At 48.5% G+C, this 121,896-nt stretch overlaps 3 protein-coding genes across 17 annotated transcripts; 1 reads left to right on the forward strand and 2 right to left on the reverse strand.

Annotated features, from left to right (window-relative positions):
- The first annotated feature begins 49,052 nt into the window (after positions 1–49,052).
- On the forward strand, positions 49,053–83,036 carry NUB1 (negative regulator of ubiquitin like proteins 1). Of its 6 annotated transcripts, none has more exons than XM_028846487.2 (16): positions 49,053–49,312; positions 49,959–50,010; positions 52,276–52,394; positions 56,018–56,185; positions 58,505–58,563; positions 59,898–59,968; positions 63,815–63,997; positions 64,173–64,267; positions 64,855–64,961; positions 71,580–71,766; positions 72,872–72,979; positions 73,748–73,900; positions 78,741–78,887; positions 80,462–80,557; positions 81,230–81,407; positions 81,650–83,036. In XM_028846487.2, exons 3-16 carry the CDS (start codon positions 52,278–52,280, stop codon positions 81,826–81,828), a joined length of 1,848 nt encoding a protein of 615 aa, XP_028702320.1. In that variant the 5' UTR covers positions 49,053–49,312; positions 49,959–50,010; positions 52,276–52,277; the 3' UTR covers positions 81,829–83,036. The 6 variants fall into 6 exon arrangements, with proteins under 6 accessions (XP_028702320.1, XP_077853856.1, XP_014990794.1 ...); XM_077997730.1 differs by having other exon boundaries at positions 64,176–64,267; XM_015135308.3 differs by having other exon boundaries at positions 49,053–49,087.
- On the reverse strand, positions 79,256–85,347 carry LOC144340023 (uncharacterized). 3 transcript variants are annotated; one of them, XM_077997750.1, is made up of 5 exons: positions 84,914–85,347; positions 84,006–84,688; positions 82,929–83,001; positions 80,962–81,750; positions 79,256–79,392 (listed from the first exon to the last, which is right to left on the reverse strand). In XM_077997750.1, the coding sequence occupies exons 1-2, from the start codon at positions 85,345–85,347 to the stop codon at positions 84,301–84,303; spliced, it is 822 nt and encodes a 273-aa protein (XP_077853876.1). In that variant the 3' UTR covers positions 79,256–79,392; positions 80,962–81,750; positions 82,929–83,001; positions 84,006–84,300. The 3 variants fall into 3 exon arrangements, with proteins under 3 accessions (XP_077853876.1, XP_077853874.1, XP_077853875.1); XM_077997748.1 differs by having other exon boundaries at positions 79,256–81,750; positions 84,183–84,688; XM_077997749.1 differs by having other exon boundaries at positions 79,256–81,750.
- Positions 85,348–85,443: 96 nt separating this feature from the next.
- Positions 85,444–117,216, reverse strand: WDR86 (WD repeat domain 86). Of its 8 annotated transcripts, none has more exons than XM_077997732.1 (7): positions 113,587–117,216; positions 105,094–105,235; positions 100,332–100,752; positions 89,758–89,893; positions 86,469–86,572; positions 86,210–86,338; positions 85,444–85,662 (listed from the first exon to the last, which is right to left on the reverse strand). In XM_077997732.1, the coding sequence occupies exons 1-7, from the start codon at positions 114,143–114,145 to the stop codon at positions 85,591–85,593; spliced, it is 1,563 nt and encodes a 520-aa protein (XP_077853858.1). In that variant the 5' UTR covers positions 114,146–117,216; the 3' UTR covers positions 85,444–85,590. The 8 variants fall into 8 exon arrangements, 7 of the variants coding, with proteins under 7 accessions (XP_077853858.1, XP_077853857.1, XP_077853859.1 ...); XM_077997731.1 differs by having other exon boundaries at positions 85,487–85,655; XR_013415716.1 differs by lacking the exon at positions 85,444–85,662 and adding an exon at positions 89,484–89,541 and having other exon boundaries at positions 85,724–86,338.
- Positions 117,217–121,896: the final 4,680 nt, after the last annotated feature.

Genomic DNA, 121,896 nt, shown 5'->3' on the forward strand with positions numbered 1-121,896 from the left:
TATGTTATCTGTATTTTACTACAATAAAAATATTGAATAAAAGGACCCAGCTCACACCCATTATGTTGGCTAAAATCAAGAAAACTGACCAACCCAAGCACTGGCAGGAATGCAGAGTGAATACTGAAAAAGGCTTGGCAGCTTCTTGACATATGTCTCCCATATGACCCAGCCATTCTACTCCTAAACGATTGTTTCCTGCCTTCTCCACTCTCTTCAAATCTCCGACATCTCTCTCAGAGCAAATAAATTGAGTCTCCAGGAATACTCTATCAAAGAACAGGAACCTGTGTATTCTGACTATAGGGGAAACAGCACTATATATTGGCCATTGGCTTAAAGTATCTACCACATCCTCTAGGGGAGCACCCCAGCCTCACGGAGTTCTGTCCTCCACTCAGTGCCATAACTGAGCTTTCAGTGGGCCATTTCCCAGATCCACCCACACAGTTGCAACTGAGCGATAGGCACAGCGTAAGACCAGTGGATTCTCTGGACATAAACTCAGTGCCACAGGCCTTTTGTTATTATGAGTTCCTTGGTTGGAGATGGTGTTGTGGGGGTTACCATGACAATAAATAGGGCATTCTGGAAATCTTCAAACAGTGGGACTGGCAGAAGTAGTGAAAGTAGGGAAAACAAGTCTGTATCTGGAATAGGACTCAACTCTTTGTGCTTGTTCTTTTGTTGTTGTTGTTGTTTGTTTGTTTGTTTTAATAATACAATCCTGTTAGTTACTCCAAAAGATTCCTTTCTTAAGAGGACAAATTGATAGCCTCCTCATGAAGGAGTGATACAAAGTTAGCATCAACCTATTTCCAGGGGGCTTGCTGGTTCCTGTGGATGCTGCAATGTCAGGAATTCAATGTTGGTTATTGCTGGTATTTAGCAGTTTGGGAACCAATGGTAATGGCATCCATATAAGCCCTAGTGGTGGGTACCTACTGAGGAAGGATTGGGTGGGGGGAAAACAAGCTGGCTGATATTCACAGGAGGAATTTATTATTTCATCAGCCAGATCATTGAAAGCCTCCTCTGCAGTGGGTGACTCTAATGGGAATGTGCATGATACATGAGTATCTCCACGTGGCACCCATTCTGGGACTTCTGTCCACATTACCTCTTTCCCAGACTTCCTGGTCACCAGTCTTCTGGCTTTGACCAAAGTTCCTGACCAACCACACAATCTATTACCCATTACCCATTAGTCCTTGTAGAGCCATACCCTAAGTCATCTTGCCTCCAATGCAAAGCAGACAACTAGATTGGCTAAAATTTGTCTACTGGGAGGTTTTCCCTTCACTACTGTCTTCTGGGTCCATTTCTGGGTTGAACTTAGTGCAGTGGTCATACCTTTCCATCTGATGACTCTTCTGTAAACGATAGATTGATTTTTCTTCATCGTCTATTAAGTAAGCAGAGGGAGCTCACTATGAAGCCATAGTTGTGAGTTGAGGGAGAGGTAGCAAAAAAGTAGGAGTGGATACCATTGGAGTTTGAGCCGCTGACCCAGGCAATTTTTTGTACCTTCTGGACCTGAGCGAGTTTATTCTTATAGCTGTTATGCAATGCAAGCTGCACGTATTCAGCTTTATGATTTGGTGGATTAGATAAACTCAGCCCATGATGAACAGCTCATGCCCCACTGTTACTTGGTACTCCAAGGACAGGCATTTAGTCCTTACAGGATCTAGATTTAGATTTTTCCACCTATTTATCCTTTCCTGGGATCATTATTCTTTGTTGCATTACTGTGCTTCCATCTGGTATCATTTTCCTTCTTCCCAAATAAATTGCTTTATTATTTGCTCTAGTGCAGGTCTGCTGGTAAAAATTCTGTTGGCATGCTTATTAAAAAAAAAGACAAACACTATTTTGCCTTTAGTTTTGAAGGTAATATATCTTTTTCCGTTGGCTGTTTTTTAAGATTTGCTCTTTGACTGGCTTTTTGCAGTTTTACTACAGTGGAACCAAGCATGGTTTTCTTTGTATTTATCCTGCTTACAGGTCATATGGGACTTCTTAAATCTGCGGCTGAAGTCTTTCATCATTTTTTGAACATTCTTGACCACTATCCCTTCATATGTTACTCCTGCTTCATTGTCTCTGCTGTCTTTCTGGGACACCAGAATCATGTATATTAGGCTGTTTCACTGGGTCTCATATGTCTGTTATACTGTTTTCCGTATCTTACTTTTTTCTCCCTTGTCTATGTCCTTCAATATGAATATTTTCTACTGAGCTAACTTTTAGTTAACAAAGCCTCTTATCTGCAGTTCTCGTCTGCTGTTGAATTCATCTACTAGAGTCTTGAATTTAGCTATTTTGTTTTTCAGTGTATGGTTTTTTAAATTCTTTTTTAGATTTGAGGTTTCTAATAATACTCCCCACCTTTTCCTTCCCATTTTCTTGAAAATGTTATTTTAAAATATTCTTCAATAATTATTTGTCTTCTTGAACGTATGTATTAGTTCATTCTCACATTGCTATAAAGAAATACTTGGCCGGGCATGGTGGCTCACGCCTGTAATCCCAGCACTTTGGGGAGGCTGAGGCAGGTGGATCACCTGAGGTCAGGAGTTTGAGACCAGCTGAGGCAGGTGGATCACCTGAGGTCAGGAGTTTGAGACCAGCCTGGCCAACATGGTGAAACCTCGTTTCTACTAAAAATACAAAAATTAGCCAGGTGTGGTGGCACACGCCTGTAATCCCGGCTACTCAGGAGGCTGAGGTGAGAGAATCACTTGAACCTGGGAGACAGAGGTTGCAGTGAGCCGAGATTGTGCCACTGGACTCCAGGCTGGGTGACAGAGTGAGACTCTATCTCAAAAAACAAAACAAAACAAAAACCCTGAGACTGGGTAACTTATAAAGAAAAGAGGTTTAATTGGCTCATGGTTCTGTAGGCTGTACAGGAAGCATGGCTGGAGAGGCCTCAGGAAACACAATCATGGTGGAAAGTGAAGGGGAAGCTGGCATGCCTTCATAAGGCCAGGGAGGGAGCGGGAAGGTGCTACACACTTTTAGACAACCAGATCTCATGATAACTCACTCTCACCGTGACAACACCAAGGGGGATGGTGTTAAACCACGAGAAACCATCCCCATGATCCAATCACCTCCTACCAGGTCCCATCTCCAACCTTGCGGATTACAATTTGACATAAGATTTGGGTGGGGACACAGATCCAAACCATGTCAACGTATTTATTTTAAAAATCTACTTCTAGTAACTCCAATATCTAGACCACCTGTGAACCTGTTTCTATTTCTATCCTCCCCTTGGTTCTCTCTCATTTGGTCTTGATTTTTGGTATGCCTAGTAATTTTTTTACAGCTTTACTGAGGTATGATTGATATGTAATAAACTGCACACGTATAAAATATACAATTTGATAAATTTTGGCATATGTATTTATTGTGAAACCATCACCACAATCAAGATAATGAATGTATCCATTACCCACAGAAGTTTCCCTGTGTCCCTTGGTAATCCATTGCTTTCTATGTCCTCCCCCACCATCCCCAAGCAACCACTGAACTATCACTATAGATTCATTTGCATTTTCTAGAATTTTATATAAATCGAATAACACTGTATTTGTTTTTGGTATGGCTTCTTTCACTCAGAATAATTATTTTGAGACTTATTGTGTAATTGTATATATCAATAGCTTATTCTTTTTTATTGCTGAATAGTATTCCATTGTGTGGATATACCACAATTTGTCCATTTACCTTCTGATGGATTGTTTCCAGTTTGGGACTATTAAAGAAACAAAATGCTACAACATTCTTATACAAATCTTTTTGTGAAACTATGTTGTTGTTGTTGTTTTAGACAGTGTCTAGCTTTGTTACACAGGCTACAATGTAGTGGCCTAATCATAGCTCACTACAGCCTCAACTTCCTGTGCTCAAGCAATCCTCCTGCCTCAGCCTCCCAAGTAGCTAGGACTACAGGTGCAACACACAAGGCCTGGCTAATTTTTACTTTTATTTTTGGTAGAGACAGGGTCTTGTTGTGTTGTCCAGGCTGGTCTTGAACTCCTGACCTCAAACAGTCCTCCCATCTCAGCCTGCCAAAGTGCTGGGATTACAGGCATGAATCACCATGCCCGTTCCGTTTTCATTTCATATGTTTTCATTCCTCTTGGATAAATACCTAGATGAGGAATGACTGGGTCATATTGTAGGTGTATGTTTTATCTTTTAACAAGCTGCTAAGCTTTCTTGCAATGTGATTATACCACCAGCAGTGTATGGGAGTTCCATTTGCTCTATATTTGCAGTCAGTCTTTTTAATATTAGCTACTTCAGTGGGTGTGTAGTGATATCTCTTTTAAATTTCATTTTGGCTGGGCATGGTGGCTCACACCTGTAATCCCAGCACTTTGGGAGGCCGAGGCAGGTGGATTGCCTGAGTCCAGGAGTTTGAGAACAGCCTGGGTAACATGGTGAAACCCCATTTCTATAAAATATACAAAAAATAGCCAGGCATGGTGGCACATGCCTATGGTCCCAGCTACTCAGGAGGCTGAGGCAGGAGGATCATTTGAGCTTGGGATGCGGAGGTTGCAGTGAGCTGAGAGGGCGCCTTTGCACTCCTGCTTTGGGAACAGAGCGAGACTCTGTCTCAAAACTAAATAAGTAAATAAATAAATAAATTTTACTGTTCTTAGTGACTAATGATTTTGAGCATCTTTTCATGTGTTTATCTGCCATCTATATATTTTCTTTGGTCAAGTGTTCAGATCTTTCGCTAAGTTTTTTCGAGGATGTGTCTCGATGGTAATTTTGATTGAATTTGGGACATTGCATGTGAAAAAGAGGCTCTGGATGATATGTATTCCTACTTTATATTGGCAGGCAGATGGAAGACGGGCAAATCACTTTGGTGCAGTTAAGGGTGGGCTGCTGGCTTTGCTCAGGCTGGCCTCCCTGGCTTCTCTATTTGCTTACAGCATAGCCCTTCAGTATCCTCAGGTGATAGGTTGTTTTTTCATGTTCTTTCTCTCCTGGAAGACACTGAACCCCATATTCTGTCTCCTCCCTATCTTGACACCACGGAATGACTGTGTTTCAGCCTCTAACCAGATGCTTGCTGTTTGATTTCTTGCCCCTTGTTCTGGAAGGCCAAGGAGACCGAAGAGCCATCATGGGTGTGGCCACAGCCAGAGCCCCTCAGCTCCAGGATCTTGAGGATATCACAACCCAGTGAGATTCATGGTGGCTCCTGGTGAATCTGTATAATCCCCCAGGTCTAAGGTCCCAGGAGCCTCAGAAGCACCCATGGAGGTGGAATGGATCCTACCAGATCATTTCCAGTCCAAGCAGGTAGGGAGAGGTGTGAAGAGTCCTATCCCTATCTGGGATCTTCGTGCTCTTCCAAAAGTAATACTCCTACCATGGAGGCGCCAAAAGCAGCAGGGAAGGGGAAGAGGTATGCTGATGGAAGAATGGTGACTGAGGGACTTCACCCCCCCACCTCTACCCCTGCAGTCTAGAATGATCCTTTCATAAGCAGGATGAGCGGGACCTCAGGATTCTAGTGTCACTTATAGCGCTGCCTTAGTGAGCCTTGTTCAGGGTCACTCTCCCCCTAGTGGCTCCTGTGGGAAGGTGACCTTCCACTCCTGGGGGAGCAGGCAGAGCAGGAAGTCTCGAGGAAAAGACAGGAATGGGAGCATTTCCTTTGGGTTGTTAGTAACCCTGGAATAGACCCTATGTCCTTTGTTGTTAAATATTTTTAACTTTTTCTTGTGAAAAAATGAAATGCATACACAAGCTAACTGGGTAGTCTAATGAGCCCCCATGTACCCATCACCCAGCTTCAACAAGGCGCGGCCAGTTTCGTTTCATCTATGCTCCTACGCACTTCCTCCTTCTTATATTATCTTAAAGAAAGTCCTAGACGTCATATTATTTCATTTGTAAATACTTCAGTGTGTATCTCTAAATGATAAGACTTCCTTTTATATATGTGTAAATATATATAAAGCTGTAATACATAATATATCAATATTAGATATTATTATCATATTAATAGCTAATGTATTATGGTTTTCTATACATACAACCATAGTATCAATATATGTAACCTACATATAACCATAAAACCATCATCACACCTAAAAAATTAAAAATACCTTCATTTCATCAAATATCCAGGAAGTATTTAAGTCTCCAGTTGTCTTATAAACTTTTAAACTATCTTTTAAACTATAGCTTGCTTATTTGAAGCAAGATTCAAATACGATTTACACATTGAGATAATTTGATCTGTCTTTTAAGCTCCTTTTACCCTATTTCTTGCATCTGTGTGAGCATGCATGTGTACTTATAGGTGTGCATGTATGTGTGTGTGTGTGTGTGAACGTGAGCATTTGCATGAGTGTGTGTATATGCATGCATGAATGTGTATGTGCATGTGCATGTATGAATGTGTGTGAGTGTGTGTGCATATGCATGTATGAATGTGTGTGCATGTGAGTGTGTGTGCATGTGTGAATGTGTGTGCATGAGTGTGTGTGCATGTGTGAGTGTGTGTGCATATGCATGCATGAATGTGTGTGTGCATGTGTACATGTGCATGTATGAATGTGTGAGTGTATGTGCACGTGTGTGCATGTGCATGTGTGAATGTGTGTGCATGTGTGAATGTGCACGTGTGCATATGCACACAAGAATGTGTGTGTGCATGTGTGCGTGTCCATGCTGAAAGTGTGTGCACACAGGCATGTGTGAATGTGTGTGTGCCTGTGTGTGCATGTGCATGTGTGAATGTGTGTGCATGTGCATGCATGTGTGTGCTCATGTGTGCATGTGCATGTGTCAGTGTGTGTGCGCATGTGTGAATGTGTGTGTGTATATGTGTACATGTGCATGTGTGACTGTATGAGTGTATGTGCACGTGTGTGCATGTGCATGCATGAATGTGTGTGTGCATGTGGGCATGTGCATGTGTGAATGTGTGAGGGTATGTGCATGTGTGTGCCTGTGCATGTGTGAATGTGTGTGCATGTGTGAGGAAGCAGGCCATTTGTCCTTCAGGGTTTCCAAGGCCTGGACCTCACTGGTTGCACCTCTGTGGGGGTTACTGTGCTTTTCCACCGGGAGGGGCACCCTGTGGGGTTGTCTCTCCCTGTGATATTAAGTGCAACGGGTGATCAACAATAGATTCATTAATTCAGCATTTGATCCTACACTAGGGGGCCTGTAAAGCTTCCTCTTGGACATACAGGAGAAGGGCAAGGCAGGCTCCTGTGTCCTCTTTCTTCTCTCTCCCAAAACTCCACTGTGGCTTCTTCAGACCTATCCCAAGTGGTGCAATCAGAATGGGGCTTTTCTGCCCCAGCCCTCAGGGCCCCGCTTTTGGTGGGTCCATCCCTGCAGAACGAAGAATGAGGAAATTGATGAGACAGCAGTTGCCATCTCTGCAAGTCATCCTTCCAGGTAACAGCCCAGGTGCTGGGTCAGGCCAGGAGGGGAAACGCCTTAAGGCAGCGAAGCCTTCTCAGCATCCTCAACTCAGGTGGCCTGACTGCTTGGTGACAGGAGTTGAGGATGGAACAAACCATCCTGATGGTGGCCCCTGAATAGAGACTTCTGGGGCACAAGGGAACAAGGATGTATTGAATGAGAGCATGGTTCCTCAGGCAGACCCAAGTCCAGACACCAACTGCACCCCCTAATCAGCTGTGTGCCGTTGAGGATGTCCCTGTCACAGGCTGATAATACCCCCCAGAGACACCAGGTCCCCATTGCCGGTACCTGTCAACATTACCTTATTGGAAAAGGGTCTTTGCAGATGCGATTAAGTTAAAGCTTTTGACATGGGGAATGTCTCAGATGGTCCAGGTGGGCCCTAAATGTGGTGGGAAATGTCCTCATAAGAAAGGCAGAGGGACATTTTACACAAGGAGAAGACCACGTGAAGACAGAGTAGAAGAAGATTGAAAGACGCTGGCCATGCAGATTGGAGTGATGCAGCAACAAGCCAAGGTAAGCTGGCAGCCACAGGAGCTGGAAGAAGCAAGACTCCGCTCTAGAGCCCCTGGATCCCTGATTTCAGAGTTCTCCAGAACTGCGAGGGAATACATTTCTGCTGTTCTAAGCCACCAAGCTTGTGGTAATGTGTTACAACAGCCATAGGAAACTAACTCATGCTGTATGCCTCAGTTTCCTCCTCTGCAGAATGTATAGTGGCCCCCTATGGTGGGGGAGAAAATCTGGTGGGAGGCTAGGAGGTGGTAGCTAGCAGGAGCCCAGCCCTCTCAACTTGCCCACCTCCTCTCTTCACCCTCACAGTTGCAAGGTTTGTCCCAGTGGCCTTTGGTACAATGTGACCCACCTTCCTGGCCATGGTTGATGGTCCGAGGAGGTAAGTCAGAGTTCATCTGATTGACTCGGTGTCTCCCCAGGTGGCCAGGCCTGCAGCAACCCTCCTCAGCCTTCCAAAGACACCCTGTTTTATGCCATGTGGGCCAGAGGCATGGGGAAACCAGCAAAGGGAGAGAGGGGGAGAGGACGCTGAAAGAAGGGCCAGGAAACAGGCAGTGTGCCCTTCCCCTGAGATGTGGCCTGGAGGGGCTGGGAGAGGTGCCATGTTCCCCAGGCAGGCGCTAGGCAAGTTAGGTGAGCCTGCCTCAGGTCCTGCAACACGTCTCAACTGGAACCCCTGCCCAAGACCATGGTCTACACCTGCACTGCCTGTCATCACGGCGAGGCCCCTTCCCTCTTTGGAGTGCATCTTCTCTGTGAGGGGAGATTGGTGCCATTTGGATTGCTGAGGCATCCCCAGCACCTCGCACACGGTAGGTGCGCAATACGTATTTGCCCAGAGGATAAATGAGTGAACAGAAAGAGATCCGGAGTGAGAATGGACAGTCTGAGGAGAGCGTCTGGCAGAAGCTGGTTTGACAAGAACGTCACTTAGGGAGGCATTGGGTTCAGCGTTCAAGATTGTCATGTCACCTTGAATCCTCAGACCTGCGCTTGGTGCCGCTGTCCTGGCTCCAACATCTGTGTCCAAGAAAGGTGAGATCCTCTGCCCAAGACTGACTGGCTTTTCACACGTGGCTGGTTCTCAGCCTCAGCCTGTGTCCCCACCTGCCTTGGAGCTCAGTGGAGTCTTCTGATGGAGACGGGGGACAAATCAGCGAGAGTGGTAGAACTCCTGACCTCAGGTGATCTACACGGCTCGGCCTCCCAAAGTGCTGGGATTACAGGCGTGAGCCACTGTGCCCCGCCGGGACTATAATTTTTTTAGAGTCCTTATTTTATGGAGTTCAGAACTGAGATATTTTCAGATGCAATGATGGATCGTCTGGGATTTGCTTTTAGAGAGAAACAGGTGGCGGGGCTCCGCTAGAGGTATAAGGGAATTGGACTGGCTTCTTCGTTATATCCGGTCTGCTTTTGAATGTGTTTGAATTCTTCTTTTGGAAACCATTTCCCGCCCCTCGGAGACTCCGAGGGAGGGGCGGGAGACTCGGGACCCAGGACCCGGGACCCGGGACCCGGGCAGGTTGGGTTTGGCTGGAGGGCACCGGGGCTGGGAGGCGCAGGGGCTGCGGCTGGGCGGGCTCTGGCGCCACCTGGCGGCCGTCGCGGGACCGACGCCCGGTGGAGCTCCCCGGGGCCCGCGGAAGCAGCAGCTGAACAGCAGCCGGGAAGGGGCGAGGGAGCCCCACTCCACGCCAGGCACAGGCCCACGCCTGCTGCCCTGACCCTGGAAGCCCCTTCAGCGCAGCACCCCAGCCAACTGCGTTCTCCCAGGTCCACCTGGGATTTTCACCCCCCACTTCCGTTGGAGGCCACTTGGTCCCAACAAGTGCTCTGTGTGGATGACAGGTCACGACCTGGCGATGGCCGGGTCCTCCTGCTGGGTGCAAGTGCGCGCGCCTGCGCGTATGGCGCGGCCAAGCAACTCGCTAGGGCCCTGCTTTTTGCAATTTAAACCAAGTTACACAGTTTCAACAAGAGCTTTGTGTAATAAGTTTCTTTTTTCTTTTCTTTTCTTATTTATTTATTTTTATTTATTTATTTATTTGTTTATTTATTTATTTATTTTGAGACGGAGTCTCGCTCTGTCGCTCAGGCTGGAGTGCAATGGAGCGATCTCGGCTCACTGTAAGCTCCAGCTCCTGGGTTCAAATGATTCTCCTGCCTCAGCCTCCCGAGTAGCTGGGATTACAGGCGCCCACCACCACGCCCAACTAATTTTTGTAATTTTAGTAGAGACGGGGTTTTTCCATATTGGCCAGCCTGGCCTCAAACTCCTGATCTCAGGTGATCCGCCCGCCTCGGCCTTCCAAAGTGCTGGGATTACAGGCGTGAGCTAACGTGCCCGGACTTTTTTTTTTTTTTCCAATGAAGGACACCCGGCAGTGGCTCTCAGTGGATCCCGGTGCTGGCAGGAGCGTGGTGGGAGCAGGCTCTGTCTGTGTGCGTCTTTAAGGAGTCCTAGGGCTGACTCCACCTGAGAACCCCGTCCTGGGCTGTGTTAAGCACCTTTTGTAGAATTGTATTTTTATTAAAACATCAGTGCCAGGCACAGTGGCTCATGCCTGTAATCCCAGCACTTTGGGAGGCCGAGGAGGGCGGATCACGAGGTCAGGAGATCGAGACCATCCTGGCTCACACTGTGAAACCCCGTCTCTATTAAAAATACGTAAAATTAGCCGGGCGTGGTGGCGGGCGCCTGTAGTCCCAGCTACTCAGGAGGCTGAGGCAGGAGAACAGCGTGAACCCGGAAGGCAGAGCTTGCAGTGAGCTGAGATCAGGCCGCTGCACTCCAGCCTGGGCGACAGAGCGAGACTCCTCCTCAAAAAAAATAAAATAAAATAAAAATAAAATCGGTGTTCCCATAAACAAACAAACAAACAAGTTACACAGTTTAGAATCACATTGTTACGGGAGATGTCTGAAAAAAAGCAGTTCCCCTCCCACTTCCTGTCCTCCACAGCGGGGCTCTTAGCTCTTCCAGCTGATGCTCTTATTTTTTGCCTCCATGTCTCTAAACAACAGATTTCCATCCTTAGTGTTTCCTACTGGCTACGGAAGAGAAGGACTTACCTGCTCCTCACACCCTCCCCCACACCTCCTACTGCCTCATCCTCCAGTGAATTCTTACCTTGGGGTCAGATGGATGTTAATGGGTTAGGTAACTACTGTTCACAAATGAGCCGTGGACTACGTATTAGGACTATTTTTCCTTTCTGCCACAGCTTTTTCTTTTCTCTGGATTTAATGATTGTCTTGGACTTTCTTTCACTTAGTTATCCAGTTGTCTATGGCAATTTTATCACCAAATTCTTCCCCAGCTGTGTAACTCTCCTTTTGGTAAATTCGTGTCCAATAGTCTGTTCATTTCAGTGTGTTTTTTTTTTTTTTTTTTTTTTTTTTTTTTTTTTGAGACGGAGTCTCGCTCTGTCACCCAGGCTGGAGTGCAGTGGCCGGATCTCAGCTCACTGCAAGCTCCGCCTCCCGGCTTCACGCCATTCTCCTGCCTCAGCCTCCCGAGTAGCTGCGACTACAGGCGCCCGCCACCTCGCCCGGCTAGTTTTTTGTATTTTTTAGTAGAGACGGGGTTTCACCGTGTTAGCCAGGATGGTCTCGATCTCCTGACCTCGTGATCCACCCGTCTCAGCCTCCCAAAGTCATTTCAGTGTTTTGAAGAGCTCTTTCCCGGGGCTTCTGCCCTGCAGCCCAGAGAGGCCCTTGCCTCCCTCTTGGGCGGCAGCCCCTGGTTCCTGGATCGTTTTTCTTGTTTCTTGCTTTATTCTCCCATTTTAATTGAGTACATCCTTCATAGCTTCCTAAAAGAAGATGCTTGAGAGGTAAACTTTTGAGATCTTGTATATCTGACCCTGTTTTTATTTTACCCTAACACTTGTTTGGTAGCTTAGCTGGGTATGTAATTGTTATCCGGGTATCATTTTCCCTCAGTTTTGGTTTTTGTTTTCAGAGACAAGATCTCACTCTGTTGCCCAGGATGGAGTGCAGCGTTGCTCACAGCTCTGTAATCTTGAACTCCCGGGCTCAAGCCATCCTCCCACCTCAGCCTCCCAAGAAGCTGGGACCACGGGTGTGCACTAGCACACCTGGGTAATTTTCTAAACCTTTCTTTGTTTGTTTGTTTGTTTTTTGAGATTGGGGGCCTAACTTTGCTTCCCAAGCCAGTCTTGAACTCCTGGCTTGAAGTGATCCTCCCGCCTAGGCCTCCCAAAGCATTGGGATTACAGGCGTGAGCCACTTCACCTAGCCCCCTCAGAGTGTCGAAGACATGGCTACCTTCTAGTGTTGTAGATGAGAAGTCTGAGGCCACTCTTATCCTTCAGCCTTCCTATTACATCTGTCTATATGTAGGATTGGAAGCCTGTAGAGTCTTCTCTGGGCCCTCAGCATCCCCAGAGTTCATGACAAAGTGCTTTGAATGGGCCTAATTTTACATTGTACAGAGTATTTTGGGGCATTCTTTCAATATGTATTTCCTGACTTTCAACTCTGAGAATTCAGGAGAGAAATTAGAAGTAGAAGATAAATCCAGGATGCCAAGTTGGAGTTTTGGGAAAACAAGTATATAATAGGAAGGAAGTTATTTGTAAACATACATGAAAATTTCCCAGAACTGAATATCCTGTCTGCAGATTGAAAAGTCTGGTAGCATTTAACATGATAAGTGAAATGAGACCCACAGCAAGACACGTGGTGGTGGCATTTTGTGGTTTGTATGTTTGAAGCTGTGTTCAAATATCACATAGAACATGATTTGAACTTCAATATACAGTCCAGGCAATAAGTACTGTGGCTGAGATGGAGGAGGAGTTGATACTGTTTGGCTGCATCAAGATATATCCAGGAGAGCTGGGTGCAGTGGCTCATGCCTGTAATCCCAACACTTGAGGTCAAGGCAGGCAGATCACTTGAGCCCAGGAGTTCGAGACCAGCCTGGGCATCATGGTGAAACCTTGTCTCTATTAAAAAAAAAAAAAAATTATCCAGGCGTGATGGTGCGCATCTGCCATTCCAGCTACTCGGGAGGCTGAGGTGGGAAGATCACTTGAGCCCAGGAGGTGGAGGTTGCAGTGAGCTGAGATCGCACCACTGCACTACAGCAGCCTGGGTGATAGAGCAAGACCCTGCCAAAAAAAAAAAAAAAAAAAAAAAAAAAAAAAGTATCCAGGAAGGCTTCAGGGAGGAGATGAAACTTCATCTGGTTTGTAAAAGATGGACAGACAGCAGGGCTGGAATGTTTCAGAGGCAGGAAACACTGAGCTTGTAATGACCCCCAAGGTGTGTGGGTGACTGTGCCCCAGGTCAGGTGATGGGGCTGGCCCAACACTCGGGATAAGGGCTGACGTAGGGAAGGTATCCCTATTGTGAAGGCTGGTTGAGCCAGCCTCTGCTCCTAATCTGAGACATCCCTTGGAGAAAACAATGGCCTCACTGTATTCAGCTGAGCCCAATGTCAGCCAAGAGGCTTGAGCAGCTGAGACCCACCAGGTAAAGACCGAAAGACCAATAAGCAGGTAAAGGTAGGGCCACATCCTGCTTCTTCCAGGGAACTGAAGGGCAGAGGGTCCTGCTGTATAGGTCCCCTTGTGGGGAGTCACCAAGCCCCTCCCTATGTTCCCCATAGAGCCAGAATCATGGCACCAGAAGGGACCTTAGAGCCACCCAACCTCTGAGCAGAGGCCAGAGGGGGTGGGATTGGCCCAAGGTACTACTGCTCATCGGTGACAGGGCTGGGTTTAGAACCCAGGTTTCTAGACCCTTACTCCCTTTGTCCCCATGGGGAGGGGCAGCCTTTAGAGGAGGAAACACTGGGAGACATTCATCTGAAGGTCATCTACATTCAGCTCAGGGGCATCGCAGGGCGTCCGGTTGCGGGAAAGGGGACAGTGGGCCAGAGCGGAGGGGTGGCCATTTGCAGTTTGACTCGAGATCTGCATTTTGAGCTCGAGTTGAAGATGGAAGTGCTCAGGGTCATTACATGTGCTCTCCACATGTTCAGATCCCCCTGTTCTGTATTCTCTGGGTCAGGCTCCTCAGGACTGTCCCCTGCCTGAGGAACCTGAGCAGCCCCCTGGGACAGACCCCTCCCAGAGGGACAGGAGCCAGGATCTGTTCAGAAACGCCTTGGGCTTCCCGTTTTGCATAAAGGTTGCTGGTAAGTGAGGCTGGCAGCACTTACTTCTGAGGCTGGGGTCAGCTCCGTGGAGGCAGGGCCCACATCTTATTCATCCCACCTCCCCTCAGAGGCTGGCACAGTGCCTAACACACAGAACTGGCCAAATACGCTTGTGTAGAGTAGCCGGCTCTTATGGGTTAACTTGTGTCCCCCAAAAGATGCCAAAGTCCTAACTCCCCATATCTGTGAGTGTGACCTTATTTGGAAACAGGGTCTGTGTAGACGATTAAGTTGTGCTCCTTAGGGCAGGTGCTAATCCAATATGGCCGTGCCCTTTTAAAGAAGGGAAATTTGGACACAGAGACAGACAGGCACACAGGGAGAACGCCATGCCATGTGCAGATTGAGTGAGTGAAGCCTCTGGAAGCTGGGAGGGAGGCCTGGGACCGAGCCTTCCCTGGTGCCCTCAGAAGGGGCCTGGCCCTGCCAACATTATGATCTCCAACTTCTGGCCTCTAGAACCAGGAGACCATACATCTCTGTTGTTCAAGCCAGTAGGAAGCCCCAGGAAACCAATGTATGGCCCAAAACACTGCCTGGTTTCCACCTCCTGCCTGCCACACTGGTCTGTCTGTCTCTCGGCCTCGGCCTGCCATGGATGTTTGCAGCCCAACGGCCAGGGAGCAACATCAGTGAGGCTGGGGTCGTGGGTCCTGTGCCCCAGGGACTGCATGTGGGACCTGAGTGCTCAGCAGCCTCCCCAACCCATGTGCCTCAGCAGGGGCCACAGCTGGTGGAAGACAGTGCCCTGGCCAGGGGCACGGAGGACTGGGCCTCTATCCAGTTCTGTTATGAGGCTGGGGTCCCTCCATCTTGCCTTGGCTCTGTGACCCAGTCTCTGACCACTTTCTTATTTAAGGAAAGACAAATAATTCTTGTGCTCCCCAAGTCCTTGCCAATTTAATGTCATTTTCATTTGCAGCCTTTTAGGCTATTTAACTTGTAAATTTCCCTCAATAATTCCAGCGACATTATTTTCAGAGCCCTGATTGCAGCATTTACATTTTTTAGTATTCCACGAACTGCACTCTGAGATGTGTGGGTGCAGCCATCATCAGGGCACAGCCAGAAAGCACCCCAAGGGTGGGCGCCCTCCCATCCTGCCTGCAGGCGGTGGCTTGCTGGCATCTGTGGGAACTGCCCGTGTCCAAGTGCTGAGAGGAATGACCTGCAGGAATGGGTCCCTCTGCACCCGCTTACAGGACTGCCCGCCAGCGTGCAATTCCCCGTCTGCTGCTAAGACCCTCCTAGATCAATGTCCCTTGGGAAAGGCCATCCAGGGAAGCTTTCCCAAGTGGTTTCACACTTCTTAACTCCAAGTCCTGAGGGGCTGGTTATTCTCCTTTCTCCCCACCCCAGCCCGGGTTCATTCCCAGCCCTCTGGTCTGCTCTGTGTCTCAGTACTGGCCCCAGCAGGTGCTCAGGGTGAAAGGAGAGGGGCTGTGTCTCTGAAGCTCCCTCCCACCTCCTTGCCAATTGTGGGCAGCAGCCACGTTCCTCAGGCCACTCTCCCTGTTTTGTGATCTAGCCTCAGCAGCTACTTCCTTTATTGTCCGAGGGGGCTGCAACTGGCCCTGCAGCAGTCTCTGGAAACCTCGAAGCTACATCATAAGCAAGCGAGTCTGCAGAGTCCCCACCTCCTTCGGCCACCAGTGTCTGGCTTGTGGTCTGGGAGGGTGCGGCTCACAGATGGAGCTTTGACATGTGTGGGGCCGGCCACAGCCAGGGAGGCTGAAAGAGTGAGCGGCATTTCCTGCTTGTACAGTGGGAGGTGATTTTTGCCTAGTAAGAGGGTTTTTCCCTAGATGCATGAAGACTGAAGATATATGATGATAGACGAAGAGCTTCCAATGCTGGAGGCCTTAGTGAGTGCCAAGGAATAGTATAGCCCAGAAAAACCGTGATAAGTTCTGACTTGTGTGTAGCAGGCCATGTTGGAAGTACCCACCACATATCCCGTCAGCAGAGTAGACAGGGCACATCTTTCCTTTGCTTTTTTATTTTTTTGAGGCAGGGTCTCACTCTGTCACCCAGGCTGGAGTGTAGTGGCATGATCACAGCTCACTGCAACCTCGACTTCCCAGACTCAAGTGATCCTCCCACCTCAGCCTCCTTAGTAGCTGGGACTACAGGCATGCACCACCACGTCTGGCTAATTTTATTTATTTTTTTATTTTGCAGAGACAGAGTCTCACTATATTTCCCAGGCTTCTTTATTGATGGGAATGGTATATTTGATAAAACTTGAATACCACCTTTTAGCTACAATTAAAAAAAAAAACTGTTTTGCAGCATTGTAATAAAACCAGAGAGAAATTGTAGACTCTAGATTTGGTTGTACAAGATATCTTCTTTTGTCATCAATTTGAAATGAATGAAATCTGGAACAAAAGTAATAAAGATGACAGAAAATCCATATAAGCTATTTGAACATTGAGAAGCAAATTGTAACAAAATCCTTCCAGATCACATAAAAAGCAGCAATTCATTCAGGAGAAATAATATATTTTGAATAGAAACAATGAATATGCTTTTGGGTTCTTTGATAAACCAACTAATGAATCCTATGAATACATGGGAAAGGATGGAACTTCTTTGCAGTTTGACATGAAATGCTGACATTGATGCAACAGTGTTTGTACAGCATCGTGTCACAGAGGACACCCTGTCATTCATTCAAAGGGTTTTTAAGACTAGTCAATAAGCACAAAACCCATGAAATGCCCTGGAATCTTACAACTCATATATGAAACCTGACAGATATTTTCCCATATTTGAAAATAATATTTTAGATATACAATCATTATGACCAACAGTGGGCGGTAAAGCTGTACTAGTCAGGTTCCAATCAGAAGACAGAAACCACACAATAATTTGTACAAGGAATATTTCCCATAGATAATTAACTTTAGGCCAGGCACAGTGGCTCATGCTTGTAATCGCAGCACTTTGGGAGGCTGAGCCTGGTGGATCACTTGAGGTAGGGAGTTTGAGACCAGCCTGGCTAACCCATCACTACCAAAAATACAAAAATTAGCCAGGCATGGTGGTGCACGCCTGTAGTCCCAGCTACTTGGGTGGCTGTGGCACGGGAATCGCTTGAACCCAGGAAGCAGAGGTTGCAGTGAGCCGAGATCATGACACTGTATTTCAGCCTAGGCAACAGAATGAAATTCAGAAAAAAAAAAAAAAAAAAAAAAAAAGAACTAACTTTAACCGGGGGTTGGAGTAATAAGGCCTGGCTAGAAAGAAGTTAAGAGAACTCTTGAGAAATGCAGGAATGGCAGATAGAGGTGCAACCATCACTCTTAGGGCTGAGATAATGCACCCCAGAAGAAGGTCCCTACCAGGGCTGAGATCCAGACCTGATGGGAGAAATCGTGGCACGGAAGTCACTGAGGTGCCAGGTTGGCAGAAGAGGCTGGAAATCTGCTCTCTGGGGTATCAGAGGAATCACCCACAGTGACACATCATGCCTCAGAACAGTCTGCAAAGCCACAGGAGAAAATGCAGGGGGAAGCTGTTCCCAGGACAGTGCCCTACTGGCCACAAACTCCTGCAAAGTTGCCCAGGGGGCTTCCAAAAAAAGCTACTGGTGGCTGGGAACTGGAGCTGGTGCTGCAGAAGCCACACATGCTGCTGGAGCTGCCAGACACTGCAGAAGCTGGGTGCCTTGCAGGAGCCGGTACAGAGAAACCTCATGGGCCACAGGTGCCTGCCAAGAGGGGTGCACCAGACCGGGAAGAGAAACCCCTTTCTCCTCCCGTGTCCCTTCAGCGCCCTCTACTGACAAAGCTTGACATGCAGCTGCAGGCAAAGAGCAACTAATTACAAGGCTCAGCTCAATTCTAGGAGGGCAGGCAATGATGGACATATTAGGAGCTGAGATACAATAAATTGACAACTGGCACAGAAGCTAAAAGAAACTTTTCTAAGTTAATAAATCACTAAATTTTAACCCACCATGCTAGAGCAAAGATTGTCTTTCTAATTTCTCTGATAACATTGTTGTCATTTAAAGAGTCAAAGAGCCTATAGCCAAAAAATGAAAGTAAAAAGTATTATGGATATGCATCAGTTAATAAAAACATTTTGTTATTTTTCTGGATTTTGCAAAGTCTGTGTAATTTTTTTTTTTTTTTTTTTTTTTTTTTTTTTTTTTGAGACGGAGTCTCGCTCTGCCGCCCAGGCTGGAGTGCAGTGGCCGGATCTCAGCTCACTGCAAGCTCCGCCTCCCGGGTTCACGCCATTCTCCTGCCTCAGCCTCCCGAGTAGCTGGGACTACAGGCGCCCGCCACTGTGCCCGGCTAGTTTTTTGTATTTTTTAGTAGAGACGGGGTTTCACTGTGTTAGCCAGGATGGTCTTGATCTCCTGACCTCGTGATCCGCCCGTCTCGGCCTCCCAAAGTGCTGGGATTACAGGCTTGAGCCACCGCGCCCGGCCGTCTGTGTAATTTTTTACTTTTTAAAATTTATAACTTTTTTCTCATTCTTAGTAATATTTATTTTCTTTTCTAATATTGTATTTGTGGCACGATCTTGGCTCACTGCAACCTCCACTTCCTGGGTTCAAGTGATTCTCCTGCCTAGGCCTCCCAAAGTGCTAGGATTACAGGTTTGAGCCACCACACCCGGCCAGTACTGTGTATTTAAACATAGTGAAAAATGGAAAAGGTACAGTAAATGTATGGTATAATCTTATGGGTCCCATTATCTTATGGGACCACCATCGTGTATGCCATCTGTCATTGGCCAATATCATTATGTAGGACATGACTGTGTATTTGGGAGTGGAATATGTCAGCATTCCATTTAGGGGTGTTTAAGACGTTCATTGTGGCATGACTTGGAGGGCATCTCCCGCTTCCTCTATTAGATGATAGCCTCCTTGAAGGGCAGAACTAGAATTAATGCTGGGGTGGGGGCTCAGAGGCATCATCTAGTCCAATCCCCTTGTATAGGTGGGGAAACTGAGGCCCATAACGAGGCAGGCCCCTGAGACCCTGAGAGGCAAGACCATGTCGGTGTCATGTTCGAGTTCAGGGCTCTTTCTAGTCTTCCACAGGATGTATGTGAGCATGAGAGTGTGAGTGTGTGTCAGTGTGTGGGGGCTGTGTGTGTTTGTGAGTGCCTGACTGTAGAGGAGTGGTGTGTGAGTGCATTTGTGAGTATGGGTGTGTGTGGGTATGAGTGTGTGAATGTGTGTGTTTGTGAATGTGTGTGTTTGTGAGTGTATGAGTGTGAATGTGTGTGGGGGTGGTGTGTGAATGTGAGGGAGTGGTGTGAGTGCATGTGTGTGAATGTGTGTGTTTTTGAGTGTGTGAATGGGTGTGGTGTGTGTGTGAGAGTGTGAGGGAGTGTGGTGTCAGTGCATGTGTGTGTGAATGTGTGTTTGTGAGTGTGTGAGTGTGAATGTGTGGGTGTGTGTGAATGTGTATGTGTGAAGGTGTGTGTGGCTGTGAGTTTGTGAGTGTGAGGGAGTAGTGTGAGTGCATGTGTATGGGTGTGTGGGTGTGTATAAATGAATGTGCATTTGTGAGTATGGGTGTGGATGTGTGTGTGAGTGTGGTGTGTGTGTGTGTGTAGAGGGGTGTGGAGGAGTGGTATGTCAGTGCATGTATGTGGGTGTATATGAGTGTGTGAAGGTATGTGTTACTGAGTTTGTGTGTGAGTGCGTGGGAGAGGTGTGAGTGCATGTGTATGGGTGTGTGTATGAGTGAATGCGTGTGTGTGTGGGTGTGTGGTGTGGGGGAATGGTGTGTGAGTGCATGTTTATGGATGTATGTGGTTGTGTATGAGTGTGTGTGAGTTCGTGTGTGTGAGTATGGGAGTGTGTGAGTGTGGGGTGTGCATGGGGTGTGAGAGTGTGTGTGGGGGGAGTGGTGTGTGCGCATGTGTATTGGTGTTTGGTGGGTGTGTATGATGAACGTGTATTTGTGTGTGTGTGGTGTAGGAGTGGTGTGTGAGTGCATGTGTATCGGTGTGTTTGGTTGTGTATGAGTTCATGTGCGTGTGGGTGTGTGCGTGAGTGTGGGTGTGTGTGAGTGTGGGTATGAGCGTGTGTGAGTGTGAGTGTGAGATGGAAAGGAGGGCAGGTGTGGAGAAAGATGAGGCAACCTGAGCCCCGGGACGCTCCCTACCCACTGACCCAGGAGACTGAGTCAGGCGCCAGTCCCCACTGTCCCCCCGTTCTTGGCACAGGAAAGCTTGTGCTGAGAGCAGAGCCCCAGAGGCTGTTCTTAGAAAATGGCAGTGGTTGGGGACATGTAACCAACGGCTGGAGAACTGGCTTCTTTTCAACAGTTAGGAGAGGGGCTCTCAGATACTCTAACCCCAGCGCATCTTACCAGGGTGCTGACGATCTCAGCAGCAGGCCAGGCCGGGGCCCTGACGAAAGTCTTAAAAGAATTCATGAGTCAAAAGCATGAACTTTAAAAATGTTAATATTCTTCATAGTCCGTTAAATTGTGCCAGTTTATATCCTCACCAACAAAGTATGAAGACATGTATTTCCTGGTTCCTGCACCCATGGCAGCCTTGGATATTATCAGATATTTAAGCCTATCCGAGCTTAAGAGCAGGCAAGTGATTTATTGTGGTTGATTGTGTTTCTTTAATTACTGAAGGGGATAAACCTCTTTGTCAACGTTTGTAGGTCACTTTAATTTTTTGGTGAATTCCTGTGGTCGTTAATTCGTGTTGGGTTCCTCTTTTGTTTAGGAACTTCTTCACACTTCTTAGAGAGAGATACAGAGGGCTTCTAGGAATGGGTGCCTGGCCCATAGTGGGTGCTCAGTAAACGTCCTTCAGGTTAATGAATGACCATGGAGGATTTGGTTTGGTGAGGTGTGCGGTGTACTATTCTCTGAAGGTTCTGGGCTTGGGGGGGCAATATGGTCAAATTTTATAGTGACAGGCTGGGCATGGTGGCCCACTTGATCGCTTGAGGTCAGGAATTCGAGACCAGCCTGGCCAACGTGGTGAAAACCCGTCTCTACTAAAAATACAAGAATTAGTGGCGCGTGCGTGTAGTTCCAGCTACTCGGGAGGCTGAGGCAGGAGAATCGCTTGAACCCTGGAGGCAGAGGTTGCAATGAGCCGAGATCGCGCCACTGCGCTCCAGCCTGGGCTCAGAGAGAAACTCCATTTCAAAAATGAAAAAAAAAAAATTACAGTGACGATTCCAGGAAACACACCAAGAAGGGGTTGGCTTGCAGAACGTGATGCTTTTAATTCTTGCTAGGCGGCTCTCCGAGGCTGTGATCTAACACAAATTCTGAATCTTACCACCAGAGGGAGCCCTAGACTCAGAGAGATCCCGAGACGGGTGGGGTACTGCTCAATTCTTGACAGCTGTGTCCTCACAGTTTTCCATTTTGCACCTAAAAATTTTCCTCCAGGTTTAAATGACTGAAAAGCATACAACTTCCAGCTTATTAAAAATATTAATATTTTGAAAATAAAACATGTGACTCTTGGTTATGTGTTCAGCGATATGTAGGCATCGTAGCACTCTGACACCCACCATTTAAACATACATAAATGAGTTCTTTAACCATTCTTTCCATCCACCTCCCTCATAAAACTTTTATCCTAATGTATGTTATGTTTAAAAGTCATATGGCTTATACATCTCATACTTCTCAGCAACGAAAATATGTTTATACGTTGAAATTGAAATTGAAGGAAGTGATACTTTGTGATCAGGTCTCTAACTGTGGAAATGTTACCTTCTGGTTACAGTTATCACCATTATGCATATTTGATTAAAACAGAATAAATATGTGACAAACTGATTAACAATTGCTAAACATAAAAATACATTTGTATTGGAAATGCATCTCTGAATGGGGTGGATGAAATTGTTTTTCTTTCTTAGCTTATGTATCTCTGTGCTAGAGTAAGACATTATAAACATCAATTCTAGTTCTTCTTTTTCTTTATTATTGTAGATGTTGATGATGAGACTTTTTTTTTCTGACACAGAGTCTCAGAGAAAAAAAAATCAATGCTTCCTGCATTTTTGCTAATTTCACTCCAGTCTGTTGTCCAGGCTGGAGTGCAGTGGCGCAATCTCAACTCGTTGCAGCCTCTGCCTCCTGGGTTCAAGCAATTCTGTACCTCAGCTTCCCAAGTAGCTGGGATTACAGGTAAGTCTGTCTTCTAGCAACACAAACTGAAATGACCAGTAATAGGGTACGATTGACTCATCCATGGTTATGTCCACCTGGGGAGACATGAAGTAGCTACTGAAGTTATATTAATGAAGGTATAAAATAACATAAAAGATGCTTAAGGCCAGACACGGTGGCTCATGCCTGTAATTCCAGCACTTTGGGAGAGCAAGGTGGGCGGGTCACTTGAGGTCAGGAGTTTGAGACCAGGCTGGCCAACATGGTGAAACCCTGTCTCTACTAAAAATACAAAAAATTAGCTGGGCGTGGTGGCAAGTTCCTGTAATCCCAGCTACTCAGAGGCTGAGGCAGGAGAATCGCTTGAACCCGGGAGGCGGAGGATGCAGTGAGCTGAGATTCACCACTGCACTCCAGCCTGGGGGACAGAGCGAGACTCCATTTCAAAACAAAATAAAATATAAAACAAAATAAAATAAAATAAAATGAATGATGCTTAAGATACATTAATTTTTAAAAAAAATGGGTTAAAAATTTGCACACCTAGGATGATGACTCTAAAAAAAGCTCTTATTAGAAAGAAAACTCTGGAAAACTTTAACATGTTATAATGGTTCTATTTTAGGTAAGGAAAATCATCTAAAATACAATTCTCTCGTTTTCTTATTCTTCTCTCATTTAATTTTATTATTTGAAAACCATTTTAATAATGAAAAAGTAAGAAAAATGTATCAAATAGTATTCTCAAGATATTCAGGGCCGGGCGCGGTGGCTCAAGCCTGTAATCCCAGCACTTTGGGAGGCCGAGACGGGCGGATCACAAGGTCAGGAGATCGAGACCATCCTGGCTAACCCCGGGGTGAAACCCCGTCTCTACTAAAAAAATACAAAAAACTAGCCGGGCGCGGTGGCGGGCGCCTGTAGTCCCAGCTACTCGGGAGGCCGAGGCAGGAGAATGGCGTAAACCCGGGAGGCGGAGCTTGCAGTGAGCTGAGATCCGGCCGCTGCACTCCAGCCTGGGCGACAGAGCGAGACTCCCTCTCAAAAAAAAAAAAAAAAAAAAAAAAAAAAAAGATATTCAGCAAATCTTCTCTTGGGCCAGCCTTGTATCCAGGTGGTGTAGGGATCTGCTGGTAATCCAGGCATCAGCCAGTGGAGTGGGGAAGGAAGGGAAGATGCCCCTCTTTCCCAGCTCCCACCAAAGCTCCCTTACAAGCTGACCTGATGACAGCAGCTCTGTCACTAACATGGACTCCTCTGTACTACTCCTTTGGGGTTACCCCACTAAAAATCTGCTACATGAGGATAAACCACTTAGACGCTACAGCAGCTTGCTCATTAGTGGCTGCAAGATGAGCGCATGGGTGGGGGTGAGGAGGTTGGATGGGATGATGGGGGAATGTGCACAGAAGAGCAAGGTCATCTGAAGCTCTGCCTAAAGCTTTGTCTGGAGTGGGTCCTTGTTGATGCAGCCTGGTTGCCTACTGAGCGCCCATTCTCTTCTTCCTTACTCGTAGATTATCTTTTCTTTTCTGTAGTGGGTAGGCAATGATTTCCCAAGATCCCTTGCAATTAGGAGTGTCTGTGTGGCATTTTTCTAGGCAGTCAGGTGTGAGGAAGTCTAAGGGATGGGGCTTCCGGACAAGCTATTGTTTGCCTGACAAAAATGGGCAGACTTGGTGGGCAAGTGCTTTCCATTCTTTGTCCTCCCTGCTTCCTCTGGTCTGGACCACAAGCACGATGCCTGGAGGTGCAGCTGCTATCTGTTGTCCATGGCACAGAAGCATTGAAAGATAAATTTCAGGGGAAAAAGTAAAACCATGACTCTTCTTCAGGTTAAAAATGAACACTGTTAAGGGTTTTATTTAATTCATGTGGAAACTAGGCAGATGATATAACCATTTCAAAAGAGGAGTCAAGGCTGTGAGTAGTGGCTCACACCTATAATCCCAGCACTTTGGGAGGCTGAGATGGGCGGATTGCTTGAGCTCAGGAGTTCAAGACCAGCCTGGGAAACTTGGCAAAACCCCATCTTGACCAAAAATACAAAACAAACAAACAAACAAAAAAACAAGCCCCCAAATAGCCAGGCATGGTGGCCTGCACCTGTGGTCTCAGCTACTCAGGAGGCTAAGGCATGAGAATCACTCGAGCCCAGGAGATGGAGGTTGCAGTGAGCAAGATCACGCCACTGCACTCCAGCTTGAGCAAGAGAGTGAGACCCTGTCTCAAAAAACAAAAACGAAAAACAAAAAAAGAGGAGTCAAGAAGCACACATTCATGTGGAGTCATGTGGCTTGAAGGAATGTTGAGATGAATGGCAGATAGAGGGTAAGCCTGTTTTTCCTCCCGTTGGTGACAGAGTTGTGAAACAGCTGCCTGGAATCAGAATGTGACTCTCATGCAGGTGGAAGGCCATGCTGTCCGCTGTGCATGGTTTCCCCTGCAGCACAGATGCTTTCTCCAGAGGGACTGCACCTCTCTGGGAAAGAAGCAAAAACAAAAACAAACAAACAAAAAACCCTGTATTTTCTTTTTTTTTTTTTTTTTTTTTTTTTGAGACGGAGTCTCGCTGTGTCGCCCAGGCTGGAGTGCAGTGGCCGGATCTCAGCTCACTGCAAGCTCTGCCTCCCGGGTTTTTACGCCATTCTCCTGCCTCAGCCTCCCGAGTAGCCGGGACTACAGGCGCCCGCCACCTCGCCCGGCTAGTGTTTTTTTTGTATTTTTTAGTAGAGACAGGGTTTCACCGTGTTAGCCAGGATGGTCTCGAACTCCTGACCTCGTGATCCGCCCATCTCGGCCTCCCAAAGTGCTGGGATTACAGGCTTGAGCCACCGCGCCCGGCCAAAAACCCTGTATTTTCTGAAATGATAGTTGTTGGGTTTTGCTAAATGCACCTGGCAACCACCTTAATTGCTTGAGTTAAATGTAACATGGTTCAGTTATTGATGACAAGCCTTCAGACACTGCAGGGCATTACAGAAAATTTATGGGAGGCCGTCAGTTTGGACTGAACTTCTGTGCTAGACTCCAACAGACAAGCAAAATGGAGTCACTCGTGCTAAAGTTCCACATCACCAAACCCAAACTAAGTTGTTTATCTGACCCTCTAAGAAATCAGAAGAGAGACATGTAACTAAATCCCCAAAAGGGCCAGGTTAGCTCTCATGATAAGGAAGTTTCCTTGGTTTTAACCCTATAAGAAAAGTACAGTAGTTCCCCCTTATCCATGTTTCACTTTCCAAGGTTTATTTGCCCACATTCTAAAAACAGGTGAGTACAGTTGAGTAAGATATAAGGTATTTTGAGAGAGACAGGGAGAACACTCACATAACTTTTATTACAGTATATTGTTACATAGCACAAATAAACCTATGATCTGGTCCCCATGTCCTTATGTCTAGGTGAAGAAATAAGACAAATATGCATAAAAATATAAGGGCAATTTGTGAATGCTCTAAGAATGAGGGTGCAGCCCAGGTGTTGAGCACAGGTTCTGGGCAGAGCTTTGAGAGATGGTTAGTGAGGCCTTTGGTAGGTGGACAGGGAAGGAAAGAGTGACAGAATGTTACTGAAATGCCAGAGGTTTGATCTAGTTCAGGAGTGTCCCAGGGAAAAAATAGTCATGGGTTCTTACTTTTTGTTTCTGGTTGGGCCAGTAAAGCCCCTTCCTCATCCCTCTTTTCCACTTATCACTGGAGACAGAAACTAAAAACCATGGCTTCAGACTGTTAAAGGCCTAAAACAAAACAAAACAGAACAATAACAACAACAACAAAATAAAGTGGGTTGGACAAGCTTGCTCTACATCCTGCTGCTCACTGCACAGAAAGCCAATCACTGAGACAACAAGTATTGCCAAAGAAAAAGGTTTTAATTAGTTGCTACAGCCGAGGAGATGGGTAATCAGTCTCAAATCCATTTCCCTGACCTACTAAAATAGGGGGTTTATATAACAGGAAAAAGATGTAACTATTTGCAAGAAAACAGGAATTAAGAAGTGATAAGGAAGGGGAATCTGTCAACAGGCAGCAGGTGGTCTGTTAGGTAATCATTATGAGTTAGAGGTCTGGCATCTCATTGTCCAGAGGCGGGGACCTGGTAAGTTTTGGTTTGTTGACACTGTCCGGGAGGCCTGGTAGTTGGTTTCCTGAGAAAGGACCTCAGATAAGACAACTGTAACTTTCTCAAGTTTTAAGACTGGGAGGGCCAACTTGCATGCTTATTTAAGAGAGACCAAAAACATCAGTTATATGGAAAAATTGGACTGGTTTCAAATACATCGCTGACCCCAGAAGGTCTGCTCAGATGAGGCTCTTGGCCCCATCCTTTCCAAACCCCAAAGCCCATCCCTGGACCAGCTCTAGCACTGTCACGTGTGGAGTTTGAAGGTACAGGTCCTAAACACGCTGCTCCAACAGGGACCTGGGCCACCTGGGTGAGTTCCTTTCTGCTCTGCCTCAACAGGGATAATAATGACCCTACCTGTGTACATTGTTGTAGGCATTCAGTGAGATTGCGAATGCAAAGTGCTCAGTAGCTGCTGCCTATCACTATTATCCACTTTTCCTGATCCCCTCCCCTACCCAAGAAATGTTCTTTGCGTGGCTTCACTTATACTAATTGACTATTCTTATTTTTGTGAGATTTTGAAGAGTAGAGTTGTAGGGTCCTGGATATTGCTTGCCCAGTTTGTGAGAGTCAATTCCGGGATGACGAGCTTAGCCATGAGATGCATGGAGAAGCCAGATGCAGGGCATACAATTGATGCCAGTGATAGGCCATCTGGAGTGGCCACTGCCATCACACTGGCCACTGCAGGGAGGGTGTGGGGAGGAAACAGACAGTCTTCCTGCAGCCTGCTGCCCTAGGAGCCGCCATGATGGGGCTGGGCCAGGTTGCCCACTAGCAGGGGAGCAGTGCAATTGGGCAGAGAGGGGCTTTGAGGTGGAGCTGGGCCCAGGGCAGTGCTGTACTTACACACAGAACATAGGGGCTGGGCCCAGGGTGCACAGCTGGGGCCACACTTCCGGGGCCTGGGGCAAGAAATGGGAATGGCACCCACTTCAGGGACCTGGCCCACTCCATTGAAGGTGTTGGGTTCCTGTGCCTTAGGAGGAAGCTCTGTGCAGGGCTACCTGGGGCTGCATCCCTGGGATCTACCCCATGTTGGGGTTACTGCTGAGCCTGGTGCTCCTGATAGCCAGGTCTGGGGCCCATCCACTCCACTCTGGGCCACCTCTGAGCACTGGGGAAACACGTGGAGCTCGTGGCTGTGTTGCCCCTGCCCCACACACTGGCCTGGGCCCAGTGAGGACCTGGAGCCCCAGGCCCAGGCTGCAAGCAGCTGGCAGGAGCCAGGAGCAGCCAGCAGTCCTGCCCTCCTGGGCATAGCTACAGCCACCCGACCCTTGCAGGCTCAGAAGTTCCTGATCCCACTGCCTGTATTCTACCTGCTGTCAGCACCTGCTTTGATCTTGGAGCAATGTGGGGCCAAGCCCGGGCACTGTCACAGCCTGGCTGGGGTTCTTGTGGCACCACTGACATGCCAGTCCCCCAAGCTGCCTCAACTCCCTCTGAACTTTGAGCACCAACAGGCATTGTTGGGGGGAGCTGAGGTGGGGATTGAGGGAGGTTTGGCACTGGCCTGTAGGTGCCCCTTGGCATGAACAGCCTGGGCTCCATGGACAGCAGCAGGGGGCAGTCAGGCTCCTGGGTGGAAGGGAGCAGGTCCCACCTTCAGGGTGAGGAAGGGCCTGAAGGCTGGGGGCTGAGCTGCCAGTTCCCATGGACTGGAGTGGGGGCTGTGGTGCCTTTTCTGGGCCTACTCATGTCTGCCCATGGACAAGCTGGCATGCACTTCCTCCCCTCTGAGGCTCACAAAAGCCCTGGGCTCAGCTAGAGCACAGCAGAGGGCAGAAAGATGTCAGGACAGCCAGCTGCAGAGAGGAACCACCCTCCCCAGGGCCTCTTCTCTGCTGAGATTCAAGCAGATGTTGGGATGACCAGCTGCAAAGAAGAGCTACCCGTTCCAGGGCCTCCTCTCTGCTGAGACTCAAGCAGACGTTGGTATGACCAGCTGCAGAGAGGAGTAACCCACTCCTTCTCTCTGCTGAGAGCTGGGAAGACGACAGGACAACCTGCCTGCAGAGAGGGGCGACCTACTCCAGAGCCTCCTCTCTGCTGAGAGCTGGGAAGACAGTGGGATAACCTACCTGTAGAGAGGAGCAACCCACTCTAGGGCCTGCGGAAAACTGCAGAGACAATGGGACAAGCTGCCTGCAGAGAGGAGCTTCTCACTGCAGAGTCTCCTCTCTGCTGGGAGCTGTACACTCATCGGGACCCCCTGGCTGTGGAAAGGAGTTGGCCACTGTGGGAGGCTGGGCTGTTCTGTTGCTCAATAAAGCTCCTCTCATTTTGCTTACCCTCCACTTGTCTGTGTACCTCATTCTTTTGGTCACAGGACAAATACTTAGGACCCATTGTATGGCAGGGCTAAAAGAGCTGTAACACTAACAGGACTGAAATATGCCCCCCTTGCTCGCCATGTTGTGGGCAAAAAGGAGAGGAGAGCTGCAGACCTTTGGGGAGCCCAGACCTGTGACTCCCTATTTGGGGCCCTGTGGTTCCTGGCATTTCCAAGCTTCTAGGTGCCACTTCATTCCCCAGTGCCAGCCAGGGAAGCTGCTTGCAGTGCCCCGGTCCAGCTGCAGCTTTGCAGAGAGCCCATGCCAGCACCTGGAGCTGCCCACCCCACAGCAGTAGCTGGCGTATCTGACTGTGCAGTGGCCAGACCCCATGCTCACTCACACACCCCTTGCCGCTCCACACCTGAGTTGCAGTCTTCCTTGGAGGCATGGGATCCAGGCTGGTAGCATGAGCTGAGTGCAGCCCGTCAGGCCGAGTGGGCAGAAAGAGCCCAGTGCGCTCGAGCAAAACTCAACCGAAGGTGCCACGAGCCACAGGTTTCCGACCAGAAAAGCGACACCTCAAGGATCCCATAAAACAATCAAGAGCTTATGGAACGAACCCAGCTGTGAAATGACAAACAGGATTTGACTGTAGACAGAGAGAGCAAGAAGAGAGAGAGCAAAACACCAAGAACTGTGCAATGGAAACATGGTCAGGACTTCAGGACTGATTCATGTGGAGGATGAATAGGGGAACTGGTTCAGTGCAATGCAACCAGCAATGATAATAGTGAGCCTGGGTACCAGAGAAGTCTGAAGTGCCTTCTGCTTTCTAATGGACATATTGATCAGCACATGTTCAGTGGAGTTTCGGTTACTAAGTGTAACATATCTGCTTTCTTTGAAAATTGCTAGGCCTTGTGTACTGAAGAAAAGGAGGCTTTACTGCGGGAATAACAAAGGGCTCCTTCAAGCAGACCCAATTCTATTTCCAAAATATGTTGTGCAAACTCAGTAGAAATGCAAAATATTACTAATTATCTACAAATTTTCCATCCCACACTCACCATTACCTCCCCCAGTCACTGGCACCACTAATCTACTTTCTGTTCCTATGGATTTGTCTAGTCTGAACATTGCATAACAATGGAATTGTACAAAATGTGGTCTCTTTTGATTGACTTCTTCTACTGTTTTAAAGGTTAATTCATGTTGTATTGTGTCAGTACTTCATACCTTTTTATTGCCAAATAATATTCCATTGTATGGAAAAGAATAATGGAGTAATATTCCATTATATGGAATTTCAGTGGAGTAATATTCCATTATATGGAATATTATTGCATTCCATTAATTAGTTAATGAGCATTTGGATAGTCTTCACTTTTTAACTATTATGAATAATGCTGCTGTGAACATTAGTGTACAAGTTTTTGTGTTAGAACATAAGTTTTCAATTCTCTAGGGTTTATGACTAGGAGTGGAATTTGTAGGTCATATGGTAACCCTATGTTTAACCTTTGGAAGAAATGACAAACTGTTTTTCATAGCAGTTGTACCATTTTGTTCTTACCAGCAATGTTTAAGGATTCTGATTTCTCTGAATTTTCACCAACATCTTTCTTTTTCAATCTAACCATTCAAAGGAGTGCAAAATGTTATTTCATGGTGATTTCAATTCCCAATTTCTTAATGGCTAATGATGTTGAGCATCTTTTTATGTGCTTGTTGGCCACTGTCTTCTATAGAGAAATGTTTATTCAGATCCTTTGAATATTAAAAAAAGGGTTGTCTGTTTATTATTTCATCTTTATTTTTATTTGTTGAGACAGAGTTTCACTCTCGTCGAGCAGGCTGGAGTGCAATGGCATGATCTCGACTCACTGCAACCTCCACTTCCCAGGTTCAAGCAATTCTACCTCAGCCTTCTGAGCAGCTGGGATTATAAGTGTGCCACCATGCCTGGCACATTTTTGTATTATTAGTAGAGACGAGGTTTCACCATGTTACCCAGGCTGGTCTTGAACTCGTGACCTCAGGTGATCCACCCACCTCAGCCTCCCAAAGTGCTGGGATTACAGGCGTGAGCTGCCACACCCAGCCTATTTGATCTTTAGAGTTCTTTGTGTATTCTGGATCCAAGTCCCTGCTAAGATATATGATTTGCAAATATTTTTTCCCGTAGAGTGAATTGTCTTCACATTTTTCTTTTTTTGAGACAGGGTCTTGCTCTGTGCCTAGGCTGGAGTGCAGTGGCATAATCATGGCTCACAGCAGCCTCAACCTCCTGGGCTCAAGCAATCCTCCCACCTCAGCCTCCAAGGTAGCTGGGAGTACAGGCATACACCACCACAGCTGGCTAATTTTTTTATTTTTTGTAGAGATTTGATCTCACTATGTTGCTCAAGCTTGTCTCAAACTCCTGGGCTCAAGGGATTCCCTCACCTCAGCCTCTCAAAGTGTTGGAATCACAGGCATAGCCACAGCATGCAGTCTGTGTTCTCATTTTCTTGATTATGTCCTTAGAAGCACAAAAGTTTTAAATTTTGATAAAGTCCAACTTGCCTAATTTTTCTTTTATCATTTGTACTTTTGGTGCCATAGCTAAGAAACTATTTCCTTACCCAAGATCATGAAGATTTACTCATTTGTTTTCTTCTAAGAGTTTTATAGTTTTAACTCTTTTATTGAGATCTATAATCCATCTTGAGTTAATTTTTGTATATGATATGAGGTAGGGTTCAACTTCAATCTTTTGCATGTGGCTATCCAGGTAGCCCAGAACCATTTGTTGGAAAGATGGTTCTTTCCTTTATTGAATTGTGTTGGCAACTTTGTTGAAAGTCAATTGACCATAAATGTGAAGGTTTATTTCAATTATCTTCCATTTCTCTGTATCCCTATTCTAACAGCAGTCTCATACTGTATTGATTAGTATAACTTGGTAGTAAATTTTGAACTAGGAAACTGTCCTTTTCAAGATTCTTTTTTTTTTTTTTAATTTATTTATTATTATTATACTTTAAGTTGTAGGGTACATGTGCATAACGTGCAGGTTTGTAAGGCCAGAGGCAATTCAAGATTCTTTTGTTCTTTATTCCTTTTCAAGATGGTTCTGACTATTCTGAGTCTGTTGCATTTCCATATGGATTTTAGGATCAGCCTGTGAATTTCTCTGAAAAAGGCAGCTGGTATTTTGATAGAGATTGCATTGCATCTATATGTATTTTCATTCTTCTTACCTCAGTCAAAGCTATGTATAACTGAGATCTCTTACTCAATTCATCTTGCCTACTGTTCCTCTTCTACAAAAAATTTTACAGTTCAGATAAATTGGTTTACTCACATTCCAGCAAATAAAGCTTACATTTTCAATTCAACAACTTATATTTATTGCCTACCATGTAAGGCACATGAGGTCATTTTGAAGAACAAATTGGAGAATGGAAGGAAGGCAAAGAGATTTTTTTAAAAATTCGATTCCCTGGAAATCCAATTCCCTGGAGAAAAGGTTTCCAAATTCCTTTAGAACAAGTCAACTTATTTCAGAGCCAGAGATTATGGGAAAAATTAAACATTGATCATCTTAAGTGTTGGTGAGGATTTGGGGAAATGGAAATTCTTTTAACAGTGCAGTTGAAAGTACAATGTAATACACTTTGAATAATTATAAGGTAGTATTAAATCAAAGTTATATGAGGTAATTTTTTTTTTAATGAAGTCTTACTCTGTCACCGAGGCTGGTCCGTGCAGCGGCATGATCTTGGCTCACTGCAAATTCTGCTGCCTGGGTTCAAGTGATTCTCCTGCTTCAGCCACCTGAGTAGCTAGGATTACAGGGATGCACCACCACACCTAGCTAATTTTTGTATTTTTAGTAGAGACGGGGTTTCACATGTTGGTCAAGCTGGTCTCGAACTCCTGATCTCAAGTGATCCTCCTGCCTCAACCTCCCAAAGTGCTGGGATTACAGGCATGAGCCATCACACCCGACAGGCAGTAATTGTTTTTGACTAAGCTCTGCACTAGGCCCCAACAGGACAGACTAAAAATCAATCAAAATGGAGTCACTAAACCGAAAAAATTAAAACTGAGTCACCAAACCCAAACTCAGTTGTTATCTGACCTTTGCAAACAGAGCAGCTAAATCTTCAATCGGCATGATAATGAAATTCCCTCTGCTTCAATTTTTATGCAAGAGAAGTAGCCTGAAGTAATCTGATGTTAACTAATCAGCTGTTTTCTCTGATCTATCTCCCTGTCCCTGCCTTACAGGAAAAGTAGCTTTGAAACAATGAATACACTATTTGTTCTTTGCTTCTGCTTTCTGCAGCTCTTCTCTGCCTACAAAGCCAACCTCTTCTGCTCAACTCATCAGAGCACTTATTCTATTTTATAGAATGAAGTGTTGCCTGATTCTAGAATTGCGATAAACCCAATACAATTTTTAAATGTGTTGTAATTTTGTTCTTTGACAGTAGTATGTAGAAAATCTAAAAACTGCACATCTTGTACTCTAACACTATAGCTTCTATCTATATGAGGGGACTTCAAAAAGTTCATGGAAAAATGGAATTAAAAGATAAAAATTTTTAAAAATAAACTTTATTTCTCAGTATCAGCTCCATCAAATTCAAGACACTTATATAAGACACTTTTGCAAGCCATTCATTCCATCTGTTAAGAACTGAGGGTCCTGGGAATCTAATCATGTCAATGCCGTCTTTTTCACATTATTAACTGAAGAAAGATTGGTGTCCTTTAAAGATCTTAAAGATCTTCCTAAAGATTAGGAAACAAAAAGAAGTCAGAAGGAGCCAAATCAGGACTGTAAGGTGAATGCCTAATGATTCTCACAGAAACTCTCATAAAATTGTCCTTGTTTGATAAGAGGAAGGAGCAGGAGTATTGTTGCGGTGAAGAAGGACTCTCCGGTGAAGGTTTCCTGGGTACTTTTTTGCTAAAGCTTTGGATAACTTTTTCAAAACACACTCATAATAAAATGTTATTATTCTTTGGCTCTCCAGAAAGTCAACAAGCAAAATGCCTTGAGCATCCAAAAATTTGTTGCCATGACATTTGCTCTTGACCAGTCTGCTTTTGCTGTGACTGGACCACTTCCACCTCTTGGTAGCCATTGCTTTGATTGTGCTTTGTCTTCAGGATTGTACTGGCAAAGGCAGGTTTCATCTCCTGTTACCATTATTCAAAGAAATGCTTCAGAATCTTGATCCTAATTGTTTAAAATTTCCATTGAAAGCTCTGCTCTTGGCCGGGCGCGGTGGCTCAAGCCTGTAATCCCAGCACTTTGGGAGGCCGAGACGGGTGGATCACGAGGTCAGGAGATCGAGACCATCCTGGCTAACACAGTGAAACCCCGTCTCTACTAAAAATACAAAAACTTAGCCGGGCGAGGTGGCAGGCGCCTGTAGTCTCAGCTACTCGGGAGGCTGAGGCAGGAGAATGGCGTGAACCTGGGAGGCAGAGCTTGCAGTGAGCTGAGATCCGGCCACTGCACTTCAGCCTGGGTGACAGAGCGAGACTCCGTCTCAAAAAAAAAAAAAAAAAAAAAAAAAAGAAAGCTCTGCTCTTGTCTGCAGCTGATCTGGTTGCAATAGTTCTGGCACAGATTGAGTGGAAAGTTTGCTCAACTTTGATTTTTCCATCAGGATTGTGTAAACTGAATCAATTGAGATGCCCATGGCTATTGTTTCTGCTGTTATTGTTGGTCCTCTTCAATTAGGGCATAAATAAGATGAACGTTTTCCTCACAAATTAGAGTGGATGGTCTGCCACTGCGGGCTTCATCTGCAGCATTGTTTGGTACCTTCTTAAAATGAGTTATCTATTTGTAAACTGTTGATTTTCCCATTGTTGCCATAAACTTTTTCTAAAGGTTCAGTGATTTCACCATTCTTCCATCCAAGCCTCACTACAAACTTGATGTTTGTTCTTGCTTCAATTTTAGCAGAATTCATGTTGCCCTGATGGGGCTCTTTTAAAACTGGTGTCTTATCCTTCTTAGTGCCTCAAACTAGATCCTGTTCAGACGTTATAACAAGTTAGTGCAAGTTTATTTTGGTGCAAAAAAATTTTGAAATTTATATATAGCTTTTTTTAAATAATACATTGACCAGGAACTTTTTGCAAGCCCCTCATATATCCACATTTAGCCAGACAGCATTTTTCTAACCATAGGTCATGGACTGTTAGGCTCTGCACACCCTCCAAGGTGTCTTCTGATGTTGACATGTGGGTCAGCTAAACAGTCAGACTCACAAAACTGTCATAGCCACATAAGGCATTAAATTCATATAGAAGGATACGGGACAGTGGCAGGGTCTGAATGTTTGAGTTCCCCCGAAATTCATGTGTTGAAGCCTAACCCCCAGGGTTATGCTTAGAAGGTAGGGCTGTGGGAGAGATTTAGGCGGAGCTCTCATGAATGCAATTAGTGCCCTTATAAAAGAGGCCAGAGAGAGACCTCTCACCCCTTCCATCGCGTGAGGACACAGAGAGAAGGTGCGATCTGTGAATTAGGAAGTGGGCCCTCACCAGACAACAAATCTGCCAATGACTTGATCTTAGACTTCTCAACCTCCAGAACTGTGAAAAATATGTTCCTGTTGTTTATAAATTCCCCAGTTTAAGATATTTTTGTTATAGCAGCCCAAATTGCCTGAAACAGACCACAGGGCACTGTGGAGTATTCTTCCACAGTAGTAATCATTACAGCAGTCTATGCAGACATCCACACTGCTCTCCAGGTGTTCTCCTGTATCCTGCACCCCAGGCGATGTGGCACAGGTTCAAGGAAATGAGACTCACATCAGATGGGTTCAAGAACCATCCTGACTTGGAAGGCTCATCACCTATACACACATAACTCTTGTAAGAATACTGTAGCTTCCTGGTATCTGCATGGTACATACTTAATTGTAAAAGTTAGTACATGCAGGGACACCTGAGGTATGGAGTCCCCATTAGGTCTCTATAATATACTTATAGTTCCTCCTAGTCCAGGTGCAATTTACCAGCCAGGGGTTATTTATTCATAAATAATGTCCCTTAATAACAAAGCTCACATTCTACCTTCATCAGGTTTCCAAAGGAAAGGTCTAGAAAATTAAACAATGGTTAAATTCTCATGCAGAAGGAGAAAGGGTTGCGTTAACCATTTACCCGCAGACTTGAAATCAGTGGGGTGGTTCTTACTATGGTTAAATGACCCCTCCAAAACTTGTGTTGAAATGCCATTGCCATTGTGACAATATAGAGAGTGGGACTGTTACCAGGTGATTAGGCCATGAGGGCTCTACCCTCATCAATGAGTTAATGTCATTGTTGCAGGAGTGGGTTCGTTATTGCAAGAGTAGGTTGTTATAAGAGTGAGTTCACCCATCTCCTTCTCTCTTGCACTTACTTGCCCTTCCACCCTCCATCGTGGGATGACACGGCACGAAGGCCCTTGCCAGGTGCCGAGAAGATGCTGGTGGTATTTCTTTTTTTTTTTGAGACGGAGTCTCACTCTGTCACCCAGGCTGGAGGGCAGTGGCTCGATCTCAGCTCACTGCAAGCTCCGCCTCCCGGGTTTACGCCATTCTCCTGCCTCAGCCTCCCTAGTAGCTGGGACTACAGGCACCCGCCACCTCGCCCGGCTAGTTTTTTTGTATTTTTTTTAGTAGAGACAGGGTTTCACGGTGTTAGCCAGGATGGTCTCGATCTCCTGACCTCGTGATCCGCCCGTCTCGGCCTCCCAAAGTGCTGGGATTACAGGCTTGAGCCAACGCGCCTGGCTGGTGGTATTTCTTAGACTTCTTAGACTCTAGAAACATGAGCCCAATAAGTCTCTTTTCTCTACAAATTACCCACTCTATGGTATATTATAAATTATCCAGTCTGTGGTAAACAGACTAAGACAGTTGTCAAGTAGCATTTTTTAAAGAAGATGTAATCAAATAAAAATAATCAGAGTATACTGCATGTAATAAGGGTAATCACTGTTTTATGGACTTGTAAGTTTTTATTTTTATTTTTATTTATTTATTGTTTTGACACAGAGTCTCCTTCTGTTGCCCAGGCTAGAGTGCAGTGGCGTGATCTCCGCTCACTGCAACCTCTGTCTCCTGGGTTCAAGCGATTCTCTTGCCTCAGCCTCCTGAGTAGCTGGGATTACAGGCACGTGCCACCATGCTGGCTAATTTTTGTATTTTTAGTAGAGATGGTGTTTCACCATGTTGGCCAGACTGGTTTTGAATTCCTGACCTCAGTGATCTGCCTGCCTTGGCCTCCCAAAGTGCTGAGATTACAGGTGTGAAGCAGTGCACGCGACCTTCACTTTTTCTAATGCAACAATTTGCATTCATTCTTAATCCTGGGATAGGGAGGGTTCTAATGCATATAGGATATTTAGTATATGATAAAGGTGGCATCTTAAATCAATGGAGAAAAGTTGGTCTATTTGATAAAGAGTATAGGCTGGGTGTGGTGGCTCATGCTTGTAATCCCAGCACTTTGGGAGGCAGAAGTGGAAAGATGACTTGAGCTTATGAGTTTGAGACCAGTCTGGGCACCATGGCAAAACCCCATCTCTATAAAAAATACAAAAATCAGCTGGGCGTGGTGACTCACACCTGTAATCCCAGCACTTTGGGAGGCTGAGGCGGGTAGATCACTTGAGATCAGGAGTTCGAGACCAGCCTGGCCAACATGGTGAAACATCGTCTCTACTAAAAATACAAAAATTAGCCAGGCATGGTAGGGCATGCCTGTAGTCCTAGCTACTCAGGAGGCTGAGGCACAAGAATCGCTTGAACTCGGGAGGCAGAGGTTGCAGTGAGCCGAGATCACACTACTGCACTCCAGCCTGGGTGACAGAATGAGACTCCATTTCAAAAAAAAAAAAAAAGCCAGGCATGGTGGCACACACCTATAGTCCCAGCTACTCAGGAGGCTGAAATAGAAGGATTGCTTAAGCCCAGCAGGCAGAGGTTGCAGTGAGCCATGATTGTGCCACTGCACTCTTGCCTGGGCAACAGAGTGAGACTCTTTCTCACAACAACAACAACAGCAAATAGGAGAGAGACAACTGAATAACTATCAGGGAAAAAGCAAGGTTTGATCCATATCTCACACAGTTCACCAGGATGAATTCCAGATGAATCAAAGATGATAGTGTAAAAAATGAAACCACTGATAGGGGAGTTAAGAAGACATTATTCATTATTCAGGCAGATAGTGAGGGTATGGGAGTCCTTGGTAAGGTTTTCCTTTTAATGAAAAACAGCCCTAAAATCATTTTCTTTTCTAACAAAGAGCAGCCTGGAAAATCGAACTGCAGACATAGACAAGTAAGCTGGAAGCTTGCACAGGTGAACACTGGCAGTTGTGCCAATAGGAAAAGGCTATCTGGGACTAGGCATGTTCAAAATGACAGCTCCATCTTCCCCTCTCTTTGCCAAATCACGTGTACAGAAGGAGAAGACAATATGGAGCTGGCCAGGCAAAGACCCTATTTGCATAATAAGATTAGGGTGGGGCAACCAGCCTTCCCTGCACGCTATGTAATTGTCACACCTGGTCAAACCAATCTGTAGGTCCTATGTAAATCAGACACCACTCCTCAAGCCTGCCTATAAAATCTGGTGCTGTACACCACAGGCTGGTTTTTCCCTTTCAGGAGCCCTTCTGTCTCGCCAGGGAGAGAAAGGGGCTTTTTTCTTTCTTTTGCCTATTAAACCTCTGCTCCTATACTCACTCTTTGTGTGTGTTCATGTCCTTAATCTTCTTGGTGTGAGACAATGAACCCCAGGTATTTACCACAGACAACTATGCCGCTTCACCACAAATGTTCTAGAAAAAGAGAAGAAAGCCTTTTTTTTTTTTTAAGCTAAGACAATATCCAGAAGCCATAAAACAAAACAAAAGATAAATTTTACATTTTGAAAAATCTGTGTTTAAAAATTAATAAGCAAAGGCAAAAGACAAATGGCAAAATGGGGGGAAATACTGCCAACTTACATTATAGATAAATCTCTTTAATATGTAAAGAGCTCTTATAATTCAGTAAGACAAAACCAAAATAGAAAATTGGGCAAAGACTAAGAAAATATGATTCACCGAAAAGGAAATAGAAATAATTCATAAACATGAAAAATTATTTAACCTCACTCATAAGGAGATAAATATAAATTAAAACTACACCAAGATACCACTTTTTACATCAAGCTGGAAAAATTTTTTTACTTATCAAGCTAGAAAAATTTTGATAACATGCTGTAATGACAAGGCAATATGGAAAATGCACCTTCATGCATTACTTGTAGGAGGTTAAATTGGTATAACTCCTTGAAGGGCAATATAAACAGTATCTATCAAAATCACAATGTAGGCCGGGCACAGTGGCTCATGCCTGTAATCCCAGCACTTTGGGAGGCTGAGGCAGGCAGATCACTTGAGGTCAGGAGTTCAAGACCAGCCTGGACAATATGGTGAAACCCCATCTCTACTAAAAATACAAAAATTAGCCAGGCATGGTGGTGGGTGCCTGTAGTCCTAGCTAATTGGGAGGCTGAGGCAGGAAATGGCTTAAACCTGGGAGGCAGAGGTTGCAGATAGCTGAGATCGTACCATTGCCCTCCAGCCTGGGGGGACAAGTGCAAGACTCTGTCTCAAAAAATAAAGAAGAAAAAAATCACAATGTACGTACTCCTGACCCAATAATTCAGCTTTTATTGTTTTGGATATATTTTATTATCTTGCCTCCTTTATCTTATTCTCAACACTGAAATTTAATGGCTCCAATAGCAATTTTTTGAGATGAAGAACTCTTCCTCATTTGTTTGTTTTTGTTGCTATGGTGTGATATTGTGAAATACATATTTGGTCTTTGTTCCCATTTCCTGGTATACAACTTCTAAAATCCTTGGAATCTCCAAAGTGATGTATTTTTATGGTAACGTGTTGGCTGATGGCTGGCAGCTCCTAGATAGCACCAGGATAGGGCTGGTCCCAGGAAACACCAAGACCTAATTAAAGAGTTGAGACTTTACAGCCTCACTTCCCCAATCTTGGGGGAAGGCAGCAGGACTGGAGGCGAAGTTGATCGCCAAAGGCCAGTGATATAATCAATCATACCTGTGTAATGCAATTTCTCTAAAAACCCAACAGAACCAGGTTCAGAGAGTGTCCAGACAGCTGAACACATGAAGGTTCCTGAAGGGTGGAGGGCCCGGAGAGGTCAAGGAAGCTCCGCACCCCTTCCCACATTTCTTATCCGATCCATCTGGTCATCTGGTGTTCATCAGTATCCATTGTAATGTCCTTTATAATAAATCAGCAAATGTAAGTGTATGTCTCCCTGAGTTCTGTGAGATGCTCTAGCAAAGTAATTACACCTAAGGAGGGGGTTGTGGGAACCTCAGTTTAGGGCCGCTCGGTCAGAAGCACAGGTAAAACAGCCTGGAGCTTGTGAACTGGCATTATAAATGGCAGGGGCAGTCGTGGGGTCTGAGCCCTCAACTTGTGGGATCTGATGCCATCTCCAGGTAGATAAGTGCAAGAATTGAATGAATTAGAGGACAGCTGACTGGTGTCTCCTGCCGAACTGACTGCTTGATTGGTGTGGTCTTCTGTGTTGATTGTTGAGAGAGACTCTAGGAGAAACTGAGTTTGTTTTTTCCCTATATTCTCAGAATTGGTGTCAAAAGTAGGACTTGGTATTCACAGAAACATGTGGTTTGGGAAGAAAAAAGATAAAGGGTGGGGGATGAGGAAGCTTTGATTCCTGGATGGCTCCATAAACATGGGGCAGCAGCTGTGTTGCAGTCAGCTACCAAAGATAAAAGTTAATAAAACACAGGGATGGCTCTAACTTCCAGGCAGTTGGTTCTCTGGGAGCATAAAGAAATGCAAGCTGGTCGGGTGTGGTGGCATGCACTTGTATGCACTTGTAGTCCCAGCTACTAGGGAGTCTGAGGCGAGAGGACCTCTTGAGTCCAGGAGTTCAAGGCTGTAGTGAGCCGTGATCATGGCACTACACTCCAGCCTGGGCAACAGAGTGAGACCTTGTCTGGAAAGAAAAACGAAAAGAGGCCGGGCGCGGTGGCTCATGCCTGTCATCCCAGCACTTTGGGAGGCCGAGGCAGGCGGCTCATGAGGTCAGGAGGTTGATACCATCCTGGCTAACACGGTGAAACCCCATCTCTACTAAAAATACAAAAAATTAGCCGAGTGTGGTGGTGGGTGCCTGTAGTCCCAGCTACTTGGGAGGCTGAGGCAGGAGAATCTCCTGAACCTGGGGGGCAGAGGTTGCAGTGAGCCAAGATCGTGCCACTGCACTCCAGCCTGGTGACAGAGTAAGACTCTGTCTCATAAAGAAAAAAAAAAAAATTAAAGAAAGAGAAAGAGAGGAAAGGGGGAGAAAAAAATGCAAGCTAGTAAGAAAATGGCAGATACTCAATTCCTAGGTAATTACTATCTGTAACAGCTAAAATGAAATTAAAAGAGAGTGTTGGCGGGGACCTTGATACTAAATCAAGCTCACATTTCAGTTGAGTATGAGGTCTGGCCATGAGCCTTAAAGCTACTTCCCAAGGGGAAAATTATTCAGGGACAAGAGAAAGTACCTCTAAGGCCTGTGGTTACTAAGGTAGTCAATGTAGGGGAAAAGCAAAATCAAGAAACTACTGAAACCAGAAGGTATAGTGTGGAGGAATTGTTTTGTTTTGTGGATTGGCATCATTGGCTTCCTGAAGAACATTTACTAAAATGGATTGTGAGGTAAGTAATTTAGGGGCACTTTCTCTTCTTTTTTTTTTTTTTTTTGTTTTTTCTTTCTTTCTTTTTTTTTTTTGAGACGGAGTCTTGCTTTGTCATCCAGGCTGGAGTGCAGTGGCGCGATCTCGGCTCACTGCAAGCTCTGCTTCCCAGGTTCACGCCATTCTCCTGCCTCAGCCTCCCGAGTAGCTGGGACTACAGGCGCCCGCCACCACGCCGGGCTAATTTTTTTGTATTTTTTCTTTTTTTTAGTAGAGACGGGGTTTCACCGTGTTAGCCAGGATGGTCTTGATCTCCTGACCTCATGATCCGCACGCCTCGGCCTCCCAAAGTGCTGGGATTACAGGCGTGAGCCACCGTGCCCAGCCAAGGGGGCACTTTCTTTAATGTTCAATGATGCCAGGTGGAAGAGATTTTGACTTGATACCGAACCCACAGCTCACTATAGAACAATCACAGATGGTTGTATGGGATGCAGACACACAGCAGGTTATTCCCGATGGAATATAGCCTCTGCTGGACTGGAAAAAGGCATTGTAAGTTCTGCTTACCCTGTAAAGAGGAATCGTTCGTTTCTCCCTGAAACCACCTTTGCAAAATTATAAGAGTAAGAGAAATGTGACATGGTTGATTCCATCTTGCTTCTGACCTCCAAGCTGTCCTCAGTCATTCCTGGGTGTAGGCCAAGCTAATTTTGGGAGGAATTTAGTTTACAGTTTAACCTTAAAGCAAGGATGATAATAGCCCTTCCCAAAACTAAGCCACCTTTCTAAAACTAAGGAATGACCACCAGGTTAGGTTTATGAGAGGGGCTTGAATTCTGCTAAGATGTAGGCATAGTTAAACAATAACCAGGCATTGTTTTCAGGTCACATGATTTGTAACTTCCCCAATTACTCCTGTAGCTAACATCACTATTATAGAACCTAAGATTGGTCTTCTGAGATATTTTTCTGACTTTGCATTCTAGCAACTGACTGACCTCACCCAGAGGTGGACTTGTGAGTCATGACCCAACCTGTCCTGTGGCCCCACCCAAAGGTGGGCTCAGCATGCCCCCATGATTGCATCCGCAACCAATCAGCAGCACCCATTTCCTAGCCCCTTGCCCACCAAACTATCCTTGAAAACCCCTAACCTCTAAACATTCAGGGAGACTAATCTGAGTGATCACTCTGTCTCTCCAGGTGGCATGGCTGGCCTCGCATCGATTAAACTCTTTCTTTACTGCAGTGCTGCTGGCTCCGTGAACTGATTTTGTCTGTGCAGCAGGCAGGAAGGACCTGTCTGGAGATTACAGGTCCTATAAATGCCAAGTGAAACACCCTGGATGAAGCAGCTCATATGCTTCATATGCATGGGATGTGGGACTAGCTTTTTGATGACTGGGATGTTCACTCACTGAAGAGGCCCATTACTCAGGTCATGGTAGATGCTGTGGTTTCCGGGGCCCTTTTGATGTGGATGTTTCATATAATTTTATTGATGAAAACCAAAAGACAGTTTAGGAAGTTTTATCCAATTTGCTATCTCAGCTTCCCCTCATGGATCTTACAGATGCTGATAAAAAACATTAGGTTAATTACTAAGAGACCAGGGAAAGGCAAAAGGGAGACTCAAAGGACTCATCTCAGTTGACCAAGAAAAAGCTGCCAGGTTTGTGGATGTCAGTTCCAAGGTGAATGAACAACATCCTATTTGCAAAGATGCCACTCTGATCGAAGAAGGTGAAAACATGGTCAGCGCAGTGGGCTGAATCCCATGCTGTTTTCCTAGCAGCAGTGGAAGAATTGAAGAGTGGTCAAAGCCCCTGTGTGTGCGTTTTTCCTGACTCCCAGGCAGTGGCCAAGAGCCTGGCATGGGTTTTGTGGTGATAAAGAATCAAGGAACTTCTACTTAACCAACTTTACTTCTGCTGGAGTAAAATCAGAAACTCCGTAAACACCCTCCGCACGACAGCAAAATTTAATGTTGAGTATTATCAATTCCTGTTGGAAGAGTGAAAAGTAACAGGTAGTTTTGGCAGTTCCTCTTTATTGATAGTTGCTTTGATCAGAATGATACAGTCAGCCTTCCATGTCTGTGTGTTCTGCATTCATGGATTCAACCAATTGCAGATTGAAAACATCCAGGAAAAAAAAATTCTACAAAGTTCCCAAAAGCAAAACTAGAATTAGCTGCATGCTGAGTACTATGCTGAATCCATGTGAACGAAGTGGTGTGTAGGCATTGTATTAGGTATTATAAGTGATCTGGAGGTGACTTAAAGTATAAGGAGGATGTGCATAGGTTATATGCAAATATTATGCCCTTACAGATCAGAGACTTGAGCGTTTGAGGACTTTGGTATCTGTAGGTGGTTCTGGAACAAACTTCCACAGATACCAAGGGATGACCATATATGCTTTGGATTAAGTTGTGTGGTAAAATTCTTTTGTACACGGGGAAGTGGATTTAAAAAGAAAACAAGTTAATTCTTGACTTTCCTATTTATAAATGGGAATTTCTGGGGAGTGGTTATCAACTGGAGTTTTAGGGGAATTTGAATGATGACTCACACTTTCAGTCTGGCGGGTTTTCTATTTTACTAGGAACCCTTGACAAAGACTCTCTCTTCTGACCAAACTTTAGTCAGTCTCCTGAGTCCTTTCTGATTAGGCCCAGCCTTGGGCTTCTCTCTCTTCTAGTAGAATCCAGTTAGAGCAAGAACTTTGCCAAGTCAGTTGAGAGAAGGCCCTCATCTTTTGTATCTGATCCTTTTATCTTATATCTGATCACCCTGGCCTGCCTTCAGGAACAATAGTATCAAGTCATTTTAGCCAGAAACCCCTTCTCCTTGATATTTCTTTTGATTTTTCATCCATTGACCCCTCTTCTGCCCCTCTTGCTCCTTGATTATAAATTCCCGCATGTCCTAATTGCACTTGGAGTTGAGTCCAGTCTCTCTCCCCCACTGCAACACCTGTTGCAGGGGCATATATATATATATGACGGATTTTCGCTCTATCAACAGGCTGCAGTGCAGTGGCGCGATCTCAGCTCACTGCAACCTCTGCCTCTGGGTTCAAGTGATTCTCCTGCCTCAGCCTCCTGAGTAGCTGGGACTACAGGTGTGTGCCACCACGCCCAGCTAATTTTTGTATTTTTAGTAGAGACGGGGTTTCACCATGTTTGCCAGGATGGTCTCAGTCTCTTGACGTCGTGATCCACCTGCCTTGGCCTCCCATAGTGCTGGGATCACCAGCGTGAGCCACTGCGCCCAGCCCATAAAAAATTTTTTAACATGCTGTTTGGAGACATAGTAATTTTATTCAGCATCTTAGTTGGATATGAAGAACATGGAAGAAAGAAATCAAGTAAGTGGTGAGGAAAAGTTGTTCCCATCTGATCGGGAATCCAGAATTTCAATCACTCCAAGAGATGATAGAAGCTAAAAGAAGTTACAAGATAATTGCATAGGAGGATTACTCTGATTCCTAGGAAACATGGGCCAGGATGCCTTATCTCAGTGGAGGTCATGAACTCCTGTTGCCATAGTCACTGTGAGAAAGAGCTTGGCCTTCTCACCTGTGATTCAGGTAGAATCATTCTGGAAGCATGTAATCAGTCCTCAAAGTTTGTGTCCTGGTTTTGAATCTCTGACATATTCTGGTCCAAATTTTTTAACCCAGGTCCATTTGTCTCAATAGTTGGGTAGGTGATATACTTACTCTAACAAGATAAAAAAAAAAGGACAGAGATGATAAAATAAATAAAACCACGGTAATAGTACTACTGAATTAAGTTCAGGATCATCTGTTTGTGTTTTATCTGTGTTTGTTTTTTAACCCCTTTTAATGTTAAAAAGAATTTGATATACAATGTTAGTCATGTGATTTTAAGTTTAAGGGTGAATAAAAACTAAGATGACCTTGGAAGCAAGAAGGTGGCTAATCATCACTGTAGGCTTACCTTTTGAGAGACCTCCATGGGATGCCAGAATAACTTCTTTTGCTTTTTAAAACTTAATTCCAGAAGACATCATATATGCATGACAAAGATAAAAGCAGAAGTCTGCATCATTTCTGTGTTCTTAATAAATCTTATTGCCTAAAATATTAAGGAATGTTGAATTAAATATGTGTATTTTCTTTTAGCACATTAAAGATGCCATTCCATTATCTTCTGGATTTATTGTTTCTGAATTCAGCTGACAATCTTAAAAGGCAATGCATCTTTTCCCCTGGCACCTTTTTCTTTTTTAACTTAATTTTCTTTTTTTGAGACAGAGTCTCAATCTGTTGCCCAGGCTGGAGTGCAACGGTGCGATCTTGGCTCACTGCAACCTCCATCTCCCAGGTTTGAGTGATTCTCCTGCCTTGGCCTTCCAAGTAATAACTGGGATTACAGGCGCCCGCCACCACAGCCAGCTAAGTTTTGTATTTTTAGTAGAGGCGGGGTTTCAATATACTGGTCAAGCTCATCTTGAACTCCTGACTTCAGGTGATCCACCCGCCTTAGCCTCCCAAAGTACTGGGATTATAGGCCTGAGCCACCGCACCTGGCCCTGGCATCTTTTAAAGATTTTATCTTTTTCCTTGGTTTTCAGTGGTTCTACTAATGCACTGGGTATGGCTGATTTTGTATTTATCCTGATTAGGAGCCATAGAACTTACAGAATTTGTAATTTGATGTCTTTCATCAGTTTTGCAAAACTTGGAATCTTGGTTATTATCTTTTCAAATACTGTTTCTGCCCCATTCTCTCTTTTTCTGGGAAACAGAATACTGGCAGACCTTTTCATCATGTCCCATGTGTTTCTAATGCTTGTTTCTGTATTTTCCATTCTTTCCTTCTGTTCTTCAGTTTGGATGTTTTCTATTGATGTGCCTGCAGTGCACTAATCGTGTCTTTAGTTTTGTCTAACATCCAGAGCTCACAGCCTCATTTATTATACTTTTTACCTCTAGAGTTTTCATTTGATTTCTTTTTACAGATTTCAATACTCAGGTGAAATTTTTCATCTTTTTCCTCTGTTTTCTTGAAAATGGTCATCATAGTTATTTTTATTCAGGCAACTCCAATATCTGACTCATCTGTGGGTCCGTTTCTATTGTCTTTTTCTTTTTTTTCATTTATCTAGTAACTTTTTAATGAGATGCCAAATACAACTTCTAAAAAGTTGTAGAGGCTTCAAATGTTATCATTCTCTCACGAGGGTTTTCCCTTTCCTCCACAAAACCAAAGAGAGGAGTGGCCAATAACCTTAATCCAATCAAGGACTGTGTGGAGTGAAGGCTGGGCTGAAGTTCTGGTAGGGTTCAAGCTACCTTTGCCCTCCAGTTTCCAACTGGGAACATGGTGTAGGCTCTGCAGCAACCCACTTCCACCACCACCCTAGCAGATCTCAGACTCGAATCTTTGTTTTGCAGTCTATCAAAAACTTCTGCTTTCAGAGGCCTTCCATTTATATTTCAGTTTCTTGCCCCATACAAGCCTTGAATGTAGCAATTGTCCTTGGAATTTCCCCCTATGTCTCTGCAAAAGCTGTGTTGTTTTTCTGTCCCCAGCAGTGGCCTTCTGTGGTCTCAAAGTCTAAATTCTCAGCCTCATCCTTGTATCCAGAATTGGCAAAATCCGTCACACATCAATACAAGCCACTGTGGACATTAGCTCACTTGAAGGTTCCTCATTCTCTGGAATATCAAGTCCCCCCATTCTTACCTCAGCAGCTTCCACTGCCTTCAAACAGATGTTTTCTGACTTTGCTTTCTGGCTTTTCTAGTTGTTAGCTGGAGTCTTGGTCTACCGCAAGCTTCTCTGTCACACCTGACCGTGGACATTCAATTTCCTGATGGTCTACTATGTAACTGTAAAAGTGAAACTATCTTTGTTACTCATTTCAGAGAAAGCCCTCAGAAAAAAATGTCAGAACAGATTCTGTTGTTCTTCTACCTTGCTGCAATTGCTACTGAGCAATCAACGGGCTTGCTTCCTGATGTGCCAGAAGCCAACACCATGGCACTGGTTTTTGAGAAAAGAAAGGCTTTGTCGTGAGTTGACTGTCAAGGAGACATGAGGAAACCCTCAACTCTGTCTCCTTGAGCTGGGTTTTATAAGCATACGGTAATGACACATGATCTGATTAGATTTTGCGATGAGGTGATGCTGGGATGCTCATCTGACTGGACCCTGCCATGGGGTGATGCCAGGGCTTGATCTGATTGCATTCTGGATCTCACCATGCAGTGCCCATCTCTTAATTCAGTCCCTGCTTTGATTTGAGCACTCAGGTTCCGCCCCGGTTGCATGCTCGGCTCATCTGGGCATCCTCAGCTTACGTGTGAAACCTTCCTTCTGGGAGTCCATGCAACTGAAAAACAACTCACAACTTGGGTATATAAAAGGTGAATCAGATTGGTCTGATGCGGTTATACAGTTATTTAATACCTCTTTGTCAGAAGTCAAAATTTCCACAGATTTAGATTAAAGATCTATTGGCTTTTATTGATTCACGAATCAGGATGGCATCTTCTCTAAAAATTTAGAAACGGTACTCCAATGAGCTGGGCAGAGGAGGTGGGTTTTATAGGTAGAAAAGGCCTAAAGAAAGCAGAAACAGGGAACGAAAAGCGGATTGGTCACTGCAAGGTTACAGCAGTCCCCTCTTACCCACACACAGGTGGTATGTCCCAAGACCCACAGTAGATGCCTGAAACCTCGGATAGTACTGCACCCATATATATATATATACACACACACACTATATATATACACACATATACATATACACACACACAAATATATATATACACACACACACTGCATTTTTCCTATACATGCATACATACCTGCGATAAAGTTTAATTTGTTAGGCACAGTAAGAGATTAACAGCAATAACTGATAATAAAATAGAAGCGTCACTGTTGAGCACAGCCTTGGGAATGGGGCCTTGAAAGCAGGCAGAGCTCCCTAGGTTTTGTAGTCCCTAGTGGCCGTGGACAGCATGGGGGAGGAAATTCCCGGGAAGCAGCCTAATTTCACCCCAGGGAAGCCCCTCGTGGGATTGTGGAGGGCGGGGTGAAAAGCCGCTGGTTTAGGGAGGGGGTCCAGCCTAGGCTGAGGGATGAGGTGGGTTGGGACGGTCCCGACCCTCCCCCCAGCCTCTTTCAAGGATTTTGGAGAAACAAAGCCAGGATCCATTTCCTCTTGATGGCTGGCAAACTGGGCCCGGGCGGGAGGTCCTGGAAGCCTGAGCCTGGGGCGGCGTCGGACACCAACTCCCAGGTCCTCGCCCCACACGGCCACATTCTCGCCCAGCCCCGCCTCCATTTAGCTCCCCCGTCGCGGCTCCGCCCCGCGGTAACCACGCCCACACGACCGTATCCCCGCCCACGACTGGCTTCGCCTTGGCCCCGCCCACAACCCTCCTTCCAAGCGGCGGCCGCGGCGGCGGCGGCGGCGGCGGCGGCAGCGGCGGCGGCAGCAGCGGTGGCGGGGGCGGGGCTGGCCTCACCCGGAATGAAAACAAACGGCGGCCGCCGGCGCATCCGGGCACTCTGTTGGTCGCAGCGGGCGCGGCGTGGCGCAGGTGAGGACCCGGCGGCCGAGTGTCCCCGACCCCAGTCTCAGCAGCGCTGCTCGGCGCCCCGGTTCCCGGTCCGACTGGGCACCTCTCCTGGCGGGGGTGGAGCGGCCGCGGGGCTGGGGTCAGCGGCCATGCGTGAAGCTGGGCCGGGGCCGGGAGCGGCGGGTCGGGCTTCGGGACGCGCTGGCCCTTCGGGGCCCTTTGGTTTGCGCTGAGTTAGGCACAGGTGTGGGGTATTTAAAAGAAAATGTTGAGTGTATTGATTTGGGGAGAGAAAGGAATAAAATATCTATAAAAAATTAGCCAAATGCTATACTTGAATCGTAACACTTACTCCGAGTATACCATTTGGGATTTATTTGCAATCAAAGCCAGATTTTCTTTGCTATTTAATGACGAGACACTTGATTTTCTCGAACCTTGACGACCTGATTCTATTACTCTTACCTCCTTCCCTTTTATTTTTAATCAAGAATCTTTCATTTTCCTACATATTTTCGTAAGAAAAAATGAATGTGTCTTGACTAGATATAGTTGTGCTTCAACTGTATATAATGTATAGTTGAAAAACTGTGGCTAAAGGTAGCATTGATTGATTCATTACAAAAGTGAAAGTGAAATTTTTAAAGGATCGTTATAACGTTTCACTTTCTGTTTGGAGCAGGGAGTGGTTTTAATGAGTTTCGTCTTTTCTTGGTTACAATGTGAAACATTGTATGGCATGCATGAAACTTTTTCAGTTCTCATTTCAGTTAAAATTAAAAGCTGACTTATTAAACTTAAAATATGTCACCACTTACTCTGTTGTCTGTAACTGAAGTTTCCTAAGTTTCAAGATAGTGGTTTAATTTTTTTTAACATTAAATCCTATTAGGTGTAGACCCTGGACCTGTTGTTTGCTCCCTGGAGTGTCTGACACGCACTAGGTTTGTAATACTCCTTTGTCCTTCTGTCAAGTGGTGGCTTGGATGGCATCTTTTTAAAAATTTTTATTTGTTTATTTTTTTAGTAGAGACGGGGTTTCACCATGTTGAGCAGGCTGGTCTTGAACTCCTGACCTCAGGTGATCCGCTGGCCTCGGCCTCCCAAGTGCTGGGATTACAGGCGTGAGCCACTGCACCCGGCCGTGGATGGCATCTTTGAGTACCGCATCAGCCTTTCAAATTGCTTGGCTCCAGTAACCAACCTGTGAAATTACTGTCCCCCAGTGGGGAAACAGTAGGGTTGCTGTGATATTTTATTCAGAATTTCTGAAGATTCATGAGTAGTATGTAAAGTAGTCTTTTAAGTTATTGGTGTTTGAAAAGCTAACGCTTTAAGTACTAATATGCTTTGCTGTGATAAGCTGTTTGTCAGTGCTTGAAAATGGAGGATTCTCCCATGGGCCACCCAGGTTGCACACATCAACTTCCTTGGCTGTGTTATTCCTTCCTCTCTTTTCTCCTCTCTGTCCTGATTAACATAATTCTTGTCCCCCGCACTGACATCAAATAGATTTGAACTTTCTTTAAACAAATATTTGTTTATGAAATACACAAGCTACCAAACTTGATTTCAAAGTTGCGTGAATTGGGTTTGGGGGGATGTGGAATACTGGCCCTCAATAGAAAAAAGAAATTTATCTCAATAATATTAACTCATATTTTTTCCACTCTCTAGAATTGTCTTCATCATTCAGGGACTAATAACATTTTCTTTACTTATTGCTTGTGTGATTTGGTAAACCTTAAAGCGCTGTGCTACCCCTGCCAGCTGCCTCACATCTCAGCTGCCTCACATGCATCTTTGAATTGCTGTGCTAGTGTGGGATAAGTAGACAGCTCCATTGTGGCATGTACTTCTCTGGGAGAGAAAAGTTACATACCTGAAACAGGCAAGCAGCAAGGGACTCCACGACAGAAGTTCAGAGTCCAGTATTGTGGGTGGAAGTTACGCTCAATTTGATGCTGCCTGATTTTGTGTCTTTGCCTGAGTCATGGCACAAACTCAGGGCCCTGGTTTTCTCAGCTGTAAAATGATCCAATCAGTGTTAGATTTGAATAGTAGATGTGCTGTTAGGCTGTTAATCAGAAAATATGCAACATTTTTCTAGTATTGTAATCTTTTTAATTTAAAAAATTCTGACATAGAAAATATTTATATATTTATTATTATTTTGAGACGGAGTCTCACTCTGTTGCCCAGGCTGGAGTGCAGTGGTGCCATCTCGGCTCACTACAACCTCTGCCTCCTGGATTCAAGCGATTCTCCTGCCTCAGCCTCCTGAGTAGCTGGGTTTACAGGTGCCTGCCACCACGCCCGGCTAATTGTTCATTTTTTGTTTGTTTGTTTGTTTGTTTTAGTAGAGATGGGATTTCACCATGTTGGCCAGGCTGATCTCGAGCTCCTGATCTCAACTCCTGAACTCAGCCTCCCAAAGTGCTGGGATTACAGGTCTGAGCTACCACGCCCACCTGAAAATATTTATTATTGATAGTTTACAGTTCAAGCAAGCTTTTCTTTATATTTAACTACCAGGATGATTGGCCTTTTGTTTTATGTGAAACTAGCCAAAGTATGAGAGAATTTACAAGCTCACACCTGTAATCCCAGCATTTTGAGAGACCAAGGTGGTGGATCACTTGAGGTCAGGAATTTGAGACCAGCCTGGCCAACATGGCGAAATCCCATCTCTACTAAAAATATGAAAATTAGCTGGGTAGGCGTGGTAGTGCACACCTGTAATCCCAGTGACTAGGGAGGCTGATGCAGGAGAATGGCTTGAACCCAGGGGACAGAGGTTGCAGTGAGCCGACATCACACCACTGCACTCGAGTCTGGGCAACAGAGCGAGACTCTGTCTCAAAAAAAAAGAAAAAAGTTCACCACTCGAGGGATTTATCTTTCTTGTATTTTCTCTTTTCTCTTAGATAAGAGAATAGCGGATTAAGAAATAGCAAACGTGTAATAATCCTTGCTACATATTGGCGACTTTGAAATACATGTTTTATGTATGTAATATATATAATTGAACATATATTTCCATGTATATTTTTAGAGAAGTCTGGAGCTTGTTTAAACCATAGTAATTTATATTTAATGAGAGAAGAAGGGAGCTTTGCTTACCCAACAAAACACCTTAACATGTAGGTAAGTTATTAACACTTTAAAATGCAGTGTGGAGTTTTATTATTGTATTGTTTTGCTTTCAGGGATGGCACAAAAGAAATACCTTCAAGCAAAATTGACCCAGTTTTTAAGGGAAGACAGGATTCAGCTTTGGAAACCTCCATATACAGATGAAAATAAAAAAGTTGGTTTGGCATTAAAGGTATTTTTCTTTTAAGACATCAATAATTGGCAGCATTATAAATCTCCTTGGTAAATAAGATTCTGAATTGTCAGGCATGACCATATAAACTTTTGGCATAACCAAAAGCATTAGTGGTGAGCAGGTACCCACTTTTTACTAGGAATTGACAACCTTATTTTTGTTTACTAATATTTTATTCACATAAGGATGTTATCTAATTTTTCAGGCATATATTTTTAATACCATCACAGAATTACATAACATTATTACCTGGAACTCATTTTGACCCATTAGTGCAACAGTATTGGTGCCAGTAAGTTATTGCATTGTGTATTCAGAGTGACAGTGTCTTGGCTCATTCTCGGTCCTCCTTGCTATCATCTGCTATAAAACAATTGCTCCTTTCCACCAGTTTTCTTGATGCTCTCACTATCAGTGTTCATTTTTCCAAAATAGGTTTTCTTCTAACAGTTGTATCTCAATTTTTCATGGCATCATCAGAAATGGTATTGTATGTAAGTGATGTTTCTAGAAACTGAAGTGTGCTTGTTTTTCTAAGCAGATAAACAGTACTCACTTTTGCCAGAAATTATCATATTGGAATTTCCTAGCATGTACTTCTCTGCTATCATTTGGAGTATCCTGAACATGATGTAACATTTATCAGGGACTAGGGATTGTCATCAGGCATTGAATTGCTCTGTGTTGTGACATAATGATGTGCTTGGGAGGTGACAAACTGTATTAGGGTCCTAGATTTTCTGTTTCTTCTGTTCCAGGCAGGCCTCACTTTTTCTTTGCAACCCACCTTCCGACCTTGCTTCTGAATTTACTTGTTATAGTCTCTTGGTTTAGAAACTAGGTGTGGCATAAAGGAAAGATATTTGTCCCTGGTTCCTGGCAGAGCCAAAACTCTTGGGATTTCCTGAGTGGTAAGCATGATGGGGACAACCTTTGTTCTAATGAGGCTTGGTTTCCCCTAGATAGCTTCAGGATGGGGCTGGTCACCGAAAGTACCCAGCTGTGATTAGACACTTGAAACTTTCTGCCCTCCCCTCCAACCTCTGGGAAGGGAAAAGTGAGCTGATGACTAATACTAATGGTCAGTGATTTAATCAGGCCTGCATAATGAAACTTCCATACAAACCCCTAAATGACAGATTTTGGGCAGCTTCCAAATTGGTGAACACATCCACATGTTGAGATGTACACGCCCAAGTCCATGGGACAGAGGCTTCTATGCTCAGGGCCCTTCCAGATCTTGCTTTAGTACCTCTTCATATGAATAGTCATTTGTGTCCTTTGTAATGAACTATATTTGTAAGTGTACCATTGTCTGGAGTTCTGTGAGTTGTTCTAGCAAATCATGGAATCTGAAGGGGGGTGCTTGTGTGAACCCTCGACTTTGTAGCTAAGGCAGACAAAAGTATGGATAACCTGGGGACCAGATCCTTGGTAACTGGTATCTGAAGTTAGGGCTTTTTTGTAGAGTGAGCCCTTAAACCTGTGGAGTCTAACGCTAACTCTGGGTAGTTAGTGTCAGAATTGAATCATAGGACTTCCAGTTGGTGTCAGAGTTGGCTGGTGACAGGAGGAAGAAAGAAATCCTCACTAGTTAGGTTTTCTAGAAAATTATAGAAAGTTTTTTTTGAAGTACTTATAATATATATTCTAGATTTTAAAAAGTATGTATATAAATACAAAAATATAAAGAATGTATTTCTAAAATACGTCAAATGTCATTAACATAGGTATATTCTTCCTCTTTTCCTACGTAACTGTTAAAAAACAGTATTGCTGGACCCAGTGGCGCATGCCTGTAGTCCCAGCTACTCAGGAGGCTAAGGCAGGAGGATCACTTGAACCCAGGAGTTGGAGACTGTAGTATGCTGTGGTCCCACCTGTGAATAGCCACTGCACTCCAGCATGGGCAACATAGTGAGACCCCGTCTCTAAAAGAAAAAAAAGTATATATAGGTTTATGTTACTTAAAAAAATTTTTTTTCTTTTTTTCTTTTTTTTTTTTTTCTTTTTTCAAGACAAGGTCTTTGTCTGTTGCCCAGGCTGGAGTGCAATGGCAAGGGCATAGTTTACTGCAGCCTCCAACTCCTGGGCTCAAGTGATTCTGCTACCCCAGCCTTGGGAGTAGCTGGGACTACAGGTGCATGCCACCACGCCTGGCTAATATATTTTTATTTTTTGTAGAGACGGGGTCTCACTTTGTTGCCCGGGTTGGTCCTGAACTCCTGGGCTTGATAAATCCTCTCGCCTTGCCTTCCAAAGTGCTGGGATGACAGGCATGAGCCACCACACCCAACCTATACTCCTATCTATAAAGTTTTCCAACTTCACATATATAGTGAACATCTCTTCTGCCATAAATTTATGCTTACACCATAATTTTTACATACTGTATGGTATTACATTATGAATTTAATGAAACCTTGATCTTTGGGGTTTTTTGAAGTGTTTACTGTTTTATGAGATGTTTAGTGAAACATTGAACCTCAAATGCAAATACCGATTGAGAGGAGTATCCCATATCTGAATTATTTGGGACTGGAAGTGTTTTGGATTTTGGAATGTTTGCTTTATACCTACTAGTCAGGCATCCTAATCTGAAAATTCAAAATTCGAAATACTTCCGCGTGCATTTCCTTTGAGCATCTCCAGATGTTGAATTTTGGCGATTTCAGATTTTTGGATTAGAGATATTCATCTGGATTCTTTTGGGGAGGAACCATAATGACTTTGTTCTCAGTAGTAACTGGTTCTCATCGTTTCCTGAGCCCTTTCAATCTTCTTTTTTTTCTCAATTCTAAAGCTCTCCCTGACAAGTAATTTTACAACTAGTACCCATGATTCACAGTTTTTCATTAAGAAAATTGTTTAAGTTCAACTTGATTTGTTCTCACAAGTTTGAAAAATTGGAATATTTTCTGGTTTTCTTTTCGTTTTCCCCTCTAGTGGAGTTGAACAGTTCACTATACTTTTTAAATAGATTGCAGTCACATAAGTCATAGCCCACCCTTTTCTTCCCCTTAGAAGATTCTCAATTATTTTTACTTTTTCTGTTGAGCCTTTTTTTTTTTTTTTTTTTTTTTTTTTTTTACTATTTGTGGGTAGAAAACATTTATCAAAGAAATTTTTTTTTTTTTTTTGAGACAGAGTCTTGCTGTGTCGCCCAGGCTGGAGTGCAATGGCGCAGTTTTGGCTCACCGCAGCCTCTGCCTCCTGGGTTCAAGCGATTCTCCTGCCCCAGCCTCCAGAGTAGCTGGGTCTACAGGCACACGCCACCATGCCCAGCTAATTTTTGTATTTTAGTAGTTATGGGGTTTCACCATGTTGGCCAGGCTGGTCCCAAACTCATGACCTCAAGTGATCCACCTGCCTTGGCCTCCCAAAGTGCTGGGATTACAGGCATGAGTCACCACGCCCAGTCTCAAATAAATGTTTTCACTTTTTCCTGGACTCTCTAAACTCCACATCTCTCAAGATGTCAAGCCACAGCGTGGACTGCAGTGTAACGGGGTGACCTCCACTCATCAGAGTTGATGGCCTTAGAGTCTTTCATGCCCTTTTCTGTATTTTGCCTTTTTGTTTTTTAAGTCAGTATTGCATTTTCTGATTTTTCTTGATAGGACCTTGCTAAGAAGTATTCTGACAAACTAGAATGCTGTGAAAATGAAGTAGAAAAGATAATAGAAGAAATACGTTGCAAGGCAATTGAGCGTGGAACAGGAAATGAAAATTATAGAACAACGGGAATTGCTACAATCGAGGTGTTTTTACCACCAAGACTAAAAAAAGTGAGTAATTTCCCTAAATTTGAGTATGCATTAATGTCTGGTTAGTGATGTGATCAAATAAATTGTTGTTTTTTGAGAGGTTACAATCCAAGGTTAGAATTCTTTTAAGTGACTTTACATATTGAACAATTTATCAACTTAAAAGTTAATGTTACAGATTCTTAAACTGGAACATTCCCAAGGTAGGCTTTTAGAGACCCTCTTGGGCCTCTAAAACGCCACAGAGCTGTATGTCACGTTCTGATCCTTTCTAGAGTGCGAATGTTGAGAAGTAATGGGGAATAAAGGACTCCCAAGTTTCCTAGATGCCTGTGCAGGAGGACACAGCACAGAAGGCTTCATCCTTTTCCTGTTCCAGTAGAGGTCAGAGGGCAGTCCGCCGAGTGCTCAAGCAGGGCCGAGGAGATCTGGGTGGGGTCACCTCCTCTCATTGCCATGGCCAGGTAGTTTGCATCTACAAATGTCACTGTGGCAAGGCACCCAGAGTCTCTTGGGACTGATCAGTGCCAGCACTCTCAGAAGAAATAAGAGTATAGGGTCCAGCCCTACTGGGTCTGTGGGTTTTTCTCCTCATGTGTGGAGACAACAGATCGTAGAAATAAAGACACAAGACAAAGAGAGAGAAGAAAAGACAGCTGGGCCTGGGGGACCACTACCACCTAGACGCGGAGACCGGTAGTGGCCCCGAATGCCTGGCTGTGCTGTTATTTATTGGATACAAGGCAAAAGGGGCAGGGTAAGCACTGTGGGTCATCTCCAGTGATTGATAAGGTCACGGGAGTCACGTGTCCACTGGACAAGGGGCCTTTCCCTTTTAGGTAGCCGAGGCGGAGAGAGAGAGGACAGCTTACGTCATTATTTCTTCTATGCTTTTCTCAGAAAGATCAAAGATGTTAATACTTTCACTAATTCTGCTATTGCTATCTGAAGGCGGAGCCATATGTACAGAGCAGAACATGAAAGTGAAACAGGAGTGTGACCACTGAAGCACAGCATCACAGGATGGCTGTGGGCGGGCCTGACTGATGTCAGGCCTTCCACAAGAGGTGGTGGAGCAGAGTCTTCTCTAACTCCTCCAGGGAAAGGCTCCCTTTCCCGATCTGCTAAGTAACGGGTGCCTTCCCAGGCACTGGCGCTACCGCTAGACCAAGGTCTGCTAAGTAACAGGGGCCTTCCCAGGCACTGGCGTTACCGCTCGACCAAGGAGCCCTCTAGTGGCCCTGTCCAGGCATAACAGAGGGCTCACACTCCAGTCTTCTGGTCACTTCTCACTGTGTCCCTTCAGCTCCTATCTCTGTATGGCCTGGTTTTTCCTGGGTTATAATTGTAGAGCAAAGATTATTATAATACTGGAATAAAGAGTAATACTACAAACTAATAATGATATTCATATATAATCATATCTATAATCTATTTCTAGTATAACTATTCTTATTCTATATATTTTCTTTTTTTTTCTTTTTTTTTAAATTTATTTATTATTATTATACTTTAAGTTGTAGGGTACATGTGCATAACGTGCAGGTTTGTTACATATGTATACTTGTGCCATGTTGGTGTGCTGCACCCATCAACTCATCATTTACTATATTTTCTTTATTATACTGGAACAGCTTGTGCCCTCGGTCTCTTGCCTGGGCACCTGAGTGGCTTGCCGCCCACTTATATATTAATATGTAAAATGTCATACATGAATGGTCATAGCAACACTATTCAGTAGCTGAGAGATGGAAATAGTCCAAATGTCCATCAGCAGATGAAGGGATAGATAAATGTGGTCTATTCATACGACAGAAAACTATTCACAATGCAGGGGAATTAAGTGCTGATGCGGCCATAGCGTGGGTGCACCTGAAAACATGATACTTAGGGAAGAAGCCAGACACAAAAGACCACGTACTGCATGATCCCATTTATAGGAAATGTCCAGAACAGGTAAATCGGTAGCAGCAGAAAATAGATGAGTGGTTGCTAGGGGCTGGGGGGCAAAGGGGAGTGAATGGGGTACAGGCCAGGTGTTTCTCTGAGGGATGGTGGAAATGTTCTGAAATGTTAAAGACGTCCAGCCTTGTGGGAGAGGCCCCTCTGAGTAGCCCTGCCTGGTGGTGCCACGCTGCCGCCCCCTTGAGGATGTGCAGGTCACAGGGTCAGCCTGTGCTGGGTTATGTTCAGTAGACTTCTAGGCAGGCAGCGTTTTAGTTCTTAACGGTGAGCTAAGTTTATATCCTCTGCCGTCAGCTTTTCTGATTTCACAGGGTAATCTCTCCAAAGTGTGTTAAATTCAAGTACACTTTACTTTATTTGTCTTACTTTTAACAGGATAGGAAAAACTTGTTGGAGACCCGATTGCTCATCACTGGCAGAGAACTGAGGTCCAAGTGAGTATCTGTGCACTCTGTGTCCTAGGTGCTCTGGGCCTTTTTATATTGGCTCATTTGATCCTCTGTGAGCGTCCTCTTAAGATAGGTAGGGCAGGTATTATCCTCATTTTATAGAAGAGGAAATTGAGGCTTTGAGGTTGAAGGACTTATTAGAGCTGATACTGGTAGGTAAGTGGCAAAGTGAGGGCTCAAGACTTGCAAACACTATTTCCTGGTGTAACTTCCGAGCAGGTGGGAACTCCATGCCCATCACATGGTAGGCACTGGGTGTATGTTTGAAGGAGTGAGTGAGTGATATAAACAGGAGATACCTGGTACTCACTAGCTCATCAGTTTTGAGTTACTATTTTTTTCCCTAATGCACCAGTAGCTTGCTATGACCTTCAGCATGGTGTTTTATCTGATTTCAGGCTGTTGGCCCATCTGTAAAACACACACACATACACACACACACACTTGTCTGCCACATACTAGTGAAATCCTACCTTTGAGATCTGGTGGGTTATTTCATCTCCTTATATGTTTTAAAATGGTGTTGGGAGCACCTCCAGGGCTAGCTAGCGGGTGTATTTCTTCAGCTGATTTTTCTCATTTCCTTCTTTGGTCTACATCAGGACTGTTAGGGGTGGATTCAGGAAATGACATTCAACATACATGCGTAGAAAATCCTGTGGATCAGCCCCCGTTATGGGTTCCTCCAAGGAGACCACAGAAGGTATAGGGGGTGGATTTTCTCTGGATGTGCAACTAGGGCTTGCTGTTCACATGGATCTACGGCATTGTGGTCTCCACTGCCTGAGGAAACAAGTAGTAAAAGAGAGTTTAAAAAGGACCTTGTCTCCTACAGTTTCAAATAGCCATCTAGTAAGATGGCTTTATTGTGATGTTTGTGAGTCAGCCAGTTGAAATCCTGGGTGTTTCTGATAAAATGTATAAAATAGCTATCATGATTAAAGCCTTCTTTTAAAAAATACTTATTTATTTTTTAGAGATGGGATCTTGCTCTGTCACCCAAGCTGAAGCACAGTGGCATGAATATAGCTCACTGCAACCTCAAACTCGGGTTCAAGCAATCCTCCTACCCAAGCCTCTCAAGCAGCTAGGGCCACAGGCACGGGCTACCAGGCCTGGCTAATTTTAAAAAATTGTTTGTAGAGATAGGATCTCTCTGTTGCCCAAGCTGGTCTTGAATTCCTTCCTGGCCTCAAGCCATCCTCCCACCTTGGCCTCCCAGGGTGTTGGGATTACAGGTGTGAGCCACTGGGCCTGGCTAAAGTCTTTTCAATGGATAATAAATAACAATTTTGTTTTCACTGGTTTTTGTTTTACAGAATAGCTGAAACCTTTGGATTTCAAGAAAATTATATCAAAATTGTCATAAATAAGAAGCAACTACAACTAGGTATGTATGGCACAGTATGCATAAGTTTTCAATGAACCAAATATAGAAATAATGACTTCCCTTTTTTTCTCACTGGCTTTTCAAAAATTTGTAGCTTTATTCCAATTATAATCCAAAACTGATTTAGAAGTTTACTAAAATAAAAATGTAAAGCAGAAAATAGCTTTTCCAAGAAATATTTATTGTCTGCTCTATGATAGTGGGAAGAAAGACACTCATTACAGCTTAGATAAAATGTTATAGAATGGAACATGAGGTGTGCTGAGTGTAAGATGCCAGTTCCAGCAAATTCTTCTTGAGCGAGAAGAGCGAAGGCTCTGTGAAGACAGTGGGGAGACCATGGTGGCATGCGTTCCAGACGGAAAGCCTTGTGTCAGAGCACTATGGTGTGAATTTGAGGAACTGAGGAAGGTCCAGCGTGGCTGTGTGTGGAGAGTGAGGGGAGGGGAGTGCTTTTTAAGGATGGAGGGGCAGGCAGAGGCCACACTGAATACCCAGGAGACATTTGGCATTGTCTGGAGACATTTTTGGTGGTTATAACTTGGTGACGGGGGAGGTTGTGCTGCTGTCATTTAGTGGGTGGAGGCTAGGGATGCTGCTGAACGTGCAATGCCCAGAACAGGCCCCACAACACAGACTTGCCCAGCCCAACATGTCAGTAGCACAGCTACTGGGAAACGAGAAACTAGATGACCTTACTCAGTGTTAGTACATTTCTCCTAAGAGAAATGGAAAGACATCGCCGGGCGCGGTGGCTCAAGCCTGTAATCCCAGCACTTTGGGAGGCCGAGACGGGCGGATCACGAGGTCAGGAGATCGAGACCATCCTGGCTAACACGGTGAAACCCCGTCTCTACTAAAAAATACAAAAAAAAAAAAACTAGCCGGGCGAGGTGGCGGGCGCCTGTAGTCCCGGCTACTCGGGAGGCTGAGGCAGGAGAATGGCGGGAACCCGGGAGGCGGAGCTTGCAGTGAGCTGAGATCCGGCCACAGCACTCCAGCCTGGGTGACAGAGCGAGACTCCGTCTCAAAAAAAAAAAAAAAAAAAAAAAAAAAAAAAGAGAAATGGAAAGACATCTGTGCTGCGGAGTGATACACAATTCTGTGTGTGTTTTAGAAAGGTCATGTAGTAGAGGAATGTATTTGAAGGTGGCATGAGTTGACTTGAGACCAGTTAGCTATTGCAGCAATCCATACAAGCCCTGTAGCCCATAGGTTTTCAGTGCGTTCCTGTGGCCTCGAGAATGAAGTTCACATTTCTTAGCTTGATCTAAGCCAGCCCTTCACAGCTTACCCAGCCTTCCTTTCCAGCATCCTCTCTAGCAATTTCCCATTGTCTATTTTAGATGTCATGGATACCTTTTCACTGTTGCCTCATCCCTCTGTTAATTCTGTTTGTGGCATCCTTCATTGGACAGAAATCCTTGATTTTGGTGTCATCAAACCCATTGCCTATGGTTTGTGTTTTGCTGAAGTCCTTTCCCTAACCCCAGGGCCACAAGGAGAGTCTACATTTTCTTGAATATTAGCTTAATCTAGAAGAGCTCCTCAGTCTGTCCAGAGTCCCCCTTTCTATATAAAGTCTCAGGGTTCCTTTATTTTTCTTCCTACATAATTCATTAAATAGTCTGTCTTTTCCCCAGTGATTGGTGGTGACCCTTTTTGGGGGGCCCTGTTTCTATACTTTCTGTTCTTCCTAGTCACCTGTGGTTTTTTTTTTTTTTATTACTGTGGCTTTGTTGTAGTCTTAAAATCTGGTGACCTCCCCCAACCCTTGCCTTTTTTTCTTTTTTTTTTTTTTTTTTTTTTAATCAAGATGGCTTAACCACTGATGGACCTTTATTTTATATATTAATGTTAGAAAGGTTGTCATATTTCTCAAAAGACAATCCAGCTACAGTTTTCCAGAAATGTGTTTACATTTGTGTTTTTAGTTCACAATATTATTTTGTTATTTTAAAATCTGTTTGCATCTATGTTTACCCTTTTTTATTTTGTTTATTTGCATCTTTGACATAATTTTTGTTAGATTTGTGTATTTGGCTAATTTATTCATGGAGCCAACTTTTGATTTTGTTACTGTTTTCTTTCATTCTGTTTCATTGATTTCTGCCCTTTATTTCCAATTTATGTATGAGGAAACTGAGTCCTAGAAGACAGGTAGTTTATTCAGGGCCACAGAGTTAAAACGGTAGATGGAGCCCATGGTCTTTGCTTTTATTTATTTATTTAGAGATAGGGTCTCTATCTGTCACCCAGGCTGGAGTGTGGTGGTACGATTGCAGCTCACTGCAGCCTCCGCCTCCCAGGTGCAAGCAATCCTCCCACCTCAGCTTCCCACTGAGTAGCTAGGACCACAGGTGCGCACCACCATGCCAGGCTAATGTTTTATTTTCTGTGGAGACGGGGTCCACGTGTTGCCCAGGCTGGTCTTGAACTCCTGGGCTCAAGGGATCCACCTGCCTCAGCCTGCCAAAGTACTGAGGTTACAGGTGTGAACCGCCATGACCTGCTGGTCTTTGCTTTTAGCCATGACAGCAGGCTGCAGTACAGCTTCCTGTTTGTAGCTGTGAATTGGCTTTGTTATTTTTCCAACTAGAAGGTAGTGTTATACTTTCTCATTTTCCGTTGATATTGTCTAGCACAGTGTTCTCCCTGTAGTAGATTATCAAATATTTGTTGCTTTGATCTGGTCTTAGGCTGAGAATAAAGAAGATTAGAAATGATGAATTTAGTTGATTCTATTGTTGCTAGCTGATTTTAACCACTGCTTAACAGTGACATACTTACAAGCAAAGGTAGGCATATTTTTACCAATTATGTGGTGTGACGGTATGCAGGATTAAGAATTCCATTTTGCAGGAGCGAGGGCTGATGTCTGTAACCCAGCACTTTGTGAGGCTGAGGTGGGAGGATTGCTTGAGCCCAGGAGTCCAAGACAAGCCTGGGCAACATAGTGAGACCTCATCACTGCGAAAAATACAAAAATTAGCTGGATGTGGCCAGGAGCAGTGGCTCATGCCTATAATCCCAGCACTTTGGGAGACCAAGGCGGGCGGATCACAAGGTCAGGAGATCGAGACCATGGTGAAACCCCGTCTCTACTAAAAATACAAAAAATTAGCCGGGCATGGTGGCGGGCGCCTGTAATTCCAGCTACTCAGGAGGCTGAGGCAGGAGAATGGCGTGAACCCAGGAGGTGGAGCTTGCAGTGAGCCGAGATCGCGCCACTGCACTCCAGCCTGGGGGACAGAGCGAGACTCAGTCTCAAAAAAAAAAAAAAAAAAGAAGGCCGGGCGCAGTGGCTCAAGCCTGTAATCCCAGCACTTTGGGAGGCCGAGACGGGCGGATCACGAGGTCAGGAGATCAAGACCATCCTGGCTAACACGGTGAAACCCCATCTCTACTAAAAAATACAAAAAAAAAACTAGCCGGGCGAGGTGGCGGGCGCCTGTAGTCCCAGCTACTCGGGAGGCTGAGGCAGGAGAATGGCGTAAACCCGGGAGGCGGAGCTTGCAGTGAGCTGAGATCCGGCCACTGCACTCCAGCCTGGGCGACAGAGCCAGACTCCCTCTCAAAAAAAAAAAAAAAAAAAGAAAAAATTAGCTGGATGTGGTGGCATGGGCCTGTAGTCCCAGCTCCTCGGGAGGCTGAGGTGGGAGACTTGCTTGAGCCCAGGAGATGAAGGCTGCGGGGAGCCATGATCGTGTCACTGCACTCCAGCCTGGGTGACAGAGTGAGACCTTGTCTCAAAAATAAAAACAATTCCATTTAACATAGAAAATGGACTGTTACCTGGTGAGCTTAATGGCTTTTTAAAGTAATAGGCGATTCTGATTTTTATAGGGAAAACCCTTGAAGAACAAGGTGTGGCTCACAATGTGAAAGCGATGGTGCTTGAACTAAAACAGTCTGAAGAGGATGTGAGGAAAAACTTCCAGTTAGAGGAAGAGGAACAAAACGAGGCTGAACTCAAAGAAAAACAAATTCAGAGGACCAAGAGAGGACTAGAAATACTGGCACAGAGAGGTACCCAGAGCTCTGGGCTTGTCACCCACTCAGACGCTTAGGGGCAGCACTGAATCACACATGGGGGATCACGGCTCTCCCTGAGTTTCACCTCAACAGTCTGACATTTTTAAGGTTGTTATCCTCACAGCTGTTTAACATTGAGTTAATGGAGGTCCTTTTGGTTTTGTTACAGCAGCTGAGACGGTGGTGGATCCAGAAATGACACCGTACTTAGACATAGCTAACCAGACAGGCAGATCAATCAGAATTCCCGCATCAGAAAGAAAAGTAAGTACTCTGAGAATGTGTGGCCTGTCCTTAGATTTGTTGTCAGGACAGGGGTGGTTTTTTAGTTACTTCATGTTGGAAGTGTTGTAAAGGGTTGGAAACAGTGCTCCATCTCCAGCCTTGTAAACAGCAATGTCACCACGTGGTGAGCACTGGCATCCAGTGGGCCTCACCCTGTGCTTTTCAGTGCATTAGTATAAAATGTCATACCTCACCATCCTGGAGCAGTGACTGTCAACATACCTGAGGACACGACCCACTGCCTTCAGTGCACACGGCCTCCTGTGGCAGTACTTTTTGTTTAGTTTATTTTACTAGAGGACCATGTCCCCTCAGGGATGGATGAGAATAGGGGCAAGGAAACTGTGGTTTGGGAAAAGTCCACAGGTGATTCTGACATCTCTCCCCTGTTTCCTCATGCCCTTTCCTGTTCTGTAATTTGGAATAGGTAAGCAGGGGTTTAATCTTAAACATATCTGTGGGGTTTTCGTTTACTTTATTTGGTTTTTGAAAAGTAATATGCTTTTAATATAATTTGTTTTATTATATTTTAAAGTGATGTTTTTTAAATTCATATTTTTTCCTAGGCCCTTATGTTAGCTATGGGATATCATGAGAAGGGCAGAGCTTTCCTGAAAAGAAAAGAATATGGAATAGCCTTGCCATGTCTGTTGGACGCTGACAAATATTTCTGGTAGGCGCTTTTGTACTTGGTGAATACCAGCTTTAAGGAAGATGGCCCAGACTATACAGAGCACCCTGCCATGCCCTTGAGACTGCAGACTTTCATCTACGACAGTGGTTAATGTAAAAGAGTAGTTATGGTGTAGACCGGTGAATTTCTTCTTCCCTTTGTATTTCTAATTGACCTTTCCTCCCTGTAAAGAAAAGAATTTTCAAGCAGGTAGGATATCCTCTCTTCTTTTGTACATGTGCTGTGTTGCTAGTTGGAACTTTCCATTATAAAGTTTCCGGTCAGCTTGTCACCTAATGGTTTTGGGGTAGTATTGATGATTATTCCTCAAATCCATTGTTTAAGAGCTGTATGATGGTGATATTATTCCTTCTGCACTTACTATTATTTTTTTTGAGATAGAGTCTCACTCTGTCACCCAGGCTGGAGTGCAGTGGCACCATCTCAGCTCACTGCAACCTCCATCTCCTGGGCTGGAGTGATCCTCCCACCTCAGCCTCCCAAGTAGCTGGGATCACAGGTGCACATCACCATGCCCAGATAATTTTTTTGTATTTGTTGTACAGATGAGGTTTCACTATGTTGCCCAGGTTAGTCTCAAACTCCTGGGCTCAAGTGATCCACCCACCACAGCCTCTCAAAGTGCTGGTATTACAGGTGTGAGCCACTGTGTCTGCCTTTTTTTATTATTATTATAGAGATGGGGTCTCCCTGTGTTGCTCAGGCTGGTCTTGGACTCCTGGACTCATGTGATCCTCCTGCCTTGGTCTCCCAAAGTGCTGGGATTACAGGTGTGAGCCACTGCACCTGGCCTCCCTTCTGCATTTATTGTTGGAATTCTGAAAAAATTTTTTTTTGCTCATCAGTTATTTTATATGTGGAGGTACAATTTGTATAGGAAAGATAGAATAAAATACTTTGTTCCTTTCTTCTTATTTTCTTGTTTTCAAAATAAATGAGTTCCTTCACTATCACCCTCCAAAGGTGACCAAAGAGGTTTCTTTTTCTTTTCATTTTCTTAAGTGTCATTATTAACTCATGGATTTAAAACATTTGATATGTTTCAAACTTCAGTGCTTAAATTGGTCATCGCTGGCTGGCAGGCAGCCCCTGTGGTTTTTTGACTCAACCCTGTTAGTCTTTGCAGTCTCTGATTTCTGGAATCCAAAGATACTCCAGGCTCATCTTGGGCATTTAATGCCCCAGACCAGGAATCAGCAATTTCCCAAGGAGTCCTGGTTCCTCTTCATGGGAAATGGTACTAGGAGACTGTGATGCAGACGTATTCAACATTTGAAAAGTAGACTTGATTTTTTGAAAATGGTCAAAAGTTAACAAATTTAGTGTTAACTTCTTTTCTGTTTTGGTGCATTCCCAAGATAATACTGTGTACTCCCAGAAGATGAATGCGAATATTGATAGTTTTCCATTGGTCAGTGCCTTTGGGTTCTAAGTGAACAAGTCCCAGCTTTAACGTACACAAAGAAGGGGTTGGGAGGGGAGGGGCCGGGCTGGGAATAGTGAGAATGAGGGCTGGTGGGTGCCTCTGCGGTCTCTGCCTGTTTCTGAAAGGATGTTAGTTTCATTCTCTTCTGCACACAGTGCAGAGTAAACAGGCTGTAAATTAGGTCCTAAACATTTAAGTAAAATTTTCCTTCCCTTCCATAGTTGTTTCTCAGTTTTTATTATGGAAAATTTCAAATAGACATAAAAATAAAAATTAGTATAATGAGCTTCCATATACACTCATAATCGAGCTTCAGCAGTTGTAAAGACATGGTTGATCTTCATACATCTGTGTGAGCCTCTCTCAATCTTTTTACCCTGGACAAATCCTTGAAATAATTTTTAGGTCTCAGGGAACCACTGAATAAAAATTTTGCGACATCTTCAGTTCGTGGTACATTAACATGTTCGGTAAGTAGTAGATATAATAATGAAATAATAATTGTCAATGTCTTTCTAAGTAGAGAAAGTTACTTGTTTTCTGGGCATCTGTTTATCCTGGCCAACTCGTTAGCATATTTTTTGTGTGTGTGATTTCTCCCTTTTCATAAAGGAAATCAGCAGTAATGCAAGCCAAATAGAATGCAGATGGAGGAAACTTCAGTTTTTCCACTTCCTTTTCCATTTGATTTTTTCCCCCTAACTTCTCCAAGTAAGCTAGAAGTTCTGTCACAACTTCCTACCGTATGTCTTGGAGTATGGTTTGTAGTATGACCAATAATAGTTTCTTTCCCCAAATAGTATGAAACAGTGACTTCCTGGCAGTGCAGAATGGTGACCCTGGGGTGGGGAAGCATGAGGGGAGCTCAGTGCCTGGAGAAGTTTCAGGCTATGGGGCAGGGAGGGCGGCAAACCCAGGCAGAGTCTTGTGCTCCCTGGAGTTAAGGAGATGGAGCTGGACGTGCAGGAGGCCAAGGAGGTGAGAGGAGCGAGCTGCCGGAGAGAGGGTGTCAGCTTCAGAGGAGCCTTTGAGTCTTCTGCTGAGCGATGATCAGCACATGTGTGTGAGGAAACCACCCAGGGCTGGGCAAGGTACCACATGAAAGAAGCAGGGAATAATCCCCAGAGTTCCTAGAAGGCCAGGAATAGTTCATATTCCCACCAGCCAGAGTGGAGAATTTGGTAGTCACAGGGCGTCAAATGGAATCTTCAGAAGGGTGTTGCCTCAGTACTAGGGCATAATTTGGTCCCACTTAACAAAGCTTAAAAGCTAGTTCTGAACAGTACCCTTAACTTACCGTTTTGAAGTAAGTGCATCCCTAACAAACCGCAATAATTTAGCAACTCAAAAATATCAAGCATCCACTGAAAAATCAGTAGGCATGCAAAGAAACAAGCAAATGCAAGCTATAACAAGCAGAAAAATCAGTCAGTAGCAACAGATCCAGAAGTGACACAGAAGACAGAATTAGTAGACAAGGACATGAAAACAGTGACTGTAATCCATATGCTCAAGAAGGCAGAGGAACAATTGAACATGTCAGATAAAGACATGGGAGACGTTCAGAAGACCCAAACCAGAATGTAAGAGATGAAAAGTACAACACATAAGATGAAAAGTACATTAGGTGGGATGAACTGCAAAATAGCCACTATGGAAGAGAAGATTAGTAAATGTTAAGTAAGGCAATAGAAACTATCTGAGAAAACAGAAAAGACTGAAAAAAAGAAAAAATGAACAGAGCATCTGCAAGCTGTGGAACAATTTCAGGCAGCCTAAAATGCATGTAATTGGAGTCCCTGGAAAGGGAGGCATGTGCGACAGAAAAAATACTTGAAGAAAAAAATGGCCATAATTTTTCCCAGTTTGATGAAAACTATAAACCCCCAGATGCAATGACTTTAATGAACCCCAAGTACAAGAAATATCAGAAAAAAAACTATACTATAGCACACTATAATCCAATTCCTTAAAACCAGTAATAAAATTGAAAATGACTTTTTAGCCAACCTTTCTTGAAAAAAGGTAAGTTTGGCTTGCCTTTTTTTTTTTTTTTTTTTTTTTTTCCAGACGGAGTCTCACTCTGTCACTCAGGCTGGAGTGCAGTGGCACAATCTTGGCTTACTGCAAACTCTGCCCAGTGCAACCTCTGCCTCCTGGTTCAAGCGATTCTCCTGCCTCAGCCTCTCAAATAGCTGGGATTATAGGCACCCACCACCACTGCCGGCTAATTTTTGTATTTTTAGTAGAGACGGGGGTTTCACTATGTTGGCCAGGCTGGTCTTGAACTTCTGTCGTCAGGTGATCCACCCGCCTTGGCCTCCCAGAGTGTTGGGATTACAGGTGTGAGCCACTGCGCCCGGCCAGGCTTACCTTTCTTGAAATTAGTATCTTTCTTTAACATAAAAGTTTAGGCTGGGCGCGGTGACTCACGCCTGTAATCCCAGCATTTTGGGAGGCCGAGGCGGGCAGATCACAATGTCAGGAGATCAGACCCTTTCGGCTAACACAGTGAAACCCCGACTCTACTAAAAATACAAAAAATTAGTCGGGCGTGGAGGCGGGCGCGTGTAGTCCCAGCTACACGGGAGGCTGAGGAAGGAGAATGGCGTGAACCCGGAAGGCGGAGCTTGCAGTGAGCCGAGATTGCGCCACTGCCTGGGCGACAGAGCAAGACTCTGTCTCAAAAAAAAAAAAAAAATTAAACTGTAAGACGAACATAATAAATTTCTGTTAAATAACTGACTTAAGCTCAAATGGGATTTAATTTTTGTTGTTGTTTTTGAGACAGAGTCTTGCACTGTCGCCCAGGCTGGAGTGCAATGGCGCGATCTCGGCTCACTGCAACCTCCGCCTCTTGGGTTCAAGCATTTCTCCCACCTCAGCCTCCCGAGTAGCTGGGATTACAGGTGTCCGCCATCATGCCCAGCTAATTTTTGTAGAGATGGGGTTTCACCATGTTGGCCAGGCTGGTTTTGAATTCCTGACCTCAGGTGATCCGCTCGCCTTGGCCTCCTAAAGTGCTGGGATTACAGGCATGAGCCACTGTGCCTGGCCAGGATTTTATTTTTTGAAAGCTAGGCTCAGTAGATTTTATTTAAATAAATGTATGTTTATTTTAATATTGTCAGCATGAAAATGTATCAACAGTGCTGAATATTAATGCTACTAAAATTGTAAACCAAAGTAGTGTTAATAAAAGTATACTCTAAATGAAATTTTTTATTTTTATAGTTTTTTTTTTTTAGAGACAGTCTCTATGTTGCTCAGGCTGGTCTCAAATTCCTGGGTTCAAATGATTTTTCTACCTCGGCCTCCCAAAGTGCTGGGATTACAGGTGTGAGCCACCACGCCCGGCCTTCTAAATTCCATTTATACCAGGCTTTAAGAAACCACTTTTCCCCAAGCAAATGATCAGGTTTAAATATAGTTTTATATATAATAATGTGTTGATTTCTCAAAACTGAAAGGATGACAGGTAGCTCTCTGAGACCTCTGCTTTGGTTTTGTGTGTTTGTTCATTTTGTTGGTTTTTTTCTCTTTTTTTTTTTTTTGGCTGCACAAATAAATACTCGATCCTGGGTCCAACTTGAGATAAGTGCATATTGATTTTATTTTTAACTGACATGAGGCCATTTCTGTCCACGCTCCTGATGCTTAGTAAAACATGAATGAGCCTGTTAAAGCAACATGCAGGAGATGGAGAAGTTCGGCCACATGCCCATTGCTTTCCTGTGAGTGGCAGGAGAGTCTTCTGTCACAGGAACCAGAACGTGTCCAGAGCCAGGAAATCTCACCATGCCTGTGAGATCAGACCACAATCCACAAAGTGCTGCTTTTTCTCTCAAAGTCAAGTTCTCAGGCTGAGCAGTAAATTTGGAGACAGTACCCCTCACCCAGCTCCACATCTGTGTGTCTGCGTGCACATGTGTGTGTAAAATATGGTGTATATGTTCTCAAACACTCACGAAATTCGAAATGTTGAGAGAGATGAAAATAAGTGTAAAAATACTGCCGTGATACATTTTTCTTGCCGCACCACCAACTGGACTGTTTACACGGGCCCTCTTTAGGAGACTACTGTTTTAAAGGGCAAATGACAAAATAAAAGTCCTTTTGGGTTTTTTTTTTTTTTTTTTTTATTCCACGCATATTTTGATAGGCAGGACAGGAAGCTTGAGGCCATGTGGATTTCGTAGTTTTATACAAGAGCAGTCTTATTTTTAGTAGAACACCAATGAACACAAAGATATAAAACCTTGTTTATGTACAATGTGTGGTTCCAAATGTTCTTATTGAAGACTTGAGACCTAGATTGGCATTAGGAATTTTTAACGTAATCATAACTTAAAATCAGTCACTCTGATGGCTGCCTTTGCCAGCACTTCTCCTGGAGCACGCTGACTTCTGTTGCTATCTTTCTTCCCTTCTCTGTGCCTGGGTTCAGCCTGCTGCCATGATACAGAGTCTCGTTTTGCCTGCACACAGGCCCTCAGAAATCAGCTGGGCCGTTAGAGCCTGGCGCTTTCTGGATTGATTTTCCCCCAGCTTGAATGTGGTTGAACGTGAATGTCTTGTCCGAGCCTTCGTCAGCCGAGGCATTCATAATACGTAGGGATTTTTTTGGCGTCTTTAAAGAAGCGGTGTTCAGCCCTGGCTGTACGTTAGACTCACCTGGGGAGACTCGGGCAATATAACGACCAGGCCCAACCCCCAGAGATTTCTATTATGTTTGGTCTAGGTGGGATCAATGATTCTTAAAGAAAGAAAGAACGAACGAACGAATGTTGCTCTGGTCCAGGTGATGCTAATTTGCAGTCAGGATTGGAAGTCACAGTTTTAAAGCATGGTCTTCCCAGTATTTGCTGAGGGCCTCTGAAACAGTGGCCCTGGGGTCTCCTTCCTGTCAAGGGACTGCATTTGTGTCCTGGGGCAAGTGGTGGTAAGCTTTGATTCCTAAGCCCTGATTTCTCCTTTTTTCCCCCATTAGAAGGATGAGGTTATAAATACAGCTCCCTTCCTAAACATTAGGATCTCTCCTTTAGAGCAGTCAGCCTTTGAACATATACCAAGAACTGGGAAAGAATTCCAGTAATTCACAAAAAGGTTTCAAATGCTAAAAATGTTTCAAATGCTGCTTGGCAGTGATGTCATTTTCCTTCTCTTTCCAGTGAGTGTTGCAGAGAGCTGCTGGACACAGTGGATAACTATGCCGTCCTCCAGCTGGATATAGTGTGGTGTTACTTCCGCCTGGAACAACTGGAATGCCTTGATGATGCAGAAAAAAAATTAAACTTGGCCCAGAAATGCTTTAAAAATTGTTATGGAGAAAATCATCAGAGACTGGTCCACATAAAAGTATGTTCCTGGAATTCATTTTATGTCTTGTTGAGTCCATTTCTAGCATTTGTGTTTATTCCTGTTAAAGTATTTGAACTACTGCCAGAAGGTGATTTCATTTTGATAGTAGTATATGCAGTATACTCTTGTTAACCTATATATTTATAAAGTGTTCCATGTTTTACAAATGTGGCTGTCTCTTTTAGTGTGTGAGCATTTAGCCCAAAGGAATACAGTTTGCTAGTCATAGAACCCCACCAGTGATCACCCTGACCAGGAGAGAGCTGCTGACTTCTTTATATGGGTAGAGTCTAATTTGCAAGATGTGAATGCAGAAAATAGACATTCAGCAGTAACAGTTAGAGTGAATGAGTCCCAGCTCAAGAGCTCTGGCTCGAGTAAGGATTGTTCTGATTTCCGCAAGTCATCACAATCCTGCTGATGTAGATTCTCTTTTTTTTTTTTTTTTTTTTTGAGACGGAGTCTCGCTCTGTCACCCAGGCTGGAGTGCGGTGGCCGGATCTCAGCTCACTGCAAGCTCCGCCTCCCGGGTTCACGCCATTCTCCTGCCTCAGCCTCCCGAGTAGCTGGGACTATAGGCGCCCGCCACCTCGCCCGGCTAGTTTTTTGTATTTTTTAGTAGAGACGGGGTTTCACCGTGTTAGCCAGGATGGTCTCGATCTCCTGACCTCGTGATCCGCCCGTCTCGGCCTCCCAAAGTGCTGGGATTACAGGCGTGAGCCACCGCGCCCGGCCGATGTAGATTCTCTTATACCTGGTTTGGATTTCTGCATACTTCTCTGCTGACCAGGAGGGCCACTGTGCTGCATGTCTGGAGTGCTGCACGTCTGGAGCGCTGCACGTCTGGAGCGCTGCACGTCTGGAGCGCTGCGTGTCTGGAGCGCTGCGTGTCTGGAGCGCTGCGTGTCTGGAGGAATGTCGTCGTACCACAGGGGATGGGGAAGAAGGGGCTTCACTTTTGCCATCAGTCATAGTGAAGCCATGGACGTTTTAATACTACCATGTTGCCCCTCTGGAGACCAAGGGAATTACAGATATGAGTATTATACACCTGTAATTAGAAATAAGGCAACTTTGTCCTTTTTTTCTTCAATAATTTTAGGGAAATTGTGGGAAAGAGAAAGTACTGTTTCTAAGACTCTACTTACTTCAAGGTATCCGAAACTATCACAGTGGAAATGATGTAGAGGCTTGTGAGTATCTTAACAAGGTAAGAAAAGTAAAGTTGTAACCGTTTTCACCTCCTTTTAAAAAACACTCGCGGAAGTTAAGGATTTTAACTTAGTAGTTTGTGACTTGTGAGAAACATGCCTGCGCTTTCTCCGTGCACAGGAGATGTTGAACCAGAAACATATTTGTATTTGTTAGAGTACAGCCAGATGCTGTAATAAGGAGACTTCAAAAAGACACTGACTTTAATTGGATAGAAGTTTATGGCTCACTCATCTTGCAGTCTGGAGGTGAGCGGGGCCAAAGCAGTGAGCAGCCCGCCAGCCTCAGCGAGGCGTCCCAGGTTGCTCCTGTCAGTGCCTCTTTCAGCCAGCAGAGGGGGCAAGAGAGCGTCCAGAGCAGGCCACTTGAGCGATGGCCCAGCAGCTGCACCCAGCGCTGTGGCTGCATGCCATTGACCTCGACTTCACCACCTGGCTACACCCAGCTGCACGGGAGGCTGAGAAATGCCACGTGTACAGCTCAAATTCAGGGGCTTTTGTTGCCACAAAAAAAGTGGATACCAGTCACTTCCACAACAGCCAGCCTCTTTCCTGGTGTGCTGAGGCTGTGTAATGTGAGTAGAGATGGTGTTGGTCTCTTTCCATTTGTACTTGTTAATAACAGGCCTAGTTTAGAGATTTTATCCAAAATCTGATGCCCTTTAATTCACATTGGGCACAATCTAATTTCTTTTAGGCTTTAACTTTGTATTAAGCTTTAAGTATTGCCATGGTTACATGATTCTTACATTTCTCCCTGTCTCTAGGCACGTCAGCTCTTGAAAGAGCTATATATCGATCCATCGAAAGTGGACAATTTGTTGCAGTTGGGATTTACTGCCCAGGAAGCCCGGCTTGGCCTGAGGGCGTGTGATGGGAACGTGGATCATGCGGCCACTCATATTACCAACCGCAGAGAGGTACCCACTTTTACAATGCCTTAGCTCTCTTGGGTATGAAAGAACAAAAAAAGATAGTCTCACAGGAGGTGTTAATAACAAGGAACTCTTCATTACTCCAGATTGGGAAGGAAGGAGAAACTTTTTTTTTTTGAGATAGAGTCTCACTTTGTCGTCCAGGCTGGAGTGCAGTGGCACGATCTTGGCTCACTGCAATCTCCCCCTCCCGGGTTCAAGCAATTCTCGTGCCTCAGCCTCCTGAGTAGCTGGGATTACAGGTGCCCGCCACCACACCCAGCTAATTTTTGTATTTTTAGTAGAGACGGGTTTCACCATGTTGGCCAGGCTGGTCTCAAACTCCTGACCTCAAGTGATGAGCTCACCTCAGTTTCCCAAAGTCCTGGGATTATAGGCGTCAGCCACTGTGCCTGGCTGAAACTTGTCTTTTTCAATTGGATCATTTTTCACATGCTGCAGTTTCCTTAGTTTTGTTTCCTGCTGTGGTGGCAAACAGTCCCCTTTCTCTCTTTAACTCTCTTTCTGGAAGTCATTTTAAAAACAGAAAATTGTTTTTTCATGAGGTCTTTATTAAAGTTGGAGATTGCATCCTTGCCTAGAAACATAAGTCGAATTATAGAAACAAGTTGTATTATATTATGAAAGCACAGGTTAAAAAACTATAATCATTTGAAACAATTAAGTACATTAAAGAAAACCTTAGGATTTTGGAGTTGGAGGGATCCTTATTCTATCCAGTATGTCCTGCGGTAAAATAACTGAGGCCTAGAGGGAGATCATGGTGGAATATTAGCAGGAGAACCATTTTTCTTCTTTTGCCAAAACAAGAAGTTGGTACTAGATTATCTCACAGGCCCTTTCTAGCTGTAAACTCCAGCCACAGAAGTCTCTAGAATCCTCAAATGTATGTTACCTCGTTTCCCTTTTTGCTAAACACTAGGATAATCCCGAAGGATAAAAGCAGCCTCGGGGTATTAGGATGGGAGCAGGAAAGCCCCGTGGTTGTTTGCCCACATGATGCCAGAGAGGGAGTGGATTCATGGGTTGATGCCATAGTGAGCAGTCCCAGGGCTGCTTGGGTTTCTCCTTTTACAACACCAACTGTGGTCGTTACCTCTCTCTCGCCTAGTCCAATCGTGGTCCTTTGGGTCTTGCTATAGAAGTCAATGAGTAGGTAAAGGCAGAGACTTTGAAAAGCTGAGTTCTTTTTTGTTTTTTTTCCAAGACAGTATCACTCTGTCACCCAGGCTGGAGTGCAGTGGCGTGATCACTGCAACCTCCGCCTCCCAGGTTCAAGTGATTCTTCTGCCTTAGCCTCCTGAGTAGTTGGGATTATAGGTGCCCACCACCATGCCCAGCTTTACTTTTTGTATTTTTAGTAGAGATGGGGTTTCACCATTTTGGCCAGGCTTGTCTCGAACTCCTGACCTCAAGTGATCTGCTTGCCTTGGCCTCCCAAAGTGCTGGGATTACAGGTGTGAGCCACTGCGATGGGCTGAAAAGTTGAGTTCTGTGTGTTTGAGTTTTACGTGGTCTAATTAAGTACTAACAGAAAAACAAACATTGCTGATACTGATTTGTTGCTTTACTATTGCTCCACTACCAGTAAGATTTTATTAGCATCTGGAAAGCTAGTGTTTTAAAATGAGATCATTTGGAAAACAATTCTCATCAGTGTATGAGACTATAGTTCATAAAACATTGTCACACTCATGTCATTCACTTCTGCCTGTGACCACCCGAGAGGCCATAGGACAGATACTTCTCATCTTACACATGGGAAGAGCTGTAGCTCAGAGGCGGTCTTTTAAAGCATAGTGGAATCACATCACTTGTACATTTCTGAAGTTAAAAGCCCTTGGAGAAAATGCAAATAAAAAACAACAGTGTGTATAGTGCAGTTGATCGTGCTCCCTCTTCCACCCCAATGGGTGTTATTGGTTAGGATGCTTTTGGCTGAAAGCAACAACAACAACAAAAAACCAAAATTGCCTAAACATCAAAAAAAGGGATGTGACGGGATTTATTGGCCTGTTTACTTGTAAAAAGTCCAGAAGTAGGATGGGTCTCAGGGTTAGGTGATTCAGTGGCTTACTGATGTCACCGAGGACCTGAGGTCTGTCTCTCTACCCCACCCCCCACCCCGTGTCATCAGTGTCATCCAATCATACCAAAGGCCATAATCCCTGTCCCAGAATCCTCAGGGAAAATCCTGAGCTTCTTGTGATTGGGAAGCCTTGAACCTGTTGTCACTGAGGCTGGAGGAATGCCAAGACTGGCTCAGGCCTGTGGCAAGAGATAGAGGGTCGCCACCTTAGCCCGTTCAGGGGCCACCTGGGGAGCTGGAGCAGCCTCCCACACCTCAGGGAGGGGTAGAATGGGTGCTGGAAAGACAAAAACAATGTCCCACAGAAAGTGGGCTCCTATCGGAGCTTTAGATGAGCGAGAGAAAGCTGCTGCCCACGGAGTTCCAACATTCTAGGTGTGGGCATCTCACTGAGCTGAATGTAAATTCTTTGTTTTTGTTTGGGACAGAGTCTTGCTCTGTTGTCCAGGCTGGAGTGCAGTGGCATGATCATGGCTCACTGCAACCTTGATCTCCTGGGCTCCACTGATCCTCCTGCCAAGAGCTCTTGGCTGATTTTTGTTTGTATTTTTTGTAGAAATGGGGTCTCACCATGTTGCCCAGGTCGGTCTCAAACTTCTGGGTTCAAGCAGTCCTCCCACCTTGGCCTCCCAATGTGCTGGGATTACAGGTGTGAGCCACTGCACCCAGCCTTTAATACATAATTTTTAAAGTTTATATTTTTTGTGCAACATGGCCCTGAGTACAGACCAGTTTCTCATCTGGCAAAAAGCAACAGCTGTAGAAACAGAGATCACAGATCATGCTTCAGTATGGCCAGACTATGAGAGGCAGCCTTCCTAAGAGGTTGTCCCAGCTGCTTGTGACCATACAATGTCTCTCTCTTGAAATCTGATTCTACTTAACTGTAGCCACTTCAGTGCAGTACTGTCATTGATTGATCTACTTTATCTTTCTAACTCATCTTAGTATAAAGAGAAATATATCAGAAAATAATTTTCTCACGTGTGTTTACATGATTAAAAGGAAACAGACTAAGACATTTGTAATGAAAGGAAGTGTTCTTCGAAGCTCCCAGTTGATGTGAGGTCTGTGTTAGGTAATGCCCAGGTCTGCTGGCTGGCAGCGTCCTTCTCTGTGCTTGGATGTTAGGCATGCTTCATAGCCTTTTGGAATATAAATGGAAGAAACTGTATTGAAAGCAGAGGATGGGACCAGTAAAGGCATTTTATGTGGAGTGTAAGTGTGAATAAAAGTGCAAATGTGAGTGGCATGAAAGGCTCCTGCTGGCGTGCGTGGTTGGGTTGTGTGGCAGGATAAGGTCAGTTTGGAAGCGCTGTTGGGGCTAGGGAGTGGGAGCCCTGAGTAGCATAATAAGGAGCTGGTGCCTCAGTGTGGGGAGGTGGTCGGGAGCTGCTGTGGGCTTTTAGGTAGGTGACTGGAATGACGGAGCCCACTGCGCTGTGCAGTGGGGCTGGAGCTGGGGGAGACTGGCCGCTGAGAGGTAGAGCACGTAATGGGGGCATGAGACAGGCCTGGTGCAGCTGGATTCTCGGGGTGCAGAGAGGCACCCATGTACACCAACTAGGGGAGGTTCTCCTGTGATAGAGACAGGCCATGAGTGTACAGGTATCTTCATCCCTGGAGATGTTTCCAGCAGCCACTCTGCTCTGCCTGCTCCTACCGTGGCACTGTGGAGTCTGGTTCCATGATGATGGTGCTTTTGTTTTCCTAAGAGATGAGGCCACTTTCTTGCTGTGGGGAAAACGCAGGGAGGCGCCTGTTGCCTGGGCTGGGTGGGAGGCAGGAGCAGGTCTCTGGAAGGAGGGGAGTCTGTTTTCTCCCCCGTCCTCACTGCTGCTGATGGTGGAGCTGGTCTCCCTGGGAGAATGTGGCAGTCACTTAGCTTTGTTGAAAGCTTTCTGTCTCCTTGTTGGGAAAATAATGAGGTTGGATTAAATTCCTGGTTTTCAAACTTACTTTGTTGTTGTTTTTAAGCAGCAAAATCCCCTTTTTAAGTGACATGTTTATGGGCATACTAGTTTACAAAATAAGTTGGGAACCCTCCTGATTGGCCCTGGGTGGGAGAGGCGAAGAGACTAGAACCTTATGCAGCCGCCTTGTGCTCCTGCAGCAATGGCAGGCAACTCTGAGAAACAGGGTTGAGAACCAAGAGGTTAGATGACCTTTGTCCCTTGGGCATTCTGTGGGTTCTGAATGGAATGACAGGCCTCAGAAGGCCCTGGAGTCCTTGCTCCCCAAGCTGTGGTGGGTGGGTCATCAACCATGGCATTGCCCAGGAGCCCCCTGACTCCACATCACATTTGAATTTGAGTCCCTGGGCGATTCATCAAAGGCTGGAAGGCCTTCCCACCACATGCAGAAAGCTCTTCTGCCCAGTTGCTAGAAGAGAATCCATGCACCTCACGCCTGCGACCTCTGCAGTGGGAGCGCGCTGGGCTGGGCGAGTGGCCCATCCTGATGCCGGATGGCAGGGCTCATGAGGCACCTCCTTCCTGCCCCACAGGCGTCTCACTTCCACTGCCTGCCCTCAGAAGCAGCACTTCCACCACCCCTCTGCCTCTGTGGCACCTCTGCCATTTGGCTGGGTGAAAAGAGGTAGACAGAGGTCCTGCTGTGCTTTGCTTTGGTTTTTTGGCTTTGCCTGGAAACCCCGAGAATCCTGCAGAGTGTAGACTGAGATGCTGTGAAATCTCAGTCCCTAACTTGGGATGGGACTTTGCTGTTTTCCTAAAGGAATTGGCCCAAATAAGGAAGGAGGAAAAAGAGAAGAAAAGACGCCGCCTCGAGAACATCAGGTCTCTGAAAGGGATGGGCTACTCCACGCACGCAGCCCAGCAGGCGCTCCACGCAGCCAGCGGGAACCTGGACGAGGCCCTGAAGGTAGCCGCTCCCTCGGGGCCTCTGGCCTTGTCCTTGAGCAGTGGGTCCTGCCCAGAGCTCCCTCCATGGCTCTCGGGCGTCCTCCCAGGCTCACTCCTATGGGCTGGCCCGTCATCAGATCTGAAGGGCAGCTTTTTCCTGGGCTCCAGCCCCAACAGAGGCCATGTGAGGCCCCATGAGGCCCCATGCTCAGTGCCTGGCCCAGGCCTGGCTCCAGAACACGGTGCCTGTCCACACCAGCGGAGTCCACAGGCCAGGACTTGATGTAGGGTTTGTGTGTGCAGCAGAGTGTAGTGTAAACAGGCCGTTTCCACAGCAGAAAAAGAGAATGGTAATTCAACTTGCAGTATAATTGTTTGGCATTAAAATTTTAACTAAGTATCTAGTTTTATTTATTTAGTCCATAGTACATGTTGGCAAAGGGGAAGCTTCTCAAAGAACCCCTCAGGAGTGACAGCAGGTTGGGATCCAGACAGCAGTGACTTTACCTGGGCCGCTTCCTTCCCTGTGTTGGAGAAGCAGATGGAATCCTCAGTAGGGCAGGTGCTGTGCTGCGTCTCGGCAGCTTGGTATGGAAGCGCCCTCTGCCCTCAGCCCCACAGCTCAGTGAGAGACAAACTCAGAGCACGCGTGGTAGGGAGTCCCCAGGGGTGCACGGGAGGCAGGGGGCTGGCTGCGTGGAGGCAGCAGTCCAGGCAGATGCTGGGGCAGCATGGCAGGCAGGAGCTAGCTTAGGTTGTGTGCATGCTGGGGGCGGGGCTGGGGGCAAGATGGGGGTGGAGGCAGGTGGAGGGCAGGGCAGGTGTACTCGTTTGCCCTGCTGAGGTGGGTGTGGGTGCAGCAGGCACGGGGGTCCACCCTGCCTTTGTCTCTTATCCCTGCCCTGTTCCCTGGAAGGCTCCACAAGTCAGTACTTCTGTTATGATGTATATGTATATTTAATGTATACGTTAAATTTTAAAATTGTATTTGAATATCTACTTTGATTTTTTTGTGTTGGAGAAATATGAAGAGGTGGGAAATTCTGAACATCCGAAGGGACTGATGGGTCTCGAAGTAGATTGGAATTATAGGAGTAGCACATAAATACCTCCAGTCAACACAGAAGTATTGAGTGTTGGAAAGGAAAGTCTCCACAGACTCTTTTAAGATTAAGTATTGTGTGACGAAGAAACCAAGGGTCAAAATAACTCTACTACCTGCCTGATATTTTAAGTCTAGAGGACATGACACTTTCAAAGATCAATCAGGCAGCCCTGAGCTGCTTAAGAGACCTTTCTGTCTGTGGCTCTGACGAACCCTGTTTGCTTGGATGCGCTTCCGCCTGCTCTCGTCCCTTCCTGCTCTGTCAGAAGGGATCTTTCCCCTGACTAGTCTTGCTCCTCCTTCAAACCCCAACTGTCCCGGTCTCTGGCTAGAAGCCTTCTGGGCACATCAGCCTGGGCGGGAGCCCCTTTCCCTGCCTCATAGCAGCAGAGGACGGCTGGGTCTGCTGAGCACACGGCAGGGTGTGGTTCCTGTCTGAATGTGTGAAGAGCTTAGTGGTGGGTAAAGGGTGTTCCTGTGTGTTTTAGATTCTGCTCAGCAATCCTCAGATGTGGTGGTTTAATGATTCCAATCCTGAAACCGACAACCGTCAAGAAAGTCCTTCCCAGGAAAACATTGACCAAGTGAGTGACACGTCTTTGTGCCCTCAGCTTGGACAGCCTTGGGTGGGGTTGCTTGGGGTAACGCGGGTGAATCAGGCCGCAGGACTGGGGGAGTCCGTGCTGAAACCTTGGCTCCCAGGCTCCAGGTGTAACCTTCCACCTCAGAGGCCACCCACGCAGCAACAGAGGGCAGGGGAGGCCTCCTTGGAAAGCAGGAAATCTGGGGAAGTGTCAGGAAGCTCTCTTTAGGTTTGCCTCCTTTTCCTATGCACCGCTGTTTACATCAGTCCCATTTATCTGCCTGTGACCTAAAAGGATGTCACTGTGACCTGTGAAACCCATCCAGCTTTGTGTCCCAAGTGACAACTCTGTCCACATTTGTCCCCCCACACGCATTAGCATGCCTGTATGCTGTGGCCACTGACCTCACGGTGCTCGTGGTGAGACTGGCGTGGCGCCTTGCTCTCAGCCCGAGGTCACTGCCTGTCCCGAGATGGCTGCTTACTGACGCACCTGACTCGAGTCTTCCAAGCCCCCCTTCCAGGTTGCTCCACGCTCCCGTTGCACAGAAGCATGACTTGTGCCGAAAGGGCCATGGTGCGCATGCCGGGAGCTCTTAAATATGAGAGCCGGCTGTCTGCTCGTTGTGGGTGATGGGGGTGGCCGAGGCTGTGACCCTGCCCTCTCCCCTAGTTGGTGTACATGGGTTTTGATGCACTTGTTGCCGAAGCTGCGCTGAGAGTGTTCAGAGGCAACGTCCAGCTGGCTGCCCAGACCCTTGCTCACAACGGAGGAAGCCTGCCCCCCGACCTGCCGCTGTCGCCGGAAGACTCTTTGTCTCCGCCAGCCACATCCCCTTCTGACTCTGCAGGTAGGTCTGAGGTCTCTGAGGGCCACGTTGACAGCAAAGTGTCTTCAGAAGCCAACAGATGGGGCTGGTACCCTAGGCCACGTCAGACATGGAGACTGAGAGGGGCGTCCCCTGACGTCGCTGGGCTGGCCGCCTGGACAGTGTGGCCAGCAGGAGGCACAGTCTGAGGTTGACTGTGGTTGTGCAGTGTCCTCAGGACAATCCTCACATAATTCACTTACTCCCGCGGTATTTTATTGTAGGAACCTCTAGTGCCTCAACAGACGAAGACATGGAGACAGAGGCCGTCAATGAGATACTGGAAGACATTCCGGAGCATGAGGAAGACTATCTTGACTCAACTCTGGAAGACGAAGAAATGATTATTGCAGAGTACCTATCCTATGTAGAAAATATGAAGTCAGCAACAAAGAAAAACTAAATAATGAACAGAAATAGTGCTAATTTTCTGCTTATAAATGCTATCACTATGAAAAGGCGAATGCAGCTCTTTCTGTTCTTACTTTTTATCTGAATTGCAAGTTCCTCTTTGGGTGTAGGAGGGGGCGGGCAGGGGACAAGGCCAGGAGGGGTCCCAGGGCCTTCATGCGTGGTCTCGGGGAAGAAGCTTCCTCTGGCCTGGTGTAGGTCGTTCCATCTGCCTCCCGGGTCTGCGTCCCTAACCCCTTCCCTAGCTTGGTGTTCTACCCTGAAATGGGAAGGAACAGAGGTCCCGCAGAACAGGGATCCTGGGGAAGGTGTCCAGGGCAGGGTCCTGGGAAGGGCATCCCGACCACTTCCTCTCCAGCTGTGGCTCCATCTGCCCGGCTTGCCTGCCTCATGCACCCACTGCCCATGGCCTTCCTGCTTCCCACGCTGCCATCTCTGCCAGGGTGCCCCATGGGTTCCTGTGCCACCCTTCCCCCACCCCTCAAATCAGCCTTTAAGTCTTCCAAGTGCTGTGGGGCATAGTGATGAGGCGCTGGCCTTGGGGGCCACACCAGGTCGCAGCAGACGCCTTCAGCCTGGGGCGCCAGTGTTTTATGCACTTAGTTCAGTAAAACACGCCCCGGAAATTCAAGATTGTCAGACTTTATATATGTTCAGCATTCCTCATTACAGAAATCTTTTACTGAATGGGAAAGGTTTAAATGCTAACCAAAGCAATTTATTTTTAATTAATATTTGTAGACGCTGTGCTGTCATACTGAACTCACTGCTAGCTAAGAGATCTATCAGAGGCTTAGATATATTTTCTCCAGGTTTTTGTGGGGGTTTTTTGTTGTTCTATCCATGTGACAGAGGCTCTTTCTAAAAGTATGTAGTTCGCTGTGTGTCGGCTCCAGCAGTAACCATCCTCACTGCGCCACGTACTCCTCTGTAGATGTGCACCCAGTGGGGGCTCCTTCCAGCCCCAAGACTGCAGCAGCAGCCAGATGCCGAGTGGATTGAGTTCCAGGTGCATCCAAGACTTTTCCTCCCTTCCAGAAGGCACTGACTGAAGACGGATGGGTCATGTGGGACCGGCTGAAATGCTCTAACCTTTTCATAAAGCGTGGGTGGTCCAGTTTGAACTGATGGGAAACTTCTTGTCATTCTTCTTAAATGGATGATACTGATGGAAATAAAAGGTGGAAAATATATTCAAAAGTTGTCACCCAGACTTTACAGTAATTGACTCAGCCTCCCCAGCTGCAGGTGTGGAAAGCGTCTGGGTGACTAGTGCTTCATCGTGATTGCAAGATGTTTGTTTCCAGTGTTTTGTGAGGAGATGGAAGGATGACCTCAGAGGCAGCAGAGGGCACCTGCTGTGAAAGATGCCACATGCCAAGTGGGGCTGGGGTGGATCCTGGGCAGGGGACTGAAATCCACCTATCAGGGTTTGCCTCAGAAGTGCCTGGTGAGCTGAGGTGACGTGAAGTCTCAGCCTCATTTGACACAATGCCACACTTGGATTTGGGGCCTGAATTGAAGCTTTTTGCTAGCAAGTCGCTGTCCTGAGCTTGGTTCAGGCGTGTCTTCTAGCTTCCCAGCTGTTTTTAGCCATCATAGAAGCAGTGACACACCAGCAGGCCCCAAAACTCTTCCCTGTCTTGTGAAGAGCGAGCTGCACAGGAAGCCGGTTGTGGGGGCAGTTCTGGGCATGCGCTATATCCAGGACGGCTGCCCTGCAGGCATGGAGACTCGGGCCAGGCCTGCTGTACCTACAACTGACCCTGTGGAACTGGACAGGTGGTGGCGGAGGGGGCAGGAGGGTGCTGAGGCTGGAGAAGGAGAGACCGTTGCAGAGGAGGGGGCCTGGGAGGGTTCTCCTTGGGAAGTCAAAGGAAAAAGAACATTCTAGCGGTGGGACAAAGAACAGTCTAGATGTGGGACAAATGAGATAGTATTTGGGGCAGGACAGTCTGAGAGTGACATGTTCATGGCTGCCAGAAGGTGTGAGTTGTGGGGAGAAGAGTGGCGGCGGATGGTATGATTGCTGATCACAGTGGGGAGGCTGGATGCCACTAGAGGAGCAGGAGTAGGCAGGGGCGTGTGGCAGGCAGGTGAGGGCAGCCCATGCCAGCATGATGGTGTGCACAACTGGTTAGGTGTCCTTGATGCTGATCACTGCCCTACCGTGTCCCTGTGTTCCTGCCCATATGTCCTATGGGTAGCTCCTGTCCTTCCTCTCTTAGCCAACTCAATCAATTTATCAAAAGCAGACACCTCGTTTCTTCGTTCATAGCAAGGCGACAGTGGTGTGGCTGGAAGGGGACCAGGCCTGGGTTCAGGAGATCAGAGTCTCTCACTCACCATGTCTCTCTGGCTCTCAGAAACCAGAGAGAGAATGGACATCTGGCTGTCTTTATGTCCTCAGCATCTCGCAAAGCTCTCTGTGCGGTGGAAGTAGAAATTACCCCAATGTGTGTTGCTATAAAAATGCTGAGTGAGTGCAGCGCCCGTGATTTGGGTCCGCACCCCATTTGGTTTCTCTGGATGGCTTGATGCGTGCTCCATTCTCTGATGTGGTTGGATAAGGTGGGGACTGGAGCTGACATATCAGTGAGGGGCTGCTCAGGCCAGCGTGCAGCATCACCAAGCAACAGTGTCTTCGGCAGGCAGGAGTCAGTGCCAGCGTCTGCACAGGCTCAGGGCCGGCCGGCAGCACTGCCCGCAGGCAGCACTCAAGGCGGTTCTCTGGCCTGCACCTCCGGAACCGTCCCTTCAGCACGATGGAAAGCTCCTCTCTGGTAGACACGCCCCTTGCGGCAGCCACAGGCCCCAGTGGTTCCGGGTCGCAGCAAGACCTGGCACAAGACCTAACACAAGACCCCAGGTCTGTGTGTGCTTAAGTCTCACCCAGAGAACAGTGCGTGGTGCCGTTTCTGCGGCTTCTCCTGCACGGATCTGCTTGCCTCCCAACCAGCCCTTTTTCCTGGGGTGGGGGTCGGGGTCGCTTTGGTTCCCAGGGTTTGGAGGTTTGGCCTACAGGAGTTACAGCGCCTGCGTCCCTTCCTTCCTACTGCCCACAGTGCAATCCCTACCTGTTCATCCGGGCGAGGGTGGACCCGTCCATCAGGCCTGGCAGGTGAGCCCTGGCGGCCCTGGCCCTCTCTGATGAAGTATTTTCTGCATTAACACTACGAAGTGCACGCTGCTCTACCTGAAAGGGCTGCTCCACTTGAAGGGGCTGCTCCTGCAGCAGATGCTTCTCTCTGCAGCGAGATGAGCTCTTCACGGCAGACACTGTCACCTGCAGCTTCTCTCCTGGCACCTGGGCCAACCGGGGCACATGGATGCAGAAAGCGGCACCACCAAGGGGCTGAAGAGCGCCCCCTCCAGGTGCTGTGAAGGGTGCTGAGGGGCCTCCTGCAGGGCCTCTCGGCAGACTGAGCCCCACTGGCCCCTTGAGCCCCTGCGCACAGGGCTCCCCTTGGGTGCTCGGTGGCTCTGGCGTGTGTGTTGCACCTCCCAGCATCAGGCACTGCCCTGACTCCTGTGCACGAGCCCGGGGATGGGGCTGCTGCCCGTCCCTTCCCCCTCCCCCCACTCCAGGCCCTGAAGGAACTTCCCAGATTCATGCCAGAAAATGATGAGAGCTCCCAAGCGGGGTCCCCGCTGTCACCTGCACAGGCTAAAGAGCCGCTCCCTTGCTCCCTGGCCTCTTCCAAGTCCACTCCCTGCACCAGTGACACTGGCGGCAGCCCCGCATCTCCACAAGTCACCCCCAAAGCTGCCCAGGCCGGTGTGAGAGGCAGAGGGCAGGAGGCCCGCCGCCCTGGGTTCCTGGAATCTCAAGATCCGAAAGGAAGCTAAGACTCAGTTTGCAAAACAAAAAGAGGACACAGGAGTACTTTGAACTTTCAGGCTGTGTATTTTAGTTCCCCCCAAGGCCCTCGAGACAGACAATTTGCCAAAATAACCAGATTCAGTGGCTTCTGTAAAGTCACTTCCTTTCAGCAGGAAAGGCCCTGTTTCCTGGGGCTGGGGGAGCTGGGGCAGTCCGCCTGCAGCCCCTAAGGTGGGAGGGTCCCTGAGACTAGGCCTTTCGCCAGGTCAGGGATGGGGGAGGGAGGGCAGGAGTCACCCTAAAAGGGAAAAGAGGGCGGTCCCGAGGGCGAGCACTCCCGCTCCCAGCGCCTCCTGGCCACCAAAGAAAAACCAGACGCCTGCGCCGGGCTCTCCTCCCGCCCGGGCTTCCTCGCTCCTCCCCGGCCATCGGGCGCCACAGCCGCGGGGAGAAGGGCAGGGCGCTCTGGGAGCCGATGGGCGTCTGGGCTGGCGTCGGCAGGGCCCCCGCGGGGTCAGGCCGGCTGCAGGGGCGTGGCGGCGCAGCCCACCTTGTTGCTGAAGAGGCGTGAGAGGCTGCGCGTGGGCGGAGGGGGCCGCGGGGCACCTCGGAGCCCGCGCACGTCCCAGAGGCGCAGGGCGCCGTCGTGCGAGGCGGTGTAGAGCACCTGGCCGTGCACCTGCGGGCGCAGGGGCGGGCGTCACTGGCGAGGCGGTAGGCGGGGGGACGCGGCCGCCGGCATGGATGGATCTGGGCAGGGCACCTTCCCTCCCACGGGCAGCGGCCCTGAGCAAGGCGGAGGGACCTACCTGGATGCAGTTGATGATGAATGTGTGGCCCCGGAACACCCTCCGCAGCTCTCCAGACTGCGCGTCGAAGGCCCGGGCGCAAGCGTCCCCGCTGCCCGTGAACACTGCGGACACACAGGGCGCGCTGGGCCTTCCTCCTTCCCTCCCTTCCTCCTTCCCTCCCTCCCTGCCCGGCCCCCCGCAGGCAGGGATGGGGCGGCGAGAGCGTGACCTAGGGCGACGAGAGCGTGACCTGGGGCATCTCCGGGACTCCGCCCCACGGGGGTATCCTGAGGCTCATATGGGAAGTGGACAGCGCCCCTCCAGAGAAACAGGGATCCCCACAGTTATTGGGCTCCACCCTGCAGATGCCTGCGCGCCAGCTAGCCCTGCCCCTGCTGAACACCGCCCGGGCCCAGTCCCCACTCCGCGGTTTGGTGAAGTTGGTTCCCGTGCCTGGTTGGGAGGACCCTGCCTGGGGATAACCGTAAGGTCCTCAAGTCGCGTCCGCCCACCTTCCGCTGCGTCGCAGCCTTATCCTCCCATCCTCATTAATGGATCAGCCCCCAAATCAAAGCCCAGTCCTCTGGGATTCATGATCACGCAACCCCAGGACCCCTAGCGGGGGCGAGCCTCCGCCCTCAGTCTGTCTCCTCCCCCAGGTGGCTCTCTCTCCCTGGGGTTTTTTCCTAAGAACTTAGTCCAATCGTTTTCCAACAGCAGCCTGCATCTGTCACCTGGAGGCTTAGCCACAGAGCATGGGGCCGCATCCCAGAATCTGTTTTAGCAGACGGGGCCTGAGAATCTGCATTTCTAGCCAGTTTTAAGTGACAAGCTGCTGCTAGTCAGGAAGCCACACTGAGGATGTGGACTAGAAGAACTCACTTGGCCTAGGCTGGGCTCTCTGAAGCCAACCCTGTTGCTAGGACTTGAGGCAGACAGTACACCTGGCAGACGTCCCAGGAAACGCTCACAGGGAAATGGGAGGTGGAGAGGGAGGGAGGAAGTCCTGGTCTGTCAATGAGCAGGTAACTACGGTGGGCAGCTAGGGCGCAAGCCTGCCTGGGACCTTGGGGAGAAGGGGCAGGACCACCTGGGGGTAAGGGTGCTGGGCTACCTATCTGAGGGTGCTCTGTGGGTACTTGTTCCCCAGCCTTCTTTTTTTTTTTTTTTTTGAGACAGGGAGACAGGATCTCACTCTGTTGCCCAGGCTGGAGTGTAGTGGTGCGATCATAGCTCACTGTTAACCTTGAACTCCTGGGCTCAAATGATCCTCCCGCTTCAGCCTCCTGAACAGCTGGGACCACAGACATGCACCACTACACCCAGCTAATTAAAAAAAAAATGGGGGGGCTGGGCGCAGTGGCTCACGCCTGTAATCTCAGCACTTTGGGAGGCTGAAGCTGGCGGAGCAGATCACAAGATCAGGTTTCAGACCAGCCTGGCCAACACAGTGAAACCCCGTCTATACTAAAAATACAAAAATTAGCTGGGTGTGGTTGGCACACACCTGTAGTCCCAGTTACTCGGGAGGCTGAGGCAGGAGAATCACTTGAACCTGGGAAGTAGAGGTTGCAGTGAGCCTAGACTGCACCACTGCACTCCAGCCTGGGCAACAGAGCAAGACTCGGTCTCAAAAAAAAAAAAAAAAAAAAAAAAAAAAGTTTATAGAGACAGGGTCTTGCTATGTTGCTCAGGCTGGTCTCGAACTACTGAGTTCAAGTGATCCTCCCACCTTGGCTTCCCAAAGTGCTGGGATTACAAGCATGAGCCACGGTGCCCAGCCTGTTCCAGCCTTTCTTTAAAAAACTATAGAGTGAATGGCCCCAGAGGAGAAGTTTCATCTCTGGGTCTCTTTCTAGCCCCTTTCTGCCTTCCCCCCACAAACTCAGAGACAAATGGACATGGCCTGGAAAACCCAGTGTGGCTGCTGAGCTCCCCGTGGGTGGGAAGAGGATCAAAAACAAAGTCTGGTCATCCCATAGCCTTGCTGGCCAAGACCAAGAACCGAGATGGGCAACAGTGGGCTGCAGGCTCCGCTTTCCCTGCAGCCTCCATGCCCCAGCTGCATGGGGAGGTGTTCTAGGCGGCCACCCGCCAGAGCTTTTGAAAGTAGAACCTTCGAAAGTAGAACCTTCCTCGTGTTCAATTAGAGGACCCAGACTTGGGAGTAGAGCCGTAACCACACTTCCAAGCTTGGACACAGGAACAAACGAAAAATAATTTTTCCGTGTCAGACACCTGAATCCTGAGGGCATGTCAGGATCTATTTTCAGATATCTGCATTCTATCTTCCTCCAACACCTTTGCTGTGAGGTCAACTTGAATATTCCACTGTGACTCTTCCCCCACCCCGTCTCCTCCCTCTCAGAGGCAGAGCCAAATGGCTCGGGTGTGTGACAATTTGAGACCTGTAGGACAGACAGCTCATTGCCTGTTCAACAAGCCATTTTGCCCTTCTTTCTTTCCAAAATAACCCTGATTCCATCTTGGCATCAAATTCCTCAAATAAAAGACTTTATGATTCACTATCTCTTGCAGACAGAACGGTGACAGAGAGGTATGTGGAAGCCCTTGGATGAAGCTTCCAGGAAAGATCTTAAAGGGACCAACTCAGCTAGAAGACGCATCCTTTCACCCTTCCATCCTCTCTAGAAGACGCGTCCTTTCACCCTTCCATCCTCTCTCCCTTCCTGCCTAAAACATGACACGATGGCAGACACTGTAGCAGCTATCTTGAATCATGAGGCTTCTTTAAAGATAGAAGGTCTGTGCTAAGGATGACGAAGCAGAGTGACAGAAGAAAGTTGGGTGCCTGATTACTTTGTGGAGCCACTCATTCCAGCCTAGACCATCAGCCTCTGAAATTCTTCTACCTGAGAGAAAATAAACCACTACCTCATTGGAACCACAGCTACCTAGATTTTCTCTTCCCTGCATACAAATCCTAAGGCCAAGTGAGGCCAAACCCATGTGGTCCTCGAGGTGGCTGGATTAAGGGGTACCCACTGTCTCACTTGGAAAATTAAGATGTACCTTTTGGGACGTGCTTTTGAGCCGAGACCCTCCCAGCAGTCCAGTCTCCCAGGCTGTCCTGGAGAAAGGTGGGGAGGAACCACCAAACCCTTATTTGGACCTTCTCTGCAAACCAGCTGCAGGCATGGGTGTGTGGAGAAGGACGGGGCACTGCCATTGGACATTGATGATTGGCAGCCGAGGCTCAATGAGGGAAAATCGCATAGGAAGTAAAGAAGCAGGGAGGAGAAGCCAGGCTAGGGTGGCGCGGGTCGTGCCGGGCCAAGTCACTTACAGGTGCCCGCGTGGTACTTGAGGGCGCTCACGTTGCGTCTGTGGGCCGTGAACGTGCGCACACACTCCCCCGTGTCTACCAGCCAGCACTTGACGGTCCTGTCCGCGCTGCCAGAGTACACGAATCGGTTCACCAGCTGCGAGGAGGAGCAGGGAGGGTTGGCAGCTGGGGCAGCTCTGAAGCACCCCAGATTTCTCCCTCTATAGGGGGGGAAGGGGTGTGTACAGGTCTCAATGGTGAAACCGTGGGTGAGCCTGGAATGGCCCCGCCACAGGCCCCACCAGACTGCCCGCTTCAGCACCCAAAAGCAGGCGGCTCCTCCTGCCCCATGGGACAGCCAGTGCTCCGACAGGGCTGGCCGCTCAGCCCCACACTGCCCTGAGCCAGTCCCTGGCACTCTGCCCCTCAGCTGCTTCCCCTGAGGATTAGGATGTGGACTGCCCCTTCCTCCAGGGGGTGTGTGGGGTACAGGCACTTAACTGCTTGCTCTTGCTGGCTGAGGAAAGGGCTTCCAGAGAAGGGCTTTCGCATGCTTCAGACGGACAGACAGGACAGAGAAAGCCCTGAGCGAGGGTGTGAGGGAGACTTCTGCCAGGACTGGAGCTGACAGCTGGGGGCTGTCACGGGGTCACTGCTCCCCCTGCTCATGGGGCTCACAGCGAGAAGAGGGCCTAGGAGACAGGTTCACCCCAGCTGTCTGATGCTGCTGTTTCACAGGAAGCACAGAAAGGGCCCAGGAGACAAGGGAAGAGGCCCTCGCCAAGATGGACAGGAGTAGCAGCCCCAGGGAAGTGCAGAAACTATTAAAAATAATTCTGTAAATTTCCCTAGACTAAACACCACCCAGCACCTGGTCAGCAGAGTCACAGACGAGAAGGCAAGGGCGGAGAGGCAGGCTCCACAGCTGCAGTGACCTGGCGCGATGGCACAGGAGACAGGCGCAGGCTTCATGCCCCAGAGAGGCCACCTGCCACCACTGCTGGGGCCCAGGGACCAGGAGTCAGAAGCAGGTCAGGCACGCAGTGCGCTTCCCTTGTGGTCAGCAGGCAGTGGGCCCACTGGCAGGCAGGCAGTCCACGCTGGCCACTAGCATCCCGAACATGTCCCTCCTAACTTTCCCCTCACAACCACGCTCCGGGTCACTTTCCGCTGTCGGTCCCCCATATTATCTCCCTGTTCAAATCGCGGAGGAAAGGGCTTCCACGACCCAGGCCACAGCCCAGGTCAAAGGAGTTAACTGGCCTTGGGCCAATCACTGTGGCCAGAGAGGGCAGTGGAACCACAAGGAGCACAGCGTGGCCTCTGGGAGGCAGAGGCTGTGGGTGCTTCCTGTGGACAGTGGCCTGCCCTCCCTCAGGCCCTGCGCTGAAGCCCTGCTGGGGTTATGGTGGGCCCCAGCCCAGGTGGCCTCCCTAACTGGATGGTCCCCTCCCCAAGGACAGGGATGTGTGTGACTGCCCACCTGCCCATGTCAGCTTTGGCAGGGTTCCAGAACATTCCTGCACTCAGACCTCAGCCGTCTGCACCACCCAGGAGCACAGTTCCTGCCAGTAACGTGGACAGCAGCAGGAAGGACAAATGGACCTTCTTGAGCCTGCCAGGCACACAGTCAGCCGCTCACAGTCTTCGACAGCCCCTCCGCTTCCTGAGAAAGACCACCCCTCCCCGCCTGGTGCCCGGAGGCCCTGCAGGGCCTGGCTTCCCTGGCCCTACCTTCTGGTTTCCACTCCACACACCTGTGTCCACACTGCTGCCCCAGGACACCTGGGCACGTGCCTTCCTCCCAGGGTTCCTACAAGTCCTCCTTGCCCAGAAAGCCCTTGTACCGTGATCCTCCCTTTTCCTTCACGGGCAAGTGGAAGCCCAGGACCCCTCTTCGCACCACCCCCGGCCCGCGCCGTGTCTGCATCCTGGAGGCCAGGCTGACCACCGCCAGCGCAGCATTTCCTGGCCATCTCCCCACCACGTGGCCGGCTCCAGGGCCAGCCAGGCTCCCTGTCCTCGAGTCCCAGTCAGTCACAGAGCCTCTCGGACTCTAATGAGAGGAGTGGGCAAGGGCGGAACGTTTCAGACAGAGACCCCCAAGGACTGGAGAGCTTCGTAGCCCCACACCTCTGTGCTGCTCAGCCCCTGCACCAGGGAGGCTCGCTGGGTGTCCAGGGCGGGAGAGGACAAAGGGAAGGCCCTCCTGCTGTCTGGCAGCCGGCCCTCACCACACCGGGCCTGTGAGCACTGTGTTTAGCCCTCCCAGAAGCACCCTGCCGAGCACGAGCCAGAGCCACACAGGCCGAGGGGGCACTCCCAGCCCCAGGGTCCTCAGCCTGTGGAGGCCTTGCTGTTCCCACTAGCTGGTTTCCTAACAGGACAGGGAGAGCGAGGTGGCCCAGGGAGGCCTGAGCCAAGGGGGAAGGCAGGATGATACTGAGGGCTCCTCGCAGCCACGGTGGCTCTGAGGAGTTTCCCGGCGATGAGATCCAACCAAGCAGAAGCAGGAGAGGGCACCGGCCTGGGGCTCCACTGCTGAGGACACAGATGCGGGCCTCCAGCTCCCCGGGTTCCAAGGGAGCCCAGCAGGCGTGGGAGGAGGCCGCACAGGGCCTGGCAGGCTCCAGAGCAGCAGATCCTCCGAGATCCTCCTCCCAAGCAAGAGTGTCGGGGGACGCGCCACCCGCCTGGTGACAGCCCTGCACACGTTGTGGTGCTCACAGACGCACAGTCTTGGGTTCAAATCCTGCCTCCACCCCTCAGCAGCTATGAGACGTGGCCAAATTACTCGTCTTCTCCAAGCTTCCACTGTCTCATGTGCAACATGAGAAACAAGGACCTCCCGCTAAGGAGGCCACAAGGGCTGATGCACTGCTGTGCGCGCGCACACAGCCCAGGGTCTGAACATGGTAACCCCTGCCCATCCCTAAAATGCAGGTGCAGTCTCTGCCCGCCAGCTCCTCAGGGTTGGGTGAGACTCATGAACTGGCACCACAGGGCTTTTGCAGCCAGAGACTGCCCCACAACATCCTTGCTGTGGTCCCCACCGGCCACAGCCTCAGGCTCACGGAAGGATCGGGGAGGTCTTTCTTTTCTCTGGCTGGATTTGAAATGCTTCGTTTCTTTAAAATCACAATGTTGCTATCTGATTTCAAAAGTGGGTGCCTAGGTGTCTGTTTTAGTTACTTTTTACAATTTACATTTGAAATGTTTTATAACTAAAATGTTTAAAACATCCCTGTAAAACCATGAAGGGACAGGGCACAGGCTCTGTCTCTCCTCCTTTACAAGGACCCCTGGTCAAGCCCAGAACCTGGGCGATCCCTCAAAGAGCAGGGGTGAGGCCGCCCTGCAGCGCAGGGGCCACCACCGACAGGGTGCCTCCTGGCTTTTTGACCTTGGGTTTGTCACTTAGAAGCAGGTCCTCACACCACCTCTAGCCCAACCATCTCCAAAGGAGGCCTGTGTGCTCCTGGCTTTGTCTCTACCTGCTTCTGGGACCCCTGAGGTCAGTGGGCTCAACCCTGCATGCAATCCTGTAAAAAGCGAGGGAGGCAGAGGCCCCTCTGGGCATGGTGGTTTCTTGGGACCTCACCTCTGCTCTTGGCCAACTTGGAGGGGGCCACAGGCTCCAGGGAAGCAAGGAGGATGCTTTGTGGCCACCTGGTCCCCAGGCTGACAGTAGGAGGCGGGGTATATGAAGCTACGGTCTGAATGTCGGTACCCCCCAAATTCATGCTGGAACTTAACCCCCGCTGTGACAGCATTAGGAAGTAAAGTGAACTTAACTCCCCCTGTGACAGCATTAGGAAGTGAAGTGGTCATGAGGGCCCCGCCTCATAAATGGGATGAGTTCCCTTTTATAAAAGGGCTGGAGGGAGCTTGTCTGTCCCTTCATCCAAGATGAAGGATGTGGCAAGAGCAGCCGCCACCAGACATAGAATGTGCTGGCACCTTGACCTTGGATTTCCCAGCCTCTGAAACAGTGAGAAATACATTTCTATTACTTATAAATTACCCAGTCAAAGGTGTTCTGCACTTTTTGTTTGTTTGTTTTGTTTTGTTTTTGAGATGAGGTTTCTCCATATTGCCTAGGCTGGTCTTGGAACTCAGGTCTCAGGTGATCCACCCACCTCAGCCTCCCAAAGTGCTGGGATAACAGGCGTGAGCCACCGTGCCTGGCCCTCCAGTCCAAGGTATTTTGTTATAGGAGCTGCAATGGACCAAGACTCTGTGAAACTGCACAGTGTCCCCTTTTCCTCCCCAGCCTCTGGAAAGGCTATCCATGTGTTTATCTCTACAAACCAAAGAAGCCTGACATGTGTGATGTGGGTGGTGCAGACACCACAGCTGGGTCAAACGCACCATCACCGGGCGGCTCACTCAGGTCCCAGCAGACGCCCCACACTTGGCCCACCAGGAAACCTCAGCCACTCTCTCCCTTGCCTCTTGACTTGCAAGCACACACGCTTCTTCAGCAAAACGATTTCAGAGGTGACACACTGGGGCTCGCAAAGCCACTGTGGGGGCCCAGGACTCTCAAGGGCACCTGGAAGGAATTTGCCCGCTCCTTCCTGCACGGGGCAGGGGGCACTCACCAGGCCTGTATGCACAGGAGACGGATGCCTGGAGGTGAGCATGAGGCCTCTCTCATTTGGAGGTAAGGGAAGGAGATAAGGTGTCATAGACCACGGGTCAGTGACCCCGACTGCACGCCGAGAGCAGAGAAAAGCAACAAGCAGGTCTGTGCTTCACTCTCAGATGGCAACGGTGCCACCTGCTTCACAGGGTTTCTGGGCTGTGGTGGAGGAGCCACACAGACCTGTGTGCAGGTGCCACGTTCCTGAGAGCAGTTTGTGGATGGGGGTGTCGGTGAGCCACGCTGGCTGAATGCATAATCTCCAGCCCAGCAGAGCACTGAGGCAGAGTGAGGGTCCCAGGCAGGCCACGGGGCAGGAGCCGCAAAAGGATTGAAATGCAAGAGTGTGTGGGGTGTAATGGCCAGCCCTGGTGCCACGAACCAAGGGACAGTCAGAGCTGGGGGGGATGGAGCACTCGCAGGGCCAGGCTGTGGAGCAGGGAAGGAGCTAGAGGGGAGGAGATGAAAAGTCCCCGGTTCGGCCCTCAACGACGGAGCTCTCCCAGTGAAACAGACCAAAGCCGGAGCTCACTGCACACCCCCCACATCAGGACCCCATCTGGCCGCCCCAGGGGCAGCCATTGTATGTCCTCACTTGGCAGATTGTGAAAAGGGAGCCCCCCCACCACAGTCAGGGGGCCTCGGGAAGTTGCACAGCGTCCTGAGGCTGCGGGCAGAAGGGATGGTACGGTGCCCACCTCCCGTCCCTTTCCCTCTACACGCACCTTAAGAGTCATTTCACTTTGGCAGTTCCTCAAAAAGCTGAGCAGAGAATTACCAAGTCATCTGCAGTCCTACTGGCAGGCACATGCCTGAGAACTGAAGGCAGGATGCACCAGATCCCGTCCACCCATTCACAACAGGTGAAAGGTGAAAGCAACCCGTGTGTCTATCAGCAGGTGACGGATAAGCGAAACGTGGTGTCCACACACCAGGGAATATTTATCAGCCACGGAAAAAGGAGAGAATCCCACCATACGCCACAACACAGATGAACCCTGAAGATCTTACGCTCATGAAATAAGCCAGACAGGAAAGGACAGATCCTGCAAGACTCCACTCACGTGAGGACCCAGAGTCATCAAATTCAGAGACACAAAGCAGAAGGGCAGGTGCCCGGGCAGTGGGGAGTCAGAGTCAGTGTTTGATGGGGAACAGAGTTCTGATTTGGGCTGATGGAAAAGTCTGGAAATCATGGTATGATGCTTGCACAACACCGTGAACGTGCTTCACGCCACTGAGTAAACACTGAAAATGGTTGAAAGGGAGGCCCCAGCTGATCCTGTGGGTCCCCCTCTTGTGCTTCCTGGACCCGAGAGGGCCAATCAGGCCCTTCTGGAAAGGCAGATCATGAGCCACATTTCCAGCCCGTCTGACAAAGGCTGTGGCGGCGATGGCCTTCTGTCAGAGAAGCCACAGAGGGCAGGAGGGAGAGCTGACAAAGCCACCCGTGGGGGCGGGGACTGTCGAGAGCTAGGGGATGCCAGACCCAGAAGTCCTGCTTCCCAGATCTGCTCATGAGGCCGGCCTCCTGCCCTGGCTCCCTGCCCCTGAATCTGTGTTTAGGACAGTGTGAGAAATGTCCCATTGCCCCAATCAAACCTAGCTTGTAAGACAGCAGCCTCTAACCCCTGCAAAACTCCAATGTTCTGAGTGGTGTCAGGTGAAAGAAATCATATACAAGGGAAGAGAAAGGCAAGATGGTCCCTTCTGTGGGCCGCATGGTCCCCACACGCAGCTGAGTGAGCTGGGAGCCCGAGCGAGGCCGAGGGGCTGACTGGATTCTGCTTCTCTGAGCACCGGCTCTGGGGCCTGACAGTCCTTTTCAAGAGGCAGATCTGGAGGAGTGGGAAAAGGTGCCTTCCCCACCCTGTGGTGGGGAGAAAGAGGGACTCTTAAACGTGGGCAATGTCACAACACACTCAGATGCACCAAAATGTCACCCAACAGATTTCCCAAGGGTTAAGAAGGTGCTGAACAATTAGGGAGATGGTGGGAACAAACTGAAAGAAACCCTTGTCTACCTAGAATCTAGAACTCAAAGGACAGGGACGCCCCTCCTCCTCGGCCCCCTCCCGTGCACCGTGAGGCTGACACCTTATCCCACCGTCCTGGGCAATGGGGGCCCCTTCTTCTACCTCAGCCACCAGGCCTTCCCCAGTGAAGCGGGCTGTCAGTGAATAGTTACCTTATGTGACCACCTGAGCAGCGACCAAACCACCAGACGTTTGGATGCCTTCAGTGCCAGCTGCTCTTTTTGCAAAGGCGTGTGCTGCCTTCCTTCTGCCAGCCCCTTCGGATGCTCAGGGCAGGGCAAGGAGTGCCCAGCTGAGACGCAACAGCCAGGCTGGAGCCAGCCATGTGCTCCCCAAGACTGGACGTCCTGGACCCCAGCTCTGACCGGGGGCCCCAGCCTATACTGCAGCCTGATGCTCCCCTGTACCCAGGCCTGGGCCATGTCCCCTCTCCTGCCTGCACGCCCCCATCCAGCCAGCCAGCAAGGCCCTCTCTCCATGTGCCCCCCGCTCCCCAAGCCTCTCATACACCTTGACCCCCACCCAGCCGCCACTGACTCCTCATCAGGGAACAGGAACCCCCTCCCTGAAGGGGACTTACGCTGGAACTTAGGGTTTGTTTTACAGGGGTAAAGCCCCAGAGTGCTCGACCATGAGAGCATCCCTGTGTGGAGAACATGTAACCCCTGAAGCCCCCACCCAGGGAGTGGCCTTGCCCATGCCTCCTGCAGCTTCTGACCCCTGTGGAGCGCCGCCCATTCACTCGCTCATCCCGCGGGCCTGGCTCCCAGGTGGGGAGGCCAAGTCTAATAGAGGAGGCAAACTCCACCCCTGCCACTACCAGAAGTTGAGACTCTGGGGCCTCCGGCCGCCCAGGGATCTCCCAGGCCTGTCACAGGCTGTGCATCCTGCACACCGTGGGGCTGCTACCCAGGCGCCTGCTAGGTCCTTCCTTGCCTTCTTGCCTTCCTTCTGTCTGTACGAGACCTAATGGTCCTGAGAGGCTCACCTCCACCTCCCAGAACCTCCCACCCCCAGTGCATTCCTAGGGGATCTCAGCCCTCATGGCAGCCCTGCCCATCTCCATAGCTCCCCATTCCTCAGTCCTGGCTCCCTGCACCCCACCCTTCTGCTAGGGCTGAGCCCTACTGGCCACCTGGGCCAGGCTGTCCCTGGCTGTTCCCATGGGCACCTTCTGTCCCCACTCCTCTTCCCATTCAAATTGCTTTGTGGGGCTGCCTAAGTTTCAAAGGGAAAGAAAACAAAGGCAGAGTCCACAGCCAGAGCCTCTGCCCCTCAGGGGCTCTCTCTTCACACCCGTCGACATGTGTGCCTGCGTGGCATGTTCGTGGGCATGCATATACGTGTGTGGCTTGTGTCTGTGCAGTGTTCACACATGTGTGCATGTGTGCCTGTGGGGTGTGCGTTCACACGCATGTCATGCGTGTGCATGTGGAGTGTGTGCGCCTATGCCTGTGTGTGCACACGGGTGTGTGGGGTGGGAGCTGGCCCCCCTGCACTCTCTCCTTTTGCCTCCTGACTCTCTGCCAGGACACCCTATGCTCCCACTCTCCGGGAAGAACAGCACCGAGACCGTACGGAATAGCCTGGGGAGCGAACCTGGGGGATCCCGTCACCCCTGGGGTAGGGGCAGCTGTCACCTGGGAGGACAGTGCTGCTTTTCTCCCCGGCCAGTCCAGCACCTGCCTCCACCTGGCCAGCGGCCTCTCTATGCCTGGGCTGGTTCCTCTCTTTCATTGGCGACATGAGGGCGAGTCACCAGCTCCACCTGGGACAGGCCTCCCAGCGAACTCCCGGCCCCTTCCCCTCCCGACCCCCTGCCCCAGCAAGCTCAGAGCACAGACATGAGCCAGGTGGGGAGGTCTCAGCCTCACTCCACACTGCCCGCCATGGAACTGCCTGCCAGGAAAGAGGCCTCAGATGCCCCCAGCTCTTTACGAGTCTCGGCCACTAGTGCCGACTCTCACGGGGATGCTGGGAGACTAGGAGAGCTGTTATCGCCACCATCATCTGACAAGTAAGGACACGGAGGGAGGCTGGGGAGCATGAAGAGTGGTGGAGTGTGCTCCCCAAAACACGCCCCTTTAACATAAGGATGATGTCGAGTTAAACGAACGTGAAAAACAGATGTGAGCAGCGCACCCTGACCTCTTCCTTCCTGAAAACAGGAGATCAAGAAACAGAAACATTCTTATCACCAGAGGTGGAGCTGAGGCCAAGGGAAACCTGTGCAGACAGACCCTGTGAGCTGGGCCTGTACCGCTGTGCCCCTTCCCCACAACGAGCTGCCCTCCCAAGCCCCTCATCTCGCAGCATTTGCTGATTTCCTTCTCTTTGTCCACCCATCCCAATGTCCTCAGGTGGGAGCTGAGTTAGAGACGTGGGGTTCACGTGCCCCACCCAGCATCTCAGGGACCTGGGTGACCCTCCTTCCACGTGAAAGTGAGCCCTTCCCTGCTCCCCTGGTCTTAGAGCCCCGGGGCTGCCCTTACCCCCAGAACCCCAGATGGGGTCCCTGGCCTGGCTCTCCTGTGGGGTTGAGCACAGCAACGCCTGCTCAGGGCTGCCCCAACTCCAGCCCTGTCGCCCGGAGTCTGTCCCTCACATCTTCTGCGGCTTCACTGAGCACCAGGTGCTGGCAGCAATGCACCCCAACCACTTGCCTCAGGGGTCGGGCCCGCCCTGGAGCAGGGCAGAGGCTGGCCAAGACCGAGCCGGGAACATCTAGACCCCAGCGTGGGGGATCACACCCAACAGGTCCTCCGGCCAGGCACACCGTTAGGTCCTTCACAACAACAGCAGCAAGGATGGTTGCAGTCGCGGCGGCTAAGGGCTGCCTGGCAGCACTGTCCATGTGTCTTCCATTGATTCACCAAATCTCCACAAGCCCACGGATGGGGCAACTTCACACCATAATCCCTTATCCAAAACCTTGGGACCACGCGTTTCGGGATTTTTTGGCTTACAGACACACTCCTGCATCTGCAGTAAAGGTGTGAGGACCCTCAGGCACTGGGATGACGGAAGCGCACACCGTCACAGGTCTCTTCAGGCCAGACTCTGCCACCGAGAGTTTTCGTGTCAAGCTTAAGAAACATTTTTTTGTTTTTTGGAACTTTTTGGATTTGGGAATTAAGAAGGAGTGTAATCCTCCTTGTACATGTGAGGAAACTGAGGCCCACAGAGGCTGGGTGGCTTGTCCAGGGGAGGCAGCAGAGACGCGGCAGCAACCCCACATCCCACAAGGCCACACCATTACAGCGCTGTGTGTTTCCTCTATCCTGGTTGTCGGCTTACAGCATGACAGGCCACATCCCAGTCCCCAGGCCAGGAGGACGGAGCCCAGGAGGCTGCCGGTGTTCAGCCTGACAGCACAACAACAAACCAGGACAACAGTCAACACCTGCTCCAGGCGCCCTGCAGGCAGGATGTGCCCCAGCCCCGGCCCAGCATGCACACCCAGAAGCTGAGTGTTACAGGCTACGTCGTGCCCACCCCAGATTCACATGTTGCAGCCCTACCTGGCCCCTGTACCTATGAATGTGGCCTTGTGGAAAGAGGGTCTTTAAAGAGGCAGTTGAGTTAAAATGAGTTCATACGGGGCCCTAATCCAGTATGACTGGTGTCCTTCTAAGAAGATATTAGGACACACACACACACACACACACACACACACGAGGACAGGGAGAAAGCAGCGCTTACAGGTTAAGGAGAGGCCTCACCAGAAACCAATCCTGCGGACCCTGTATCTTGGACTCCCAGCCCCAGGACCGCGAGGCCTCTGTGGCACTTGCCAGGCCCCCATCTGCAGCGCTTTGTTATGCAGCCGAATCACGGACACCTAGGGCAGGGCGGCAGTGCAGGGGGTGACCCGGGCTCCCCTGGCAGCTGGGTGGGGACCAGGACAGTCTCACCTCCAGACAGATGACGGAGCCCTGGTGCTCCCGGAACACCCGCAGCTGCTCCCCACTCAGGATGTCCCAGGCACGGATGGTGGCGTCGGTGCTACCCGTGAAGGCCGTGTGGCCGGGCGTGTCCAGCACCAGGCACAGCACTGCGCCTGTGTGGCCCCGCAGTGTCTGGTGGCAGCAGCCGCTGGCCACCTGCCATACCTTGGCCGTGCCGTCCGTGCTGCCAGTCACCAGGAGCCCCCCAGCCACGGCCTCCTCCACACAGGGAGCGCTGGGGAGGTCCCACGGGGCAGAGTAGGCTAGAGGCAGCACGCAGTTTCGGTGGCCCTGGAACTCCCGGGATATCTGCCCCTTGTCCAAGCTCCAGACCCGAGCTGTCCGGTCGTAGGAGCTGCTGAAGAGCTGGTTGTTGGCAACCAGGATCCTGGGGGCAAGAGGGAAGGGGTCAGGGATCAGAAGGCACGGGTTCCAGAATCCACACAGCCTCCCAAAGGGCCATGCTCAGCACTGCAGCTAAAATAACCTCTCCCTGTGTCTGCCCAGCTTGCCACACTCACCTTCCAAAGTCCAGCTCAAATTGCCCCCACCTCCAGGAAGCCACCCTGATTCCCCTCATGCCCACCCTTCCTTGCCTGCCCCTAGGCAGGTACCTGTAGCAGGGACCAAGCTTATATACTCTGCTGGGATCCCTCCAACATCCCCACAGCAGCTCTCCAGGAGCAGCGGGAAGGGGGTAGGGGTAGGGGGTAGGGGGAGGAGGTAGGGGAGCACAGCCCTCCCAGCTTGCCCAGAGTTGAAAAGCTTCTGGGGATGCAGGGTTTTCAGCCTAAGACTGAGAAAGTCCAGGGCAGAGTGGGACATGCTGGTCACCCTGGGAACAGGGCCGGCTCAAGGGGCTGGGCCAGGGCACTTCAGATGAGGGCCCTGCGAGGCTGGAGAGCACTGGGAACTCCCATAGTGCACCCAGGGGTGCTTGTGGGAGGCACAGCCAGGAATCATGCCACAGCCAGTGGCGGCCTCTGCTGCCAGCCTCATGGCAATCCCCATGCAGACTGAGGTCACAGCCTCAACAGGGTTCCAGCCACAGGGCTGGGAACTGGGGGTTGGGTAGCCAAGAGAGTCCGTCTGTGATACCTTAACTTGTATTAACCTAATTGACTCTCTCTTAGCTGAGAAAGCTGGACAGATGGACTCCATTTGGCTCCTTCATTTGCAAGACATTAAGGGTTCCTTACCCACCCTTCCTCAAGGACTTAACTTGTGCAAGCTGACTCCCAGCACATCAAATAATGCAATTAACTGATAATTGCTGTGCAATTAACTGATGTTGTGGCGAGCTACATCTGCAGTTCCCAGGAATTCGCCAGATCGATAGTACCGAAAGCCCCCGTGTTTGTGTCCGGTTGATAGCGCCCAAAGCCCAACCTTGTGATGGATTTAAAGCCCCGGCACCTGGAATTGTTTGCTTTCCTGTAACCATTTGTCTTTTTAACTTTTTTCCCTGTTTTACTTCTGGAAGATTGCTACAGCTAGACTCCCCCGCTCCCCTTTCTAAACCAAAGTATAAAAGAAAATCTAGCCCCTTCTTCCGGGACGAGAGAATTTTGAGCACTAGCCGTCTCACGGTCGCCGGCTAATAAAGGACTCCTGAATTCATCTCAAAGTGTGGCGTTTCTCTCTAACTCGCTCGGTTACAACACGTCCATGCAGTGCAACTGACCAACCATGGGAGACCAAGGCCCCCACACAATATTCACGACTCTTATTTTCATTTTGATGAAAACCAAGAGCTCCCCAGAAAAACACACATTTGCAGTAGCTGCACATTCAGTGCAGAGCTTTGCACAGAACCTCAGGGGGTCTGCACACACACCCTTGGTAAGAAGCCCTGCACCCCAGAAGAGGAGACCACCAAGGGATGTGGCCGTGGCTGCGCTGGAGCAAGATGCATCCCTGCCAGGGTGGGACCCTCCTGAATCAGGACCTCGGCCAGACCTGCTGCTCCTCCCGCCCTCCCGAGAAGGGCTTGCCGGCCAGCCTGGTGTGGACAGGAGACCCACTCAGGGGACAAGCCTGCTGCCTCCCGCCTCCGCAGGGTCCCAACAGCATTCCTCACTTCCCACAAGCAGCTCAACAACACAGGCTGCACTCAAATGCCAACTACCCCTTTCCAGCTGGCTTCTTCCCTAAGACCCAGATAGGATGATTTTCACGAAATGTTTTTTTTGTTTTGTTTTGTTTTTGAGATGCAGTCTCACTCTGTTGCCAAGGCTGGAGCACGGTGACACGACCTCAGCTCACCGCAACCTCCACCTCCCAGGTTCAAGTGATTCTCCTGCTTCAGCCTCCCGAGTAGCTGGGACTACATGTATTTTTAAAGGAAATGATGCCTTGATGCTGCTGAGGCAAAGTGCGGGAGGAAGAGGGTGTAGTGGGAGGAAGGGCACAGCGGGAGGCCTTGGGGCATGGAGGGGGTGGCTGAGTCCTGCCTGGTGTGAGAAGGCAGGGACACCAGGCCACTGAGCCATCGGTGACCCCGAAGCTCACAGGCCTGACCTGGCTCTGAAAACATGGGAGGAAGTGAGTTCCTCAGGGATCTCACTGATTTATGAGGACAGTTACTTAATCATGCAAATATCTACACAGAGCTGTGGGTTTGGAGCCGCGACTGATCCAAAATAGTGTGTGTATTTGTATGTGTTGTGAGCACATGTGTACATGCGTGCATGTGTATATGTATGTGTGTGTGTGTACACATGCATGTGTGCTGTGTGTGATGTGTGCCTGTATGTACTTTGTGTGTATATGTGTATGTTTTGTTGCTTGTGTAAGTTGTGTGTCTATGTGTGTGCATGTGTGTGTTGTGTGTGCATATATGTAAGTTGTATGGGTGTATATGTATGTTGTGTGCATGTTGTATACGTGTGTAATTTGTGTATGAGTGTATATGTTGTGTATGTGTACACGTATGTGTAAGTTGTATGTTGTATATGTATATTGTGTGTGTGTGTGCACGTAAGTTGTGTGTATGGTGTATATGTATGTTGTCTATGCATGTGTATGTAAGTTGTGTGTACGGTGTATATGTATGTTGTGTATGCATGTGTATGTGTGTAAGTTGTGTGTATTGTGTATATGTATGTTGCATGCATGTTGTATGTGTATGTAATTTGTGTATGAGTGTATATGTATGTTGTGTATGTGTGCACGTGTGTATGTGTGTGTGTATGTTGTATATGTTGTGTGTGTGTGCACGTAAGTTGTGTGTATGGTGTATATGTATGTTGTGTATGCATGTGTATGTGTGTCAGTTGTGTGTATGGTGTATATGTATGTTGTGTATGCATGTGTATGTAAGTTGTGTGTATGGTGTATATGTATGTTGTGTGTGCATGTGTGTATGTGTCAGTTGTGTGTGCACATGCAAGAGTAAACCTGGCCGAGCATGATTTCTACCTTAAATGGTCCAGTTTTGCTTTTGAGAAGCATCTGACAGTTGTGGGTTTGGCAGCTGAGGGCCCACTGGTCACTGCTGGCAGGCCTTCTCCCTGCTGAGCCCATCGTAGCCTCTGCCTGACTCATAGGAGGGTGCTCCCCAGCCCCATTCTCCTCTTCCTTGGCAAACTTCTTTCTCAGGGAAGTCAGAGTGCTGGGAAGAGGCCAGTGGAGCTGTGAGCCCTGAGTTATCTGGCCCCTTCTTTACCACCTTGTGGGCTGCCTGGGCAGGTCTCAGGGCCTCACCTGCTTCAGCTGAGGAAGGCTGGGGCCAATCGGGCACCCTACCTGATGTCTGCATACCCCCCATTCACTCTAAGAAGTCCCCACATCCCTTCAGCCTCCTCCTCAGGGTGTCACCCAGCTCCCTGCCCGCCGACTATGGATTATCGGTTCTGGCTACAGCCATCTGGGACTCCAGCGAGCTGGGCTGATGGCTCTCACTGCCTTTCCTGTCCCCCCGTGCTGGTCCACTGAGTAGGGGTTCCCGTCAGAGCTCAACCAGCAGCATCCCTCTGGCGGGGTTCATCCTGTCTGGTCTGCGCCCCCAGCCCCACCTTCAGGACCCCCCAGTGCCAGCCTGCACCACCCTGTCTTTACTTGGGTCAGCTTCCAGGCAGCGCCCCTCCTCCAGTGCAGCTTCCAGGCCCGAGGGGCACCAGGAGGTTTCCCTCAGGAGTCCGAGGTGACCACCACAGGTGACTCCAACAGTGTCCAACTGATCTGATCAGCAAAGGAATTTCCATTGCTCAGCTCAGACCCAAATTCATTGAGAAAGGAACAATTCCAACCTTCTTGAGAAGGAGGGGCCGGGATATTTTCCACAGCCACAAAGAAAGGAGAGGCTTAAAAATACCCTCAACTCCATCTTCAGAACAATCCCCCACGCTCCTCCTCCTGCAAACCTTTGTCCACCATCGGGTCTCAATTAAACCATTTCCTACGGAATGTGTCCCCATCCATATGAGCGGCAGGCTCTGGTGCCTTTCCCTGCACCCAGCGGGGAGCTGCTGTGCCCCCAAGGGGAAAGCATTAGGCTGAGTTCAGAGGATGGGCATTGCCTCCCTGCCCCACACGCAGCCGTGGGCACTGAGCTTGCTACCTGTCCTGGGTCCACGTCACTGGGTGCTACTGACCACCTCCCAGCTGTTCACGTTTTTACTTCCCCAGAGAGCTGAGGGCCCTCACGTGCAGGGGCCCATATCTCTGACCCCTCAGCCCCACCAGGGGCCCATGGTGAGACTTGGCTCAAGCCCCCAGCCAGGCTGACCTGTTCACAATGGACGTGTGTCCTCGGTACACCTGCAGACACTGCCCGGTGAGCACGTCCCACCTCCTGATGGTGCAGTCGGCGCTGCATGTGAAGGCGGCCTCATCCTCCAGCTGGCAGAAGGTCACATAGCTTTCGTGTCCTGCAAACGAGGGACAGGAGAGATGTGAGCATACTGGGGATGAGCATAGTGGGGATGAGCATAGTGGGGATGAGCATACTGGGGATGAGCATACTGGGGATGAGCATAGTGGGGATGAGCATACTGGGGATGAGCATACTGGGGATGAGCATAGTGGGGATGAGCATAGTGGGGATGAGCATACTGGGGATGAGCATAGTGGGGATGAGCATACTGGGGATGAGCATACTGGGGATGAGCATACTGGGGATGAGCATACTGGGGATGAGCATACTGGGGATGCCAGCTGCTGCTTTTCTTCTGGGAACAATGTTTGGAAAGGGAAGAAAGCAGGATGTAGAGAGTGTTTGAAACAAGCTGGAGTCAATTAGCATTTGTTTTGTTTTGTTTTGTTTTGAGACAGAGTCTCACTCTGACACAAGGCTGGAGTACAGTGGTGCGATCTGGGCTCACTGCAACCTCTGCCTCCCGGGTTCAAGTGATTCTCCTGCCTCAGCCTCCTGAGTAGCTGGGATTACAGGTGCCCGCTGCTACACCGGGCTAATTATTTGTATTTTTAGTAGAGATGGGTTTTCGCCATGTTGACCAGGCTGGTCTCGAACTCCTGACCTCAAGTGATCCTCCTGCCTCGGCCTCCCAAAGTGCTGGGATTACAGGTGTGAGCCACCGTGCCCAGCCCTCAACTCATCCTTTTTAAAGAATGACTTCAGTCTGAGTGATTCTCAGGAAGCATGGGGTACCAGTGAGGCAGGACAGATAGTCAGGGAAGTAGCCATGTCCTCAGGATGCAGCAACCATGGCGACTGCGCTGTCAACACAGTAAGCCCCAGGATTCGCATGGCAGGCAGGCTCATTCAAGCAAAGCTGTCTCCAGTAGGGACTTCCCCTGTAGAGAGCACGTGCACTTTGATTTTTACCTGTCCTCAGAGTGACACTCTGCTCATTACAATAGTAAAAACACAGCCCTGCATGGAGATGTAAGATGCCAGCGAGACACGTGACGTATGAACAGGGATGCACAGCCACTGTGCATGTGCACACAGAACATGCTTCCCAGCAACCCCCTTCCCCACCTGCGCACGAATAATCAGGTAAGACTCCGAAAAAGGGATCCTTCCTCCAGCCGGTCTCTGCTGTCTCATCCTCATGGGCAGCCCACCCTGACTCCCCTCTCGGGGCATTCTGTCTATTCTGCACCTAACTTTCAGGGTATTCTTCCTCCTGTGCAATACATTGCTCTATGCTGCATCTCCTTTGCTGTGTCTCGTTTCAATTCTTTTAAACTAAGAAGACAAGAACTGAGGTTTCACAGCAGCCATCAGCAGCAGGAGCAATCCATGGGTACTCGCCTGCACCTTAAACCCTGTTTCCTTGGCTTCCACTTTTGCCTTCCTCCCTCATCTCCTTCCCTCCTCATTCTTTATCATCTTCTTTTAGTCTTTTTCAAACCTTTCAGCTTTTGCATTCCACGTTTCCTCACCTGGGATGGGGACAGTGCCTGCCTCACGGGATGTAGCGCAGACTGAGGACAGAGGCAGCCGCAGAGGGAACGGCGCATGTTCACTATTTTTCTTACACTGGGGAGAGATACTGTGGTAGGCAGAACGACGGCCCCAAGACACCAGGTCCTAATCCCTGGAACCTGTCAATGTGACCTTACTTGGAAAGGGGTCTTTGTGGATGTGACGAGGTTAAGGACCTTGACTGAGGAGATTTTCCTAGATTATCCAGGTGGGCGCTGAATACAACCACAGTGCCTGAGCACTGGGGACCAGGAAGAGGGTGACTCGGTGTCTGTAGGGAGAACAGCGGCTGGGAGAGCAGGCATGCAGGGCTGGCTCCACGGGGCGCCTCCAGGCCAGAGTCTGAGTGCTTAGCAGATGGCTGATGAGGCCAGAATGGAGGGCCAAGAGTGAAGGGCCGTGCCACGATGTCTGGGGTCCCAGCACCTGAGCTACCCCACCGGCTGGCTGGGACTCTATCTCATGGGTGCAGTTAGATAGCTTGACTATTGCCCTGGCTGCCAGATCAATGTTCATGCCTCAGGCATTGCTTAGCAGCCCTGGGGGCCCTCAGGGTCTCTGATGCTAGTAGGGCCTTCCCTTCAGGTAAAGATGGTGTGTACACAGTTGTCCCCCAATACCCATCAAGGATTAGTTCCAGGATCCCCTGCAGATACCAAACTCCGCAACGCTCAGGTCCCTGTGGTGTGGCATTTGCCCATAACCTATGCAATCCTCCCGCATACTTTAATTCATCTCTAGGTTACTTATGACAGCCACTGCCATGCCTACACATCACTTCACTCGTGTGGATTCAACGTAGTACTCGGTGAGCAGCGAAGCCAAATTTTGCTTTTTGGAGGCTTGTGGAGTTTTTTTTTCTTCCTGGATGTTTTTCATCTGTGGTTGGATGAACCCACAGGTGCAGAACGTGTTGGACAGGAAGGCCCAACTGGATTTGAGGAACTCAGGGACCAGGAAGTCAAATCAAAAGACTGTTAGAACTAAGAGCCATTTTACAGATGAGACAATGGACGAATTCAAACATCCACACATTTGGGGGAATGTACTGATTACACTAAGAATGTTGATAGAATTTTAAAATTTCATTTAGACAGCTGGTATTGGGTAGACAGGGATTTAAAATTCCTGGGTAGTTTCGAGCCAATTCACATCCACCCCTTCCCCCGACCCCCTGAGTTTAAGTTCAGTTACTCTTGGAAAAACGCAACGTCCTGAGTTCTAAGAAACATAATTTAACAAAAAAGTTTTCCCGTCTCCCTGGAGGGCATATACCAGGCTGCTAAGAAAACAATGCACGGATTAAGTCAACATTTGAAGAAACTGCAGATTCTGTTTCCTTTAAAATACATGTCGGCTTAAACATTGAGGGCAATGTGTTTGCCAAAACACAGGCTAGATTTTTGCCAACCCCAGAGGGTTTATAAAATATTTTAAGATTGTCAATAAACTTTCCCTGGGAACAGATCCGTCCCACCCTCCCTGCTGCCACCAGCAGGGCTCAGCAGAGAGATCCAGGCTGGAGACACCCAGGATAGAAAGGCGGTCAAGGTGTGCTGTGGGCATTCAGGTGCCGGGCACCCGCCTAAGGATCCTGTGGGGCTGATGCCAAGCCCAGCTGCTCCCGCCCCATCTCAGTCACAGGAAGGTGAAGTGCAGGAGTGAGTCGTATGTTAAGTCAAGAAAAGCACTTAAAAGCCAATGGCAGCTAGTGAGCTGTGGCATCTATACGTGGTGGAACTAAAGCCTGAAGCCAGAGATGCTGCAGACCTGAAATGAGGGATCACTTTCTGATGTGTGTAAGGAATAAAGGATGTATGCAGATGATGGCAAATTGATAAGAATGTAAATACATACAAAGATTGAAGAAAACAGGCAATGATGAAGGTTAAAAAAACCCTCCATTTCTGAACTGGGCCAGGCTGCCCTGATGCCCTCTGCCCTCTGCCCTGTGGCAGAGCCTGGCACTGAGCCAGCAGAGGCCCACAGCGGTCAGGGTTCTGCTGTGGATAGGCTCTTCCCCTGGGTTTCCAAGCAGTCACCCGCATCTGAACACACACCCAAGTGAGTCACGGGTCAGAGCCGGGCCAACAGAGCATGTCCCCAACCCCAATCCCCATGTTCCACAGAATACTAACCAGGCCTCCACTGGCCCAGGCCTGCAGGATCACCCTAGCACGGAGGACACGGACCCAGGCCTGCCACCCCTGGAGCTGAGGCCCTCACCCCAACGAGGCACCCACCCCAACCCCGCGGACCCCAGGACCGAAGAGGGAAGGCGTTGGGGAGGGCGGGTTCATCATACCTCCAGGGGCTGCAGGGATTGTGCAGAATAAGCAAAAAAGCCAAACTAAAAATAAATATTTCTGAAGGGATGAAGAATGCAGATAAGATGCAGTTATTATGTTCAAAGAACATGCTGAGGCCGATAGTTTTCTGCCAAGGTAGCGCCTGCACACCCTGAGGACTCACTGGAAGTTGCAAGTCAAACTGCTCCCTCCCTCACCACCCCATGCAGGAAAAGCAGCTCAGCTTCAGACCTGGTGGTGGCAGGTCTCCGCTGGCGGTGGGCTGCAGTGGGCCTGTTGCCCCAGACTTGCATGGAAGCTGTCTCTCCCTTCCCTGTGTCCCAGCTTCAGACAACGGACTGGACAGCTGCCCTGGTGGCCACACGGGGCAGGGATGGCACTGCTGACCTGGCTTACTCCAGCCCTTGTAGCACAAGGGGTTATTTTCACTGGGGAAAGCCCCACTGAGCCTGCCGTCCAGGACTGAGCCTTCCTCTGCTCCCCAATCCCCCTCTTTTCCACCCTGCCCCCACCAACTACATGAATCCACAGTGGGCTCACTCTTATCTAAGACTCCCACTGGGTTAGATAAAAGGGAGCCCACTGTGGGTTCGGACAAGTGGGAGCTGCAGGTGGAGACTCTAGGTCAGGATACGTTCCCCTTCCCCATCTCCGACCCTGCAGGGCTCCCTCAGACTGGCTGTGGCCATCCAACCTGGAAGGAAGCCCTCTCAGCTGTTTCTAGGATGCAGCGGCTGCATCCCGGACTCAGGCCCAGAAGAGGTGGCAGCCTTGCTGGTCTGAGCCACAGTCACTCTGGTTCTTCTATGCTCCACCTGCATTTTGCAGAGTGTCCCTTTATTAAACTCTCCTGTTAGAATCCAGTTTTGAGGGTGCTGGGACCCTGAGGCAGGTGACATCTGGGCCCAGAAGCACCGACAGTATGGCTGAAATGGACACTGAAGTGGCCACCAGAGACTTGTAGCAAATCTGCAAGGCCCCACTTTGAACCAAGACCTATGCAGCTTGGCTTTCTGGACTTCTCTGGTGGGAGCGGTCACTTGCCCCCAAGCCGTGTGAGGCTGCTGTAGCTCTTGTTACTGGTGTGCTCCAGGCCTCCTTCAGCCCAGTCTTCTCCGCCACTGCTCTCCTGCCAGGTTTCACAGGGAATCTCCTAAACCACAGGCTCCCAGCAAATGGGAATGTGCGGTTGTACCCAGGAAATGAAACACAATCCCCGCCCCCTCATGTTAGAAGCCGAGGAAGCGAGTGGGACAGCCACAGTGGGCTGCCACCTTCAGGCTGAGTCCCCTACTCAACTGGAACAGGATAGGATAGGCACCACCATTTTGGAAAATGCCACTCATCTCACCAAACCAACAAAGTGCCCCCAAGTAAGGAGATACCCAATGAATAAACCTGAAAAAGAGGGGGTCAGGGATAAGCACGTGGCAAGTAATTCTTCTCTTTGCAGAGTAATTGCAATGAAGCCTTTTTCACTGTGAGCCAGCCCCTGACTGCCCCTGCTGCCATGAACACAGCCAGAGGTCTCCAGAGGAAAGACCTCTAGAGAGGTCTTAGGAGTCGCCAGCCCCAGCCGCTCTGCCCAAGAAATCCAGGACTGGCCAACCACAGGCTCCTGTGGGCCAGAGCTGTGCAAGGACCAGGAAGGAGCCGGAGTGGAAAGATCTAGATTTAGAGTGAGGACGCTTCTAGGGATGGGGCCACCACAGACCAACCATGTGGTCCGGACACAACTTCCCCCGCAGTGGCATCTGGGGTAAGAGAAGCGCCATGCAGTCTTCAGAAGCCCTCTCTGCCACAGACCAGCTGCGGCACCCTGGATGAGTCCTGCAACCGCACCGCGCCTCCGGGGATGTTGGCGACAGCACCCACCCCATTGTCGGTGGTATCTAGAAAACAACGGGAATGCCGCGTGTGCTGCTAAGGAATCTGCACCTCCCACTCTCCTCTGTAAACTGGTGTCAATCCCACCCGCCTCAGTGTCGTGAGGATTATCATTACACAATAACAAAGCACAGAGATGTGTATTTATAAAATATGGGGCACTAAACAAATGTTAAGACGTTTTAATATTTCACTGATACAAAAAAAATCCTGCGGGAGAAAGGAACTGGCAAGACCTTGCTCTCCTTGGGGGTCCACACCAAAGGACTGTCACACACTCGCGATGACTCTTACAAGTTGAGTGTATCAGCAGAATCTCAGGATACAGAAAGATGACCTCTGTCCCCGTCCTTGAAAATTTCTGAAATGTCAACCCATATAATAGCAAAAATAATCCTAGCAAAATGGGCTGCAGTTCTTTCATTCCAGTTTCCTGCTTGAGTGGGGACAGCCCTGCCCTCAATTAGGGCAGAAGATCGGGCACCCTGCCCGGAAAGCGAGTGTAAGTACCTCAAGGGGACAAGCAGCCGTGAGGGTCACCAAAGTGGGTGTGAAGGAAGGAAGCGCAGGTGCCAGGCACAGAGCTGGGCAGGAGGGTAGGCCCTGGAGGCTTGGTGAGGCTCCAGAGCTGCCATGGGGGCAAAGCCAAGGACCCACTAGGCCACAGGCAGTCTGGCAAAGCCTGGACCCCCACTGGGGAGAAAACCCACCTAATGAGCTGGGCTCCCACAATCCATCATCCCCAGCCCAGGGGCTCCCGGGGCCAGCTGTGCATAAGAACCACCCAAAAGCTTGTTAGAAATGCCAATTCTAGGCTGGGCGCAGTGGCTCACACCTGTAATCTCAGCACTTTGGAAGGCCAAGGCTGGTGGATCACCTGAGGTCAGGAGTTCAAGACCAGCCTGGCCAGCACGATGAAGCCCCAAGTCTAATAAAAATACAAAAAAATTAGCCAGGCATGGTGGCGAGCGCCTGTAATCCCAGCTACTCAGGAGGCTGAGGCAGGAGAAAGGCAGGAGAATCGCTTGAACCCAGGAGGCGGAGGTTGCAGGGTACCAAGATCATGCCACTGCACTCCAGCCTGGGCAACAAGAGTGAAACTCCATCTCAAACAACAACAACAAGAAACGCCAATTCTACAGCTCTATTCACGGAGGACTGCATCACTGGATCCCAGGCCTGGGGATCCGCATTTCAGAAACACCACCCACCCCTCTACTCCCAATACAGTCTTATGTTTGGGAGCAATACCAACTGGACTTAACATTTCTAAAAGACCTCACATTTTCCGTTCCTGATTGCATGCCTGTAAGTGTGTGTGGCTGTTTGGGGGCGATGTGGTTAGTTTGTGGCCACCTCTCCATTATCCACACCAACTCCCAAGTAACCGGTAATCCAAAAGTCATCCCTGTTGGGTTTGAAATATCTACCCTATTTCTTTTTTTTGAGACAGAGTCTGGCTCTGTCACCCAGGCTGGAGTGCAATGGCACTATCTCAGCTCCCTGCAACCTCTGCCTCCTGGGTTCAAATGATTCTCCTGCTTCTGTCTCTCCAGTAGCTGGAATACAGGCGCCCCCCACCACGCCCGGCTAATCTTTTGTATTTTTATTAGACACAGGGTTTCATCATGTTGGCCAGGCTGGTCTCAAACTCCTGACCTCCGGTGATCCACCCGCCTTTGCCTCCCAAAGTGCTGGGATTACAAGTGTGAGCCACCACACCTGGTCAACTGCTCTTATTTAAAACCATCAGTATCAGGATTAGCCAATATTGGGGCTAATATCCTAGCTAAGTTGGAAGGCCTGAGAGAGGTCACAGAGAGTTCACTGATGATGATGATGGAAAAGCCGGCGGTGATCAAGAACTACCCACAACAGAAAGCCTCCCGGCTCATCCACTGCATGTGCTACCTGGGCGGTAGGAGGGTCAGAGCTGAAAGGGACCTCACAGTGCACAGGACAGGCCCAGGAGAAGGTGAACCCGAGGCACACTGACCTCCTGAATGAGTACAGGACACAAATAGAAATCAACAGGCATGCAGGCGGGGTTTACAGCAATGAGAGGGCTCAGACTGCCATCTACCCCTCACTGGCTGTGCGACCTGGACAAATTCCTTAACTCCCAGCCTGCTTCCATGTCTGTATGTGGGGTAACATAGTGTGACGACGGCACACTTCTCCGCACCGCTGGCTCTTAACAAGCCCCTATTATTACTACGATAGTCGTCAACAGGAAATGCCAGAAGAGCACAACTGGCCACAAAGAGGCCACAAAACACCTAGAGACAAGGGAAGGTTTGCTTAGAAGGGGTATATGTTTAACTTTTTGTTTGTTAACATTGTTGTCAAGGGAGATTTCCTGACGCTGGTTGACAAATGATCTTCGCCTTTGTAGCGGACGCCCCCCGGCCGCACCCTGCTCTGCACCCGCACTCCACCCCCGGACCTCACCCTGCCCTGCCGAGAGCTCAATAGCCAGATGGTGGGCCCAGACAAACGCTCTTCCGCGAGTGTGCGGGGATGAGCGGGGCTGGACTTCTAGAAAGGGATCTGCGGGCGCAGGAGCTGGGGTCCGCGGTCTGGGGCCGGTGAGCGACGGCGAAGAGGGCAGGGAGGGGGTGGGAGGGTCTACCTTGCAGGAGCGCGCAGCACTGGCCGTCGGCGGTGCTCCAGAGCCGGGCCGTGCCGTCCTCGCTGCCCGTCAGCAGGCGCTGCCCGTCGGGGCTCAGGCTCAGCCAGTTGATGCCCCCGCGGTGGTCCGCGCAGACCTTCAGGACCGACCCTCCGCCTCCCATCCCGCTGGCCCGGCGGGGGACAAGAAAGAGCTGCGCCCCGCTAGGAAGGGGCGCTCCGGAGTCCGCGCGGCGTCTCCGTACGGCAGCGGCCCGCGGCCATCGCGGGGAACTGGGACGCCGACTCCTGGGGAGGCATGTGACGAGGGTGAAGGACCCTAGCTCCTCGCTGTCTCCAGCCTCTGAGCCCGCGAACCCAGGGCGCTGCGGGGGTCGGCCCACTCCGGACCCCCGCCCTGGGTAGAGCCGTCCTGGGAGCGCGGGCAGAGAGCACCTCCTTCCCGGCACCGCTCGGAGGACCCACACCCCACCCGGCGAGCCAGGCAGCGGCGTCTCGGGTGCACAAGGAGCCCCCAGCCTCCTCTCGCGCCCACGGGGCGGGGGCGGGGAGAGGAACATGGGAAGCCGAACGCCCCGCGCCCTCCCCGGCCGAGCGCGGAACAATAAGGTCCAGCCTGGCTCCTCCTCAGAGACCACCCCTCACCCGATCCCCTCCCACTTCTCGGGCTGCGCCCCAGCCCCCATCCCGCGCGCCCGCAGCCTACCCCACCCCCTCGACCCCCGCCGTCACTGCGCGGATCCCGGGGACGGCTCCACGTGAGACCCTCCCAGCTGTCAGGGCTGCGCCTCTGGGCTCTGCCTCTGCCACCTCCGCCGCTGCCGCCTGGGTCCCCTGAGCCTAGGCCCGGGACGAGGGAGAAGGAGGCGGACAAAGGGTCCGGGTGGGGAGAACCGCGCGCCAGGAACTCATTTGGGGCGCAGCTCCACCGACCCCTCGGCTGCTCGCCTCCACCAGGCAAGCCAGGTCCTCCTGTGCTCTGAGCCCTAAGGATCCTGCCCGAGGGACTCTCGGGGACTTGGGGACGGTCCCCCGATGGAAGGTGCGACAGGGAAAGCCCCAAGTCCGCCCTCCCTGGGAAATCACGTGCACACCCCGGATTCTACTTTGGTCCGGCCGGAGTGGGGATGGGGTGCGAGCCGCTGACTAGCCGCTGACGGGTCGGTGGAGCCGGGATGTCAAGTTCATCTTCCAGCCGCCGCGAGCTCCCTCGGCCTGGCGCATCTCTGATGGCCCCCAGGGTCGGCCTGAGCCCTCCTGGAGTGCCTGGCGGCTGGTTTCCATTAGGGCAGTTCCGGCGCCGACTTCGCTGGGGGCGGGGAAGGTGACCCCCCCCACTCGGATCCTCCAGGTCCTAAAGGTAGCAGGATTTCCAGAACTCTCCAGGGCTCTCTCAAGAGCCTGGGGGAGCAAGGCAAGGAAGGGGCGTCTTTGGCGAGCCAGCCCGCAACGGGACGACCAGCCCTGCACGCTCTGCTCCATGCAGACTCCAAAAGGAAGCCCCGTCGTGGGGTCTCCCAGGGCCTTGGGTCTTTTATGCCTTGAGTGGCCTAACCAGAGAAATACGTTGTTTTCCCTCAAAACTTGTAAATCTGCTGGCGCCTCAGCTTAAGGAGCGTGGCCCTTCCTTAGCAGGTGCCGGAGAGGGGGCCAGTGGAGAAGCGTTAGGGCGAGATTTGGGGTCATCCAGCCAAAGAGAGGGAGGCCGAAAGGAGAAACGTTCTCAGGAGGTGGAAGCTTCAGAATTTGGATGCCTGCGAGAGGGAGAGGACAGGGAGCCTCTTGTGCTGAGAGGCTGGGTAGACGGTTTTGTCCCCTACGGGCTGATCACGAGTTCCTCTTAGGAACCAGTGAACCTCAGGGGGCCATTGCACATCCAGGTGTGAACTGCGGTGTGGCCCCCAGGTGAGGACAGACAGGGTGTGGTGGGGTCTTGGGCAGGCCCTGCGCTGCAGCCCTTGGGGAAGGTGAGTGTGAGGACCACGGAGGCTGGGAGGGTTTATCTGGAGAAGTGCCAGAGGAAACCCAAAGTTTCTTGGCAGAGGAGCCAAGGAGACCCAGGCATCCACTCTTTTGGAGACTAAGTGGGGAGGGGTTTGAAAGCAGTTTGGAAGCTGGGGACAGACGGTAGGTTGGGCGAGCTTGCCTGGTCGTGGGCCAGAGGAAAGAACCACTAGGAGAAAAGCTTAACTTTCAAGGGGGTCAGGCAGGATTCCTGAGCAAGGTGGCACCCATGAACTCTGGTTCCTCTCTTCCGCAACCAGGCAACCAGCGCAAGCCGTCAGCCCCGTGCTCAGCTCCCAGCAGGCAGCGGGTTCTGAAGCGCCAGCGCCATCAGCTTGGAAGCCTGCAATCCACACACGGCTGACCTTGCCTACTTCCTCTTTCCAAGTTGACAGATTTTTTTATTTTAGCCTCTCCACCTTCCCCACCCGTCCTTCTCTGGTTTGGCACAAAGTGGCCCCCTGGTGGGGATGAGCAGCCTTCTCTGGGGGTTGAGTCTGGACTGTAGAGCTGTAGGTGCAGACGTCCTCAGCCAGCCTGTCTTCCCTTTTCTCTTGCCGGTCGTAGATTCCAGACTCTCTTCTGGGAAATTGCCCCCAAATCTAACAAGAGTACAAGAAGCTGGGGAGACTGGAAAACAGCACCAAATTCCCCTGAAACTGAGGTCTCCCCTAATTCCCCTGAAACTGCGGTCTCCCCCACCCTCGACCTTGAGATAGCGAAGCTATAGAGACCCAGGAGTCAGGCTGGGTCCCCAGCAGAACCTGGGCTCCCTTCCCCTTTCACACCTTTAACTCTTCTGGAGCCTCCAAGAGGGCCTGAAGTCCAGTGGTGCCCAGGCCTTCTTGGACCTAATCAGTTTATAAACGGAAGGCACCATGGGAAGGGAAACTGGTAGGAGGAGATGGTTAAGCTTTAAGAAGCAAGAAAGGGGCAGTGGTTAACAGGTGAAGGGTTGTGGGGGTGCATTTTGTGCCAGGGAGTGCTTATTTCCGTGCCACAGGAACTGCCACAATTTACCCTGCTGGAAAGAGTGACCTTCTGGGGCCTCTCTGAGAAGCATGGAGAAAGCTGGATATTCTCAAGTTGTGTGTGGAGGGGGGGTGGAGGGTGACAGAGGGAGGCACCTTGAGGGGTGCCCACAGGGAACGTCATAGCCAGAGCTTTGTCAGAATTGCTTCTTCCCTCCTGGCACAACCTGCAGTGCTGGTGGTGAGGGTGCCTGTGGTCATCGTCATCTTCATAGTTTGGGTACTTACTGTGTGTCAGGTACTGTGCTAAGTGCTAGTATTTTTCAACAGGACAGAAACCTTCCCAGTCCTGCAACCACCTGCAGACTCTCACAAGCACTGTGTTCCCGGGAGAAGACCTTGCTACCCCAGGCCCAGGGGAGTCGAGAGAAAACAAAGCCCTGAAGGTTTTTCACCCCAGGGGTGAGAGTGCGAGATCCAAGATATACTTGAGGGAAATTGTGCAGATAGTCCCAACTTAGCATTGTTCAACTTTATGATGGTATGAAAGTGATGGCATTCAGTAGAAATTGTACTTCAAGTGCCAATACAATCACTGTTTTTCACTTTTGGTGCAGTATTCAATAAATCACATGAGCTATTCAACACTTTACTATAAAATAGGCTTTGTGTAAGATGATTCTGCCCAAATGTAAGGGTAGTGCAAGTGCTCTGAGCACATTTAAGGGAAGGCTGGGCTAAGCAATGATGTTCCGCAAATTAGGCATATTAAATGCATTTTTGGCTTAGGATATTCTCAACTTGCAATGGGTTTATCAGAACATGACATCGTTAGTCACTCAAGGAGCATCTGTGCTACTAATGACACAGATGCTGGTTGGAGGAAGGCAGCCAGAGAAGGGCACAGTGTGGAAGAACTCAACTTTTTAAAGACAGAGGTCAGCTTTAGATATTGCTAAGAAAGAACTTAGAGAGAGAAGTTGATGATACTGGAGGCAGCAGGCAACAGATAGAGTGAGAGCCCCGAAGAACAAGAAGAGGAGGGAGTCTCCTCTTCTGGGAGCAGGAGTGTCAACTTAAATATTAGGGAGCCAAAGATGAACCTCGCAGAGAACCTGCAAAACCCAGTCTCAGAAATACTCGCCCACACCTAAAACCTCAGTCACTGAAAGTCTGAAGTCAAATGATTATGTGAAATCTTGGTAGTGGGTACATGTGGTTTCATTAGATTATTCTTTGTATCTATATTTGTACTATCTTATAAACACTATAAGTTTTAAAACTATACGAAAGGCTCTATGAAAAATAAATTGGACTTCATTAAAATTCAAAACGTGTGCATCAAAAGACACTATCAAGAGAATGAAAAGACAGCCCATAGGATGGGAGAAAATCATGTATCTGACAAAGGTCTACAATCCAGAACGTATAAAAAAACTCCTACAATTCAACAATGAGAGACCACAACCCAGTTTTAAAATGGAAAAAAGACTTGACATTTCCCTGAAGATGTGCTCATGACCAATGAGCACATGAAGAGATGTTCACTGTTAGCTGGGCACGATGGCTTCACGCCTGCAATCCCAGCACTTTGGGAGGCGGAGGTGGGCAGATCACCTGAGGTCAGGAGTTTGAGACCAGCCTGGCCAACATGGTGAAACCCCATTTCTACTAAAAATAGAAAAAATTAGCCAGGCATGGTGGCGGGTGCCTGTAATCCCAGCTACTCAGGAGGCTGAGGCCGGAGAATCGCTTGAACCCGGGAGGCAGAGGTTGCAGCCAGCTAAGATGGCGCCATTGCACTCCAGCCTGGGTGACAAGAGTGAAATTCCGTCTCAAAAAAAAGAAAAGAAAAGATGCTCACTGTCATTAGTCATAAAGGAAATGCAAATCAAACATACAGTGAAATGCCACTTAACACCCACTAGGATGGGTAATCATAGGATGGGAAAAATAAAATAAGTGTGGGTGAGGATGTGGAAAAATCAGCTCTCACACACTGCTGGTGAGAATGTAAGATGGTGCGGCTGCTATGTGACCGTCTGGCAGTCCCTCAAACGATTAAACGTAGAGTTATAATCTGACCCAGCAATTCCATATATACCCAAGAGAAATGAGCATTATTCGTAATAGACAAGGGTAGAAACAGCCCCACGGTTCATCAGCCCATGAGTAGATTAACTGAACATGGTGTATGCATATAATGGAATACTGTTCAGCCATAACAAAGAATGAGCTGCTGATAAATGGTATGACGTGCAGGGACCTTGAAAACAGGTTAAGTAAAAGAAGCCAGTCACCAAAGACTGCATACTACCTGATTCCATTCATATGAGTGACCCAGAACAAGGGAGTCTACAGAGATAGTTGGTTAGTGGTTGACTAGGACTTGGGGAAGAGGTCTGGGGAGTGGAGAAGTGATGGGTATAGTATACATGGTTCCCTTTTGGAGTGATGAAAATGTTCTAAAATGGACTGTGGTACTGGTTGCTTATTTTAATATATCTGTGAATATATTTTAAAAAACCATTGAATTGTACACTTTACATGGATCAGTTTTTCAGTTTGTGAACTATATCTCTATAAAGCTGGGTTTTTTTTTTTTTTTTTTTCACTTTTGTTTTTTACTTGGATGGAGTCTCACTCTATCGTCCAGGCTGGAATGCAGTGGCGCAATCTCAGTTCTCTGCATTGAATCGAAACGATTTTCCTGCCTCAGCCTTCTGAGTAGCTGGGATTACAGGCATGCGCCACCATGGCCAGTTAATTTTTGTATTTTTAGTAGAGATGAGGTTTCACCATGTTGGTCAGGCTGGTCTCAAACTCCTGACCTCATGATCCGCCCATCTCGGCCTCCCAAAGTGCTGGGATTACAGGCGTGAGCCACCGGCCTCACCAAAGCTGTTTTTAAAAAACCATACATACAGTGAGATATCACTTCATATCCACTAGTCTGGGCCATCACTTTTAAAATGGAAAATCACAAGTGCTGGTGAGGATGTGGAGAAATTGGAACACTCATGCAATGTTGGTGGGAACGTAAGATGGTACCGCCACTTTGGAAAAGAGTGTGGAGGTTCCTCAGTAAGGTTAAACACAGAATTACTATATGATCTAGTAATTCTACTCCTAGGTACATACCCAGGAGAACTGAAAACAGGTGTTCAAACAGAAATGCGGGCTTAATGTTCATAGCGGCTCTATCCACAATAGCCAAAAGGTGGGAACAACCCAAGTGTCCATGAACAGATAAACAGATCAACAAAACGTGCTGTGTTCGTACAATGGAATAGTGTTCAGCTCCAAAGGAAGCACTGATGCACGCTACAATATGGTTGAGCCTAGAAAACATGCTAAGTGAAAGAAGCCAGACACCAAAGGACCAATGTATGACTCCATTGATGGGAGATCTCCAGAATGGACCAATCCCTACAGAGGGGAGCAGATCAGTGGCTGCCTGGAGCTTGGAGGAGGGGAATGGGGAGTGACTGCTTCCTGGGTACCAGGTTTTGGTTTGGGATGATGAAATGTTCTATAACCAGACAGCGATGATGGTTACCTAACATTGTAAATATGCTTAATGCCACTGTTGCACAATTTAAAGTGGTTATGATGTTAAATTTTATGTGTGTTTTACCACATACACACATAAAACTTATTTTGTGCCGTTAAAAAGAAAAAGTTCTATGAAGCACCTCTATTATTACTACTGTGATTAATGTTTGGAGAACAATTATCGGAGAATTAAAAATATTAATGTTTGTAGAATAACATGTGGCCATGTACCCTTAGAACCCAGTACATATATGTGTCCAGACTGTCAGTGCTGCTGGAGTCCAGAGAAGTATGGGAGCAGCGCTAGATGTTCAGAGAGCCCTGGTGTCCCTGAGCCAGGCCATGCACTCAAGGGCTCAGATCTCCCCCACACCTCACACTCCCTCACATTCAGAACAGTGTTCTCTCCATCTGGCTCCGAAGGGTTCTGCATTTCAAAGGAGGCAGCATTAAGAGACCAGATCGCCTTCTCCTGCTAGGAAGTCTTTGTCCTGGTCTCTGCTGGTCTCTGCTCTAGCCCTGGAGTCCAGAGTCAGGCCCAGCTGAGTGAGAGAGTTGCTGCTTGGAGCCTGGCCCTGGGCACAGAGGGAGGTCTGGAATTAGGATGTGCATAGGTTTCTGTGATCCCCCAGCACCTGGGACTGGAATGTCTGGGCCCTTCCTGGGTCTCTGACCAGGACTATGTTATAAGGACAGGGCAGTTCTGGAGAAAGCAGGCCAGCTGGTAAACATCCCATCCCCCTAAATTTTAGTTTATCCCCCATACAGCCTCCTCCTGGCAACTTCAGAGAAATGTCAGAGGCTAATGAGACAGAGGGAATGCAGTTTTGAAACAGCTTTCAAAATTCACTCACTTTGACTTCTGCTTCTGGCCAAGAGGGAGTAACAAGGACCCATTTACCCTCCTGCCTCGTCTCTGAAACAACCCAAAACAAACACAAAATATATGAAGCAATTGTTTTCAAGACACTGGACACCAGGCGGTGAAGGACAGCAATCCCCAAGAGACGGGAAAAAATGAGGTGAGTCAACGACTGGCCTGGTTTACCGCCTTGAGAGAATGTCCAGACCACAGAGCAGGAACGGGGATCCCAGACAGAGCCCAGTGGACTTCCTGGGTTGAGGAAACAGCTGAGTGTCTTGGGAAAACTAAGGGACCGGAGTGAGCAGGACAGAGATCTAGAGAAGGGAGCGCCCTGGAGAGCTCCACAGGTTCCCTCTCCACATCAGCTGAGTGTCCGTCAGGTCAGTGCGTGCATGGGAGGAAATGACTCCAAGTGAGATCGGGTCAGAGGCAATTCAGCATCTGCACAGAGTGGAGAATAGTGCAGACAGAGGTGTGAAGACAGTTGTTGTGGATAAGAATACATGGGGCTGGCCGGGCGCGGTGGCTCAAGCCTGTAATCCCAGCACTTTGGGAGGCCGAGACGGGTGGATCACAAGGTCAGGAGATCGAGACCATCCTGGCTAACCCGGTGAAACCCCGTCTCTACTAAAAAATACAAAAAACTAGCCGGGCGAGGTGGCGGGCGCCTGTAGTCCCAGCTACTCGGGAGGCTGAGGCAGGAGAATGGCGTGAACCCGGGAGGCGGAGCTTGCAGTGAGCTGAGATCTGGCCACTGCACTCCAGCCTGGGTGACAGAGCGAGACCCCGTCTCAAAAAAAAAAAAAAAAAAAAAAAAAAAAAAAGAATACATGGGGCTGGGTGCGGTGGCTCATACCTGTAATCCCAGCACTTTGGAAGGTCAAGGCAGGCGGATCATGAGGTCAGGAGTTCAAGA

The sequence above is a fragment of the Macaca mulatta genome, chromosome 3 (genome assembly GCF_049350105.2).
Source record: "Macaca mulatta isolate MMU2019108-1 chromosome 3, T2T-MMU8v2.0, whole genome shotgun sequence".
In the NCBI taxonomy this organism is placed as follows: Eukaryota; Metazoa; Chordata; class Mammalia; order Primates; family Cercopithecidae; genus Macaca; species Macaca mulatta.

What these genes read in the sequence shown, in the direction of transcription:
- NUB1 (XM_028846487.2), top strand. Translation starts at nt 52,278, where the DNA reads ATGGCACAAAAGAAATACCTTCAAGCAAAATTGACCCAGTTTTTAAGG. An exon ending in GGCAGAGAACTGAGGTCCAA is followed by an intron (nt 58,564 to 59,897) that starts GTGAGTATCTGT and finishes TTTGTTTTACAG; the next exon opens with AATAGCTGAAACCTTTGGAT. An exon ending in GACGCTGACAAATATTTCTG is followed by an intron (nt 64,962 to 71,579) that starts GTAGGCGCTTTT and finishes TTCTCTTTCCAG; the next exon opens with TGAGTGTTGCAGAGAGCTGC.
- LOC144340023 (XM_077997748.1), bottom strand. Translation starts at nt 85,347, where the DNA reads ATGCTGGGAGGTGCAACACACACGCCAGAGCCACCGAGCACCCAAGGG. An exon ending in ACCCTCGCCCGGATGAACAG is followed by an intron (nt 84,689 to 84,913) that starts GTAGGGATTGCA and finishes GTCTTGTGTTAG; the next exon opens with GTCTTGTGCCAGGTCTTGCT.
- WDR86 (XM_077997731.1), bottom strand. Translation starts at nt 114,145, where the DNA reads ATGTTCCTCTCCCCGCCCCCGCCCCGTGGGCGCGAGAGGAGGCTGGGG. An exon ending in GTGCTGCGCGCTCCTGCAAG is followed by an intron (nt 105,236 to 113,586) that starts GTAGACCCTCCC and finishes CCTCGTTTGCAG; the next exon opens with GACACGAAAGCTATGTGACC. An exon ending in CACACGTCCATTGTGAACAG is followed by an intron (nt 100,753 to 105,093) that starts GTCAGCCTGGCT and finishes TCTTGCCCCCAG; the next exon opens with GATCCTGGTTGCCAACAACC.